Raw genomic sequence first — 144,179 nt, 5'->3', positions numbered from 1 at the left:
CTGATCACACTGTTGCTACAAAGGGTTGAGAGAAAGATGGGCTATTGTTTTGTCTCTTTTCTCTTATTGTTACAGAATCTGTCAAGCATCTGATCACACTGTAACTTAATAGCCCATCTTCTCTCAACCCTTTGTAGCATATATATATATATATATATATATATATATATATATATTCTGCTCTTTAACCCAAAATCAGAAATCTTTTTGACACTCCATACAAAAAAAGTTTAACTCTAACAGGCCATAAACTCTTGTTTTCCTAGGAACACGACATCTGTGCCACTCCACCAAAAATCAACCCCAGTAAACAAGTGTGTTACTAATAAACCCTGGCAAATATGACCATCTGATTGGCGACCTTGCTCTGACTACAGAATAAGCAGCAGATCAACGGCTACTATTTAACCAATCAGGGTAGAAAAAGAAAAAAGAGAATGGGGAGAAAAACAAAGATAAAAGGTGGGATCCATGGAATTGCCCCATACCCACCTCTAGCTAAGTCCAAACATGTGTAACAGGACTATAATATGACAACGACGTCTATGGTCATCTGGACAAGTGTTTTAAGGTCCCGTTCGCTTTTCGATAAGTTACTTATTTGAGTAAATGCAAATTATTTGGGCAAGTTTTTTTCTGGGAAATACTTACCCAGTCAAGTGTATTTATCTATGTTCATTTATTTCCCAAGTATAAAAGGAAATGGTCATTTTAAACATAAAAAATCATTATTAAAATAGACATTTTTGTCTCATTCAGTGTTAGAAACTTTCCCCCAAATAGGAAAGTTTATTTACCCAACTAAGAGATGAGTATCACTTACTCAGAAAAATAAACTTTCCCTGATCCCCACATTAATCTAAAAATAAACATAAGATTCTTAATCAATGAAAACCAAAATCTCATTAACCAATTTTCTCCCTCTCAAAATCCAAAAAAAGAACACCCCCTAAATTTCCTTCATAATGTATTAATATCTTTTAACTAAGGTTTTGTGCAATTGAATTACTGTCCCAATCACGGGATTCCAAAACCAAATTCTTCTCTTAACCATTTTTTTCTCAATTGACAGCCATTTTTAATTTGGACACATGCTCTTGGGGAAAGAAATCATTGAATACTTGACCGGTTATATAATATAATATCCTCCTTGGATGCCTACAGACCACAGAAGCCATAATCTTAATGTCAACAGCAAAAACTTGTTTAATAATTCAGTCAATTCAAGCCAACTTGATCGAGACATAACAGGTTTTGAATGACACTCAGGTTAGAAATTAGTATCAATATGGCAATTTTTGCGTATCAGCAGCGAAGAGTTTTGATTTGAACCATAGAATGATGAAAATACTTGTTTCTTATTTGTTTATTTTTAACAAGTTGACAGTGGATACTGGATGGACGGCACCTAGCCATGGCCACCTATTAATGATTAAAACTTTTAAAAAGTCTAAACTCTTAATAAAGCACGTATCGGTGAGCCTGAAAGGCAATATATATCGTATGATAAACATCAATAAGCTGCAATATTTTGAACTCCCAGCTATGATTTCAAGATTAGATTGAAAAGACAGAATAGATGTATTACAATTTTAGTGAAAATAGTAGTAACAATGGTTTAGTCTTGTAGAATCAAGATTTGTTATTAGAAGACACCCAAAGTAACCACTAGATTAATCATCTACAATGAGGGGAGAAATTTATATTAAGGTGGTTACAGTGAATATATAGGTGCAACTGATGTGCAAATAACGAAGGGTACAAAAAGGAAACTTTTGTATGACAGTCATAGAACCAAATTGTGTATAGAGAAATGTTAGATAATCAAAAAATATGAGCATTAGCTGAGGTGAATGAGTAGACAAATTAGTAAAGGAAATATTAGAAACAAATTAGGGCCCGTTTGGTTCTCAGGAATAGAGGTTTGGAATTGGAATCAGATTTGGTTTGACGGAATCAAAATCCTATTTCTATTTCTGGTGGAATAGCATTTCTTCTTTTGAGGAAATAGTCATTCTCTTCCCCTCTTTTGGGAATAAAATATCATTCTATATTATTCCAATTTCTCATTCTAATTTCAATTTCAAAGGATTTTGATTCCAGTTCTCAAATCCAGTCTGTAAATCAAAATAGACCCTTGAGAGTAACTCTAACCGATGACTGTATGGCACAAACTGAAATGATTTTTCTTATGTGCATAGACAGAAGTGACAAAATAATCAATGACTGCAGCAATGAGAAAGACAGGCTTGGTGGTAAGTAATAGGCTCTAAAAGAGAAAAGAAAATACCAAAGAAAGTGTATGCTGGATTAGTGATAAATGATCTTAGCATTTACAATCTGTCAGAAAACATGGCTATTAGTAAAGCAATTCTTGGTGTAAATAGTCGCTTAGCCGCTTAGGAATGTCAGCGGATGGTGTTCGGCACAGGTTTTAAATCAACCCAAACCCGATCCAACTAAGTAAAGGGAGAATATTGAACCCAAACTGATATCCATGATCCATGTATAGTGCACCTATAATGCTTAATTGAACTTATATAAATAAATATTTTAATGCGGCAATGTCAATACGTCAGGTTTAACGTAGTTTCACCTCAACCTGAATCTAACCCAAACTCAATTAAGGCTGATCTGACCCTAACCCAACTATGGTCAGGTCAATGCAGGTTTATCACTTAACCCTACCACTAAGTTGAATTATGAAAAATGATGTGAAAGACTAGCAGTCTGGTGGAAAACATGGCTTTTGATAAAACACAATGACGGGCATAATTTGTGTAATCAACCCCTAATATTTGCTTTGAGTCCCAGTCAGATTAGAAGTGAAAAATCAAATAGAGACAATATTGATGCAGATCAAGTCTACCTGTTTGAAAACCCTAGTAATGGATTGACATTATAACCCAGTTAATGCAATGAAATAGATTTCGGTGATACGCCAGATTCCCTCATAGGAGCCGTTGTATAGCGCAATACGACACTAATAACCCCACTTCTCCAAAATCGGTGGTAATAATAAGACATGAATTCACATCTCTGCTGAAATAAACCAGTTAACATATCAATTGAAGCACCTCTCAGTTGGTCAATGAAGAGGATTTCTTAGAGCCATCGAATATCAAGTGAACAAGCCGTAGCCCATTCAATTGTTGAACCTTCTTCCCATCGTCACCCTTCCGCCATTTGCACAATTTGAGTTGAAAATCTTTCAAAGTTTTTAGGCTGGAACTCATCAGGAAGTTGCTGATGGACCCACTACCATCTTTAGAAATCAATACAAAACTATTGCTAGCTAGAGTTGAAATGAAGATGTCAAATTTAATACTATTTTATTGATTGACTTTTACCAAGAATTTCAGCTTCATCTACACAATACGTTAGTCTTTTTGTATGCATTGTTGATTGTCCTATCAAAACCATCCAAAACCATCAACTTTTCGTGCTTGAATTATTATTATTACAATCGTGGAATTTCAAAACCTGTTTCTCCTCAAACTATATTTATAGACTACATTGGCCCCATCTTCTTAGGAAGGAAGCTAGTCATTGAGTGGACATCCAAATCCCCACAAACCTCGAATACCTTAAACGTCATTTGAACAGCACAAACTGATTCAATTACTCAGTCAATTCAAGCCAACTTGATGGAGACAAACTACAGAATCAGTCTCGGGTTAAATCAACATCACATTTCGCACCATAGATGTTTTTCATGAATTTCCTGTAAACGGGTGGGGTTCTGATTCGATCAGATTTGAATTCAATCCTCTAATGTTTGAATTAGAATCCGAATCAAATCTTTATTCATTGGAATTTGGCCAATATTGAGTCAGATTCAGATATTATGTACCTTTAATAAATTAAACTAATGAAAATGTTCAAAATATTATATTTTCTTGATAAAATGAAATAGATAGTTAGTTTTAGATATTATCAACTATTAATAGATATATTAACAATAACTTTCATTGAAATTAAATTTATGAGACAATAACGAAAATACAATATATATATATATATATATATATATATATATATATAGACATATTTTGAATTCAGATTCAATCATGATTATTTAATTGGATCGGATTTTGGACAAAAGATAATCAGATACCAGTTAGAGCCCTAGACTGAGCCCTAGACTTGAGATATGCATTTGACTTGCAAATCCAGCATCCTATGTAGAGAGAAATATCAAAGTTCTCTTTTTGGTAATTAAAAAAAAAAAAGGAGTATCATCATCTTTACTATACATGTCAATACTTGTCTTCATGTTCGAGTTATAAAAATTAAATTAGAATATTTTAACATGTTTGTAGATAATAATTGTTCAAATATTTTAATTTTCAAATCTAATCACCAAATTAAAATATTCAAAGAAATACAATTAAAATTTAAAATCTAAGGGCCTGTTTGGTTATGGGAATAGAGGTCTGGAATAGGAATCAGAAGGATCCATTCTGATACCAGCTGTTTGGTTGGGTGGAATTAGAACCCATTCTCATTCTTAGGGGGCATTTGTTTTTCGGATTTTGAGAGGGGGCAAAGTTGGCCAATGGGATTTTCCTTCCTATTGACCAAGAATCCTATGTTTTTTTTTTCTTTTTCAGATTCATGTGGGGACAAGGAAAGGTTTATTTTCCTAGGTCCGGGTAAATGATACCCATCTCCTAGGTGGGTAAATAACTTTCCCACCTAGGGGGAAAGTTGCCAACACTTGAATGGGACAAAAATGCCCTTTTTAATAATGGATTTTTATGGCTAAAATGATCATTGCCTTATTTACATGAGAAATAAAAGAACATGGGTAAATGCACTTACTCAGGTAAGTAACATACCAAAAAGTGACTACTTATCAAGTAGTATTTACCCGGGTAAGTACTTACCATAGGTAATTGCATTTACCCGGGTAAGTAACTTACCAAAAAGTGAACAGGGCCTTAGTGGAATTGCATTCTCCCTTTCCTTCCCTTAGAAATAAAATCCCGTTCCAACTTATTTCAAATCTTATTCCGATTAGTGTATCCAATCCAATGTAAGTCCATTATAAATGGACCAGGTCCAATCCAATCCAATGAATGTTTTGGACTAATTTGGACCAGTCCAGTTCAATGTGAGGACAGTCCAATCTGTTCAAATTCATTTTGATTTAGATTGGTTTCAACCCAAACCTTGTCCATTAACACATATGCTTATCTTGTACCAATAGACCAAATATTGGCTTAATCCTACCCAACCCAATATAAATTTGTTACGAACCAGGTCCAATCCAATCTAATAAATATTTTGGACCGGATTGGTCCAATCCAATATGTCTTGTTGGTTCATCCAATTCATCCAAATTGATTTTGGGCTGGACGGGGTCCAATCCAAAACCGGTCCATTGACACCCTTAAAAGTCACTATAGGAATAGATCATTCCCATTCTAATTTCAAAATATTTTCATTCCGATTCCAACTGTAAACCAAATAGACCTTAAATGGTTTTTCATCTCTTTACCTTTTTATCTTTATTTGGACATGCACATAGGGGTGTCAATCGACCGGTTTTGGTTTGGATCCAATCTGATCTAAACCTTATGAAATCGGATTTGGACGGTCCATTATAATTATTGAATTGGGTCAATCCAAAATAATTCGATCATGAGGCCAAACCCTTGTCCAATTTGAAATCAATCGAAACTGAAGACGACATAAAATGACTTTTTTAAAGTACTTTTATAAAAGTACTTTTATGAAAACACTTTTATGAAAGTAATTTTATGAAAACACTTTTACAAAAAACTTTTATGGAAGTACTTTTATAAAAGTACTTATATGGAAACACTTTTATAGAAGTACTTTAATGAAAACACTTTTGTAGAAGTACTTTATAAAAGCACTTTTACGAAAAACACTTTTATGGAAGCACTTTTGTAAAAGCACTTTTGTGAAAACACTTTTGTAAAAGCACTTTTATGAAAACACTTTTATGAAAGCACTTTTATGAAAGCACTTTTATAAAAACACTTCTATGAAAGTACTTATATAAAAATACTTTTATGAAAGCATTTTTACAAAAGCACTTTTACGAAAGTACTTTTATGAAAATATTTTTGTAAATCTATAGAAATACTTTTCTAAAAGAACTTGTATAAAAGCACTTTATGAAGTACTTTCAATAAAATGCTTTTGTAAAAACAATTTTATGAAAATATTTTTATCAAAATGCTAAAATTACTTTTATATAATTTTCTATATTTTAATTCACTTTGGATTGGATCCATCTTGGATTTGGACTGGACTGGCCAATCCATTTGCAAGTAGACTCACTTTCGACTGAATCGGGTTGGACCAAATCCAGTCCAATGCCCTTATACTAATAGTTGAGTTAGTGTCATGGTACCCCTCCAGGAGGTATGAAATCAAATGAATAGTCAGACTTTCGGTGAAATTGCCAGTGGACTTCGCATGCACCTTGCAGTTCTCTACCCGTAAATTCCTCTGCACATGAATAGCTGTTCAAATGCGGCACTAGGTCTGGTCTAATTAAGGTGCCTTTCTGCTTATGATGAGATTGAGCCTTAAAACCTCCATCCAAAACTGAGCTCAGATTTTCCGTGGGCCTTCTGGCCCAAGGATCAAGGTTTTGGCACCCCAAACTCGACTTCCATTTGGCCATAATCAAATCACCAACGAATGTACAAGTTTTTCAAGTTTTAATATAAGAGAGCAACCAAAAGGGAGAAACTGTAAATAATAGCCTTTTGAAATATATAGTGTTGCAGGGGCTTAACGATTTATCCTGTGCCTTAGGGCCCATTTGGGAGGGCTGAGCTGAAAATTCAGTTCTAAGCTACTCTGACTGCTTTGAAATGTTATAACCTATATTATTATAAAAATTACGAATGAAAGTGTGGAATTTTTTTTTTTTTACTAAAATGCTTATATTTGTTTATTAATTTAGTACATCTCTAACTATGAGGATTAACAATGTAATTTCAATTAATGTTTTTCACTTCATTTAATTCTCTCTCATTAAGTCTTATATTTAAGGTATTAATTTTCATTCTCTCTTATTAAATGATATATTTAAGTTATTCTTTCACTAATAAATATGCTACAAATTAAATTTTATGCTTAATAATTTTAACAATATAAAACCCATATATTTTAAAATTTACTAAAAAACGAAAACATTCTTTGTCTAAGTGATAACAAAGCAATTCAATCATTCATATCAAATTAGTCAACCCATGAAGTCATAGTCAAATAATAAAATTTTAAAATAGAAATAAATAAATATAGAAATTTATAAATATGTAGAAAAATTAGACACATTTATGATTTTTTTATTAAATGAAATATATAATCTAAAACTAAACAAAAATGAAATTACTTTCCTACTTGGCAAAGATCAATAGTTCAACTTGCAAGTCAAATGTGTCAACCTTTAATGTCATAATTAAATAATAAAAATTAATAAAAAATAAAAACACAAAAAATACATAAATTTTACAAAAAAAAATCATTTGGGCACATGTATAATATCATATATTTATCATATTAAACAAAAAATAAGTGTACATAACAAAATTATTTTTACACACAAAAATAAAAATAAAAGATAGGAAAAATTAAACACATCTATAATTCTATGTTTACATTATTATTAAAAATAAGAATAAAATCGTGGATTTTGCAATTTGCACCCGATTAATAATGAAAAACAAAAATATAAAAAATACATGGATTTCATAGAAAATTTTGGATGCTGATGATGCACGATCCAGTGCTCCCTGCTAGCAGATAGCTTAGTTGCTGGGTTGGTGAGGATGCCTAGTCAAGCTATAAAAAAAAAAAACAAGTCAAACTGTCTGGGTTGCCTGGCCCGACGTGGGCACTTCAATGCTTAAGTCAATGAGTTGGTAATTGTTTGCAAGAAAGCAAGAGAGTTAGAGTGCTTAGAGAGTTAAGTCATGTGTACCTTGTGAGGTTGGAGGTGAAGCCCTTATATAGGCGAGATACTGTGAGCCTCACGAAATGCGTCCAGGATCCCCAACACGTCAGGTTCAGAGGTGGTTTCATGCCTGGAGGTGGACATCGTGTAACCAGGTAATGTTTATCCAATCTCGCCTAAAGTAAGTGAGGTGATAATCGGCTCTTTCAATATGACATCGTGATCTGAGGGAGTGATATAGCCTAATAAATGAGGAGGTCACTTGACACGTCAAGCAGGTCGCTAACCAAAGTCAGGTCAGATCGATGGAAGCAGGTCACCTCTTATGCCAACTTGAGGTCTTGCCTGGTTGTTCACAGTTTAGTCTACCAGAGTGGTGTCGAGGTCGTTAAGGCAGTCGTGAAGTGTCTAAAGTGCTCCTAGGGTATGTTTACATGATGTGTTGTGTAATTTATCACAGTTGATTCAGGCAAGTGTACCTTAGTCAAATGTGCATATAATGATGAGAAAGTGTCGATCCCACTGAGACTAGAACACAGTACCAAATCAACTTTAAACTAACCTAAGTTGAACTCGTGAATCAATTGACGGAAAAAACTAAAAGAATTAATGAAAATCCAAGAACATAATAAAAACTGAATTGACGGATGAATGCAACTAGGGTTTAGATTTCATTAAATCAAGGTTATATAATTATCTACTTAATCCAACTCCTCCTTAAAATTGCACAATTAAGCTCTAAATCATTTTACAAGACAATTTCATCATAATTGGTGCAATACCATGCTAATTCCAAAAACATTATTACCCAAAATCATCAAGTTAGAGAGGTATGAAAATATGTACAAATATAGGCTTATCATGATGTTGAGGTGTCACTCCACTATTCTACAATGGCACATGTCGTGATATCATTGGAGGACCAAATTACCCCTCATCAATTGCCCCCCACTCTCGAGTCCAGCGTGATCAATCCAATAAGGGAGTAGTCTTATTCCGAAGTGATTTTGTCTGAGTCCAATCCTCGACCGTGGTCTGACTAACGGCTAAGGATTGGGTTGGTTCGATTTGTCCGTCCTAGGCACAAGGTAGCGTATCAGGGACGCACAAATGCCATGCAACCATTAGGTCACACGGATGTCAAAAATGTGCTAAATTGATTTCACCTCGAAATACAAACCATCATGTCCTTGCAAACAGTTGGATCCAACCGATCTCAAAACGTCCAAAGTTTGGTTCAATTATCTATAAATAGGACCCTCAGGGGTCCATTTCACTCGTCCCTAACCTTGGAGTTTTGGTGCATAGTAAGGTCGCGATGCTCGGCGTTGTTGAAGTCATCAGTGTAGTCGGCAAGCTTGGTCTTTTCATTCTAGGTGAGCCATCTCCCCCTTGATTCATTCTTTGCTTTTGTCATGTTGGGTTTCAAGTCTGGGGAAGAGAGGGGTCCATCCTGCCAGGTTAAGAAGGGGTCCTCGGCCTAAGAACGATAAGGTTCCAATAAGGGAGCCTCATCCTCCCATCGTCAACCCAGAAATAAATCCGAGTTCAGTCCCATTGAACTGGCTACCAAGGATGTTTACGAGCTTGTAGACCGATATAGGATTCTAGACCAGTTTGGATATTCCCTTCACCTTGGGAAATTCCCGTGGGAGCATGAGGATGACGAGGTCTATATCTTAGAGGAGGCCTTGAAAGTGGGTCTTTGATTCCCCCTTTACCCCCTTACTCATGAGGTGCTAAACTACTACAATATTAGTCGAGATTAGCTTTATCCCAACTCTATTAGGACCCCGTTCGACACCATCTCCTTCTATCACCACGTCAGCTTCCCCCTAGATCTTAAGACCTTTGTCAGCATATGCCACATAAAGAAAAATCCTTCCAGTACTCCCGAGATGTATAACTACTACCTGTCCTACCAGCCTGGGTGTAAGTTGTTGCACGGCTTCCCTTCCAAGGTAACGCACTAGAAAATGAGGTATTTCTTTCTCAACCAAAATGGTGGATGGCTATTCTCAATGGCTAGGAGAGTGGGAACTAGGGACTCCGAGGAGGATACACTGATTGAGCAGATGTAGATCAGGGTGCCGCTCTCAGTGGACAGGTGGTCGGAGCTGAGTGAATTCTTGGTCGAAGAGAAATTGATCCAAACAGGGTTGAGTCCTCCGAGTAGGTTGTCATTTAGAGCTCTAGCATATTTCTTTCTCTCTTTTGTCTTGACTTATCTTTGAACTTCTCATATAGAAAACATGTCGGATGTACCAATTTCTGAGCTATTCCAGACTATGAGGTGAAATAAGAGGAAGGTGACTCCCCAGGAAGCTCCTTAGGTCGTAACTTCCGAGCCCGCTGGACAAAGCGCAACTGAAGTTGTGCTAGTAGTTGACCTCATCAAGGAGGAACTCGAGGCCACCCAGACTTCAAAAGAGCCCCTTCCATAGCTCAGGGCCAAGGTGACTGATAAGCATGTATTTGTACATATTTTCATACCTCTAACTTGATGATTTTGAGTAATAATGTTTTTGGAATTAGCATGGTATTGCACTAATTATGATGAAATTGTCTTGCAAGATGATTTGGAGCTTAATTATACAAATTTAAGGAGGAGTTTGATTCAATTGATCAAGATAATCATAGAGAAGGACCATGCAGCAATGATGCTCCATGATGTAGCCAAGAAAGAGAGAATTCATTGCAATCGGATTTGATATGTATGCACGAAAATCGGGAAATTTCCTATTTTGATATAGTTCCCGTATTTTGGGCATAACTTTATGCCTATAACTTGGATTGAGGTGATTCAAATGGATAATTAAATCTAAGAGATAGGTCTACAACTCTTGTGTCTATCACTCAACCTAATTCTGCCGCCAACCAAGTGAAATTCGAGCTACAAGTTTTGGGTTTGGTAATTGGCAGTGTAGAAGAAATAGAAATTCAACTGAGAAAAAAACTAAGAGACCTAATTTGTGTTGAATTAGGAGTTTGCATTGAGAATAAATTGAGGGGAGGATGATTATAAAAAGGACCATAGACTCAAGGCAAAGGGTTACATCCTTAAAGAGAATTCAGTAGAGAAAAAAAGAGGAAGCAGTCTCAACACATCAAAAGAAGAGAGGAAGCAGTTTCAGCACACTAGAGAAGGAGAGGAACAATCCAAATCCAAGAGGGAGGAAGGCTTAGTTGCTGCACTTGTCTTCGACCTCCAAAGGCTTAAATTTTCTTGTTATTCTATTCATTATTTGATGTGTTCTTGTTGTGTTTCCCTTTTAATTTTCTTGAGTATGTTGAATTTAATGATGTCTAGCTAAATTCTCTTAGCTAGGGTTTAGATGGATTTTGATCTTAAGATTATATAGTTATTTGTTTAATTCAATTCAAGACATTTATTATTTGCATGAGAAATTTTTATTCCTATGCTTAATGCTTTAAAAGAACTGGCCAATCTTTTACTGATTTGATGATTCATGCATGACTGACCAAAGGATTGTTATGAATTAGATCCCTAGGCAATAAAAATCGCATGATAAACTATGATATCGAAAGATGATTAGCTCATGTGTGGGAACCAAAGAAGCTTAATGAGTCAAATCCCCTTCTACGATTAGAGGTTTTCAAAGAAATTAATGCTCATTTTTTCTTTTGACAACCACTTAGAATTTTGATGGTAGAATTGGATTAATAAATGATTTATATGACTTGAGAAAGCTTATTTCCTCCATCACATGCAAGTAACTTTAATATATCTTAGGGTAATTTCGGTCTTGAGTTGGATTAAATAAATAATTTTATAACATTGATTTAATGAAATCTAAACCCTAGTTGCATTCATCCATCAATTTAGTTTTTATTAAGTTCTTGGATTTGCATTAATTCTTTTAGTTTTTATTCATTCAATTGATTCACGAGTTCAACTTAGGTTAGTTTAAAATTGATTTGGTACTGTGATTTAGTCTCTATGGGATCAACATTTTTCTCATCATTATATGCACATTTGACTAAGGTACACTTGTCTGAATTAACTGTGCATAAATCACACAACAGCAACCACTACTTTGGACGTCGGGGCCACTTCAGAAGTGCACCATCATGGACTTTCAGCAGCCTTGTTAAAGAGCAAAGAGGCCATCTTTCTAGAGGAGGTTACAGAGATCAATGAGTCACGTCCTAACAAACTAGGCGGGAAGCTTATGCATTGCCTCCTTGTGATATGTACATGACTGCTTCTTTAATACTTAGCCAAATTTTAGCTTACTATTGATACACTATTTTTTTAGGTGAACACCATGGCCCATGCACTATTATGTCATATCAAGAGGGGAGTTGCTAGAACCCAAGTTCTTGAGGAGGAGTTGAATCAGTACCGGTCTCGCCTGGAATGAGCTAGCTGTTAGATGGTGTATGCCCTTAGCTCCAATCAGATTGATGTACAGACCCATTTATTGTAAATGAGTGAAAATACATAATTGATTGATGTTAAACTTGGTGTGTTTCTGTGCAATTACCCTTAAACTGGACACTTATAAGACTTGTGTTAGTTTATAATCTTCACAGCCATTGGATAAACCTGGGGAGGTTTATCTTGCCAAGGCCGACACTAATGTGCTACCAAGTCGGTTGGGGTGGCTTGTCTCAGCTGCCAGGGTGAGACCTGAAACACATGTAGTGTGGGTTTGCTTGAGACTTTGAATCGGACCATTTTCCAGTTATGCCCTAGACCTTAAAGGCAGATGGGCAAAACTAAAAAGTTACACCTAACCCTTAGACTCAATTATGTTACTGCACAAGGTATTGGATTGGGTTGTCTATGATATGCCAATCAGTGAGATCCTTAGTAGGGGTCAAAACTTGGGTATGTTGGGGTAGTCTGAGAATTCACCTAAGTGGGTGATCATAGTGACAGAATCAGCCCCTTTGTCAGACAATGTGAATGATCGGGGAATGCACTCTCTCTGATTGAAACCTAAACTGCCAGTAGTTGATTTCAAACTTATTGAGATTTGCTTTGCAAAATATATTTACATATATATTATGGTTTCACAAAATGTTTGTAAAAAGGTTTTAATTCCCAAGATCCATGTGAGTAAAGAGTGCAACATTGTACCTTGCAGTTGAAGGAGATGTCCTCTTGTCGAGCAGTGTTTGATCATTATGGATTGAAAGGTTAAGTGTAAGATCATTTAGGGCTTTTACCTGATGGACTAATCTCACTTAAGTCCATAGTGTTTGGGCCTTCATAAGGTGGCTGGACCCAGGGACCATTTAGTGTAAATGTTGGGCCTGCTAAGCGCCTATACTGATGAGCTCAGGGGTTCACTGTCTTTAGGAGTGAATTTAACCAGGCCCTATAACAGAGGCTAGGCTGAACCCATATGGCATTTGTGGAGATCAATGTTAGGGTCCCACACCATACAAAGAGAGCCAAGCTAGCTAGCAATTAAAAGGAAGTGAGCCTAAACGCTTAATGGGCCTAAAGCCCAATTTGAACTGGGTTTAATAAGATTAATTAAAAAGGGATGAATTTGATATTAGATCTGCTTCTAGATCAGCAAGAGGATAAGATATGTCTTATCTAGTTAGGAGTTCAGATCCAAATAAAGATTTGGATCAAAGAACCCTCTCCTGATAAGATTAGGAAGCTGATCCAAGAAGGATTACAAATAAAGGGAGAAATCATTCTGTTAAGCACTTACGAAAATTCCAGATCTTCTCTCTGCTCTTGCCGCCCTACCCTGTTCGATCTCCAGTTCTTGGAAGTGATCAAGATTGGATCTTGATATTGTTTCTTACTAGAAAAAACAATCTTGAAGTTGTGCTCACATCCCTACATGATACTTGTTGTAGAATTGGGGTTGTTACTGAAGAATTTCTTTGTTGATCCTACGTCACCCTAAGTTGTGTCATCTTCAGTGGAGGACAGATTTGGTGAACTCTTTGGGCATGAACACCTACGTTGGGAACTACTTTTGATTTCGTATCAAGTATATCCCTCCCTTAATCTTGCTACAGATTTGGTTCGGTTTGTTTTAAGAATGAACCTTGAAAATACAGTTTTTCTAAATCAGGGGATAGGATTCCCGAAAGGGAGAGAAATTTTTAAAATTTTGCCCAGCCACCCTGCATGGTTTGGCCATCCATATGATGAATATCCCTTCCCTTCACTAGCCGTCTCATCCATGACCTAAAGGCTGAGATTGTCCAAGAGCGAACTCGCAGGGCTAACCTGGCGAGCACCAATGAGAAGTTTACCGATGAGCTAAAATCCAAAGGCCGTGAGTTACAAGAAAAGGAGAATGAGATTTCCAAGCTTCAAGGGAAACTTCTCGATGATGCTCATGCTTTTGAGGTCCGAGTTGTCGAGGACTTCAAGACTTCACCCGACTTTCTGAAGGAGAGAGAGGAGTTCAAGACAAGTGCCTTCCACCAGGGCTTCAAGCTGTATCGGATGCTAGTGGCCTTGGTGTGCCCCAACTTCGACCTACTAAGCTGAACAACCCGGCATTCACCGACGAGATGATGACCCAGGTTGATCAGGAGCCTGACTCCGAGGATGAAGACAAGGTCGGCGATGGCATTGAGGGTAGCGTAAATGGCAAAGCTGGTACCGGCAGCAATGGAACCAATGATGTGGGCGTCAAGGAGCCCATGGACATTTGACCTTCTTGCCTCCTTTCTTGGACCCCCTGTATATATGTTATATGCCAAGCCTCTAATCTCTACGATCTCTCAAAAAGATCAGCTTCTTTTTCCTCTCTTTTTTTAACCTATGTATGATGTACTTTTACATTACTCAATGAAATTGACTTTTTGCATATATTGTGCCCCTCTTTCTTGTTTTCTATTTTCAATCACTAGAAAATAGGCCAAGTGTCTATGCCTAGATCTCAAAGTGACTAGGCTTATGATTTCGGCTAAGTCAAAACACTGTCAATTTATCGAACTGCTGACATCTTTTAGGTCAGCATGGGGGCCTTAGAGCTGAAAATTGTTTGGTTTCCCCTTGTTCGCTTGACCAGGTCATTGTAGTGGGTGCTCTATACTTTTGTTCTCGTGGACACAACTCAAAACTTTCAAACTCCTCATAAGTAGTATCTCCCCAAGTTATCAACATTCCTTACATGAGGTACTTACATTTCGAGCTCGTACATGCCTTTGCTAATCACCTTGAGTACTTTTTAGGAGCCTTCCTAGTTCATATCGAGCTTTCCCAAACTTGGCTTAGGTACCATTTCCTGAGTACCTGGTTGCCAACTCGAAATTGGTTTCTCTTAAACCAGGCATTGTAGTACCAAGCTACCTATTGTTGGTATGTTGTAGTCCAAATTTAGGCTAAGTCACAAACCTCTTCCACTAAGTCAAGGTTAGTCCACAGCTCGTTCTCGTTAGCCTCCTCGTCATACGTCTCAAATCACAAGGTTGGCACTTCAATCTCGGTCGGGATGACAGCCTTCGTTTCATAAGTCGCGTTGAAAGGAGTCTACTGACCTAGAGAACACTTGGCAACTCATCCACCCATAAACCCTTAGATCGGAAAAGCTGAGCTTTTAGTCCACGAATGATTGCCCGACTCGTCACTTCATCCTGACTATTTTCTTGGAGGTGGGACACTGAGGTAAAGTTCTACTGGATTCCCATCTCGGCACACCAGTTCTAGAACTTGATGTCTTTGAACTACTTCCCGTTGCCCAATATCAATACATTGGGGAGTCTGAATTTGTAGACGATGTTCCTCCAAAAGAAACTCTGGACATTGCAAGTTGTGATGGACACCAATTATTTGGCTTCTACCCACTTGGTAAAATAGTCCACCATGACCACTAAGAACCTCTTCTACCCGGTCACAGGTGGGAAGGGACCAAAGATATCTATCCCCCATTATGTGAATGGCCACAAGCAAGTGGGAAGGTGTCGCTGACACTTATCACACTTCCAAACCAATTCCACTATGTCATCCTTCATTGTAGGCCATTAGTAGCCTTGTCTTAGAGCTTTCCAGGCCAATGCACTACCCCCAAAGTGTCCTCCGCAAAGACCTTCATGGATCTCGCATAGCACCCGGTTCGCTTCTATTGGTTGCAAAAAGCACAGGTATGGGGGCATGAACGACCTGCGATATAGTTGCTCGCCAATGATAACATAGAGAACCGGTTGTGGCTCTACCCTCTAAGCTACATTGTGTTCCGCTGGTAGGGTCTCATGGCACAGATAGTCAATGAGCGGATCGATCCAACTCGATTCTGCAACCAAAATAGGAGAGACCTCTTTTGCCACCATTTCTATGCTAGGTCATGGCAGGTCTTCAATGTAGACCGTTCTCTTCTTGATATCCGTTGCACTAGCTAACTTTGTGAGCACGTCGACCTCGATGTTCTTAGACCTCAAAACTTGTTGGATGTACCAAGAGTGTAAATCAGGCAGGACTTCTCTAACCTTGGCTAGGTAGGCCAACATGGCAGGCTCCCGAGCCTCATATTGACCATTCACTTGATTTACCACTAATTAAGAATTGTTCTGAGGTCTGATCTCAGAACTTGCTATCCACCCCATGAATTAAAACTGAGCTAACTACCTCATCATTCGCTGAGAGGTAGAGTTTTAGCTTGTTTCCAAGTCCTGGCCTGGTCAACAAGGGCGGTGAACTTAGATACCCTTTTAGCTCGCCAAATGCGAGCTAACACTCTTCAGTCCATTCAAAGTCTTGGTTCTTTTTTATGGCTTTGAAGAACAGAAGGCAACGCCCAGCCAATTTAGACATAAATCAGTTCAAAGTGGCTCGGCTATCTAGCCTATTAGCCTTTGAACCTCTTTAATCAACCAAGGGGGTCCCATATCTAGGACGGCTTAGATTTTCTCTAGGTTGGCCTTGATGCCATATCTCTTCACTATGTACTCGAGAAATGTGCCCGATGTGACCCCGAAAATACACTTGTTCAGGTTGAGCTTCATGTTATATTTTCTTAAAATATCAAAAACACTATTTAGATCAGATATCAAAGAATTTGAAAACTGGGTTTTCACAACCATGTCATTGACATATGCTTCTGTTTTATTTTCATTAAATTAGGAAACACTATTTATAAGTTGATGGTAGGTCGCTTTAGCATTTTTTAAACTAAAGGGCATAAATTTATAATAGTACAAGCCCATTTCGGTTACAAAGGCAGATTTCTCCGAGTCAACTAGATCTATCTAGACTTGGTTGTACCCAGAGTAAGCATCAATGAATCTCAACAGCTCGAACCCCAAGGTTGCATCTACCAGATGGCCTATCCTAGGGAGTGGAAACTTATCCTTTGGACAAACTCTATTGAGGTCAGTGTAGTCGACGCACATGCGCCACTTGCCATGGGCCTTCTTCATGAGCACGAGGTTTGCAATCCAACTCGAGTATTGGACCTCTCCAACAAAATCATCTACCTCCACTACTCTTGGGTGAGGTTCATTTTCTTCTACTGGACTGATCTGATTAAAGGGTCAACATTCACCCTATGAGCTAAAATAGAGGAGTCTATGACGGGCATTTCTGTTGTCGGCCAAGCAAAAACATCTAAATTACTAATTAAAAAACTTACTAGTTTAGAATACAAAGGTTCCATTAGAATGGCTCTGATCTACACCATCTTCACGGGGTTGGTATCAGAGACTGGTACTAGGATGGTGTCCTCCATGGGGCGAGCTCTCTCGTCGCTATTCTTTGGTGGCGACTCCAAGTCGACGTCGGTAGCCTGCTTTCCTTTGCCTTTGAGCACGGATATATAGCACTTCCGCGACTCAAGTTGATCTCTTCGCACCACTCCTACTACGTAGTTCATTGGGAATTTCATCAAAAATTTCATCAATAGATGATAAGTTGACACCATGGCTCTGAGGGCGTATAGGATTGGTCGGCCTAAGATGGTGTCGTAGGGCGAAGGAGTGGTGACCACTAGGAAGTTGCGGTCGAAGTGCACTTAGTTTGGTGAAGAGCACTAATGCGAATAAAATTTATAATATTTTTATCCTCAAATATTCAGTATTTTATACTGAATTAGTAGTTATTTGGACTCATATTTCTTGATTGATGGTTCAAGGCATGAAACAAGGCATCAGGAGAAAAACAAGGCAAATCGGATGATTTTTCACAATTTCGGCACTGTTTAGTAATCTAGGCTTAACTCTCGTATCCGAGATCTGATTGGGCTGATTCAAGACTCAATGGAAAGATAAGAGATAAATCTACAACTTTCATGTTTTGGGATTTTGCAGATTCGGCCTGAATCGAAGTCAAATTTGGGCCCGAAGTCGGGGAAAATTCATAGGAATGCCCAACTTGCAAAAAACCCTTGCAGCAACCCAATTCGCAGAGGAAGCCTAATACGAATGCAAGAACAAGAAACTGAGAAGAGTCCTACCATATTTAAATTTTTTATGTAATCCTAGAAAGATAAACTCCAAGAAGGAGTTGGAGACCACCCCCTCCCCTTTAAGCTATATAAAGGGATGGGGGGTAGACTAGAGAGTTATCAAAGAAGGAATCAGAGGAGTAACTAATCTATCAAGCAAGAAGACTGCAAGAAGGAGGTGGCGGCAAGGAGAAGAGGAAATCTCAGCTCCAAGGGCAACACCATGAGTTCTTTCTTTCCTCTTGTTTTTTTATTTCCTCTAGTATGAACTGATTTATTTATAGCAAGGGCTGTGGAAAGCCACATCATAATAATGAATATATTTTTATTCTGATTTTTCCAAGATCGTGATTTCCATATAGTCTATAAGTTATCTTGCTTAATGCTATTAGGAGTGACCATCTCTTAATTGATTAGGTTTATGTGAATGAATCGATAGAGGAATTCATATAGCAGACCAAATAATTTATGGTGTGAATTGAATGGTATATAGGGGTATATACACATGATTCATCTGAATGTAATAGTTTTTCCTTGAACTTAAGGCATTTCTATCTTGAGAAATCTAGTTGAGAGATCGAAGGGTTATCTGATAGAAATAGTTTTGATATATCTTGAGAAAGAATATTGAATAAAATTGGAAAAACTTCAGCTTATGGGAATGACAAATTATCCTGGATAATCTCATCTTTTGCTATTCATTGGAATGGTTAAGTGGACCAAAGGTCCTAGCGAATTCAGTCAATCGTTGCATACTTCAGTATTGGTACTCTTGCTCTTCTTTTCTTTTTCTATTTTTCAGTAGCTTTTACTCTTAAATCTAAAATTCGATTGTCCAAATAATTAGGGAAGGTTGTAGTTCTAATACTTATTTTGTTAAATCCTCATGGGAACGATATTTTTATACTACTTGATAAGTAGTGCACTTGCTAGGGTTATAATCATAGCTATCAAGCACACTATCACTAATACTCTTATGCGGCCTAGAGGCCGCACAAATTTTCCGTAGAAGGAGACCAGGGAAACATCTGCCGGTTGCAAGTCCTTCCTCACCATCTCCATCCACTCAAATGCCTCCAAGAAGATGATGTTTGTCGAGCTTCTAGAATCCACTTTACCTCAAAGTCATTTATCACTAACTTGACCACGAAGGCGTCATTATGCGGATACTAGATCCCGCAAGCATCATCCTCAATGAAGTAAATTACTTCCCCCATATCAGGGCGCTTAGGCGGGTTCTCATCCTCATGTATGAGTTCTCAAATTAAGTTCTTTCTCGTTGAGGTGTTGCATCCTGCCATAATGGACCCACTCATGATCATGTTGATCACACCATGGATGGGCTGCTCTGCTAGTGGTGGGCCTTGAGGAGGATGGTCCCTGTTTTGACCCCAACTTGACTGTGATGCTTCTCTAGAACAGTCTGTAAGTCGAAGGCAGTCTCCATGCTTGATGAACTACTTCATGTAACCTTGGCAGATCAACTCCTCAATCTCATCCTTGAGATTACGGCAATTCTTTGTATCATGGTCGATGTCCCGATGGAAGTCGTAATACTTATTTGGGTTCATATTGGTTGGGTCTCCTCTCATCCTAGGTGGCCACCTAACATACACGACTGTCTTTATTTGCATCAAGATTTTTCCCCTCTTTGCATTTAGGGCAGTCTAGTTGCGGTTCTAGATGGGAGGGGTGTGAGATCGTCGACTTGAGGACCTGCTTCTTCTCTGTGGCGACATGCTATGCCGACTATGTAGGGACCTACTTCATCTTGGCAATTTGATCTTCCATCGTTTCTTGCTGCTTCCGAACTCATCCTCCGTTCTATTTCGCTTGCCGATCAACTCTAATCGAGACCCAAGCGTTTTTTCGGCCATTGTGAACTTGGCGACCTGGTTAAGGAACTCCTCCATAAAAGTCAAAGGGTTCAACTCAACCTCCTAACGCAAGTTAGGATGTCAGACGCCATTGACTGTCAATGTGAGCTATACAACCAGGTCAAGGTTTGGGATCTAAAACCACTCCAAGTTGAACCGCTTGATGTAGTCCTGAAGCTTTTCATCAGGTTGTTGGACAACATTTAGTAAACAGGTCATCGACTTCGGGCACTGCTTGCTTGTCACGAAGTGTATGGTAAAATGGTCGATGAACTAAGTTCAACTCTTAATGGAGCCCATGGCCAACCCCGAGTACCACATCCAAGTTGTGCCCCTAAAGGTGGTTGGGAAGACCATGGGGCCGTGAGGATTTTCATAGCTAGTTGTGAGGTTCGGGTCATTGGCTACGCAAACAAGGTGTCGATCTGTCACACCTCCTTCTTTTCTTCCTCTTTCTTTTCAACCTCCTCATTGTCATTCGAAGCAAGGCGGCTCCTTTCAGTGTTGTGGCGTTGATGGATTGTCGAAACCCTCAAAATTAGTACTAGTCCCACAATCAAATAATTGCGTAAAAAGTGGTACTAGGTCGAATCCCACAGGGAGAAAATCAATAATCTCTTAGCCGAATGGATAAAGTAATTGAGTGGCAATTTTAAAAACTAACATTTAAAAGAATAAAAATCAATAACAAACTAAACGAACAAGAAAAAATCAGTCTTACCGAATTCCGGTATAAGGGTTCGGGTTGAATCAAATGGTCATCGATCCTAGGTAAATTTCAGCATTCTTGCAATTCAAGCATTTAACCTTAGATTTATTATGATATCCATAATAAACCTTATGTATTCCTAATTTAGTTGACCAAACCCAGCATTCGATCAATACTTATCACCCCTCAACTGGGTACAATAGCGTCCATGTTAAATAGTGATAACATTAAGATTTGTGAAAACGGTTAAACCAAAATAACAATAATTGAGATAGCTGCAATTACTAAATTTTGTTCCATCAATTCCTTTAGGTTGAACCATGTAAAACATGGGTCAAAGACTGTCATGAACAATTGACCCAAAAAAATATCAACCTAATTGCTACTTGTACCATTATTCGTGACAATTATGGATCACCGAAATCATGGATAGTAGTAGAAAAATCAACATTAATTCAGTTTGTCAAACTAATTAACATCAACATCCAATAAAAAAATATGCACAAGAATCAATGAATACTTGAATTAGAAGGAAATAAAATAAATTAACTACAGAACCTCACAATGACACAATTGAACCTCTCCCTCTTGAACCAGAAAAAGAAGCTTAGCTGTTCATGATCTGCGCAATCTCCATGCTCTACTTCTCCATGGCCAAACTGCTTTCTTGAGTTTCTTGACTTTCTTGATGATCTCTTGGATCTTGGGATGAGTGATGCTAGAGCTGGTTCACCCCCCCCCCTCTTTATATAGCCAAAGGAGATGGCGGTTTTCCAACTCCTTCTAAGAGATTATCTTATCTTCAGGGAGTCTTGATCTTCATTGAACTAATCCTATCATATCTCTTATCTAATGATCTAATCTCAATCTTCTTATCTCTCTAGGATTACATTCAAAACTCTAGATCTGATAAGACTCTCTCCTTGGAGATTACATTCAAAATTTGGACTCTTGACTCTTGAATTCGAGTTGGGCTGCTTCAAGGTACTTCTGCGAGTTAGGCTTAAGTTGTGAAATGGGCCTGGCTACAAACTTGCTCCGACTTCAGGCTCGTTTATGAATTCGATTCGGGCCGAATTTGTCAAAACCCAAAACATAAAAGTTGTGAGCCTTCCTTTCATCTTTCTAATGCTTCTAGAATTGTCCAATTTAGAGTCCTGAATTGAGAGTTAGGCCCAGCTTACTGACTGTCGCCGAAACTGTGCAAAATCACCCGATTTGCCCTGTTTTCTTCCAATTGCCTTCCCTATTGCCCTGAATCGAAATACAAGAATAATGAGTCCATTTAAGTGCTAAAGTAATGTAAAAATATGAAAATTGGGGGACAAAAATAGGGTTCTTTTCAGTCTCATCAAATCTGCCAACACTTAAACTTTGCCCGTCCACGGGCAAGGCAAAACTCAAGCAAAACAAGAGAACCGAACTATTGAAACTCTCTTCTTTTTCTCTATACGAGGCCTGGTCCAATGTATGCTTCAGTCCAGTCTTGGTAACCTCCCTCCTTTCATCTCTTTCTCCCCCTTTTTCTCGTCCAAGCACGATCGCAAATCACCATTCCTCATGGTCCCAAGTTAAATCGATAGTCAAGGAGACAAGCCTTCCCAGGCTGAAACTCCTTAGACTGCACGGGTGCTCATTACTTTTAACAAACCAATTCAACCAAATTCAATTACTTCTTTGAATCAAAACAAGGTGTGTTTATTGCCATAAGCTTGCTATGTATCACATCTCCACCACTTAGTGTGAATTCCAATGATCTGAAAGTGAGAACGGGGTTGTGGTTCCAGGGTGAGTGCATTTTATGCTCCATCTCACCCTTGCTTTCGTTTCTAGATGTGAGCGCATTTTATGCTCCATTTCGCATTATTCATGATTTTTTTTACACAAGAATCACAGGGTCTCGCCACCTGATCCATACATTCATTGATCATGGTCTCAATCTGCCTAACACAGCAAGTTCTAGAATAATCAAACCATGTTTGACAAATATTTATGCATATTGCCTGTTGATCGATTAAAATCATGAGGTACCATATGCAGCCAAGAACGATTCAGTTAATCATGCTTGCATCCTATCCTATCTATTCAGCCTAGGCACATGATTCCTGATAAGTTGAAACCATTCAAGGATCAGCTTTCAGGGAATAGAGTTTCCAAAAGGCAAGGTTAAGAAGAGTTGATCGAATCATGCTAGGATTTTCTGTTAGATTTGCCTAATCCCCCCATACTTAAATTGTACATTGTCCCCAATGTATGTGATTATGCATAAAGTAGAAGGATTTGGGGGTACTTCCCTTTTTGTATTGTTGGGTTCCTACTAAACACACACAAAAAAAAATCAAAACTTAAACAAGATCACAATGGGTTGTCTCCCACAAACGCAATTTTTTAACGTCGTTATGCTCGACATTCTCCTCTGCTTCTTTAATCCAATGAATACCGATGAATGTCCAACGAGATGTCTACCGTAGAGGAGACAATTGCATCCTCGTGGAACAACTTCAACCGATGTCCATTCACCTTGAAGATCTTACCTGTGTCGAGACTTTTTATCTCTACTGCACCATAAGGAAATACATTAGTCACAATAAAAAGACACATCCATCTAGAACGTAGCTCACTTGGCATGAGTTGGAGGTGAGAGTTGTATAGTAAGACTTTTTGTCCAACTTTAAATTGTTTACTTAAGAGTACATTGTCATGGAACAATTTGGTCTTTTCTTTATAGATTCTTGAATTTTCATATGCCTCTAACCTCAACTCTTCCAGCTCTTGCAATTGGAGCTTACTTTCCTTCCCTGCTTCTTCCATATTCATGTTGCATCGCTTTATTGCCCAATAGGCCCTATGTTCAATTTCGACCGGCAAGTGGCAAGATTTGCCAAAAATTAACCTGTAGGGGGACATACCTATTGGGGTCTTGTAAGCTGTTCGATATGCCCATAGAGCATCATCCAGGCATAGGCTCCAATCCTTCCTTCCCGGATTCACCGTCTTTTCCAAGATGGACTTTACTTCTCTATTGGAAATTTCTGCTTGCCTGTTAGTCTGGGGGTGATAAGCAGTGGCGATTCGGTGATGCACCCCATACCTTCTCAACAAGGCTTCTACTATTCTATTACAAAAGTGTGTCCCTTGATCGCTTATGATGGCTCGAGGAATGCTAAACCTGTTGAAGATGTTAGATTTGATAAACCATACAACACATTTAGAATCATTAGTCTTGGTGGCATTGGCTTCCACCCATTTTGAGACATAATCGACTGCCAAAAGTATATAAGAAAAACCACAAGAGGGAGGAAAGGGTTCCATGAAATCAATACCCCAAACATCAAATATTTCACATATAAGAATGGGTGTTTGGGGCATCTCATTCCTGTGAGATAGTGTACCTGTTTGCTGACATCTTTCACAATTTTTACAGAACACGTATGCATCTCTAAATAAGGTTGCCCAATACAGCCCACTATCTAAAACCTTTCGAACAGTTCTCTTTGGCCCAAAATGGCCACCATAAGCATAATTATGGCAAAAAATTAGAATCGACATCTGTTTATCCTCAGGGACACATCTCCTAATCATTTGATCATAATAGAATTTCCATAGATAAGATTCATCCCAAACATAATATTTTGCCTCATACCTGATTTTGTTCTTCATGGATTTGCTAAGGTCATTAGGCAAAAATTCGGTGACCAAGTAGTTCACAATGTCAGCATACCATGGAACCATACCTCTCATGTGGAACAACTGCTTATCAAGAAACAACTCATCGATGAGTGTGGAGTCCTCATCTTTCACCAACCTACTTAGGTGATCCGCCACCGAGTTTTCAGCCCCCTTTCGATCCTTGATCTCTAAATCAAACTCTTGGAGCAAAAGTGTCCACCTTATCAGCCTCGGTTTTGACTCCTTCTTCGCCAGTAAGTATTTCAAAGTTGTATGGTCAGAAAATACAATCACTTTAGAGCCAAACAAATATGATCTAAATTTGTCTAAAGCAAACACAATAGCTAATATCTCTTTTTCAGTGGTTGTGTAATTGCTCTATGCAGCATTCAGCATTTTGGAAGCATAGTAGATGATGTGGCTTTTTCCATCAATTCGCTGACCTAGAACCGCCCCTACCGCATAGTTGCTCGCATCTGTCATGATCTCAAAGGGCAAGTTCCAATCGGGTGGTTAAATGATGGGTGCAATTGTCAATAAATTTTTTAGCTTATCAAATGCTTCCTTGCACTCATCACCAAAATCGAAAGGCATATCTTTTTGCAGCAACTTGGACAATGGCAGGGCAATCCTTGAAAAATCTTTGATGAACCTGCGATAAAAACCTGCATGTCCAAGGAATGAACGAACCTCCCTAACATTTGTAGGGTAGGGTAAACTCACAATTAAATCAATTTTAGCCTTATCGACCTCTATTCCTCTTGCTGAAATTACATGTCCCAACACAATGCTTTCCTTCACCATGAAGTGGCATTTTTCATAGGATTAGATTTGTTTCAACACATCAATTCAGAATTTTGCTTAAACTATTTAGGCAGCCATCAAACGAATCACCATAAACAATAAAAGCATCCATAAACACTTCAATGCATTTTTCAATAAAATCAGAAAATAGACTCATCAGGCATCTTTGAAAAGTGCATGGAGCATTACACAAACCGAAAGGCATTCATCTGTAGGCAAAGGTGTCAAATGGGCAAGTAAATATTGTTTTCTCTTGGTCCTCCTATGCAATAACAATCTGGTAGTACCTGCTAATCGCTCTAGCATCTGATCGATGAAGGGTAAGGGGAAATGATCCTTTCGAGTGGCCAAGTTAAGTTTTCGAAAACCTATTACCATTCGCCAGCCACTTTGTACCCTCATGGGAATTAGTTCATTATTTTGATTTTTTACTACAGTAATCCCAGTTTTCTTAGGTGCAACATGAATAGGACTTACCCATTTATTGTCTGAGATTGGATAAATTATCCCTTCATCTAATAGTTTAAGCACTTCTTTCAATACTACCTCTTTCATTACCGGATTGAGTTTTCTTTGTGGTTCCCTAATCGGTTTGGCACCATCTTCCAAAAGGATCCTATGCATGCAAATCGAGGGGCTGACCCCCTTTATGTCGGCTAGGGTCCAGCCGATCACAGCTTTATGGTCCTTTAGGACTCTGATGAACCTCTCCTCTTGCTCCTCAATCAACCATTTTGCAATGATTACGGGCAATGTCTCCTTTTTGCCCAAGTATGCATATTTCAAATGATCAGACAGGGTCTTCAGTTCCAGCTCCGAATCCTACAAAACAGAAGGCAACAATTTTGTGTGAGAAATCTTCATTTGAATATCATAATTACTTACCTCTTGTTCTGGTTCGGTAGTGCCATAGGATGCATCGAACTCCTCTTCCTTGTCTGATTGTCCCTTATATTTCAGCTCATCGCCCATGTCTTCCTCTCCAAAGACTTCCTGCACAATCGAATCAATGGTGTCAATAGAGCAGATCGAATGACATTCACTAGGATATTTCATTGCTTCAAAAATATTAAATTTTACAATCTCTCCGTCAAACTCGACGGAGAGGGTACCCTCGTCCACATCTATTTTGGTCTTGGCCGTTTTCATGAATGGCCGGCCTAATAGAAGTGGGGTTGAACTCATGGTTGTGTCCTCTTCCATCTTTAGGATGTAAAAATCAGCTGGAAAGATCAAATTGTTAACCTGCACCAATACATTCTCAACAATCCCCTCAGGGTAGGCATTAGAATGATCATCTAATTGAATAACCACTCTAGTTTCCTTCAAGGGACCTAGTTTCAATGCACATTAAATCGAGTATGGCATGACATTAATAGATGCGCCTAAGTCTAGCATGGCACGCTCAATTCGTTTGTTACCAATCACACAGGGTAGGGTAAACATACCTAGATCAGCCCGTTTTTCTTACAGGGTCCTCTTGATCACGGCTGAAACGTTCTCCCCAACTCTTACATTTTCATCAATTCGCAGCCTCCTCTTGTTAGTGCATAATTCTTTTAAAAATTTGACATATTTTGGAATTTGTTTTATTGCATCTAACAAGGGGATGTTGATCTCCACCTTCCTAAATATTTCCAGCACTTCTTGCTCATATTCCTCCTTCTTGGACATTTCCAACCTGCTAGGAAAAGGAGATACAACAACTTTAGGAAGAGGGGGGTCGGATTTTACCTCAATGGGGCTGTCGTTTGACCCTTGCCTTTCCTCTTCCTTGGCTGCCTTTGATGGTGAGCTTGGTTGGGGGGTCGGTACAACAACTTCTCATCATCACTGCACTTGCATTCTCTTTTGGGTTAACTATCATTTGTGAGGGTAGTTTCTCGGAGCTCTACGCCTCCAACTTGCTAATGGAAGTGGCAAGCTGGCTGATTTGGTTCCCCAAATTCTGAATGCTGACTCTTGTTTCCTATTGAAATTGCTGGGTATTAGTAACTAGATCCTTAACTATATCATCTAAGGACATACCTGAATTCGGGGGTTGGCCTTGCGCCGTGATGGGTGCCGAAAACTGGGGCTGGTATTTCTGTTGTCCTCCTTGGTTCCCGTAGCTTAAATTTGGATGATCTCTTCACCCCGGATTGTAATAATTGGAGTAGGGATCATACTTTCGTTGGGGCTGCCCCGGGAATCCTCCTACAGCATTTATTTGCTACATCGGTCCATCTTGTAATGATGGACACATGTTTGTAGGATGACCAGGGATCAAACAGATTCCACACACCCTGGCTGTTTGTAATTGCCTTGCAGCAAGTTGCTTAACCAAAGCTGTTAAATCTGAAATCTGATTTTCTAAATTGACATGGCTTACCTCACTAACCCCTCTAGTAGTGCCATCTATCATTGCATCGAGCTGCTGTGAATTTTCGGCCATGTTGGAAATTAATTCACTGGCCGCTTTGGGTGTCTTGTTCACTAAGGTTCCTTCACTGGCTGCGTCGACCATATTTCTATCCATGGGCTGAAGCCCTTCATAGAAGTATTGGATCAAAAGTTGTTCGAGTATTTGGTGGTATGGATAGCTAACAACAAGTTTTTTAAATCTTTCTCAATATTCATATAGCATCTCACCACCAAATTTCCGAACTCCACATATTTCTTTTCTTATATTTGCAGGCCGAGATGCAGGGAAATATTTATCTAAAAATATCATGTTCATCTCATCCAATGTGTGTATTGAATCGGGAGGAAGAATATACAACCAATCATTTGCTTTATCACGTAAAGTAAATGGAAAGGCTATGAGTTTTACCTGATTCTTGGTCATACTGTGGGGTTTCATGCTTTAATAGACGACATGGAATTCCTTCAGATGCTTATGAGGGTCCTCACCTAGAAAACCATGAAATAGAAGCAATAATTGTATCAAGCCAGATTTCAATTCAAAACCTACCTCAAGAGTGGGATACGTGATGCATAGGGGTTGTTGGTTCATGATTGGTGCAGCTAACTCTCTCAATGTCCTCTCTCTGTCAGCCATTCTTTCTTCTCCTTCGGAGATGGGTAGATCAAGATGAGTAAACCACAATCTGAATTCACCTTTTTCGATGAATGATACTTCCTTCGTTTTGCCTCCTTCCTTAAACGATGGGTGATCCTTTCAATTTTGGGGTTGTAGTCGAATTCACCTCGTTGAGAAGCATTAGTCATAAAACAAAAGAGGTTAACAAAGAGAAGGTAATAGCTAAGAAATTAAAGTTGCTCCCCGGCAGTGGCGCTAAAATTTTGTCGAAGCCCTCAAAATTAGTACTAGTCCCACAATCAAATAATTGCGTAAAAAGTGGTACTAGGTCAAATCCCACAGGGAGAAAATCAGTAATCTCTTAGCCGAATGGATAAAGTAATTGAGTAGAAAATTTAATAACTAAAATTTAAAAGAATAAGAAAGCAATAACAAACTAAACGAATAAGAAAAAATCAGTCTTACCGAATTCTGGTACAAGGGTTCAGGTTGAATCGATTGGTCATCGATCCTAGGTAAATTTCAGCATTCTTGCAATTCAAGCATTTAACCTTAGATTTATTATGATAATCATAATAAACCTTGCATTTTCCTAATTCAGTTGACCAAACCCAGCATTCGATCAACACTTATCACCACTCAATTGGGTACGATAGCGTCCATGTTAAACAGTGATAGCATTAAGATTTGTGAAAATAGTTAAACCAAAATAACAATAATTGAGATAGCTGCAATTATTGAATTTTGTTCCATCGATTCCTTTAGGTTGAACCATGTTAAAACATGGGTCAAAGGTTGTCACGAACAATTGACCCAAAAAGATATCAACCTAATTGATACTTGTACCATTATTCGTGACAATTACGGATCACCAAAATCATGGATAGTAGTAGAAAAATCAACATTAATTCAGTTTGTCAAACTAATTAACATCAACATCCAATAAAAAATATGCAGAAGAATCAATGATACTTGAATTAGAAGGCAATAAAATAAATTAACTACAGAACCTCACAATGACACAATAGAATCCCCCCCCCCCCTTGAACCAGAAAAAGAAGCTTAGCTGCTCATGATCTGCGCAATCTCCATGCTCTGCTTCTCCATGGCCGAACTGCTTTCTTGAGTTTCTTGACTTTCTTGATGATCTCTTGGATCTTGGGATGAGTGATGCTAGAGCTGGTTCGCCCCCCTCTTTATTTAACCAAAGGAGAGGGCTGTTTTCCAACTCCTTCTAAGAGATTATCTTATCATCAGGGAGTCATGATCTTCTTTGAACTAATCCTATCCTATCTCTTATCTAATGATCTAATCTCAATCTTCTTATCTGTCTAGGATTACATTCAAGACTTTAGATCTGATAAGACTCTCTCCTTGGAGATTACATTCAAAATTTGGACTCTTGACTCTTGAAGTCGAGTTGGGCTGCTTTAAAACTTGGGCTGCTTCAAGGTACTTCTGCGAGTTGGGCTTAAGTTGTGAAATGGGTCTGGCTGCGAACTTGCTCCGACTTTGGGCTCGTTTACGTACTTGATGTGGGCCGAATCTATCAAAACCCAAACATAAAAGTTGTGGGACTTCCTTTCATCTTTCTAATGCTTCTTGAATTGTCCAATTCTAAGTCCGGAATTGAGAGTTAGGCCCAACTTAATAACTGTCATCGAAACTGTGCAAAATCACCCGATTTGCCCTATTTTCTTCCAATTGCCTTCTCTATTGCCCTATATCGAAATACAAGAGTAATGAGTCCATATAAGTACTAAAGTAATGTAAAAAGATGAAAATTAGGGGACAAAATAGGGTTCTTTTCAGTCTCATCAGGCGTGCACATCTGTGATGCCTTCTTTGAGACCCTTCAGTGGAGTTGGTAGCCTCGGACATCATATCTCAAGTTGATTCCACAACGGAAACCTGGGTTGTCGTGACAGTGAGGTGGATCTGGTACTTGGTTCTAGTTCTGATGTAGGTCGTCAGGCTGTTGGTTCTAGTTGGAGTTTTGCCCAGTGACCTGATGTTGGTGTTGTTGCTGCTACTGTTGCATTTCTGCTAATGCGGCAAAACCACCTTCCCACATTCTCATCTCTAGGTTAATCCCGTAGACGAACTACACCAGCTCGTTGAATTGATGACCATCAAGTCCAACAAGAACCACAAAGGGTTCAATCATGGAAGAGGCACATCTACAGTGGGTAGGGGGCAGTTAGGGTTGTGCATGACAAGGACGCCTAGTAAGGTCAAGGACATTGTGAATTGTCCGATAGTAACAAACAGGACATCGGTATGCATACTAGTCAAGGACACAGTGAATATCTGAGTCCAATTCAATATCCAATGGATATTGAAAGAATATATGAATTCAAATCCGATTTAATGTTCAAATATTTGATTCAATTCAATTAATTAATTATTTTAGATAATTAATAAATATATAAAATAATTATTTTATTGACATAAAATATATAAATATATAAACTATTTATATAACAATTATTATAATATATAAATTGTATAAAATATTTTATATATTATATATAAGAATTAAATAATCGATCGAATTCGGATATTTATCGAATCGAATAAGGTCATATCTGAATTCGAAACCGATTAACTATTCGATATGAATAGGATACTCGAATTCAATTCGATTATATCGAATATCAATTTTGAAATCAGATTTTTGAATGCCGTTTACACCCCTAGTTAGAAAGGGGGTGTGAGAATATGGCTTATGTGTAGCACTCCCACAGACGGCACCAATTGATGATGCGTGATTTGGTGCTCCCTGTTGGCAAACAGCTCAGTTGTCAAGATGGTGAGGTTGTTTGGTTGAGCTACAAATCAAAGTGTCTTGATTGCTTGACTTGAGATGGGCACTTTGATGCTTAAGTCAGCAAACTGGTAATTATTTACAAGAAAGCAAGAGAGCTAGAGTACTTAGAGAGCTAAATCGTGCATACCTTGTGAGGTTGGAGGTAAAGCCCTTATATAGGCGAGATACCGTGAGCCTCACAAAACACGTCCAAGATCCCCCAACCCATCTAGTTCGAAGGTGATTTCACGCCTAGAGGTGGACTCCACTTAAGCAAATGGGCTGATAATCAGCTCTTCCGACGTAATGTCGTGATCCCAAGGAATTCGGAAGCAATATCCTACTAAAGGGGGAAGTCACTTGATACGTTAAACAGGTCGCTAACCAGAATCAAATCAGATCGGTAGAAATAAGTCGCCTCTTATGCCAACATGAGGCCTTGCTTGCACATCTGCCCTTCTAAACTGAAAGAATCATATTTAGGCCCCTGATTCACTTATTCCAGCATTCGCCCTATATAACCATAGTGCTAACAAGCTTATTAATGGCTAACGTTAAGGAATTGGGATCTGCTTCTCACGGCCACATCTCATACTCTATTGGAAATATCATAAATACATGTACATGCACAGGAAATGTTCTAGATGTGTGGTTAGGATGAAGTCAGTGTGAAAAGCACTCTGTGAGGAGTAGATCCGAACAGCTTATCAGGCCTCAGTTTTTTATGGTTTTCACTTTTCACCAGGTTAACGCCACCAGATCAAACCCCCAAGCCAGTTTGCCGGGTTAAAAAGCCGTCCAGATTTTGAAACACTGGTTTTTGGTTGGCTTCAATAAATTTTCACATCTTACTGGTTGCATAAACGTATCTTCAGAGTTTCTTTTACAAATCTCGGGCCCATTTGGATCCTCCCAACTAGTCTTGGACTTGGGTCATATCAGATCGAGGGTTAAGTTGGGTTTGGGCCCAGATTTAAAAATCTATTCATGGCAAAAATTTTAGAAACTAGAACCATTTCTACTCAAGTTTCAGCATCTGGCCATTAAATGGAGAAGGTCCAGGTCACGTATAATGCCTAGGAATACAAAATTTTCTATAACCACCATAGCCTGACAGCCAAGAGATACCGAAGACATTAATACTTGCTCACAAAAAAGAATGCATTAGAATGGGCAACTAGAACCAAGGTTCGAAATTTCAATATGTATCAGACCATATTGGCAGATACATATCAGGCCGTATTAGCCGATACATATTGTATGAGGGGCTTCCCAATATACTCTTCCATGGGGTATTTTGGGATTTCAACCAGTTCAGGGGGTGAACAGGACCTTGAACCAACCCTTGGATTTGAAAAATAAAATAAAAATTAAAAAATTAAAAAAAAAAGTATCAATACAGCTTGATACTGAGTATCGGACATATCGATACTTTGACCCTTGACTAGAACCATTATCCAACTTAATTTTAGCACAATGAATCGCTAAGCAGAAAACACAAGATTTAGGCTCAATATTAAACTATGAAAGCATGTACATAGTCATTGGGAGTAGGATGAGATAACCGTCACTAAATAAAGCAGATGCTAGCAATGAACCCAAGAGACCAGCTATCATCAATACTTCTATCACGTGGAGATATTGTGGTCGGGGTACCAGCTACTCTCCAAATCCAAAACCCAGATACAGAATAAACATATACATATCACCAGTACCCTATCTGAGGGGCTTACATAGAGCAGCTGTACAGAGGAAGTTAACCAGTGTAATTGGCTAGAAACTTGACCCGATAGAACCATCTTCTCAACCCTTGCAGCATTTTCCCATCATCCTGTTTCAGCCTTTGGACGTTGTGTACTTGCACCCGAATCAACAGTTCTCATATTCCATATAAAGAAACTAACTTCCACATGCCAAACACTCTTCTCTGTTCTCCAGAGAGCAAACCATTTGTGCCATGCTTGCACTAACATCATGCACTGGCTTCACCTTCTCTTCCTGTATTACCACAAAGAACTTGAGCTTGATTAAAAAACAGGAAAAAAATAAAATGGTAGTGAAGATGAAGATACAAGTAAATAAGACCAACTATTATTACCTTGAGCATTGAGGTATCAACAGTGAACTTGATGGCATCTGCTGCAGCACGTGTTCGTAGGTAATACATCCCAGTTTTTAAACCCTTGGCATATCCAGGGAGCAGAGGAAGTTTAGTAAAGATATTAAAAAGTGAACAAGAACAAAAACATAACTAAACATTACAAGTGCACCAGGATGTTTATTTGATCATCTTTGAGACCATCAAAGCTTTTGATTATAAACAGCAAGAATCAAACCTAACAAAATAATAACCATCTAATTGATGGACCCTTGTGTCCCAACTATAAAGAAATTGCAGAAGATCAATTATCATAGTTTAACCAATCAGATAAAGAATATCTAAACCAAGATAAGAGATGAATTCACAATGTTGCTCTAACCCCAACTCCCTCCACCTCCAAAACATGTTCAACAGATACATATGCTAGAGATGACAATTCATCACAAAAATGCATCAGATTTCCCTAAAATCCATCACAATTTAGAGAACTAAGCATTGTATAGAGGAAATACCTTTGACCAAGCATAGAAATGCAAGGAAGTAAGCTTCCCAAAATTAGGTTGGTCCATATGGATATTTAGGCTCTGACTCTGATCTATGTAACACCCACGATCAACAGCCATGTCCACTAATGTCCTTTGCTTAATCTCCCAGACAGTCCTGGTGTTATATAACAAATTAGCAATATTCTATGGGGATGCAAATACAAAGGATATTTAGCAAACATATAAAACAAACAAGGAAATGGAACATCCATACTTGTAGATAGACTTGAGATCATCAGGAATCTCTGGGATTTTGAGAACAGAACCATTCTCATAAATTATCTTGTTCTTAAGAGCAGGAGACCAAAGACCCATCTCAGTTAAGTCATGAAGGAGGTGCTTGTTCACCACAACAAATTCACCACTGAAACCAAAATTAAAAAACAAAATAATCAGATCTGCAAACCATAGATTGTTGCTCCAAGTCAGATTGAAGTATCACCATTTGCCAAGAGTTTCAAAATGGTAATTTTAAGAGACAGACACTTGGGAAAAACTAGAATACAGTGGACGCCCACAAGTCTTATAAATATATCAATAACACAAACTCTACAGCTCAATTGGAGGTAAGGTAGACATAAAGTTGCACATTCTGTAACAGCTCGTATGAAATAATACATTTCAATCAACATAGAAAAAAACAACCAATTGAAGTTACATTTGTATGCAAAATACAAATGAATCCACTATAAATTCTATAATTACATAAATGTATACTCCGTTTAAGATAATTTACATAAAAATTTTCAAATGAACTCACTATTATAAAGTTATAGGCATAGTGCATCCAAAATTAGATAATAAATTATATACACAAATGGTCAACCTGCTACAAAATAATATGCATGTAATGCATTACAAATTTGTAATTCATAATGGGGACTGGAAATCCACAAAGCAAGTTAATTTAATATGCAAGATAGATTTCTTAGACATTCTTGCTAGTATTAACATACAATTCAGTATTATATTTTAATTAAGTTGAAAATGCATAAGCTTAATAGAAAGCTTTAGATAATGCATTAACTAAATCAGTCCATATCAGTCAATGGGTGTACCATGGACCGTCTTGGGATTGGAAACATCAAGAAAAGAAATATGGCGTTGTTGGGAAAATGGTTGTGGAGGTTCACAGTGGAAAAGGAAAAATTGTGGACAAAGATTGTGGCTAGCATACAAGGGCTGAAAGACAATGGCTAGGATTCTGAAATTGTGGCAAGGGCTACAGTCACTTCTCTATGGAAATCCATCCATGATCTGCTTCCAATTTTCTCCCATTGGATCAGGTACGGTGTTAACTCTGACAATCGAATAAAATTTTGGGAACATCTTTGGGTTGGGGTTTCACCTCTGAAAAACCAGTTTCCTTCCTTGTATGCTCTGTCAGATTTGAAAAATGAACTTATCTCTTCTTTTTTAGTTCCTTCAAACTCCACTTCTAGTTTTTGGTGGAACCTCAACCTGCGAAGGGCAATTAGGGATACAGACTTGGACAGCCTCTTACCTATATTAGCCATCCTTGAGAATATCTTCCTTGATCCTAATAGGTAAGACACCAAAATTTGGATCCCTTCTACTTCAGGAACCTTCTCTTGTGCTTCGTTTTTTGAAACCTTAACTCAATTATCTATCCCTTCTGGTGTGTCCTTTCCGATTAAGGAAATATGGAGCAAGCCCATTCCTCCTCGGGTTGGGTTTTTTTGTTGGGAAATTTTCCTGGAAATAATAAATACAAATGATCTACTTCAAAAAAAAGAGACTCAATTCTTGTTTACTTCCTAATAGATGCTCTCTCTGTAAAGATGATGGGGAATCCGGTTACCACCTTTTGGTCTCTCGTAAGGTTACTAAAACTATTTGGGAGTAGGTACTCTCTCGCTTTGGGTGTACTTGGAACCCTCCTGAGAGTGTCCAAGATTTGTGCTCCCCTTCGTTTTTCAGATGGCCTAAGAAGAGAAGGAAGATGATGTGGAGTATTAGGGCAGTCATGCGTTGGTCACTATGAGAGGAAAGAAACTCTTGAATATTTTCAGAAAAGGAAAGATCCCTAGAAGAACTATTAGACCTAATACTTTTAAGGGCTGCCCACTGGCTAAAAACTATGGAACTGTTCTCAGACTCTCCAATAGTTGACCTGTTAAGAAACTGAAAAGAGTTAGCAACCTCTACTCTATGTAAGAGGACTCTTAGTCCCTTGTGGTCCCCTCCTCCCTCCGGATTTATAAAAGTGAATTTTGGTGGCAATAGCATAAGGAATCCAAGGCCCTCTGGGATTGGGGGAGTTTTCAAGAATGAGGAAGGGATTGTTATTGCTCTGTTCTTAGGCCCTATTGGAGAAGGACTCTATTAAGGTTGAGATACTTGCAACTTTGGAAGGGGTTCAAAGAGCAAGGGAACTAAATATTAGTCAACTGATTTTGGAAGGTGATTCAAAGGTGGTGATTAGCTGGTTGAAGAAAGAGGGCAATGGCTTGTGAAGTTACAATAATGAAAAGAAAAAGGATTGCTAATTCTTTTGCAAATGGGTTGGCCAAGCAAGGGGTGAATAGGGAGGCTATTTTTTGGGCTAATTTTTAATGTTCTTTCTTGTAATTTACTAATGGGGAAATAAGACTCTTTATCTCCCCCTTTTTGTACCTAAAGCTTCATAAATCTTAATAAAGTTTCTGTTATTGATAAAAAAAATGGGTGTACCATGGACCTCAGCCAAAAAAGGATACATATATCATACCATTATTTTGAACAATACTCCAAGTCTTAATTGAAAACACAAAGTTAACTAGAGAGAATTATTAACAAACCTCAGCACTCTGCGACTATAGATATTAGAGGTGTATGGCTCAAAGCACTCATTGTTGCCAAGAATCTGACTAGTTGAAGCTGTGGGCATGGGTGCTACAAGAAGGGAATTTCTCACTCCATTTTTGGATATCAATTCCCTTAGCGAAGACCAATCCCACCTACCAGATGGTGTTACACCCCACATATCCGGTTGAAGAATTCCCTGCACATCACATTATATAAGCTCCTGTACGTGTAGGTAGTGTATGGCTCTACCATATTTTTGCCATTTTACATGCATTAGATGACAACAGAATGATTACAAAAGATCCTTAAATGAAAATTATTAGCTTGGTTGGGGGGCAAGGCATCCCCCCCACTCTTTCTACACATTTTAAATGCACACAATTCAACAAAACACATATGAAAGGGATCTTCACATTTAAATTCAACCCAATCAAGAGATAACAACAAACCTGCTGCTCCTTTTATAGCTAACAACTTGATATATTCTATCTAAAAATCTAAGTAGTGCATATATTAGGTGGTTGCAATTGAAGTGCCAAAAATACAGTAGAGTCATTGCTGTGTGTCCCATAAATCAGGTACCCAACTTGCACCCTAAACATGGGCACAAGTAAACAAGGTAAGAACAGAACTAAGAACACAAGATAGGATAAGAAGTTCTTCATAGTCACAAACCTTGCTCAGAGGACTCCCACTATATGTCTCATAAGAACCTTCTTTTGCAGCCAACTCTGCAGAAGTTTTAAGGGCATGATAGTATATGGTCTCAAAGATGTCTTTATTAAGCTGTTGTGCCTGCAGATATAAACAAATATTAACTGACCTATATAAACTAGTTTAGAAAGATACCAAAACAAATTCGTTAAAATTCTTTTTACCTCTTGCGAATCAAATGGCATGCCAAGTAGGATGAATGTATCAGCAAGGCCCTGAATTCCAATCCCAATTGGTCTATGCCGCAGGTTTGACCTCCTTGCAGTTTCAACAGGGTAGTAGTTTACATCAATTATATTGTTGAGATTTGATGTAACTACTGCAGTAACCTGTCTCAGCCCCACAGGTGACAAAGTTTAAAAGCACTGTCTTAAGCTCACATTCTAATACTTGTAATGAGGATACAAAGTAGGAAAGTATCTGCATATTGTACGCAAACCTCTGCTAGTTTATCAAAGTCAAAGTATCGGTTCATGTGTCCTCTACTTCCAACCAACTTTGATGGGTGTGACTCAATAGGCACCCCCTGGTACAATTAAAAAAAGAATGAGTATACAGGAGCATCCAGGATACAGAAAAACATAAGTAAAGCATTTTAGAATACTTAAATGCAAATATATCACCCACCTTCTCCCTTACATATCGAGGTAAAGCAATGGATGCTAAATTGCAAACAGCAGTTTCTGTTGGACTTGTATACTCAATAATCTCAGTGCACAAATTTGAAGATTTGATGGTCCCCAAATTTTGCTGGTTACTTTTTCTATTGCAAGTATCCTGCAGAAATAGATCAGGATTAAGAACAGAAGCCAAGGAATCTTTACAGTTGAGAGAAACTACATTTGCATTCATACCTTGAAAAGCATATAAGGAGTTCCGGTTTCAATTTGCGCTTTCAGAATCTCAAACCAGAGACTGTGTGCAGAGACAACCTTCTTTGCTTTACCCTATATACAGAAATATAGGAGCTTATTAGAACCTGCCAATTGAAAGCTCAAACAAGGACCAAACCTAGAAAGCAGCAATGACATTTACCTCTCTCTCATATTTTGTATACAGTTTCTCAAATTCCTCACCCCAACAGTCAGCCAGACCAGGAGCCTCATTGGGGCAAAACAAGGACCATTGGCCATCACTTTGGACTCTTTCCATAAAGAGATCAGGAACCCAAAGAGCATAAAATAGATCCCTTGCCCGGTGCTCTTCCTGTGATAGCACCAAAACTTAAAGATGAATGCTAAATAATAAAGCTGATGGACATAGAAACTGTGGCTCAAAGAGCAAAAAAATGCAAAAGAGCTGAACTAGCAACAGAATTAACAACCATTTTGCAGTGAAACCATCGAGATCAGCTACGCACAAGTACATACCTTTCCATGGTTTTTTCTGAGATCTAAAAACTCAAATGCATCAGCATGCCATGGCTCCAAATACACAGCAAATGCACCTAGACCAAGCATGGGAAAAGTATGAAAACAGGATACCAAGTAAGCCACAACATCAGATTGATACAAGCAAAACATGCATAGAACAAATTCTGTATGTGCATGCATGAAGTAAACTAATATCTTTTTTCTTTTCCTTTGTTTCCTTTTTAGAAAGGCAAAGCACATTAGTAGAGACATGCTTAAATATATGATAACAACAGTAAGAGATGATTGAGAAATTGACTATTGACCATCTTACCCTTTCTCTTGCCTCCTCCCTGATCAACATAGCGAGCAGTGTCATTGAAGACACGCAGCATTGGAACAATACCATTGGATGTCCCATTTGTACCACAAATGTAACTGCTAGTGGCTCGAATATTATGAACAGAAACACCAATTCCACCAGCAGATTTGCTGATCACAGCACACTCCTTCAAGGTATCATATATTCCCTCAATACTATCATCTTTCATGCAGACAAGGAAGCAACTGCTGAGCTGCCAAAACAAACAAAACAAATTTGAACCAAAGGATAATGAGCAACAGAAATTACAACATACAAAAAATATATGTAAAACATACTTGAGGCCTCGGAGTCCCAGCATTGAAGAGAGTTGGAGAGGCATGAGTGAACCAACGCTGTGACATCAAATGGTATGTTTTGATAGCAGAATCAATGTCATCCTTGTGGATTCCAACAGCAACCCTCATCAGCATGTGCTGTGGCCTTTCTACAACCTTACCCTGAACCTTCAACAGGTAGGATCTCTCAAGGGTTTTAAAACCGAAGAAATCATAGTCAAAGTCTCTGTCATATATGATCTCACTGTCCAAGCGTGCTGCATTCTGAAAGAGATAGGAACAATGTTAACATATTTAAAATCCTAGAATCACAATATTCATGAACATCTAAACAAATAACACGCAAAAGAAGAATCATATTCTCATAGCAGACAACTCCTCAACACTTGTAGATGGGCCTAATTGGCAATAGGTCCTCATCAAATTGGATACTGGTCTCTCTAAGCGTTTTTAGTACTCAGCACTGTATTTGGGTGTTGCAACCATTTCATTTCATAGTGTTTTTAGTATTCAGCACAGTAGATTCTAGCGATGTCAATGGATGAATTCCACCAAGAGAAAAAATCCATGCTATGATCTACAACTAAAAGGAACTCTTACAAACATTTACCGTCGTATGAATTAATATAAAGCATGCAGGCTAAGAGTACCTTCATGATTATTCCGTAAATATCATCAGCAATCAGAGGAGCCTTCTGCCCAGATCGTTCATTGAAATGGTTGTACATGATCTTGATCCTGCACCAACAACGCAAATCGGATCAACTCTTCCGAGTATACCAAGAAAAAATTAGACCAAGACCAAAAAAAATTACAAAATAAAAGAAATTCAAAAACAGAATAAACTTACGTCTCTGAAAATGATTTTTTGGTATTCTTATGCAGATTCGAAACAGCAATTCTAGCAGCCAGCTACATTCACACAAACAAAAAGAGAAACAGAATCAATAATAAATCAACAATCAAGCCAAATGCCTCCTATCTTATTAATCAACATCGTCAACGAAGAAGCAATAGACTTACAAATCTTAGTCCGATGACGAAAACCAAAACACAAACGCAAACCCACTATTACGAGAAATGAAATACTTACGGATGCATAATCCGGGTGATTTGCAGTCATTGCAGCGGCAGTCTCGGCAGCCAGTTCATCAAGCTGACTTGTGGTGACACCCTTGTAGACCCCAGCGCAGACCTTCTGAGCCACAAGCACTGGATCACAGTGATCAATGCTCAACCCATAACTGAGCTTCTTCAAACGAGCGGTGATCTTGTCAAAATGCACAGCTTCCTGCCGACCATCTCTCTTGATGACGTACATTTTCGATCAAAGGAAAAGATCCCCTGTGTGGGGAATTTCGTCGAACAACTAAATTGCAGGGAGAATTGCAGGGAAACAGAATAGACAAGGAAAGGGATTTATAGGGAGGCAATAGTGTACATGAGAAGAAAACCCTAGGAATTGGTGCTTAAATAAGAAAAAATTTTTAATTAATTTCTCATCTCCAGGCTTTCCCTCTTCTTTGGTTTTTCAAGTTTCCCGCCAACTTATGAAGAAGAAGAAGAAGTCTGTGGACAGTGGTCAGTGGCGTATAAACGGGTTCCCGCTACCTGACTTTATAAAGCCGTTAGGACCACATTCATCTACGGTTTTGATTGATTTTTCTAGTGAAAAATAATAATAATAATAAATTCGTTTTTATGATGATGATAATGACGGGGATGGCGCGGTTTTGGGCCATGATGCTATGTAGGCAACATCTACATATTTGTTACAGAAATCACGCTTTTAGCGTTGGATTAGAATCCTTTGTGGTTCTACGTATAGATTTGATTTTAGCGTAGTTTATTATTCAACAATCAAAAAGTAAAATTTGAAAATCAAAAAGTAATGATTCCGCACCGGGATCCACGCTTGGCTTTTTCGTCCCATCTTGATGGAATAACAATTGTGGTGTGGGGCCTTGACTCCAGCCTTAGGCTGCAGATCTCAGAGGCCAGAGCCAGCCCGGGTCCGTGTGGATATGGGCCTAGGCTTAGGGGTGATCATTTCAGCCCGGCCCGGCTCAGCCCGCACAAGTTCGGCCTAAAAATTCTGGGCTTGGGCTTGGGTTTTATGTTCAAGCTCGGATCGGGTTTGGGCCTACATCAGCCCACAAATTTTAGAATCAGGCTTGGGCTTAATATTTCAAGCCCAATCTGGGCCCGGTACAACCCGCATATATTTAAACTTATACATTTTGTGTATAATGCATACATAAGTATACACATTATTTTATATTATATTATATACTTTATATATAAATATTATAATATAACATGTATAATTTATATTATATGTAATATTTTATATTATATAATATAAAATAAAAGTTTATATGCATGTTATGTCATTTAATATAAAATATTATAGATATGTAATGTTTTATATATGAAAGACATTGGCCTAGAATCAATCTCGGCCCCACCTGGCCCGTGTAGACCTAGGCCAAGGCTTATGTTTCAGGCTCGGAACCACCAGGCCTATTCTAACAAAAAAATAAAAATAAAAAATTAAAAAAAAATAGATAATTGTTGTCTAGGTCGATGGTTCGATTGCTCGGGTCAATTATTCGTAGACCAATTCAACAATTTTTTTTTTGTGAAAGGCGGTTTTGGGTGAAACAAAACCAGTCAAGTGATTAGTTTTTCTTCGATCCAATTTTGAAAACATTGAGAGAAAAAACTATATATTGGTCTGTATTGATGCGTATCAGTTGATACAATGTGATATAGGCCAATACGCATCCATGTCGGTTTGATACATCAACTTTACAAACCGTATGCTATGACCATGGACAAATACCAATACGATATATCCCGTATGTATGTAAATTTAAATCCTTGTTATACTTTGAATCAGATAGGAACACATCATACTTTATATTGGCACTCTGGCTCGCATATGTTGGAAAATTAAATGGCCTATTATATTTTAAAAATAATTTTTTAATTAAAATGAAAAAAAAATGAACTTGAGAGTTATGAGAGACTAAACAAAGCAGGAAAAATCTTGCAGACCAAATCCCAAAGCTTTAAGAAAGTCGGTGGGAGCCACTTTGGTTTGACCTAACTCAGATCTAGGGATGTAACAACTTGTTCCCTCTAGATTTATATAAGTGTGTATGATAAGGATATTCATATGATGAACTCTTTAAAAGGCCTTTCGTCATTAGCATGAGGATAGGTTTATCAGTAATGAGGAGATGCACCATAAAATTGGGTTATCTATTTGCTAGTGAGTCAGTTTGATTGCTTCATAGGATGATAGGGTCGTCATAGACCGATGTGGGAGGGGCCTATCCTAAAATGAAAGACTCTTTCACGATACCTTAGCGTTCACGAATATGGCGGGTCTGCACTTACTGGACATAAATGTTAACTTAAAATGGCAATGATCCTTGTCTGACAGAAGCCAAAGGGAAAGCTCATAAGATGAGTGGATATGATCATTCACAGAAAGTGATAGGATTTTGCAGTTGAAACAGTTTGCTCCATGCACCGTATGTGATTTCACACATTTCCAAAGACATAATTGCGTCTCTATCACTGAGATGGGAGGGAAATCTCATAGATTAAAAGTCTTTTCTATGTAAATAACATGAATTAATTTTTGTTGTGGACTAATAATTTGCATTGCCTTTTATAGAAAATGGCAAATAGACAATTCGCCAAATTGTTGGACAATAATAAGTTTAAGGGCCCAAATTATGCTGACTAGTTTCGTAACATTATACTGGTGCTAACGTCCGAGAAATTGGACAAAGAAGCCAAAAAACCTTGCACCGAAACATCCGGATGACAGGGCTTCCGAGGCCTAGAAGAAAAAGTATCAATAATGGAGGAGAAAAATTCTCTTGCCTGGTGTTATATCATAGCATCCATAAACAATCTGATACATCAATAGTTTGATAAGACCGAAGTGTCCAAGGATATCACGGAAGACCACTGAAAAATTATCAATAGTTTGAAGCGCATAATCGCTCTACTCGACAAAAGGTCCTAAAACTGTTTATGACCACTGAAATGACTAAGAACAAGTCATGACCATTGTCTAAAGATGATGGGTTATATCAATGAACTGGAGGCTCTCGATTCAAGGCTTGATGATGACACTAAAATTGATGTTGTTTTAAACTCTTTGCCACCCTCCTTCAATCAGTTTATCATAAATAACATGAATAAGCTAAATGTTAGCCTTCAAGAACTCAGCAATATATTGTAGAGGATTGAAGAATTGATTAATAAAGATAGGCCAATTGTCATGCTTATTGAAGGTGGAAAATCAGGCAAGAAGAAGAGGAAGATAAGGAAAAAGCCTCAGAAGAAAGTTGACAATACCAAAAAGTAGAAGAAGGATAAGACATCTGATGCTCGCCACTTCTACAATAAGTTATCCACTAGAAGAGGAATTGCCCTTAATCTCTGGAGGCCAAAAAACAAGGTAAATTTGAATCCTTTGTCATAGAAACTAATTTGTTGGTTGCTTCTGTTGCATTGATTATAGGACTTCTACTCATGCATGTAACACATTACAGGGGTTCAAGACAATTAGAAGGCTGAGTGACAAAGAAGTGACTCTTTACTTGGGGACTTCTGCAACTGTTACAGCTACAGCCATAGGAAATGTAGAATTGTATTTCAATGAATGAGTTATTTTACTTAAAAATTGTCTTTATGTACCTAATTTAAGAAAATTTTGATTTATGTTTCAAAATTGTGTATGGATGGTTATTATATTTTATTCAGTAATGTGATTACTATTAAACATAATAACAAATTCTTCACTTATGGAGAACTTGAGAATGATCTCTATGTTCTTCATCTTTTTCTGTAAACAAATTTAACCAAAACTACGTTGGATGTAATCCCCAAGAAAATAACATGTGATATAGTTAATCCCACGTGCCTGTGGCATTACTGACTTTGCCACATTAATATAGATCGTATCACTAGGTTGGTAAAAGATGGTCATTTGGATTTTCTAACTATAAATGATCTTCCAACCTGTAAACCATGCCTTTAAACCTGTAAACCTTGCCTTTAGAGTAAAATGACGAAACGACCATTTACAGGTAAGCTAAAAGATTTACAGGCACACTTGACCTGATACATACTGATGTATGTGCTCCCATGAATGCTAGGACCCGTAACCAACACATTTACTTTATAACATTCATCGGTCATTACTCTCGATATGGTTACGTGTACCTAATGAGACATAAATCTGAATCCTTTGAAAAATTCAAAGATTTCAAACAACAGGTCGAGAAACAGTTGGGGAGACAAATTAAGGCCCTTTCGATCACATTGATGAGGCAAATATCTCTCCAACAAATTAATGGACTGCTTAAAGAAAAATGGGGTTGTATCACAACTAGTTCCTCTTGCTACACCACAATTAAACGATGTATCGGAAATGACAAACTGGACTCTATTGGATATGGTCCGTTCACTTATCATCCACTCAGAATTACTTATATTCTTTGGGGTTACGCATTAGAGATTGCGATATATGTACTGAACCAGATTCCAACCAAATTCATTCCATATGAGTTATGGACCAGTAAGAAACCAAGTGTAAGACACTTGAAGATTTGGGGTTGTTCGACACATTTAAAAAACAAGTGCTGACAAATTAGAATATAAGACCAATCGTTGCCTATTTGTAGGTTACCTCAAAAGATCTGTAGGTTATTTATTCTATAACCCAAAGTAGCAAAAGGTGTTTTGCAATCGAAATGCCTATTTCTTAGAAGAAGACTATATATTGGACAATCATTATCAGGAAGTTGTTCTTGATGAGGAGAGCCCAGGGGTAGTGGGAGATGTTCCACAGGCTCTAGAAAATAACCAACTTAGAAGGTCTACCCGGGTATCTAGGTCTCTAATTCGTTACGACTATGACCAAGAAAGGTATTTGATGAAAGCCATGAATAGTGAAGAAAATCTTGTGACTTATATGGAAGCTATGTTGGGCATAGATTCCTTGAAGTGGGTAGATACCGTGAGAGCTGAGATAGATTCAATGAAAACCAATGAAGTCTGGATTCTCGTAGATTCGCCCCCTAAAGTAAAAGCAATTGGTTGTAAATGGATTTACAAGATGAAAAAAGGCCCCAACGGGAAAGTCGAGACCTACAAGGCTCATCTTGTGGTGAAAGGGTATACTTAAAAAGATGGAATTGACTATGAGGAAACTTTTTCACATGTGGTCATGCTTAAATCCATTAGAACCCTGCTAGTTGTAGCAACACACCATGATGAGATTTGGAAATGGATGTCAAAATCGCATTCCTGAATGGATATCTTACTAAAGATATCTACATATAGCAACCGCAAGGATTCATTACTGCAAGTCAGGAACACAAGGTGTGTAAACTTAACTTATCCATATATGGACTTAAGCAAACTTCTAGGAGTTGGAACATCTAGTTTGACTCTATCGTTAAACTGTTTAACTTTGAGCTGAATCCGGATGAGCCATGTGTTTATAGGAAGACAGTGGGAGATAAGGTTATGTTATTGGTTCTGTATGTATATGACATCCTATTCATTGAGAATGATTTAAGAATGTTGACTACGGTGAAAGTGTGGTTTTCACAGTAATTCTCCATGAAAGATCTTGGAGAAACCTCCTACATCTCGGGACTTCAACTCTATAGAAATAGATCAAAGAGTATAATAGGATTATCTCAATCTACTTACGTTGACAAAATTGTAAAGAGATACAACGTGGAGAACTCAAGAAAGGAAATGTTCCTTTCAGGCATGGATTCACTCTCTCCAAAGGTATATCTCCCAAGACTCCCGAGAAGATTGAAGGCATAAGAGAGGTTCCCTATGCCTCAACCATAGGGAACATCATGAATGTCATGCTGTGCATTCAGCCAAACATTGTTCAGGCAGCGAGTGTGGTAAGTAGATACAAATCAAAAGCCAAGATAGGAGCACTAGACAGTTGTGAAAAACATACTCATACCTTCGAAGGACAAAAGAGTTTTGTCTAGCATTCGATGGTAGTTCACTACAGATCCTAGGGTATACCGATGTCGATTTCCAATCAGACCTAGATGATAAAAAGTCTAAATCTGATTACATCTTTATGATGGGGTCTTGTGTAGTAAGAAAAATAGTCCATGACCCAAACCAAACACATTGTCGTAAATGATGTTGCCTAATGAATGAAATATTTATTATGGAATTAGGAATTCAGCACATCGCTCATTCCACTGTTGTGTGACAACACTAGATCTATGGGAGATTGTTGTTAAAAAGTAGCAATAGCGGAGAATATTGCAGACCCATTGACTAAGCCACTGACACAAAAAGTGTTTGAGAAACATGTAGACAGTTTGGGACTGAGGCTTGTACCCGATTGGACCTAAGTGCAAGTGGGAGCTGTTAAATAGTGTATGCCCTTAGCTCCAATCAGATTGATATACTGTTGCATTTATTGTAAATGACTAAAACCACATGATTGATTTATGTTATATCTGGTGTGTTTCTATATAATACCCTTAAACTGGACACTTATGAGACTCGTGTTAGTTTAGAATCTTTACAGCCGATGGATAGACCTAGGGAGGCTTATCCTACCAAGGCTAATACTAATGTGCTTCCAAGTCGGTTGGGATGGCTTGTCTCAGGTGCTAGGGTGAGACCTGGAGAACATGTAGTGTAGGTTTTCTTGAAACCCTGAACCTGACCATTTTTCAGTTATTCCCTGGACCTTGGAGATAGATGGGCAAAATTGGAAAGTTATACATACCCCCTAGACTCGATTATGGCACTGTATTAGGTGTTGGATTGGGCTATCTTTGATATGTCAATCTATGAGATCCTTAGCGGGGTCAAAACCTAGGTATGTTGGGGTCGTCTAAGAATTCACCTAAGTGAGTGATCAAAGTGACAGAATTAGCCTCTTTGTCGGACAAAGTGAATAATCAGGGAATGCACTCTCCCTGATGGAAACCTAAACTGCCAGCAGTTGATTTCAAACATGTTGATATTTGTTTTTGCAAAATATATTTATATAGAGATATACATATATATTATGGTTTCACAAAATGTTTGCACAAATGTTTTAATTTCCGGGATCCATGTGAGCAGAGAGTGCAACATTGTACATTGTGGCCGAGGGAGATGTCCTCTCTTGTCAGATAGTGTTTGATCGTTATGGTCTAAGAGGTTATGTATAAGACCATTTAGGGCTTTTACCTAATGGGATAATCTCACTTAAGTCCACAGTCCCTGAGCCTTCATAAGGTGTTTGGACCTAGGAACCATTTAGTGTAAATGTTGGGCCTATTAAGAGCCTATATCGATGGGCTCAAGGGTTCACTATCTTCAGTAGTGAATTCGGCCAGGCCTTGTAACAAAGGTTAGGCTGAACCCATATGGCTTTTGTAGAGATTAATGCTACGGTCCCATACCATACAAAGAGAGTCAAGCTAATCAACAATTAAAAGGAAGTGAACCTGAAAGCTTAATGGGCCTAAAGCTCAATTCAAACTGGGTTTAATGAGATTAATTAAAAGGGGCGAATTTGGGTTTATATCTGGATAGGGATTAGAAAGAGGATAAGATAAGTCTTATCCACATAAGAATCTAAATCCAAATAAAGATTTAGATCAAAAAACTCTTTCCTAATTTGATTAGGAAGTTGATCTTGAAAGGATATGAATTAAGAGGGCTAATTCTACAAAGAGATTATTATTTTCTACAATATGCTTTCTCCCTTTGAAAGGATATGGATTTCGAAGCATCTCTGTCGTGCTCCCCTTGCCGACCTGCTCTATTACTATTATTATTATTATTATTATTATTATTATTATTATTATTATTATTATTATTATTATTATTATTATTATTTTGTACAAAGTTTCTCAAATATCCGCGATTGATGAGCTCCTCTATCTCGTCAAGGAGGTTTTTACAACTTTCGGTGCTGTGACCGTAGTCTTTGTGAAAACTACAATACAAACTCTTATTTCTTTCATTGGGGTTCCCCTTCAGACGGGGTGGCCCTTCACATACGGGGTGTCCTTGATTGCCATCAGGATTTCAGCCCACTTCGCATTCAGTGGGGTGTAATCAGCTCGGTCCGGTGCATGAGCTTGGAACAATTGACCCGGCTTTGCACTCCGAACTGTTTCCTTTTTTCTTCGGGTGTCTGCTTGACTGGATGGCTCTTCTCTTTTTCTTATTTCTGGTGCGCCCTCCCCCTTATGGTTGATCTCTTCTTCAGTGGCTATGAATTTATCCGCAAGCTTTAGAAACTCGGTTATGGTCGCAGGTTGGTTGACGACCATGTGCTACATGAACTCCTTGTGCTTCACTCCCTTCTTGGCCGCTGCTAGGCGTACGGTGGGATCTAGGCGCGGTATCTGCATACAAGCATCGTTGAACCGCTTGATATAACTCCTGATGGACTCTCCCTCCCATTGTGCTATGTTGAAGATGCTTTCTTTCAGTTCGCAGGCACCGCTTGTTGGTGACAAAGTGCAACGTGAAGGCTTGTGCGAACTGCGCCCAACTTCTAATTGACTCGGGCACCAAGTTCCGGTACCACGTGCGGGCTGCTCCCCTAAAAGTAGTGGAGAAGGCCACGCACATGCACGACTCGTTGGCTGGCACTAGGTGCATCTGTGACTGAAAGGCATCTACGTGATCATTCGGGTTGAACGACCCGTCGTACTTATCAAGAGGAGAGAGCTTGAAATCCTTGGGCACCGGGACTGATTGAAGTTCGGAAGACAGGGGGGACAGAACTGACAAGAGGGGAGCTTTGGCTTTGATCGAGCCTACCTCCTCCTTGCCCATGGGCTCGGGCAAATCGTGGGTGACAGATCGGCGAGCTCGGTGTCGACACTTCTGCTTCCTGACGGGCTCGGCGCTTGTGCTGCTCACTTCCGTGCTATCCAGGACTATTTGCACAGGGGGTAGCTCGGTCCGCTAGTGATGGCTACTGACAGAAGGAGCCTGCCTGGAATCTGCTGCTAGGATTTTGAACCAGTTCTCTAGGATCAGGGTTTCAAGCTTCGACTGCCAGGGCGATGTAGACCTGCCCAGCTGGGGTCCTCTCGACCTGTCCGCCCATGGTGAAATCGGGGTAGCCGGTCTCTCCCGTCTGCCGTGGGGGGAGGCCTGGTTTTTTGGGAGGTTTTGGGGGGCCTCTCCTCGGCCGGAGTGCTCGTTCTGGTGATGAGATTTGGCTTGCTGCAAAGCTAGGAGCTAAGGCGAGAGCTGAGGTTGAGGTTGGGGCAGCTGGGGGAACTATTGCTGGTATTGATACTGGGAGACCTGATGCAGTACATGCTGTTGATAGAGTTGAAGTTGTTGAAACTGTTGCATTTGAGCATGCATGGCCCTCATGCACTGCACTAGGTCCTCCAGCTGGTTCGGGCTGGCTGCTGGGGGCACGACCGAAGGTTCTGTGAAGGTTGTTCCGACTGTAGCAGGAAGTGGGGCGATGACAGGTGCCATTGTGAGAGGCACGCTTAAGCTGGGGATTCCGTCTGCTGAGAGGGGGACGGTGAACTGTCCGATATAGACAGTAGGAAGCTGGGGGTGTTCCCCAGAGTTATCTATCTTCGTGCTTCATCCTACATTGCTAGAGGAGGCCATGAGCATTGGACTATTTCAAGGAAGAAGAAAGGACTGAAAAAGTTTAGAGAGAAAGGCTTTTTGAAGCGTATCCCACAGGCGGCGCCAAATGATGTAGCGCGATCTAGGCACTCCTGGCTGACCGCCGACTGGCTCCTTGTTGGCAACGGGCGAGACATGAGAAGATGAAATGAAGGATTCCCGGGGGTTTACCGGGTGGGAATACTCCGATGCTTAAGTTAGTACGGTGTATGGGAAATGAAAGGAAAAACGAGGGCTAAGAGTGTAAGTCGCGCAGTGTTCTTGTATTCTAGAGATTCTTTGGTCTATTTCTCCAAAAGAAGTTTCTCCTTTGCCCTGAGGGCTTTTATAGGGGCGTTCCCTGGGGGATTGGGCGTAACCGCCACTAGATCTCCTGCCACAGCCGTTACCTGCCAGGACTGCGTAGGTGGCCATTGGGACGTACTCCTTACCTGGGCAAGTGACACGTCTCCAAGGTGACAGGCACGCCTCCACCTACTGAGAGACGTGGGTGCAGACTGCCGAAAGGACAGGGACTACACCGTCAGTAGGGGATATGGCGCAGTCTGACTGGTACGGCCTGCCAGATAGAAGCTTCCTACGAAATGCTCGTGCGATCCATTCGCGAGCTACTTTGTAGCGAGTTAGGAATGCTTCAGGAGTGCCATTAGTAGACTATTCTTCGGGATGATTTGCCTGCTTGGGAGTTCGGGCGAGTTGGTTTTCTTAGCTTGCGAGCTGAAGTTACCTCGGAATATTCCTTTGGGGGTAGCTTGGGGAACCGGGAGCTCACGTCGTGGCGAGCTACTTTAGGGGCCTGTTACTTAGCTATATTGGACCACGATGCTGAGTTGTCGCTTACATCGGGTCAGTGTCCACGTGTCACTGTTTTATAGATCGGGTCAAATCACCCTTCATCAGGTTCCACATGAGGTTTCACATGATTCTGATCCCAACTTCATTATTATGGTTGTAGTTAGGTCCGGTTTGGTGGTTCCACTTTCACATGAATCTATGGGTAAGTAACGTAGGGGCCCCTATTGCATTGTAGTACAAAGCAGACTTGACCTTTGGTTTTAGGACATTGCTAACTCTGACATTTTGTTTGAGGAATTATTGATGAGTGGTCACTAAATAAAGACAAGCCATTTGTTAGCCAAAGTTGGTGTCGGTTTAAACTAGTGGGTAGAGCTGCATGGGAACAAATCTACAACCATGGTGTAAATTCAGCTTAGATTGGGTTGGGCCTCAATGACAGTATAGAGTGCTCGTTTAATCATGGGTTCCCAAGAATTGTTTTGAATCTTGGATCAACCTTGCACAACTTGCTTCTCTAAGATTATTTCTATTATTGTTTTAAAAATTGAACCAAAAAAATCGGCCTTGGAGAGATCAACACTGATATCACATTTGCTGAGACCATGGTTGTAGCACTCCCTTGCCAGCTAGTTTGTTGGTGAAGACTCTAGCTACTTGTAGCAGAGATTCAAAGCTTGAATCTGTATTTTTTATTTAAGTCATATACCATCATTTGATTCCCTTCACTCAATAGTGGAGGTAAATGTGATCCTTTTCAATTAAGTCTTAGCAATTATATTAACTTGGCTTAAGTGGAGGTAAATGGTAGTTTCAAGTTAGGTTTATTTCGTATTTGATTCTTTTCAATTGTTTTGTGTCACTAGAAGAAACTTGAGCTGAACTTTATAATTTGGTTAAATATTATGATGCAAAAATCAAAATAGCCAACAAAAAGTATGTTTTCATATTCAATGGCTTTGTATATTTTAACTGTATCGAATATTATGTTTATAATAATTAATCTATTTGTCTTATTCAATTTTGATAAGAATATTTGAGTATACTATTTTTTTTTGTGCAGAGCCATGGATCAGAAAACACTCCGGTTCCACTTAGAGATTTTGATTCCCATCATGCAAGTCCATCATCAAACCCGGTAAGATAAGCCAAATTTAATTTTATTTTTATATCAACCAAGAAAAATTATGTTTTTACTTTTATATCTTTTAGTGAAAATATAATATAATTGTTTTGTCTTTTGTAGGACATTGAACAAGTACTTGGCACAGGGTCCTCTCGTGCATATGTAACAAGTAGGGAGAAGGAGAATGTGAATGCAAAGGGAAAATCCCTTCATTTTGGATGATATTTTATCTTGTATTTTTTTTTATATTTTGTTTAAACACAAATGTTTAATTGTAAGTATTAAAGTTTTTTTATAATATTTTAATATATGTTTATATTGTCAATTAAAAGGTTATATGGATAAATGTGATTAATTAGGTGTAAAGCAGGTGATGTAAATTCATTTTGATAGCTGCAAAATGGGAAAAATAGAAAAAAAGATAGTCAACTTTTTGGCGACATTTGTAAACTTCACCAAATAATGGCAATTTTCAGAGATGTTTACAAACGTCACCAAAGGTTGATAGATTTTTTTCCCTTATCCACCTTTGGCGACACTTGTAAACGTCACAAAAAATTGCCATTATTTGGTGATGTTTACAAACGTCGTCAAAAGTTGATGTGTTGGACCAATTACAGTGACATTTGCAAATGTCACTGAAAAGTCTTGTAAACGTCACTGAAAGTTTTCCAGACTTTTGTAGGCGCGACGTTTGCACAAACATCACGAGAAGCCTTTCATGACGTTTATAATGGTTTTAGTGACGTTTGTCTATCGTCAGCAAAAGCCTTATTTTTTGTAGTGCTTGATGGTTAGACCTCTAGCTTTTCCCACTACTTCTTGTGTTCACTTGAACTGATATTGTTTTATTTTTTGGTTATATGTTTGTCTTTTGTGTGATCTAGATCGTTAACTTGAGGGGATATAAACAATTTCGTTTGTTTCTTTTGTAAATGATTGTTGAAGATCCATTTCCATTATAGAGATATAATTTCATGCTATTTCTTGGGTTTTTCAAATGAAACTAATGCTCTTTTTCGGTGGGGTGGGGAGGAACATCGGAAATTTGAACAATTTCTTAACATTTATGAAACATTGTTTAATAGCTTGTTTGAGTACTGGAAAGTGCATGAAGTTGACTCTTTGTTCAGATAGCTTAATTGGATGGTAAAAGAACTCAAGTAATTTGGCACACTGGAGTTCTAGAAAAGGTGTAATATGTAAAAGCACATGATATCAAATAAACATTGAAACAATTAATAGATTACTCGCAGCACAAAAATCAAAGTGAAACATTAGCCATTTAACCTTAAACAACACAACACAATCTAAAATGAGACTTGACTAAGCTTGTTGGAGTGTATTGAGTAACTAAAGACCACCATAAGATATAATGCAACAATACTAGTCAAATTAAGGGCAAAAAGCTGAGGAACTAGGATTTTCTCATGGTTGATGTGCACACACACCCTACTTTCTTTCTAAAGTGATGTGCAATTTCTTTCAAAAAATAGAACATAAGTTCAGGGGGAAAATAAAAACTATGAAGAAACAAATAGGCATAGAACAAAGGCATGTCAAGCAAGCAAATAGAGGAAAAATAGATGGAATAGCTATGGAAAAGATATGGATATTCATGACATGATGAGGAATAGCTTAAGTAAGATAAGTAACAACAATCCTTGAGGTTTCCTATGAATATTGGATTCCAAACTACTACACTTGTTCACTCTTCATTGTACTTCCATGCTAATGTATCTCTATTCTCTGCAACAATGAAAAGAGATGGATAGAGCTCAATAGGAGGTTTTTCAACACACCATGGATCTCTTCATAAAGACAACTTGGAGACATCTCCCACTTTATATCGAAGCCCAATTATGAAAGAGGTATGGGATTGATCAATCCAATCCTTTACTTTGTATCCACTCCCACTCAAAATTTCTTGTTCTATACTAAGCTGCAATGGTTGATCTCCACAATATGTTGCTTCATTAAACCACCATAATTTTTTTAGGTGGTTGGGGGGATGGGAGCTAATATTATTATTTTAGTCCTTTAGATGGTACTTGAACTCACCATTTCACCTTATCCATGAGAATACCTTTTTATGTTTGATGGAGGGTTAAAGGCAGAGGGGCCACAAATTCTCATAGTTTAGCAGTTGCCAAGGTCGTAAACAACATAAAATAAAGGGGAAAGAATGATAGATGGTCAATCCCCAAATTCTCCTCGGTATTAGTTTTCATCAATTTATTTTGGGATTTAAAGTTGTTGACAAAATAGGTATGATCCAGGTTTAGAAAATTAGTTAATAAATGTTTGTAGGGTCAACAACGGGGTCTAGAGAGGTGAAGATGGATTTGAGATAGATAAGTTTGAAGTTTAAACAAAATTTCTCAGGACAGAAAAATAAAGAAAATTAAGAAAAACATGAAGATTTTACATTTTGTAGAATAGTCTAGATAGAGGGCATGCAAGGGGCGACTAAGTTTGGTAGTATTTTCTCATTAGGAAAAAACACTTTGTTAGCAATAGAGAGAAGAGAAGTGGAATGAAAGGCCATTATACAATGTTGGTCCCAAATAATTTTTGGCATTACTTTTATTTATTTATTGCATGAAGAGGCTGCTCTTAGAATCGAAGTTGCATTTTCATGGTTGCTAGTCTGAGATTTTACTATTAAACCAAGCAATGCCCCCTAGAAAATATTAGAAATAAAAAAGATAAAAAGATAAAGAAAATACAACCTAAAAAAAGAGAAAAAAAAGAGGTTAATGCCAACATGAACAAATAAGCCATTACATTATATCATAATGTCATAATGCTTGTTTATGTTTTCCATTTGACCATGCTAGTCATGTTTGATTTCCTTGTTAGATACTGTATGCATGAGTGTTATATCCATATGCAAATATATGGTTTAGATTCTCATATTTCATTTGATTCTTGTTTAATTTACCACAGATGTGCATAGGGTAGGAGAGATGTGCAGTAATCATATCCAATAGCCATTTTGGAGCAGATTTGCAGAATTGTTGTGCAAGAGAGATGATGTGCAATAACCATATCCAACTAGAGCCTATTTTTCAGTTAGATTCTAATTGTTGAATGCAGAGATTGTTCTAATATTTGTGAGGATGATGTGAATGCCATTATTCCAAACTTAAAAGATGTTGTTCAATCAGATTCTAACCAATAGTTTCAACTATAGCTAGCAGCAAGATAATGGCGAAAATTTGCAAAAGAAGTAGATCTTTATCTAGATGTGCCATACCTATATGTCATAAATTTTGAGTGGTCATCATCTAAAAAATATTTGAGTGGTTCACATATACCAGAAAATGTTCTTTCCCCTTCTAGAAAAGCTAATGGTGAAAGGGTAAAATTGGCAAGAGGTGAAAAAAAACAACAACTTACCTAGGAAAGTGGGTGTTGCAAAAGAATATAGGAAAGTAAGTAGTGTTATTTATCTAAATAAATTAAACAAAAAAGAACATGGACAAGTGCACTTTGTTTGATTTCACTTTTAAGAAGTATTTATTTCAACAAGTACTTCTTTTAAGACAAAGGACCACACATTAAGTGATTTTTAAGTACTTATGGGTGTTTGGTAAAAAAGGGGGTAAGTACTTATTGATAAAAAAAATACTTCTTAAAAAAGTGACATGGATGTGACTTTTTTTTTTAGCACTTTTTGAAGAAGTGCTTATTCATTCGAATGGGACAAACCTGTCCCTATTTTTTTTCCTTAATGACAAAACTACCCCCCTTGAGTTTATCATCTTCTTCCATTCGAAATCCTACAACAATAGGTAGTAGTGGCGTTTGGGTGTAGGTCCATTGGCGACATTCGACGGTGAGCAAAAAATAGTTGGCAGACTTGCCGTGAGGCTGCCCTAACATATTACAAAGGTGGTTCAGATGAGATGAAGCAGCTGGCTAGGAAATTCTTCGAAGCCATAGACTTCGACAGAGATGGGAAGGTCAACATGAAGGAGTTCGAGGATTTCCTGCGGAGGAGCACAGAATGTCGCAATTATAATTTTAAGCCAAGCTTATTCACTGAACTAGACAACAACGGTAATGGCCTTATTGATTTCGAAGAAGCAATTGTCTTCTATTACATCATTAAATGGAGGGCAATATTTTGTCATGAGTGCGGATCATTTGTGGAGGGGTTGTATTTTACTTGCATCGAGTGCTTCCGAGATAAATGTCGTGATACCTACAATCTTTGCTCCACCTATTTTCACTCTACAAAATAGTGCTTTGAGCACCAGCTTCTTGTCGATAATTATGCAATGCTCCAAATGCGAAGGTAGTCCACGAGCATTGCCACGACAACTGGTAAGAACAAGCAGCAAGAAGAAGAATCAGTATGTCTACTTTTGATTTTCTTTCTTGTATTTTCATCTTAGCTAGCTATTCCTTCTTCTTCTTCTTCTTCCACATTCTCCTTCTTGTAGGATTCTTTGGCCAAACCAGCTCCACAAGTTGTAGAAAAAGCTAGCTTTGCAAAAAAAGCCGTCAAATTTGCTACCTCAACCATTGCCCAAACTACTAAATCTACAACTACCAGTGCTGAGGTTGGTAGGCATCAAGGCCACTGCTGGTGAGTCTACCATGCAAATGTATAGTTATTGGTGTATAAAAATTATCATTTTTTTAAATTTCATATTGGTGGTGTTTTTTTTTTTTTTTTTCTTGAATAATTTGAATTTCCTGTTATTGATTTATATGTATAGTTAAAATTATCATATTTTAATCTGAATTTCCTATTATTATTTTTATTTATTTATTTATTATTATTATTATTATTAGGTATGAAAAGAATTGTATATATATGTATGAGTGAAGTAAGGGTTAAATTTGTCATTTGGGTCAATATAAGCATTTATGAGAAAGTCGCTTATCAAACATTTCCAACTCAATAAATGCTTAAAAACATAATAAATGATTTGATAAGTGGGTCACTACACAACTTTAAGTAGTTATTAAAATAAGTACTTCTAAAAAATACTTATACAACAATTACTTATTTTATCAATCACTTAATCATCAAACGAGACCCAAGAAATTTCCGATTTGCTGTGGAGCTTGGTATCACCCGGTCCATCTAGTAGGCGATGCAATAATGATAGTCACATGGTGTATATAGCTGAGTACAGCAGATTTTTAAGACGCCTTGCAAAAGAGTCTCGGTCAGCCACGCGAGCAGACATCACATTTTACCTTCGAAATGTGGAACCAGGATGTATCGAATGATTGCATTTCTGAATTCTGATCGAACCTGATACTTAATCAAAGGTACTGTTTTTCCAAAATAAAAAATCCGGTGGTCAAACCTGATTGGTCCCACAGTGAGTACTTAGTAGATGTGGTATGTCACCTCACCTTTCGCTTGATATCACCCTTCACCAATATAAGTAGACTCGGTATCACCGTTCCCACAGTGATTGGCCTCGCTGTAGCGAGACCGGATCTGCTACTCACGCAGGGCGCCTCAGACTTGAAGGCTGAATACCCAAGGAGACTATACTCCAGAACACGGGGTGACCGACCGAGCAAAGTTACGGAGTGAGAACGTGACCCAGACTTGAACCAGACGGCACCCTCTCCTTCTCCTCACAACCCCCAAATTGAACCAGTTTACTTCTACGATTATTTGCAGCGGGTTAACCACAACAATCTCTTTTCTTTGAAACTTTTTATCGAACATAGATCGTACAAACAACACCTCTATCTCTCCCAGTAAATTTTCCGTCGAGGGAGTTTGAATTAGAGTGTAGAATCTGTAAACTGGTTTCCACCAACGAAATAATGGCCGAAGAAAAGGAGTCTACATCGGTTCCACTAAGTCAAGGTGATGGTTGCGAATATCCCGAAGGTCCTGCAAAGTCTCCTCCAAATTCTCCCAACTCGTCCACTCGTAAGGTCAGCCTACTCTCATCATTTACATTCATTCTCTTGTTTGTCAACTGCAAAATAAAAAAAAGTTCTCCAAATTTCGTCTTTCTTTTCGTTTGTTTGTTTAATTCGTTTCAAAAGCCCATGGATTTTCATGACATTCGGATTTTCGAATTGAAAAAATTTATAAATCTTAAAGGTATCTTATATATTTTTATGCACAATTCGGTTAGTCATGGCACATATTTGCTGGGGTTGGATAATGCTGTTTTAGTATTGTTGTTTTCGAGAGGCAGAAGGTGAATTCGTGGGAACGAAAGGTTTACTTACTACTGTGTTCAGAAGATCTTGGTACAATTTAAACCAACAGATTCACGGCATGCATCGTACTTACAACATCAGTTTAAGAACTGCAGATTGTACTTGGTCCATATGTCCGGAATTTCGTTGTTAACAACTTAACATTGTATCTAATTGCACTTTTGAACCAGTATGAATGAAAGCTTTTGTGTGTTTGCACCCAGAAAAAAAAATAAAAAAGGAGGCAGAATGATATGCGATCAAATCCGGAAAAAAAAAATAATACGTGGCTATAAATTATGGATATGGTGAGAGTAGCATCACAATTATCCCTAAACACTCCGCCAATTCGTTGAATTTGGATTAAATTGAGCAAAATCTAAATCCAATCCATTAAGGCTTGTGCCAATTGGTTAGGTTCTCAGCTGGTGTGGGCACCTAGGTTCAGATGCAATCTGAACAATTGGCGGTGGACCTCCTTGGAGATAGGTTGGGAAGATCCTCTTCAGTGTGTTTGGATCCATATTAGTAGGATTCAAGAATGTGTCTGAGAGAGAAAGCTGGTTCTTTTCTACCAAGTCTTGCTACTATCTTCATTGGTGACTTCAGCTGGTGACATGGAGCTGGACCTTGAGGGTCCAGGCCCCTTCAAAGTCGATTTCCAGAACTTAACCATGGACCACTTTCTTTAAAATAAAGAAAGAAACTAAAAAAAAAAGTTAATTACTTTTTAACTTATATATAGTAATAAAGTTATATAAATATGAATTTAAAAAAAAATCCAGATAGGTGGGACACACACCCCCACCTACCATCACACACACACATCGGATGGGAGTAAATCCAAATCTGATCCGAGTATGTAAATGGATCATCCAAATCTGAGATAATTGATCAGATGTTGGATCAAGTTTTGAACTTTTGGAATCCATTGACAACTCTACATATATGCCTGTAAGAACCAAAAAAACACATGTACAATATAAGCTGTGACACTTAAGTGGCATAAAAAAATGATGTTGGTCCAGTGATCCCTAACACTGTCATCTGGGATACCTGATAGATGTCTACATGCTCCAGCACAGTGCAAGAGAGTCCATTCAGCTTTCCTGGAAGCTCCTCCAATGATGAGGCCTTTTCCTAGAAAAATTCAACTATTTCTTTCCTTCCACACTGTCCAACTGACAGTGCAAAGTAATGAATTTCAAAGGATCTTCCCCTTCTCAGAAAAACCACCAACCCTCCAAGTGGAGAGGGGCACTGCTAGATTGGGTGGAGCAACCCACTGCAGATGAAATATCTGTACAAAATGGGCCTGTATCTGGCGAGTGAGTGGACAATGTATAAGAAGATAATTAACAGACTTCTGACTCACCCTGCATAAACTGCATACATTCATGATGGTCAGACCTTTGTGCAGCAAGTGGTCAATGGTTAGGATCTTATTGCAGATTGCAATCCACAAGAAAAAGGTATACTTTGAAGGTGCCTGAACTCTCCAGAGTCCAGATCCAGCTCTACGTCACCAGCTGACAGTCACCAATGAAGGCTTTGTAGCAGGGTTTGGTGGAAAAGAGCCACACACATTGAAGACTCATCAAGGAGGTTCACCTCCCAATTGTTCAGATTGCATCTGAACCTATGTGCCTGCACCGGTTGAGAACCTAACCAATCAGCACGAGCCTTGTAGAATAAGGCTGGAAAGGCATCTCTGAGGGGTTGGTCAGCACACCATACATCTCCCCAAAAGAAAATTTTCTTCCCATTGCCAGGCTGTAGTCTAATATTACTGACAAAATCCGTTTAGCTTCAGGATTCCTTCCCATGGACCATAGGATTGTGAGAGTGCAAGTCTCCCAATCCATGGGAGCTCTACCATATTTGCATCCAACTACCTGCCTCCATAGTTGACTCCTCTCCTAGTGAAATCCCCATAGACATTTGCTAAGGAGAGTCTTATTCATGGTTTTCAGCTGCCTACCTTCTTTCTCCTTAGGTTCACATGTCAAACAGCAATTAGAAATATGCAGGAAAATTTCATAACTCTTGACGAAAGTAGACAACAAATTGATGCAAAGTAACTAAACAGATGAAGAAGAGATATGGAAATTCTCTTTCATGCAATAGGTTACCTTTACCTACCTTGTAGCCCCTCCTTTTAGGCAGGTTGTAATGTAGCTTGATTGTAGGAGCTGTTGTGGTTTACAGTGTTGAAGTGAAGAGAACCTGAAACAAACCTTCCAGAACAATAGGTATTTATCCATAGTTACTGTTCACACCACAATAGCAACAGTATAAATAGCAAGGCAGGGCAATAAGTTAAGACAAAATTTAGAGATCAAATTGTTCTAGAAATTCTTCTATTTATTATTTCCAGAGAAAAAGCACTTCAGTAACTCAATAAACCAAACCTAAAGCACATACATAAGATCCATGTAAGATCCTATTGATCCTATTGATCCTATTGATACACTCAACTCCTTATCCCGCTTCTATTAGGGTAAAACCAAGACTCTGCTACAATCCTAAACTAAACCATCCTTGCACAGAAAATTGAATTTTACTTTGGCCACCAACTTGCGTTCAAACTTATAAATAAAGTAACTAAGCAATTGACCACACCCTAAATAAATTTGGAAAATGTTCCTAATTAAAGTAGGATTCAAAATAAAGCAAAAGTACCAACCTTAAGCAATAGAAATTACTAAAGGGCTGTTAGTACTTCTAGAACTCTTATTTAAAAATTTCTAAACTTATACATTCTCTAAGGATTTGAGATTGGTTGAAAAACAAGACCATGATGAAAGCTGATTCTCATTAGCATCACCTTTCGAATCCAAGAATATCAACCAAGTATTGCATCCTGCAACAGGGCTAGAGCTCAGCTTTAACTGAGGTTCCAATTCCCACAGTGTATGAAAAAAAACCACATGTTGATTGTTAAGCTTTATAGCATTGGTGTTCAGGGATCCAAGTTCTTTTTTCCTTTTTTTTTTTTTGTTTCAAGTCCTTCAAAAAGAGAAGGATAATTTTCTATTTGAGTGTTTGCAAGTAAAATCTTAATGGTTTTCAGAAGAAAGAGGGAAAGCATTAGCACTTAGCAATACTTGCAGCTACTGATAAGAAAAGTAATTCACGCAGATGGCTAAGAAAAATGTATTTGTGCAACTTTATTTGACATAAGTTATTCTTCTTCTTGAACACCTTATTTGTTGTTTTGATATCTTTTTTTTTCTTGGGGGGTACTTGTCATGTTGATATCAAACACAGACTAACCTGCATTTAATTTTATGTTATTTTCTCTTTTGATCAGGCTTGCTATGCTGTTCTCCAAAGTTGGGTCTCAAAAAAATTCATGACTGGATGGTAACAAGCTTTATTGTTACTGGTGGCTTTGATTTCTTATAATTTCACTTTCCAAGCCTAAGTTTAAGATTTTATATGAAATTGCAGTGTAGTTCTTTTCCCTGTTGCAGTTACATCTTTTGTTACATGGTGGTTTATCCAGTTTGTTGACAGTTTCTTCAGTCCAATATATGCCAGGCTTGGCATTGACATATTTGGTACGTATGATCTTTTACCCCTCTGATGTTCTGCAATGGTGAAGAACAGGCCTTGCTTCCCTGATGAAACAATAGATGAGTATTTTTATAGAGCTTCAAGAAACCAAACTTTATTGTAAGAATTATTAGGAATTTAGGATATACAAAAACTTCTCTGTGAGATGAGGGAGGGATGCTATTTGCAGCCTCATAGGCTCCTGTGAAAGCCGAAACCTAAGTGGGGGTTCCTCCACCAGTTGTCCTTGGGGGTGATCATGGGATGGGATGGGCCCAAGATGAGCTTAGCACCTATGATAGGAATTACAGTAAGTAGTACATGAAAGAACTATTGCATGGGCCTGGGCCGAGCCAAGCTTGACTTTGGGCCTATGACATTGAAAATGTGACCACCCAATGCTCATGGATGTCTATTCTTATAGGTGAGGGCAAAGCTTTCATTCTCATAGTGCTTGTTCATTCAACACTCAGTACTTGCTTGTTCATTGTCCCACATTGCTTAATTAAATCTTTGCCTTCATCTGTATAAGGAGTGGTAGTGTGCTACCCAGAGAGAATAACCCATCAACTCTTACAAGTGTTGACTAATTGGCATGTGTAACTCATGAATATATGTAATATATATTAAAATATTTATATAAAACATTTATTATATATTATATTAGAAACATAATATTATATAATAAATATTATATATATAATCTAAAATATCACCCCTAGTTATCCTCTTAAAATATCACCTTGCCCCTTTGATGTAGGACCAATTCAGTTCTAGTCCTTATAATGTTGAATGGTCTTCTTTGATCAGAATTTTATGACTGTTGATGGCTGTAATGGCTTCTTGAAGGAATAAGAGAGAAAATAGGGATAGAAAGAAGAAAGAAAATACCTGCAATCACTCACATGGTGCCTAGAATCACTCACCATAGTTAGCATAAGCTGAAGAAAATTCATAAACTTCATTCCTCTTTGTGTAGAACGTCCATACATATTTATAGACTCTAAACTCATAATAAACCTAGGGGTAAAACTGTTAGACTCATAATAGTCCTAGGAGTCAAACCGTTAGACTCATTAACTCTAGTAGAACTCAAACTAAGTTGTCATATCCTATTTCAATTCAAAGAAGACTCAATAACTCTAATCCTGCCTATGCAATAACCCTGAATTTAAACATAAATAAACTATAACTAGACAAATTAAACCCCATCATTGGACCCCATAGAAAATTGCAAAATGACAAAAACACCCCTGCTGTCCAAAAATACAAAAATACATAAAATTTCATAAATTCCAATTTTGACTCTTCAGCTCCTACATCACCCTTTCACCAATATCAGATCCCATAGGCCTTGTTATTGTTCTGTGGCTTGTCCTTTATTTATTATTTTCTTTAGAGCAAAATCGTTCTGCTATCTTTAGATAAATGCATAGGGGCCATTGTATGGTGTAGCAGTAATATCTTGGGGCAAAAAGTGTGAGAATGTGGATTTGAGTATGAGAGTGGCCACTTTGTGCAAGAAAATGCCGAAGTGTCCACCCCTCCCAAGATCCTGGATGGCTAGGGGCAACATTGGTTAATGCCTTAGTGGCCCTTTATAGTTATATAAATGCTCATCTTTATTGTTTAAATTATAACATCTAGTTCAGGGGTTAAAATCTTAAATCTGCAGGGCTTGGATTTGTCACATCTCTAGTTTTTGTATTTTTCGTTGGCATATTTGTTTCATCATGGATGGGTGCCACTGTCTTTTGGCTGGGAGAATGGTTTATAAAGCGGATGCCCTTTGTAAGACATATATATTCAGCCTCAAAGCAAATCAGTGCAGCTATTTCTCCAGGTACCATATTATCCTAATTTCCCTATTTTACTGATTTTCACATATTCGTCTTTATAACTTTTGCCAACTGTTGAAGTTATTTCATATCAGTCTTGGATGCTTTGAGGACTGCAAGATATCACTGCCATTTTTTAGTATGGCATGACCTGCCAATTGTTAGTATCTCATTGATGTTCTTGATGCCTCACCAGCATGAAATGGTGTCTCCCATGTATTCCAACAATCAATTCATACCTGCTTGTTTATGTAGTCACACAGATTTCACCTCTTCAATCTTCAAGGCACAAGTTACTATAGTGTTGTGATTATATAAACTGTAGGACTCAAAGGAATGAAAAAACTACTTGAGAGAAACTGGAGTGTAAACTTTAGTAGATCAAATATGATGCCTAGGCTATCCTGGAACCTAGAGTTGGATTCATTAAGGCTGTTTTGGTTTGATAGAAAATGAGAGAGAAACTGAAAGTTACGGGGAAGCTCTTAAGGCATTTCACAAATTTTATTAAGAACTTTTCCTCAACTATCTGTTTCTCTAGTTTTATATCAAACCAAAAACAGCCTAAGAACAATGAAAGCTTAATCTGAATGTTTTTTATTCTTTTTGATTGGTTCCCTGAGTGTGAATTGTGAAGGAGAAAGTACCGATGCACTTTTTGGATTATGTAGAGATGATTTCTGAGTTATTATAGTGTTGGAGTTGAAGACAAGAGGATAAATAAGAGAGAAAAAGACAAGAAAGAGAATAGGAAAAATGGGCAGGTTGAATAGAATGTATGATTGCCCATTTATTTTAATAGATCAAATATATTGGAGAAGACACTTCTAACCCTTTACAATAAAGTTATGACTGGACATGTACAAGTAAACATAAATTACCCAATTATTCCCTTACATACATCTAAACACCAGTGCCTACATGTTTGAAACTCCTAATTAAATATTGTACTCCAAGTTTCATGCCAAAATGTCTCTCTCATTGTTCCTGCCTCTACCTTGGCTGAAATACCAATGGTACCAAATGTTGTCCTAGTGTATATTAATAAATATTTCTGATATTGTTATTGACTAAAAGAATAAGAAGATAACGTTTTCTTTCCTTTCAGATCAAAATACCACTGCTTTTAAAGAGGTTGCAATTATACGTCATCCACGTGTAGGTGAATATGCATTTGGTTTTATCACATCGTCAGTTGTTCTTCAGGTAATTGCTAGATGCATGATCAAAATTCATGTTAAGATGATACTTGAGTCACCTACAATGCTTTCAGAATTTTTTTTGTTGATTAATCCATGACATATTATCATATCCTATCTACCACTTTAGCTTCTCTTTGGTCCAATTATTTTTTCATTCAAGTATGCTGTTGTGGAATAATTTGTTTTCTGAATTTATCAGGTCACTTATTGTTCTATCGCAGTAATATTGAAAACAATATGCTTCCTCCTCCTCGTCATCATCATATAAGCATTATCCCAACTGTATGGGGTCAGCTACATGAATCCTGTTTTGTCATTCAGTTAGACGATTCAGGATCCGTGACCATAAGAGTTTGGCAAAAGTTTTAGTTTCTGGCTGCCAACTTGATGCAACCCTCCTCCTTTATCTGCGCTTGGGACCAGCAGTGTAAGAAGTTTGCACTGGTGGACTTTAAGTCAGATGTCCATTTAGAACAATTTGAGTTAGAAACAAGTTCTATATCTGGTTTTGTACATTGTTCCTCTATCAAGGATGATCAACACAGTACTGTCTATGTCGATCTGGTGGCTTAGTGAACAAGTTTAGTAATTTATCATCTGTGTAGGATTGAAATGGAAGTTGCCTCTCTCTGAGCAAAAGGCAATGCATACTTGTATTTCAGTAAATAAAGATGATCTTCCTTGATTGGAGGAGTGGTCAGAAATCATGAAGGTGAACTCTTAGTCAGCTATTGTAGACCAGCTGAAGAAGGAAACTCTCTGATGGATGAAATGTTAGCACTTCTCCATCTTAAGTTGAGTAATATAGTGGGCTGGAATGATGTATACATAGAAGGGGACTGCCATGTAGTGATCAATTGACTAGCAGCTGAAGACCAAGGCCCATGAAACTTAAGGCACCTCATAAGAGAAATCAGGCTACTGGTATCCACTATGAACCACTTATTCAAATGGATCCCCAGATCAGCAAAGAGTTTAGCAGATTTCCTAGCCATGGAGGGAATTAACAAAACTTTGCTGGACTGGGGTATGCCTAGTCCTGGGTGGGACTTGTACCAAAATATCACTTAGGCACTGTTTGTTTTTCAGCAAATGGGGAGGGGAAAAGTTGGTTGGCAGGAAAGTGGTTGCTGTTGACCAACTTTCCAGTGTTCACTTTTCAGTTAGTTGTGGGCCCTGATAACTTTTCCCTGGGTATCACTTACCCCCACCTTCCAGGCAGTGTTTTAAAAGCGAAAGGTGCAAAAAAAGCACAAGGGCCATTTTGTGCCCAAGGCACAAGGCGGGGCCCCATGCCAAAAAATTAAAAAAAAATGCAAATTATTAAAATATTAAACAAATTATTAATTAAAAATGTAAACTTGAATTTTAAAATAAATGCTTGAGAAAAGCCTATTATCTCAAACTAAAACACATAAACATAACATGTAAAACATATTTAAAATGAAAATTTTAAAATAAAATCAAGCATAACATATAAAACATATTCAAGCATGTAAACTCTTAATCTCTTCATTTTTTTCCCAATTGCATTACTTCAAATAGCTAATATGATGTTAAGCATTATTCATTCTTGATTCTAGGAGTCACCTTTGTACCAAGCCCCTTGAAGCAAACCCAAACAAGTCCATATTAAGGTCTTAAATTCTTAATCCCTATAAAAAAGAAAGGTTTTATAACTTTGTGTTTTTAAAAAATATCTTTTATTAGGATGAATGAATGAGCATCATTAGCAGATATGGCTGCAAAACACAAAAAAAGGGAAAAAAAACGCACAGAATTTTAAAAGGTGCATGCCTGGGCTGAAACGCAATGCATGCCAGGCTTGCACCTTTCGAAAATATTCTGCCTGGGACCTAGGCAAGGTGCATACCCTAAATGCGCCTCGCCTGTGTGCCTAGGTGCGCTTTTTTAAATCACTGCTCCCAGGTGGGCAAATAACCTACCTACCTGGGTAAAAAGTTGACAAGACACCATGGGTTAAAATTGCCCCTTACAATAATCACATATTGTGGGTAAAAATGGTCAAAAGAACACTTACCTGGGAAACAAAAGAACACAGATAAATGTACTTAACCAGATAAGTGCATTTACCCAGATAAAGGGCTTAACAGAGAATGAACAAGGCCTTAAAGTATTGTAAGGTGTTGTCAGCTTTGAGTTGTTTGTATATGTACTGTCATGCTTCCAATTTTTTAATCTATGGTTCTTCTCAATATTAATATTATTTCTGCTACTGAGGAAAAGAAAACAAAGAAGATGATCTTCCTTGTTTCTGTTGGTATGTTAACCTGCAAAAGGAACTACTTGTTTAGGCTCAGTTCAGGAATGCATACAATAAGAAATAAGCACATCCTCTTGAACTCTGTTAGTGTTGGAGGCATGAACCATAGAAAAAGTGTGCCAGTTTGTTTCCCATCGTAACAATCCAACAGAAAGGAACTTCCAAATAAAATTTGTTTCCAACAAATAGTGAAAGGAAGAAACGTCCAAATATTTTTTTGATAAATAAACTTCCAAAAAAATTGCCTTACTAAAACCATGTTGCAAACCATGAAGAAGATTCATAAGGGGAGATAGGATTTACACGTGTTGGTTTAAATTTGTCAACATTCAATTCATCTTCTACCAAAAACAGCATTTAATTCAGCTAAATGTTGATATGTGCCATAGAAGCCATTTGAAATATACCAAATAAAGTCATACAAGTGACATAATAGACTGGAAATCAACTAGGCAAACAATGGAATAGAAGTAAGAAGTGCTTTAAATGTCTGATGATGTATATTACAAATTAGTCCTGCATTTCATGAAGCCCATTGTTCATTAGTATACCAATTTGCACAAACATTAAATGGCCTGAAATTGGGAATGCTCTGTTGTCTTGCAGTAAACGGAGAGCTTGATGAAATATGAGGTTTTATCATTGTGCATCTCATTGGCTCAGTTTCTTTTTTGTTTGTTTGCTTGTTGTTTGTTTCTGGTTGCAGAGAGATAATGGTGATGAAGAGCTCTGTAGCGTTTATGTCCCTACAAATCATCTATATATTGGTGACATTTTGCTGGTTAACTCTAAAGAGATCATAAGACCAAATCTCTCTGTTCGAGAAGGAATAGGTGTGTTTTCTTGTTTTATTTGTCCAATATTGTTTTGCTGCCATGGTTATTTTCATAGTTGCTAGTTTCCAGTTTCCAGTTTGTGTTGTGTAGCTCCTGACTCATGTTTAACTAAGGAAAAATATGGAAACAATAGGTGTGCACCAATGGCTTCCTTGTTACAAGTGTCACATGATTGCCCTTTTATCCCTGAAATTTTCTGAAAGGTCTGTTATTGAGTTAGGCTGCGATCAGATAGGGATCAATGCAAAGCTAATCTCAGATCTTTTGCACATAGAGATGATACCTGATTTGGTACCTAGCTTGGGTTGATCATTTCTTAAATTTTGAAGGGGTCCAGGTCCAATGCACATCCATTTGCATACATCAAACCTGATTAATGTCGATATGGAATTATTCTGATAACTGATACTTACTGGATCATGACATGCAAATCCAAACGTGCCCCCGCCATATGTAATACCTGAGTAATTACTTTGATTAATCCATTGGTTGACTGCGAGAAGGATGACACATCAGCCAGTCCTCCTCCCCTTGGAATATCAGTATTCTACTGTGAAAGAGAATAAACAATGAAATGTAATGTTAATGACCTGCATTAAAAAACAATCTGAGAAAGGAAAGCATACTCATATAAAGAATCATGATTTGCATTTTCCAGAATATATATATATATATATGGAGAAGTATTGATAATAAAACTTGAGGTGTTAACTTGATCATGAATGATCATCCACTTGATGCAGAATTTCAATATGCCAATTTTGATAGTCCTGTTGGTTATTCTGCACTTGTGCTTTCTGGTGGCAAGTTTGTAAATTTATTTTAACCTCCAATAGAATACTGAATAAGTTTAATTGATCTATTGAGATATGCTTAATGACATTCAGATATTACTGCTACTGCCCTATTGACCTATTCCACACTTGTAATTTGTATTTCTTAGTTCTAGATCTCCAAATTTCTCTTTTAATCCAATAGCAGCCCATATGTCTACCATTATAGGCATATGTAACCTAATCTGGATGCCCTTGTTAATTACTCAGAGATCATAGTTTCTGGAGGTATGACAATGCCACAACTAATCTCTCCTCATGAAACGATTCCTCGTCAGGGAGATCGGATCCCTCTGAACAGAATAATATAATAACTTGGATTACATATCTGGTAACTCTGCGGCAACCATGTTTTGAATCATTGTACACATTAAGCTCACTATATCATACTGATGCTCTGTTAGTTTCTTTGTGGCAGGTTTACAGGGTTAGCCTGTTATATTATTATCCAGTCATTCACATTTGTAATTGATGGGATTTCCCCATTCTAGGGCTTCTATCTTTTTCTTTTCTTTTCTTGTGCACTTTCTGCATCTGCTGGATGCTGTATCTTGTACTAGTGAAGATGTGCAATATATGTTGGAGATCTGGTTCTTACTTTGGTGTTGCATCCCCATTGTTTAAGTGTTTGTATAGTAATATTTGAGTCTGTCTCACCTGTCACCCCCGGTCCGGTGGTACCCCACCATCTTTCCCGGAAGGAGAAAAACGAAATTTTATTATTGAATTATGGATTCCTATGTCTCTCAAGGTTTGTAATCATTTAGGATCTCACAATTCCATATTTGACAATAGTGCTTATGTGCTGGCCACTGCAGTTTTAAGCAAAGCAATCCACATATGCAGTTATATGGCCTCAAGAGTCTTCTCTTATTTGGTTCAGCTTTCATGAATCCTACAAGAAACCCAGGAAGAAATCATCTTTTCTCCACCTTTTTGCTGTGCGACCATACAGTTGTTTTGAGATGCGGTTCGAGTGTTCAACCTTTGGGACTGCACCTCAACATGGAAATTTTGTACTTGTTTAGGGTTAAGACAGAAAATCAGTGGTATTAATTCCTGCAACCCTCAATCCTAGGACCAATGTCAAAACCAATAGACTTTGTAATGGACTTGGCTAATTGTGTCAAAACCTTTACTGATAATCATCTCCCAGTTTAATTAGTCTTGCTCCAGATTTCCAGGCAGAAATATCTCAGATAATATAATCATGGCGAGTAAAGTCCTCTTTCTTGCTCCGGTAAGTAAAGGCTGGATGACATTGCAACTAGGCCTAAGCCTGCAATGTGGTGATATAGAGATTTATTGAGGAAAGTCAATTGGCTCACAAGAAATATGACAGTTACCTCTCTTTGGGCGGAAAGATCAGCAAATTCCTTAGCGGATGGACTAGCTAAGCAAGGGGTTTCAAGGGATCATTTGTTTTGGGCTGCTATGTAATTTTATTTCTGTTTTTTCTGTTTATTCTTGTTTTTACTTGATGTAATACTTTGTGAGAAAAGGTAACAGCTTGTGCCTCTTCGTGGATTTCCTGTATTGCCTTAATTTCTGGATTAATAAATTATTTTCATTTATAAAAAAAAGGTTTAGGCTAATATATGAAAAACCAACCCGGAACTGAAACTGCTTTGGCCATAAGTTTTGTGTCAATGGTTTGACGGTTTGGTCCTTACGGATCACCCAATGGCACTTTAAAATTTAAAAAATCAAAATCAAAATTTGGCCTAAAACTATTGTTTGGGTCGAGTGGGTAAGGGTGTATTAGACTGGATTTGGTCCAATCCGGTTTAGTCTAATATGAGTCCATTATAAATGAATCAGGTCTAATCCAATCCAATGAATATTTTAGACCATTTGGACTGGTTCAATTCAATGTCTGGACCGTCCGATCTGTTCAATTTTGTTTTAATTTAGATTAATTTTAACCCAAACCTGGCCCATTGACACTTATATTCTTATTTTGTATCAACGAACCAGATATTGGGCTCAATCCAACCCAATCCAATATAAATATTCATTATGGATGGACCAGGGCCAATCCAATCCAATAAATACTTTGGAGTTTGGACCATTAAGTCTGGACTGGTCCAATTCAATGTCTTGTTGGCCCATCCAGTCTGTCCAAATTGATTTTGGTTTGGATGGCATTGGCACCCCAACAAGTGGGCTGACGGTTTGACTGTCTGGATCAGATGGTTGCTGGCCAGCAATTTTGGGGGAAATAACAGTTTGGGGCTGGAATGGAACTGATACCCTGACCAATTTCCAGGCCAAATGTTCTGACCGTCTGAGCAACGACCGTTTTAAAACATTGGTTCAGGCTTATCACCATTCACCTGTTAGATGAACCAATCAATCGTGACCTCAGTTTATAGCTTCTTAGGCAACCTGGAAACTAACAACCAGATCAAAGCTCTTGGGTGATGAGTGGCACAAGCTCTGGAAATTTTTTAGTCTTGTTGAAATACTTTACTTCTTGAAATTTTAAAACTTGCAAGGAATTGGGTCACATTTTGATGCCACTTCCAGGATGATTTAGAACAATGTACAATGTCTATTAGGATTGAGCGGGGTAAACAATCTATCTATCCGTATATATATACACTAAAACACGAGTTGTGAACCCGCCAAATAAAAACTTCCACGTCGGTTGGGTACCATATAATGTAACTTAATGGGCCTTTGGTCGCTAACTAAAGTAGCCAGTTCAACTGAATACAAAATGACAAAAAATCTATCCTCAGTTTCTTCTACATCAAATCCTACCCCACAAGCACTAGAGAGCTCAATCCACACCGACGTCCGTCAATGCAGAAGCCACCGGCAGTACATTCTTTGGCCATTCTTCTTCTTCCTCTCCTTTTTATTCTTCTTACAGACCTAATGTTTTTTGTGGTTTTCCATTTTCAACAAATCGAAGAACCGCAACTCACACCAACCGTTAGTTTTCATCCCAACGAAGGTGAGTTACCGGAACCCCTAGTTATTAATAATTTTTTCCCCTGATTGTTACTTCAGAAGGAGAGAACTGAGAGGATAGATAGATTTTTGTCATTTTGTATCCGGTTCAATCAGCCACTTCAGTTAATGGCAAAAGGCTCATTTGCATTACATTGTATGGCACCCGACAGACATGGAAGCTTTTCATTGGTGGGTTTACGTGTTCCATGAATCTGGATTCATAAAACACAACAGTGAAGAAAATTTTCTCCTTTTTTCGAATTTTCTATTTTTTATTCCATGTCATTTTTTGAACAACCAATGAGATTTTCTCCTTTCCCATAAAAATTACCTAAAATTTCTCTCTCTCTCTCTCTCTCTCTTGCTCCCCACATTCCCAATAACCTAAATAATATCATCTCCTAAAATTTCTCTAAACTACCTACCCCACTATCCCTCACTTTCTCCTAAATTACTTTCAATTTAATAAATATTTCTCTCCTAAATTATCTCCAATTTAATAGATATTTCTCTCCTAAATTATCTCTAATCCAATTTAATAGAGATTTCCATTCACAATGCCATCTAATGCCAATTGCTAGCTTCTAGATTGGGTTTTGGAAAATCATGCTTGAGTTACTATCCACTAGCTAGATATAATTTTTACTTCTGTTGGAGTTGGAAAAGAAAATAAACATATGAAAACAAAACAAACAGGACTATAAATAGTTTAGTGATAAATCATGAACCGTAAAAAACAAAAAGAGAAAAATATGTGATTGAGAATCCAACCAAGCAATATATACCATCAAAGTAACATGATAAAAAAACATTGGTACCTAACTAATGTTGGTTTTAATTCTTTAAATTGGAATTTGGAGGTGACCTTATCTCTGCCCCTGATGTCCAATCCAGAGATTGTTATTTAGGAGGCATTCTTTTTTTTTTTTTTTGGATTTTGAGAGGAGGGAAAGTTGGTCAATGAGATTTTGGTTCTCATTGACCAAGAATCCCATGTTCATTTTTTAGATTAATATGGGGAAAGGGGAAGGTTTATTTTCTTGTACCCATCTCCTAGGTGGGTAAATAACTTTCCCACCTAGGAATAAAGTTGTTAACACTTAAATGAGACAAAAATACCCATTTTAATAATGGATTTTTATGACTAAAATGGTCATTACCTTATTTACATGAGAAATAAAAGAACATGGATAATTGCACTTACCCAAGTAGGTGTTTCTTAGGAAAAACTTACCCAGGTAAATTTATAGTCAAACCTCTCCCTTCTTTGTTGTTTACCTTTGGAGAAAACTGCAGCTTTTGGAGATACCAGAAGCTCCTCACTTCATATAAAACAAATTGAAAGAAAACCATAAAGTTCAACCATTGGACCCAAAAATTAATGTAGATTACTTGAATTGTTCATAAGAAGTCATCAGATTGATTATGGCCCTCCAGCCATTTGGATTGCTCTTTCGGTTGGCACAATTTGTATATTTTGTTCTACTAACTATTATATTTTCAAATAAAGCATATATTTGATTATTTTCTATTTTCATGCAGGATGTATGTCAAGTAAGAGGGATTCCCCTTTGTTAATGACTTGAATCAACAGTTAAGCCTTAGCAATGACCGGAAAGATTGTGAATTTATATCATTCATACTAGTGCTTGAGTAGTTCTAGATTTTATAGGATAGATGTGCTCATCAAATGATATGAGCCATTAGATGTGATTTGCATGTAAGATTGACCGTTGGGCATCAATATCAGCCATTATAAACATGTACGATTAATTAGGACCCCTAGATCAACTTGACGGCGTCCAATATAAAACAAGCATGGCACATTAGATTGTTTTATGGTGTTGTTTCTTGAAACACCCCACCAAACATCCAAAAAGGGAAAAACGTTTATTGTTGCTTAGGTGGCAAATGCCTTTATAGGGTGTTCCTAGAAATGCCCCGCCAAATAGTCAAAAAAAAAAAAAAAAACATTTAAAGTGGCATTTTTCGAATAAAGTGTTTATTTCAAAAACACCCATCGGTAAATGCCAATAAAACCAAACACGTACTATACTAATAAAAAGACTCAACAAATAGTTCAATACAAACAGTAGAAACTTTCTTTGGGAGCTAGGGGAGGAAAAATGTATTATTTAATAAATTGAGGAATAGCTTATAAGAGGAAAGAGGAGGGTGGGTTGGGTTTAGGGAATTTAGTTCTAAAGAATAAAGCTTTTTTAGGAAAATGGTTGTGGAGGTGGCCTATAGAAAGGGAGAGGTTGTGGCATTAGGTGATAGCTAGCATACGTGGTAGATTGGGAAATGGATGGGATGCTAGTGTATCGTGTCAAGCTACATAGGCGATTCCTTGGAAAGCAATTTAGAGTATCCTTCCTCAATTCCTTGCAATTTTGCTCTCAAGGATCTTTTTCCATCTCTCTATAAGGGAAGAACTATCTCTCACTTTCTTCCAATACATGTTTCACCATCCTCTCTAAATTGGGACTTTGAGTTCCGTAGGGGTTTGAAGGATAATGAACTCTCTTGTATTTCAAACCTTCTATCACTACTTGGAAGTGTTTTTTCTGGATCCCTCGGATCTAATGTGAGATTATGGTCCCCTCATCCAAAAGGTTACTTCATGTATGCCTCTTTTTTTAAGTTCCTTTGCTCCTCCCCGAGACGAATGGGTTTTTCGATTAAAGAGATATGGTCTAGACATGTTCCTTGGACTGTTTGGAGATGTCAAAGTTGTTGTGGGATGGTGTATCACAGCGTATCGGCCGATATGCACTGATATAGAGACGTATCAAACCCGCATATCAAATAGAAAAGTGTCATTCACTAGAACAAATGGTTTTAGCATGATTCGATCTTGAAACCAAAGTAGCGCAACATCCAATAGCACAAGAATATTAACCAGCAAGCCACCTTCCATTTCATGATAACAAATGAAACAAATTATCCTTTATTAAAATTCATTATTACATGTAATCTAAACAAATGGTATATTCAATAACTCCAAGTACAAATTAACAAGAATAGTATTCAAATTTATTATTTTATAAACCAACAAAATAAATAATTTATCAATTCTGCATATATATAAATGATTTTTAATTTCAATATATTTATACAAATAAAAATATTATTAATAGAATAATTATTTTAATACTTAAAATTATTTATGTAAACCTAATAAATTATAATAATTATTTTATAAATTATTAATTAATATTTCAATTTGCATTAAATAACAATGTGATTATTATTACAAAGATAAAATATTGTTTACAAAATGTTTGAGAATATAATATAAACTTAATCTATCAAATCCGCTAATCTACATTTAAATAAAAATTATTATTTTTTATTTTAAAAAATTCATAAAAATAAAAATGTTTATAATGAATAATTATTTTTGTAATTAAAATTTATGAATTTTCATATGATATGAATCTTCAATTTTTCATTTACATTTTAAAATTAATTTTTAGTTGATGTTAAAAATTGAAATAGTTAAATAAAAAAATGATATAATAATTATCCAAGCATTTTTCATATTTTTTCGTCTGTATCCATATGTTTCCCAAGCGTATCCATATCTGTATTTGTATCCAAGTTGTCTAATATGATACCCGATACCAATACTTTAATCCTTGGCTACAAGGACCTTTTGAGGAAAGTTAATTGGTTTTCAAGGAACATGACTTTTACCTTAGAATGGGTGGTCAAGATAGCTAGTACCATAACAAAGGGTTAGCTAAGCAAGGGGCCTTGGAACAATTATTTTGGGCAACTTTGTAATTTTTGCTTTTTAGTTTGACGTAATACTATTTTGTTGTTAGGAGAGATACCAACTTGTGCCTCTCCATGGATAGCCTGTATTGACTTATCATTTTGATCTCTCTTTAGTAAGATCTTATTCATTCATAAAAAAAATAAAATAAAAATAAGTTCAATACAAATAGATGGATTCTTCTTTCACCACAAGGAGTTTGAGCTTAGGTCTTTTGCCACTTGGGCCAAAGTATGAACAACCATATTTAGCTTTATAGGAAAATAAAAGTTACGTACACAATCAAAAAAATAATCGTAGAGTCCTAATAGAGTATATCCAATCACCAACAATACAAAAGAGAGAGAGGGAGTCCCCAAATTCATGAAATTCATAATCACCAACATCGGACAAAATCAAAATTGAGCACCAACTCTTCTCCTTGGCAAGCTCTAAAGCAAATTCAATAGCAAGTTGTTTTGCTACTACTGCATTGGCAAAAAATTCCCTCCTTCCTATTGCAGCAACAATAAATGATTTAAATGATTTGTAAACACACAAAAAAAAACCATAGAAAATCATCCTATAGGGGTGTAAATGGATCAGATAATGATTCGATCTGATCCTATTTGGTCAAATTCAGATCACCCTTATCCGGTTCGAGAAGATCCAATCATATATATATATATATGTTATTTATTTTTAATAAATTTGTTATGTTATTTTTTTTATAAAAAAACATGTATATATGTGATGAAAATAATTGAAAAATACTTGTATTTTTTATTTATTCTTTATTTAAATTGGTATATTATATTTTCTTTTTATATTTATTAATTTTTTAAGAAAACAAGTCAGATCGGATAAAATCCAAAGATCTAACTTACCGATTGGATTTGAATTCAGATTGAGGCCTATCAGATCCAATTGGATCTTCGGATCCACCATGAACAATGTCATATTAGATTCAAATATACCCTGATTCAAATCCAATCAGATCCATTTGCATCCTTATCATCCTATCTTGACCAACACCCTTGTCACCAGGGGCTGAGCCAGGGGTGGCACCTAGGGTGTTTACGGTTCGATTAATCGAACCATGCATGAGTTTTTTTTTTTTTTTTTCGAAACCAAACTAGTCTCATTGATTTTTGAAGAAAAAAATGAACTAAAATTGAATTGAAACCAATCAAATAATAGGTTGGTTCAAATTTTTATTGGTTCGATTCTTCATTTTTTTTAGTTTTTTATGTTTTTAATATATATTAAATACTATAAATATAATATTTAATACATTATAAATAAGTAATTAATATATATATATATATATATATATATATATATATATATATATATATATATATATATAACATTGATCGGTTCAGTTAAATGTTGCTTTTTTCTTTTAGGTTAATAAAAAATTGAACTAGTTCCAACGGGTTTCATAAAACACCAAATTGAAATTAAACCAAAGGGACCAATTCACACCAAACCATAGTCCACAAGTATTTTAAATTGTGATCAAGTTGTGTGGACCAGTCTAATCCACACATATAGTAGCGTTCTGTAGGTGTGGTGTGGACCACACTACACTTATTGATATTTTGCATCTTATATATAGTTTATGAAGTAATCTATATAGTCAATCATAAATGAGTGGATGACAAATGTGTGATATATCTTATCAACGAGTGAGAGAGATAAATTGTCAAAACAATGGGGACTAAACTCAGCAATGAGACAAATGGGTGGATGAGATTGTAGGTTGTGGACTGGGCCAGTCCAAGATATACTGTGGAGCAGTACCATCCACGACAAACCAAATGTCGTGGCCATCTCATGGTATGGTATGAAACTGGCCATCCACGAAATAACCATGGTAGCAAACACCGCCTAAAACTCTGTTGGTTGAATCCAAAATCAATTTAACCATCTACGGTCTTTTTAAAAATCAAGTCATTCCAAACCTGCCAAATACCGCCTAAAACTCTATTGGTTGAATCCAAAACCAATTTAACCATTTACAGTGTTTTTAAAAATTAAGTCATTCCAAACCTGCCAAATAAAGTACACCATAACTGCACGTCCAATAAAAAATGGTCAACTTTTACCCAAATCTCTTGAAGAGTTAAAAAGCTACAAAAGAAAATCGGTAAACAAAGATATATGAGTAGGTAGACGTCATTCTAAGACCCCAAGGGGAAGCAAAGAAGGCAACGCTTAGACTATTGACGACTCTTCTTCTCCACACAGAAGCATGATCCAACCGAAGACCAACAACAACTAGTCTAGTTTTAGATTTAAATACATGTATTTAGATTTTAAACACATGCAATTTAAATTTGAAAAGGATAAAAAAATATGAAAAAGGCATTTAAAACCTATACAATTTTTTTGAAACCAATGTTTTAGTGATTTAGATTTTCAAAATTTGTTCATTGTAAGTTTTTAAATATTTTATCCAAGTGGTTAAGTTTAAATTTTAAAGATTAAAATAAGGGTAGATTTTTTAAACTAACCTTATGGTTTAGCTAATTGACTAAGTGTACCCTTACTATTTGAAAATTGATTAACTCTACTTTTACTGTTTCTGACAATTGTCTAACTCTACCTTTACCGTTAACTTCCATCAAAACCCATGCAAAATGCCTAAACTACCATTTTATAATCCAAAATATTTGATTTTGCAATGGTCCAAGAGCCTGTGGCTTAAAAAATGCAGAATTCGCAGAGCAAAATAAAGGAAGAACTTTCTTCGAAATATAGCTATTTGGGTATATCTTCCTTTGTGTCTTTCTCTGGTTAACATTAAATGTGTATTTCTTCCAAACCCATTTTCCAGCCCATGTTGAATGGAAAAGTTCCCACCTCCATTAACGAGGTTTCTAAGAAGCCACAGAGAGAACTGAAGTAGAGGAAGGTCCCAAGCCAGCCCCCTTTTCGTGAGAAAGAAGAATACAGTCGTCGAAAGATCAAAGGGGATTACCGCATCTTCACCCAAAGGAAGAAGAAAGAGAGATGAGAGTTTAGAGGGGTTTCCACCGCCGTCGACCAGAGGAAAAAGAGAGAGAGGAAGATCGTGTTAAATAGTCTTGTATGCCCTTAGCTTCAATTGGATTTGATGTACTTTTGTTATTTAGTGGAAATAAATTAAAGTGCATGTTTGATTCATGTTGTTTGGTATAATTCTGTGTAAGACCTTAAAACTGGACACTTATAGAAACTTGTGTTAGTTTCAAATGTTCACAGCCATTGAATAAGTCTGGGGAGATTTATCTTGCCAAGGCTGATACTGGTGTGCCACCAAGTGTTGGGATGGCTTGTTTCGGCCATCAGGGTAAGACCTAAGGCACATGCAGTATGGTATTGCTTGAACCCTTGAACCGAACCAGATTTCCAGTATTGCCCTAGACCTTGGAGACAGATGGGCAAAATTGGAAAGTTACACCTGACCCCTAGACTCGATTATGACACATCACTAGGTGTCGGATCGGGCTGTCTTTGATGTGTCAATCAGTGAGATCCTTAGTGGGGGTCAAAACCTGGACATGTTGGGGCAGTCTGAGAATTCATCTGAGTGAGTGGTCATAGTGACAGGATCAGCCCCTTTGTCGGACAATGGTAATGATCGGGAATGCACTCTCTCTGATGGAAACCAAACTGCCGGCAGTTGATTTCAATCGCTGAAATTTTGTTTTGCAAAATTAAGATATATATGTGTATATGTACGGTTTCAAAAGATTTGCAAAATATTTTAATTCCCAGGATCCATGTTAGTAGAGAGTGCGGCACTGTTCCTTGCAGCCGAAAGAGATGTCTTCTCTTGTCGGGCAGTGCTTGATCATTAAGGGCCGAGAGGTTAAGTGTAAGACCATTTAGGATAATACCTAATGGGCTAATCTTGCACCTGCCCACAGTCCCTGGGTTTTTATAAGATAGCTTGGCCCAGGGACCACTTAATGTAAGTGTTGGGCCCAGAGGGTCCATGTGATGGGCTCAAGGGGGTCACTGAGTCTTTCAGTGAATTCAGTTGGGCCGAACCCATGTGGCTGGTGTGTAGATCAATGCTTGGGTCTCACGCCATACAAAGAAGCCCAACTGGGCAGCATGTTGGAAACTAGTTAAACACTGAACACTTAATGGGCCAAAAGCCCATTTCGAACTGGGCTGATATGATCACCAGTTCATAGGGCGAATTTGAGATTAGTGTTAGTAAAAGGATTGGGTCTTTGACCTTATCCACTCTAAGAGACCAAATTCAAATTAGATTTGAATCTGGTAACCTCCTGATAAGATCAGGAGTTAACTAACTTAATCTGCAAATATGATTAAGATTAAGCCCTATCCAAATACTGATTTGGATTGGGATAACTCCCAAAAATATTGGGAGGTTTCTTAATCAAGAAGAAAGAGGAGAAAATCCTAGCAGAAATATCAGATTTCGAACTAGGGGGCTTGAGTAAACAAGAAACACATCCTGCAATCTGAGATTTGATCTCTCACAGACTCTAGAGAGAAGAGACAATTCTGCCCTCTTCGTCCCTGGACTTCTTCTTTAGCCGCCGCCACTACCTGTTGGAAGATTGGATCTTTGCAGCAACAGGAAGTCAAGAAAGCAGTTCTTGACAATAGTCTTGCAAGAAAGACACTAGGATTTGGTGTTCAAGGTTTTCAGAGGGTTCTTGTGAAGAACTAGTGTGTAGGACGCACCTTGCTGGTTCCGTTCCATCCACAACTGTGTCATCTTCAGCAGGAGCGGGTCTTGGTTATTTCTTTGGGTGTGAACACCAACTTTGGGAGATATTATTTCTCCGGATCAGGTGTGATCCTTCCTGTTTCCTTTTGATTCAGATCTAGTTTGTTTATGGTTCAAGTAGGATCCTTGAATAATGTATTCTAAATTTAGGGAATATGATTCCCAGTTGGAAGAAGGTAGAATTTTTTTTTGAAATTCGCCCCCCTTTCCGCACCTTTCTTGGCGTCCATTAGATGGATCCTACCATTCTTTCAGATCGGACTTCACCAGAGGGGGTTGCTGCTGCCATCGCTCAAAGGAAGAAGAGAGATAGGGGAAAATAAAGGAAAGAGTCGAATTGGCAGGAAGGGGATAAGGCCAAGGTTAGCATTGGGTTTTAAAAAAATTTAAACGTCACGTGATGTCACGTGTGTACGGGTTTTGACGGAATATTAATAGATGTTAATGGTAAGGGTAGAGTTAGTCAATTGTTAGAATCAGTAAGGGTAGAGTTAGTTAATTTTCAAACAATAAGGGTACACTTTGTCAATTAGATACATCATAAGGGTAGTTTAAGAAATTTACCCTTAAAATAATTTGACAACTATTATTTTTAATCATCATATATTAAAATATTTTATAATAACTTTTTAACTTTTAAGGCAAGTATGGGCATTACATATAATACACACACATATAAACCTGACTTCTAAAAAACAAGTAGGTATGTAACATGTAGGGATATGTAGGGATGTTAATGGGTTGGATTAAAAGGTAAAGTTGGTTTAACCTGACTCTAGAATTGGTTTAGTGTTTTGATTATTTGACCCAAGTCAGGTTTGGGTTTTTGGCTGACCTGTTTCATTGGGTTACGATGCCCATACACGTGTAGAGTGTTATTGTAATTTGTTGACTTCTAACTCCATAACCTCAGAGTTTAGGATTTCTTTTGATGCTTATTTTGTTTTCCAGTTTTCCTTCTTTCAATAATGGAGAAAACAATATCTTAGAACTTATAAACCAATTTCCAAGTTAAATTAATGGCTTTTAGATTTTCAAAATACATTATAAAAGGTATAATTGATAAAATTTGGGTTGGTTTGATATTTGGTTGAACCCTATAACGTCAGGTAGGGTGAGAAAATTACATATTATTAAGTTGAATTGGATTGGTCCAAGCTGGGATACTAGAGGTTCAGGTTAAAGTTGGGTCAAATTTATATTGAATCTAACTTATTTACATCCCCAATAACCATGAATGGGAATGGTGCAGGGTGGGGCTAGGTTTTGCATGCCTCGTCCCTAACCTAAATTCAGATGTCCCGCGCTGTCCTTGTTCCAAACCCCGCTGGGGTTAGAAATCTCAACCCCAACCTTGTCCCGCAACAAATAGGGATCCTCAAATTTGCCCAACCCCACCCCTACCCCACCCCTGGTCATTCTTACTTGCATACTTGTGATTATATATATATTTTTTGAAAACTACCTCTAAATATTTTGTATTATATCGTATAGTATAAGATTATAATATAATATATATAATATATTATATTAATAGTTTTATACTTTTATATATAATATCTAATGCAACATAGAGTTTCCTTGAAACCCACCTTAAACCTCGATCGATCAGTGGCTACAAAACCTGTCCTGCGAGGCGGGGCTCCATTGGAACGAGTCAAATTACCATTTCTACCGGTAAATGCATTGGGCCAGGTGGAAAATTTCTGGGCAGATGCGGGCCTGGGCCTGGGCCAGGCCGGGTTAGAAATGATCACCCCCTAAAATAAAAATGATAGATGCGGGCCTGGGCCAAAGACGAGGCCAGAACGGTGTACGCGCGTGTAGTGTCACCACCTCTGTCCTTGTATATGCGTTCGAGACGACTCTTCCCTAAATCCTAATTCCTAGTTTGGAACCCCTCGTATATATACCTGTCACTGCTGTTCAAAGAAGCGAGGATTCGAGTTCCAGCGGGATAAGGGATAATAAGGGTTTATTGCAGTTCCCTCCAGGGCCAGTTTCAACTCGATACAGTATCTATAATATCTGCAGCTCTAGGGTTTTGGATGTATTTTCGAATTTGAGTTAATTTGAACTGAGTTCTATCGAGTTCAGCCGGTCAATGGATTTCGACGAGTACGATTATCTGGAGAAATCTGTGGAAGACCCCGGAAGCCGTAATGATTCGGGGAAGAAGGGCTCAGGTGAGAAGGTCCAGAGAAGTTCTCGTCGGAGGGAAGACGACGAGGACGTAGATCGAATTGAGGAGAGTAGGAGTAAAAAGTCGAAAGGGGATGATCAGAATGGGGAAAGAAGGGAACGGGATGAACGGGAGAGGTCTTCTCGTTTGGAAAGGCGCGATAGAGATAGGCACAGAAGTAGCAGAGACGGGGATAGAGAGTATGAGAGGGATAGGGATCGTGACCGAGAGAGGGACCGCGAGAGAAGGGATAAAGATAGGGAGAAGGAGAGGGAAAAAGAGAGGGAGAGGGAGAGGGAAAGGGAGAGAGAAAGGGCTAAAGAGAGGGAGAGGGAACGAGAGAGGGAGAGGGATAGGGAGAAAGAAAGAGAGAAGGAGAAGGAGAAGGAGAAGGAGAAGGAGAAGGAGAAGGAGAAGGAAAGGGAGAGAGAGAGGTCGCGAAGAAGCAGTAGCCGCTCAAGAAGGCATTACGATAGGGACGACGACAAAGATTTTTCCAGGGGAAGGAGTAGAGACAGGGAAAGAGAAAGAGAATACGAGAATGACATAAGAGATAGGGAGAGCAGGTAATATCTGTCTTTTATTTGCTCATTGTCTTATAGAATGTATTGATCCTTAAATATGATGTAAGCACCTGTTCTGTTTTTATCTATTTATAGAAGAATTTTTGGGCTATTTGAATTAAGCGGTATGCGTATTTTATGATTGAAACTTGTACAAATGAAGACTTACTCTCTTGAAAAGAGTCAAGAAAAGAGATAGATGTACATTACACAATTATACGAACTCTAACTTGGGTTGAAAACGTAGATCGATTACCCCCACATTGCTAATGGGATTAAGAAGCGGAAACTTCTCCAAAGCTTCGAAGAAGATATCGGCTTTTCCACAAATTGAATTATGATAAGGTCTGTTATAGTTTTATTACCCTAAACAATATCATAAACTCACAATGAATTATGATTTGGATGATATTTTGTAGATGTGTCTGTGAAGGTTATTGTGTTTATCCATATTATGTAACTTTTTTTCTTCAGTTTAGTTTCAGTGCACACGATATGCCTGTCTCACTGAAGGCTTTACAGTGTTCTTTTTATTCTAAAAGAAGAAAAGAAAATATATGACAGTAAAGAAAGGTTTGGGAAGATTTATTACACACAAGAGAAATCACATGGTATATAAAATGGATAATTTTCTATATGGTATTTTCTACAGTCCAGAAGCTGTACAATCACAAAGTTGACCCTAGTAGACGAGGTCAATCAAGTAGTCAAACACAAAGAGGCATCTTTTATTTTTTTATGAAAGGAAATTTTATTAAAATGAAAGCAGTAATGTACAAAACCCTTTACAATTACAAATACATAACAGACTGAGAGCATAGTCCCTTCTATCACTCCCCAATTACATTGTAGAGACATTGCATTACACTTGGGCCAAACATCATGATCTCTGTTGACCCCTTTCTTGGCCAACATATCAGCCAAGGAATTTGCAGATCTCTCTACCCATCAAATTTTCAATTGCATATTTGTTGACAGCCACTTAAACTGTTTGATCTCGTTCTTAAAAATCCACAAAGCTATCTTATTCAGCAACCAACTTATCACTACCTCTGGATCACCTTCAGTATCTAATTTCTCCATTATTAATCTACAACTTTTTTTACCCTGTACATTATAGAAACATTGCATTACAATTGGGCCCAAACATCATGATCTCTGTTAACCCCTTTCTTGGCCAACATATCAGCCAAGGAATTTGCTGATCTCTCTACTCATCTAATTTTCATTTAAATATTTGTTGATAGCCACTTAAACCATTTGATCTCATTCTTAAAAATCCACAAAGCTCTCTCTTTATTCAGCAACCAATTTATCACCACCTTTGGATCACCGTCATTTACTTATCAGTAATTTAAAAGGTGTGCGCCTCAGGTGTGCCTAGGCGCTTAGACGAGGCACATTTTAAGTTATGTGCCTCACCTAGGCCCTAGGCACAGTACTTTCAGCCCAGGCATGTGCCTTTTTTTTTTATTTTTGTGCTTTTTTTGCATTTTTATCAACCTAGCGGCTGGGTGCAAATTTCACCCCGGCCCCAACCAAGCCACTCAAGGCAAGCCCAAAAAGCGTGCATGCCTTGCCTTGCGCCTTGGGTGCAAATTTCCCGGGCACTTCTTTTGTGCCTTGCGCTTTTAAAACACTGGTTCTTATTGGGTTACCACCTACTCCAACTGGATCTAAATACGTAGCTATAATATGACAATCTTCATCCCTAAAAGCCTAGAGCCCCTCCTGTCCCCGAAGGCCCTGAATTTCTGAAACTACTGCCATCAATGTCAAATTTTATAAATTCCCTTTCTGGTGCAATCCAATTTTTCATCACCTTTGCCTTCTTTGAACTAGACCCTACCACTTTAGCGGTTTAGCCCATTTCTTAAACATCATCAAAATAGAATGGTGAAAATAACTCCATAGTCTTTACCTAATGTGCCACCTTGAACAAAGTACTCTCTCTATAATGGTTTCTTTACTTCTCTCCTTGTCTTCAAACACTCTAGATTTCCTCCCCTTTCAATTTGTCCATATCAATGTAGCCCTTGTGCATCTCCACATTATTTACTTCCTTTTTCTAGGTCATCTAAAAGTAGTTGAATCAAACAAACTGGTCAAGGATGAAGGACAAGTAAAAAAACCTATCCCAAATGTTTAGAACAAATTGGGCAGGAGATTATTAAGTGAAGGCAAGACTCACCATTTGACCCGCATATTGAACATCGGTGAGAAAAAATATACCAATCATGTCTTCTTGGTTGGAGGATATCACGGCTGTCCTCATTCATAGGATCATGGAAGACCTCATCAAGGATATTAAGAAGTTTAGTCACTGGCTGTTTTTGGCTCCTTAAGATTCCTTCTAAACCCAAAAATACCAATCAAAATCTTTGAGGCTTTAACAGAAGCTGATTTAACAATGAATTCAGAGAGAGGGAGAGAGGGAGGGTACCCTCCACAACCATTTCACCCACCTAACCATGTGATCTTTTTTAATGAAGCCTATTTGCCAAAAGCTTCCCATTATCAAGAGCCAAACATTGTTAAAGAGTGGGTTGCACTCCACAATTGAATTGAAATCATGGAACCAAGATCTTGTAACTTGCAAGGAAAATCCTTTGGAGAGAAATTATTTGGGGAAGGGAGCCAATATGACTTGAAAAACAAATTCAATTGCTGAAGCTTGACTAACGGGGAAATATGAAGAAATCCTTTTGGAGACCTAGAAGGGGAAAGACTTTATTTGTTCATCTAGTTGTGAAGTGTTCTCAAGGGAAGTTAAAAATTCAAGAACTACTAATCATCAAGATGCTTAAGAGTCATAAATGAATGTGTTTTGGATATATGTAGTATGTATTGTCAGGACAACCTATTTCATTATTAGCTTCCTGTTTTGGATCGCCCCTAAATCTATTGTTGGAAACATGTGGAGTCAGCGGAAATGAATAATGGATTGGAGGCTATGTTATGGGCCCGGACGTAGGATCTCGTCACGAGTCGGTCCACGGGGAGAACCTCTAGTTTCCCCTTGCCCTTTCCTTTGTGTGCAGACCCTATCGTGGTGACCTAAGGGGTGATTTGTCCAAGAGATCACCCTAACTCTTCTTGACTCTTCTCTTTGACTGAAATTTTGGATTCCTTTATCACAATTTACAGCTCCTTAAATAGGAGATTACAAGAGGTGAGAGTCCTCCTTGTAGGAAGACTCCTTGTTGAATTCGATTGCTTATAGATAAGACTCCTACTTGGGAAGGATAAGGCTTCCCTTAGAAAAATCAAACTCCTACTACTCTTCTAATAGATAAAGTAAGAACAGATAAGAGGGACTGCTAAGGATAAGATAAGATAAGATAAGATAAGCTGTTGGCTGATAAGATAAGCTGCTGCCATGTGGGCCCCGCTTCACTGTTGCTGCCGACGGCGATATGTACTCCCCACGAATGCGTCCACAAGATTACACCCCTCCTGGGCAACGAGCTTGTCCCCAAGCTCGAGATCTGGGTACGCATCTTGAAGATCAATCTAGGGGATCCAGGTGGCCTCGGCTGATGGTAGGTCGTCCCATTCCACAAGACTTCAAGAATACTCCGATTGACTCAGGGTTGAACAAGAGCTCGGGGCTGGAGAATGAGTCTGTTGTCCTTTAAGGGTGGTAGGGGAGGTACCTTATTAGGAGGAGTACCTGTAAATGGCTTGAGCAAGGACACGTGGAAGGTATCATGGAGTTTGCTGTGCTCTGGTAGTTCTAGCTGATATGCAACTTTCCTGATCCGTCGTAAAACCTTGAAGGGCCCGTAAAATTTGGGAGCCAGATTAGGGGGAGCTCTGCGTCTGAGGGAGTGTTACCGATAGGGTTGAAGCTTCAACCACACGAACTATCCGAGTTCGAAAGTTAATTCCCGGTGGTACTGATCATAGGCATTCTTCATGCGTGCCTGCGCTTGCTGTAAGCGGAGAGAGACTTCGGTCAGGAGGGCATCGCGGTCTTGTAGGCAACGATCAATCTCTTCCAACCGTGTCGAACTGGGTTTGTAGGACGATATGCAACTTTCCCGATCCGTCGTAAAACCTTGAAGGGCTCATAAAATTTGGGAGCCAGATTAGGGGGAGCTCTGCGTCTGAGGGAGTGTTACCGATAGGGCCGAAGCTTCAACCACACGAACTATCCGAGTTCGAAAGTTAATTCTCGGTGGTGCTGATCATAGGCATTCTTCATGCATGCCTGCGCTTGCTGTAAGCGGAGAGAGACTTCGGTCAGGAGGGCATCGCGGTCTTGTAGGCAACGATCAATCTCTTCCAACCGCGTTGAATCGGGTTTGTAGGACAATAGGCGGGGAGGGTCCCGACCATAGACGACCTGGAATGGTGTTATGCCAAGAGAAGAATGATAGGCCGTGTTGTAACAGTATTCGGCCCAAGGAAGCCAGTCCACCCAATGTCGTGGCTGGTCACCCACAAAACAACGGAGATACATCTCTATTGTACGGTTTACCACCTCTGTTTGCCCGTCTGTTTGAGGGTGGTAGGCGGAGGAAAAGGCTAGGGTTGTATTTTGCAACCGAAATAGCTCCTTCCAGAAGGTGCTAGTAAAAATCGGGTCTCTGTCATTGGTGATAGATTCGGGTAGCCCATGCAAACGGAAAATGTGTAAAGAAGACGTGGGCAACTGAAACCGTGCTATACGGGTGGGACAGGGGAATGAAATGAGCATACTTGGAAAAGCGATCCACCACCACGAATAAGATCGATTTCCTGCCGACCTTGGGTAGGCCCTCAATGAAGTCCATAGAGATATCAACCCAGATTTGTGTTGGGAGTGAAAGAGGCTGGAGAAGGCCTGTTGGGTGCAGGTTTTCCCATTTTTGTTGTTGGCACGTGGAGCAATTCTGGATGAAGTCCTGAATTGAAGTCCTCATACTAGGCCAATGGAAATCGGCTTGGATGCGATGCAATGTCTTTTGAATGCCTTCATGTGTGGAGTTTTGTATGCTGGAGATGACGGAGGGAATTAAGGAAGGCTGGGAGATATATCCGTCCTTTGTATAGTATTGGCCCATCGTGAATGGACCAATTCGGGTTGGTCATTTCGGACTGTATTTTCTGAACAAGGTCCTTCCATTCCGGTGATTGGGGCAGCATGCTTCTAATGCTTTCTAACAGGGTGACGCGGGGCCGAGAAATTGCACAAAGGAGCATAGGATCTTCGTCACGTCTGGACAGGGCATCTGCGGCTCGATTTAAGGACCCCACCTTGTAGTCTACCCGGAAATCGAACCCGAGCAGTTTGCTTGCCAGTGCTGTTGAGGCAGAGTGGTAAGCCGCTGCTTCAGTAGATACTTGAGGCTATAGTGATTTGTCTTGATGACGAAGGATCTTCCCCACAAGTATGGCCTCCAGTGCTGCACGGCCTTAGCTAGTCCAATCAACTCACGCTCGTAGGCTGGTAGCTTTAGATGCCGATCAGCTAGTTTGCGGCTAAAGAAGGCGATTGGGTGTCCTTGCTGTTGTAGTACTGCTCCAATACCTATATCGGATGCATCGCATTCGGCCGTAAACTCCAGGTCAAAATTTGGTAACTGTAGCACGGGGGTGGAGGAGAGTGCATCCCTTAAGTTTGCGAAGGCGGCGTCAACTGCTTCATCCCACTGGAATGCGTTCTTCTTCAGCATGTTGGTTAATGGGGCAGCCAATAATCGATAATTTTGCACAAACTTGTGGTAGTACCCGACCAGTCCTAGGAACCCACAGAGAGCCTTGGTGGATTGAGGTTTGAGCCAATCCTGAATTGCTTGGATTTTGGAGCCATCCACTATGACACCTTGCTCGCTGATTATATGTCCCAGATAAAGAACTTGGCGCTCCCTGAAAGAACATTTGGGCTGCTTCAGAAATAGCTTGTGTTGGCGCAGTAGTTCCAAAACAGTTTGTAGGTGATGTATGCGCTCAACCCATGATTTACTGTAGACTAGGATGCCGTCAAAGAATACTAGGGCGAATCTGCGAAGGTGGGGCCGAAATACCTCGTTCATCAGTGACTGAAATGTGGATGGGGCGTTGGTGAGACCGAACGACATAACTAGAAATTCGAAGTGACCATGATGCATTCGAAAGGCTGTTTTCTCAACATCCTCGGGGGCCATCCGGACCTGTGTGCATGCTTTCTCCTTGGAGTGTATGCACTCGCGGTTTCCTTGCCTTCACTTTGGTTTCTTGCCAAGTAACTTGTTTTCCATTCAGGTGGAATGACATTGTTAGGGCGATGAAATCCCATAGGATAGGGCCTAGAGTAATCAACCACTTAACTCCAAGTACTATATCAAACTCGTCCAAGGGTAGCACAAATAAATTAATAGAGAAGGGTTCGGATTCGACCTGTATTTGGATGTTCTCACAGGTTCCAGGGCTGTGAACTCTCTCTCCATTTGCGATGGCTACCTGTAGTTGCGGTCTGCTTTCCACTGGTAGTTTCAGTTGAAGGGCAGCTTGCTCACTTACAAAATTGTGCGTGCTTCCTGAGTTTACAAGGATACATACTGGTTTCCCTACCACCTGTGCTCATGGCTGCATAGTTTGAGAGGTCATTATCCCGGCGATGGCGTGGAGGGTGATCTCGGGTTCTAGTGCTGCGGGTTCGTCCTTGTCTTCCTCCAGTTCGTCTACTAGGAGGCAGAATAGCCTCTTGCATCGGTGCCCTGCTGAATACAGCTCATCGCAATTGAAGCATTGCCCTCTTGCCCGACGCTCTGCCATCTCAGCTCTAGATAAGCGTTTGATGGGGGGTGCCGTCATGCTGCTTCCTATGCTGGGTGCCGGTCTGGGAGTGGTACCTGTGTGAAGCTTTTGTTCCCTGCTGGCTGCCGAAGAATCGGCCACCCCGGTTGGCTTCGGGGGTGTCCATGATGTCACTGATCGTCCCATGCTGAAGGATTCTCGGCTGATCTGTAGCTTGCGCTCGAAAGCGCGAGCTAGGTTCATGGCGGTGACCAGGTTGGGATGATGCTGCATTTCCACATCTACTTTCAGGGGGTTAGCTAATTCAGCGGTGAACATATACACTTGTTGATCTGGGAGTACCAAGGCAGCTCTGGCGAGAAGGGTTTGAAATTGGCGTTGGTATTCAGCCACAGTGCCTGTTTGCATGAGGTTGATTAACTCACCTAGTGGGTTGCTCGTCAATGGGGGCTTGAACCTGAGGAGGCAGTAGGACTTGAAATGGTCCCAACTGAGCCCTCGTTCCTCATTCTCTACTTGGTAAAACCACAATTGTGCTTCTTCTGTTAGATGAAACGCGACCAGACTGACCTTATCTCTTTCCTCCGTACACTGATTGCGAAAGAATTGTTCACAGCGGTATAGCCATCCTAGTGGATCTCCGCTGTCGTTGTACGAAGGGAACTCCAGCCTACTATACTTGGGATGACTGCTGTCGTTGGGGTGGCGATCTGTCGTTCGCTGGATGATTCCGCTAAATCTGGTCGGCGGCTGTTGGTGGTTGCCGTCCCTTCAGGGCTCCTCTCCCTGGTGGAGAAATACGACTCTAGCAGGCGTTGAAGCTCCCAGGCATCTTCCTTGACTTCTCGTACTTCTGCGTGGTTCTCCACGAGTCGGTGTTCTAATTCGTGGACCTTGGATGACAGCTGCTCCAATTTGCCCATGACGTTCGACTTTGATACCAAAATGTTATGGGCCCGGGCGTAGGATCTCGTCACGGGTCGGTCCACAGGGAGAACCTCTAGTTTCCCCTTGCCCCTTCCTTTGCGTGCAGACCCTATCGTGGCGACCTAAGGGGTGATTTGTCCAAGAGATCACCCTAACTCTCCTTGACTCTTCTCTTTGACTGAAATTTTGGATGCCTTTATTCTCAATTCGCAGCTCTTTAAATAGGAGGTTACAAGGGGTGAGAGTCCTCCTTGTTGAATTCGACTGCTTATAGATAAGACTCCTACTTGGGAAGGATAAGGCTTCCCTAAGATAAATCAAACTCCTACTACTCTTCTAATAGATAAAGTAAGAACAGATAAGAGGGACTGCTAAGGATAAGATAAGATAAGATAAGCTGTTGGCTGATAAGATAAGCTGCTGCCATGTGGATCCCTCTTCACCGCTGCTGCCGGTGGCAGTACGTCCTCCCCACGAACGCGTCCACAACAGGCTATTTAAAGGGTTTCCATGAATAGTTGAAGCCAATTTGAGGTGAATGATTTAAAAAAGTTGATTTGAGGTGCAAGGTTGGAATTGAACCATTGGGTGAAGACTCATATGCGGATTGGAGTGGTGAAATTTGTGAGACTAAACAATGGATCTCTATGACATTTGCTAATTATTAAGCAAAGTCATTTTCTAAGAAGGATGACAATTGTATCGCATTGAAAGCAGCAAAATGTACAATGATGCATAAAGGTGGGCATGCATTCTCCTTTGGTGCATTAGGCAGTGTCAGAAAAAAGCATACAAGGCTTACACCTTAAGACAAGGGTTGTGAGTTACAACCCCTTCTCCTTGGGGTTCATGCTTGAACATATTAAAGTATACTTCTCATGCCTTGATATGCTTTTTACTTGTTTTTTTTGTGTGTTTTAGTGTGTTTAGTATAGAGGATCTTAGTGGGGGAGGGATTGGTAACTCTAATATTACTAAAAATAATATGCACCTTCATAAATTTAGAGTTTTCAAAGTGGAAGTGGAGTTAATTAAGATGAACGGAAAAACATTAGGATTAGATAGTATCCCAATAGAAGTTTGGTAAAGTATGAGAGAGGTATGCTTATTATTATCTGACTGAACTATTTAATAAGATGATGAAAACAAAAAAGATGGCAGAGAATGGAATTTAAAGTCCTTGATGAATCCTTGCCATCCTTCATCCTTTTCCGATCATAGCCATTTGGGAAGGTCCCCATTCCTAATTCAAAGCATTTTGTTGGCAAGCTTCAAAGGAGATTATTCTCACTGATGAGATGCTTCAACAAAGACAACCAACTTGGTGCCTTTCCCCTTGTGTGAGTCTTTTGCCTTAAAGTTGATGAGAATGCAAATAACTATATTTCTCTCTTGCTTCTAACAGGTTTCAATGTTTTTTTTTCTTGAGAGAATGGCCTACGGTGGCTGGCTATGCCCATACAGCAGGCTATAATACTCTATTTTGATGAATGCTATCTTGGTAACGGGGGCACAGTTGGAGGTGTTTAGAAACGACACTGGAAAGTTCATACTTAGCCACTTGAGTCCAGGAAGTTAAGGAATTTCATTGAGGTCTGAAATGATTACTCTCTTGTAGGGCTTAAAGCTAGGCCTATTTGAAGGGATGGACAGATTTGATTATTGAAGGAGATTGGTAGGGTAAGGATGTCTGTCTTCAAGATTTTAGGGACCGTCTCCTTAGGCATTTGATATGGGAAGAAAGGCTTTGGCAACCAACACTTACTGCTTATTTAATTGGACCCATAGAACTTCCAATACAACTGCAGACTCTCTATCAAAAGCAGGGGTGAATAGCCAACAATTGATTTGTGGGGCACTGTGCCTGGAATAGAACATTTCACTTGTATAGGACTGTATGATGCAAGTGCTTGTTAACCTTTGGCTGTTTCGTAGGACTGTACCGGCCTTCATCCCAAATTTCTTATTTATTGCAACAAAGGATTTTATTTCTATTTACATTAATAAAATCTTTACATTTGATGTTGCTCCTTTTTTTTTTTCTAGAGGTAAGGTAATTTCAATAAAGATGCCTCAAACATTTAAACAAGTGAAATGCTCAGCACCGCTATGAGGTAGGGACTGTACATATCTGTGAAAACTTTTTCAAGAGAAATCAACAAAAAAACAGCCATTAGTCAAATGAAAATATATCAAAGAAACTCACCTGGAATGGGCTATCTCTGTAGATTTTGGACACTGCAATCTATGTTTATGGAGCAGTTTCCATCCTCCTAACAAGCCGTTTGATGTTTCTGAATAAAAAATAGTTATTAAATGGTTTATAAGAATGCAATGGCTTTTTAAAGCTTCTAATATTTTTGAAGTTTTATTATGTGATCAGCTATTTATTTTGACCTTCATTTGTAAAATGTGCTCCTTTTTTGCATATTTATGCATTTTTTCATTTTAGTTTCTGTTGTTTCTTAGAAAAATGGTAACTCATGAGCATTACCTTGAGGCTTATGCCACAATGTGAATGCATCCAAAGTCTTGGTGTCGTCAAGCCTCCCAATCCATTTGATTTGGACATGCATGTCTTCTAAATTCCCTTATTTCATTGAGTAGGTGTGCTACCATGTGCCACTCTTTATGGTAACTCATTCAAGCACACTTCAATTATAAAGTGTGTTGCTCTATTCTTTTTTGCAATATGCAGACTTCCAGATGAAGGGCTACCTCAGTTTTTTTGCAGCTTGTATTCCCTATAGGTCCATATAATCACACAATATACTCATGCCCGATTTGAGGAAGATGCAACTCATACCAGTTGGACCCTTGGTTCCTTTTAGAGCTTGCACAAAACTGTAGTCTGATTGTTAATAAGTAGAAAGGTTGGATTCTGCTGCATAATATTTCCGGGTAAAGTTTGTGGGTGGAGGTACCATCTCATTTGCAAAACTCCCTTATCTCAGGGGCATCCTGCTTCTAGGAGTTGAGTTGGAATAGAAGCAAGGAATGATGCAAAATATGCAATACATCAAACAATGGCTCAAATTAATATTTTTATTAACCTTTGTTATACTCACCTTCCTATGTTGGCACAAAAACTTTCTTCCACTTTACCAGTCCCTAAGAAAACCTTTCTTTTTAAACATTTTTGAGTTTCTTGGCATTGTTATAGGAATCTTGAGTACAGAAATGTGAGTGGCATGAAACATGTGAACTAGTGAGATTTTTGAGTGCATTACCCAACAACAGAAAAGAAAATTCTAATCACTTTCTGGGAATTTTGAAGACTGAAATTTAATAGCAATGACAACTAGCAGGCGTTCATAAAGCATTTTCCCCTTTGTTAAAGCAATCGCTTTGAAGTCAACCAAGTAGCATTGGACTTCTTGAGTAAGCCAGTTCAGTTATATATGATGATATGATGATTCCCTTGATAATGTCTACTGTGGGGGTTATTCATGAGAACTTGTAACTTGGTTTCTTTTGGATGCTGGTGATCTTCTATATTTTTTTATTGTGCAAAATGAAAGTTGACAAATCAAGATTTAGTTCTTTTCTTACTGGAAAATTTTGATTGGAGTGCTATTCCCATTTCAAATCTTGCTCCTCATCTGAGTCGTGCTTCTAAGATTTATTTCTTCTAACTACTGTCCATTGCCATTGTTATTTTGTATGCTGCTACTATTTTTCATTTCTGGAGGTCACAGCCCCAGAATAGAGTGGCATGGCAGATGGGATCTGTAACCAACTCCAAATAATTGGATAAGTATTATTGATTGTTTGTTCATATGTAGATGCTTTATTCAGTTGCTTCTATTTACTGATTTTTGTTAAAGTTACACCGTAAACTTGAATCTGCACTTGCTTTCTTTTTAATGGTTCAACGTCAACTGCTACAATTCTAAACCATACTTTTTTCTTAATTGTAGGGTCCAACATGGTATGCAGGGGACTTACTTTCCTCATATTTCGTAGACTGCGTATCAATTGAGAAATGCATGAAAATTGTTGGAGACACATGAAGACTTCCATTAATATTTTAAATAGAAAATGCAATGTGTTAGGTCCACTTTAAGTTTGAATGCTAGAACAACTAATTGGAATTAAAAGAAACTCATTAGTTGTCTGTACTTACTACTAAATTGATGGAGTTCACCAGTTCTTTTAGTTACTGTTCATGGATCCTTTTGGTATTGGGTTCTTTTATTTTAATGACATTAGGAGGTTTCTTAGATTGCTTCTCTGTTTGGGGCAGTGATTTAAAAGACGCGCCTAGGTGCACAGGCGAGGCGCATTTTGGGGTTTGCGCCTTGCCCAGTTCCTAGGCACACCCCTTTCAAAAGGTGCACGCCTGGTGCACCTAGGTGTGCGCCTGATGCACCTTGCGCCTCAGCCCAGGCGTGCACCTTTTTAAAATTGTGTTTTTTGCTTTTTTTTTTTGAGTCTAACGGCCGAGAACCCCCTATTTGCTAATGTTGTTCATTCATTCATTGCAATAAAATATCTTCTTAAAAGGCAATGAAAGCTATAAAATCATTGTTTTTTATGTGAAAAATAAGAATTTCACACCCTAACATAGACTTCTTCGGACTTGCCTCAAGGGGCGTGGTAGAAAGGCGACTCATAGAATCAAGAATGCAATATGTTTTACATCACATTAGCTACTTGAAGCAATGTAATTAAGGAGAAAAAGAGATTGTGGGTTTTACATGCTTGAAAATGCTTTATATGTTTGCTTTTATTTTTAAATTTTCATTTGAATACACTTTACGTGTTATGCTTATGCATTTTAATTTTAGATAATAGGTTTTTAAAACATTTATTTTAAAATTTAAATTTTTATTTTTTTATTAACATTATGTTTAATATTTTTTGCATTTTTTTTAAAATTTTGGCATTTTCTTGAATTTTCTGACGTTTTCTGATTTTTCTGATTTTTTTTTGTAATTTTGCGCCTTGCTTAAAAAGGCGTGTGCCTCGCTTGTGCCTTGCACTTTTAAAAACTCGTTTGGGGAACACTTGAGTATGATCCATTTGGGCTAGGTTTTAGGTTGTTGTTTTCCCCTCTGTAGTTTTCAGATGGGGCTAGCAGGCTTGCTCTGATGCATGTGATAATCGAGCATGTTTCATTTGAAAAAAAGGTAGTTAGGTCCTGTAATTTAGGGTTATGTTATTAATTATAGTCAAATGACTCAAACTGTCATTGCCCTGGATAATTCTTAGAACTGCACTTGAAAAAGGTTGATAAAAGATATTGGTACTAGAAAATGTTAACGCAACAGAGACTTTCCTTGTATTTCCTTGTCTTACTTAATGATAGGGTGCAGCCTACAATTATAGTAGGAAGGGGAAAATGTTGCAAAGTCTGACCTATAAAACCTCGTTTGATAAACCAGGTCTAGTTGATTTTTACACCTGCATGCATGATGCACTACTGAGTTGGTGGTATCCCACCTCCCAATCTTGCAATTAATTGTACTAGCTTAACTGTTTGTTCACTTTGGTTCTGAGATCCTTTGTTTTGATTTCTGAAAGCTTAGTGAGAGGGGGGACTAGCAAGCCTTCTTGGTGTCTAACATGGCAATTTAGACATATCCATTGTATATATCATACATGGAGCTTTTTGTTGTGTTGTAATGTTATTGGCACTTTTTTATTACTGAGGGGCTTCTCTTATCTTATTGCTTTTATATAAATGTATATATATCTTTATCTTATTTCCGATCCCCAATCCCTACCCACCCACACTCACAGAAAACCATCCCACAGAAGAAAGGGAGTAAACAATTACACAAATCTTTGGAAGCAAAAGACTTTGGATGATTATGTGCCATATGCACATTGCCACATATATACGTCTAAGCATGATGGAGACATGCATATGTTTATTTAACAATTTCCTACAAAAAGGTCTTCCCTATGTTATTGTTTTTTCTTATGGTATTGAAATAAAGCAGTGATAGAAAACAGAAAAAGTAACTAGCATTGAAAAATTATATAAATAACTTATAAGAGATAAAATTGAACTTTCATCTAACAGCAAAACATATTTCTTGTTATTTATAATTTGTTGTTCCAATTAAAAGGTTTTGATCAATTTTATGAGATTTTTCTTTCTTGAATATATGTTCATTTAGTTCTGAGCCATAATTCATGCAGGAGGTTTAAAGAAAAGAAGGAAGTTATGGAGCCGGAAGCTGATCCAGAAAGGGATCAGAGGACTGTTTTTGCTTACCAGGTGGGTGTAAACATACTCTTTTTTTGTTTCTTAGCCTTGTTCTCTGTTTTTTCTTCTGTTTTCATTGCATTTCTTTTGCAAACACTCATTAATTGTAATGGAAAATATTGCAGATGCCTCTGAAGGCTACTGAGAGAGATGTTTATGAATTTTTCTCAAAAGCAGGCAAGGTTAGTTGGTTGATACTTTTTCCCCTCCTACGTTCTGTTGGACCATGACGGTAGTTCATTTTGTTTTCCTATATATGGTTTTATTGCATTATTCTTATGGCATTCTTATATGATCACTGAATGGTACTTAATATTTCCATTATGGTCTGTGTTGTCATTATGTATGCTGTCTATTAGAGTTTGATAATTGCTTCCTGCCATGCTTGCTTTCAGGTCAGGGATGTCCGGCTGATAATGGACCGGAATTCAAGGCGTTCAAAGGGGGTTGGGTATGCTACTTTCTTGTTTCTTTATTATATCTGTACATGCATGCTTTGTAGTTTGTAAGGAACTATCTGTTGCTGGATTTTTATTTTCTTCCTTTGATGATTACATTTACCTTAGATGTAATAGTACTGTGATAAGGAATCTATGATGGGGCGTGTGAAATGACTTGCACTCTTGTTTAGTCAATTCATGAAGCATGTTCAAGGTAGAAGAACATGGAACTTAAATTACTTATTTTTCCCATGAAGCCCACAATTTCCCTGAGGATCTATTTATAGTGGACTTAAGTGCAATCTTATTGTTCTCCCATTATGTTACAACATACAGGCCTAAACTTCTTTCTCAAGAGAATAAATGCAGGTAGTTAGTAAAGAAAAGTGATGAAAAGATGTTCCTATAATTTAACAATTGCCATGACACCAAACATGATGGAATAGTGGAACAAGATTCACATTAGATAATCCATATGGTTGGGGTAAGGCTTAGTTGAGAAAATGCCAACATTAAGAAGATTTCCAGGCTTCCAGCACTATAAAAATTTTTGTCTCTAGACTTATGGTCACTGGTCTTACAGGGAACTGCAATAATATCCTCCTTCCAAAGCATTGGCATTTATCAACCAGCTAACTTCTACTAGGACTGTCAATTGATTGGATGTTTGCATTCTTGCCATATTGATCCATCAGATGGTTATGGATGCTAAATATCAGAGTTGCAATTAACTGGTTTTCTAAATCTTAAGAGGAAATTTCGATTCTCTCCATTGCTTTGAGTAAATATTACTTGCACATGGGGCATCAGCTGAGACAATTTTATCTCCTATTTGGTGTGGGGTTCAACTCATGTGTAATTTCATTATTCGGACTGCATAATCAGTGAAAATTTCTTTCTTACTATTCAAACTGGTGGTTGATTACTTGATTTCTTGCCAATGGTTGCTGAATGGGTTCTTGTGCATCAAGATTTCAAAGATGTGTGAAGCGAAGATTTAGGGGAGAGGCTTTTGACGTCATTGGATTTAGATGCTGTATTTGATTAAATTATACTCAATGCTTTATATATTTTCAGCTTTCATGTTTTAGTGCAAACTATTCACCTAGCTAGTTCTACACTTTTCTCATATATTTTAATCGGAAAAAGGAATTTTATTTAAGGAAATTTTAAAGATACATTAAGGTGGAAAAATTCTCCACCCTAAACGAACAGAAGATTACAAATTTTCCCAAAACATTTGATGTCTAAAACCCACTTGTTTAGCTAGGGTATCCGCCATCCCATTAGCTGTTCTCATCCATTTAAAATTGACAGTTGGCTCCCTTGTTATACTTTTGATCTCCCAAAAGGCGTGTCTATAGACCCAAGGGATTTGGGTATTACTTCTTGTCCAGGAAATGATCACGTGGGAGTCCTCTTCCACCTCCAACTGATGGGACCCAACCTGCTTTGCATACTTTGCACCATGGAGTAAGGCCATCAATTCTGCTGTCAATGAATCACCATGCTCAAGAGGTCCTGAAAGCTATTACCTTGCCCTCTGAATCATGGAAGACCCCTCCCAACCGAGCCACACCTTGGTTGCCTATAAAGCTTCCATCAAAGTTAAGAATTATAAAGTTGGATGCTGGAGGTCTCCACTCCATGATTATTCTTACTTTTTCTTGAGCTGAAAGTGCCACTTCCTTCTAAGTTCTCAAAATGCCACTCAGTGAGAAGACTAGAAAGTCTTTCAGAATCTTAACCCAGCGCACAACTTTTTATTTTTAGTGTCCAAGACTTCCATTCCGGATCAGCTGTTCTCATTGAATATCCTTCCATTCCTTCTTCCCATATGGTCCAAATCAAAGCCACCCTTACTGCTCTCCACAATATCCTTCCTCATTGAATATCCTTCCTTCTTCCCATATGGCCATCTCAAGATGTTTGGATCAAAGAAACCCACTTCATCTTGAGGGCAAAGCCACCCCACTTCATCTTGAGGTTAAAGCCACCTGCACCCAAAGAGAAAAAGATTCTCCCAAATACAAAGCACAAAAGGGCAGTAAATACTGTCTTGGGCAAACTTTCTCTCCTCCCACCTACATTTTTCTGAATTGTGAAGTGTGCTATATTATATTATGAAAAATATATTTTGTGATTTGTCTCTTCACTATGCATGCATTAGCCATTCTGGATTGGAGATTCTATTCTAAGGATTTGCTTTATTTGGATTAATTCATTTAAAACATCTGCTTTGGGGTTAGATATTATTGGTTTTTCTTCAGGAGGCTGTGGCAGCTTCCATTTAATTGTTCTGAGCCTCTTTTTTCTTTGATTGTATTTTTTCATGTATTTTGAATCATTTAATAAAGCTATCTCATTACTGATGAAACAAACAAATGGGTCTTCTCTTTCTGAATGAGAAATACCTAAAAATTGAACCAATTTGATTTAGTTTTTGAACTAGTTCAGATGAGTGACCACACTAATGGGATTTATAAATATCTCTTGGGTCTATACATTCTCCCAAGATCCTTATGCGAACTCTAATTTAGACCTCTTAAGATTTGTTGATGTTGATTGTCATGTTCAAGCTGTTCAGGAGTTTTTGTCTTAACCATTTTTTTCTACTTTAATATTGATATTATCATAATTGTCATTACCTACCACTGGCTCCTCCAAAAAGATCTTATAAGCTACTTATTTATGTGAAGTTTTTGATGCCTCAGAAAAAAATAAAATATCAACGTTATTTTTTTGGTTCTTAGAAGTTTGTTTTTTTTTGCATTCCTTTTGGTGCTTTCCTTTTCCTATATTTTCCTCATAATTTTATTGTTGTCACATGTTGATGTTGCAGTTACATTGAATTTTATGATGCAATGTCCGTGCCAATGGCAATTGCTCTTTCTGGTCAGTTGCTTCTTGGTCAACCTGTTATGGTTAAACCTTCTGAAGCTGAAAAGAATCTTGTTCAGTCAACTGCTGGAGGAGCAGGGGGTCTTGCTGGTGGAGCAGGTGCAAGAAAACTTTATGTTGGAAACCTGCACTTCAATATGACAGAAGATCAGCTTCGACAGGTACACTGATTGAATCATTCAATTTTGTTAATTTGTTTTTGATAGTGGTAAAATTGCATTCTTTGATTTTTCATAACTTCCTTTTACTTGAAAAATGAGAAGACAATCTAAAGATGGTTTGTGAGGATATGTTGGAAAACATATGTATGGAATTTCTCTACTTGCACTTTATCCTGTATCTGTATCATTATCATGCAAGAAAAGTGTGGAAGGTGCCTTTACCATCGAAAGGAGCCTTTGTGTTGTGGCGTCACTCAACAATGCTGTACATATGCCTAACCAGAGATTCACTTTTAATAAGAGGTATTGATTTAACCTCGTATAACTGTGTAATGTTACAAGGAGGCAGAGTGGGTGGACCATCTTTTCATATAAAGCCCTTTTAGTGTAAAGGTGTGGAAAATTTTAAAGGGCTTAACATCATATGGTGTTTCCCCAAACATTACATGAGACTGTGCATAGCTGGCTAGCGTATGAATTTGTTGGATAATTTGGGATGAGGGGAATAAAAGAAATTTTGATAGGAAGCAAATATCCAGAAGTAACCAACCAGTAATGCTGTGGAAATGGCTTACTTATGGCTGTCGGTGAAGAACGAGCTGCACAATATCAATTGATAATTCCCAATCAGATGAAACTTGCTGAGAAATAGTGAGAGTTAAGGACCTTGTGGCCCCAAGTTTTAGTACACAAGTAAGAGATGTACAGAGAGCCTGCAATTCTGCTGAAGTACCTGAGTAACAAGATTAAGCCCATTACATTCATATACCACTTTCATTGCTCATGAGCTTTTTTTTAGTCAATAACACATTCAAAGGAGACAGGGCATTGCAAAGTAAATAGATCAATAGCATCATTTGGACATTGGAAGCAGGCCTTTAATTTCCCCCTCCTTTATACTAGTTGTATTGGTGTCATAGAGGAAGGACCTTGTCACATTTCTATGTTCATGCACAATCCTTTGTGCAAGTTTAATGTTGGAATTTATTTTCTTTTGACTTTTCTCTTCATAATATTATGTGTTGCTAATTTTTTTTTGATAAATGTATGTGGTGCTAATTTCTTCAGTGTGTCATACATTTTTTGATGATGCATTTCCTCAGGTTTTTGAACCATTTGGTCCTGTTGAGCTTGTGCAACTACCCCTGGATCCCGAGACAGGACATTGTAAAGGTTTCGGGTTTGTTCAAGTAAGTTTTGATTTCAAGTTGATGTTTTTATGATTAGACATTTTTCATACCAACTTATTTATGAATTCATTTACTTATTTATTTATTTATTTTTCCAGTTTGCTCAGATTGAACATTCAAAGGCAGCTCAAAGTTTGAATGGGAAATTGGAGATTGCTGGTCGAACAATCAAGGTTGGTGTATAGTTGTTTGGAAGTATGGGTTTAACCTTTATGGATATGCTAGTATTCAGTAATTCTTGTCTATCTTAAGTTGAATTTTATGAGTGGCATATATGGTGCTATCTAGGATTGTATCTGGTTTGGGATCTCATTTGTCCATGTCTACAGGTTTCATCTGTCACAGAACATGTTGCAGTGCAGGATGTTGGTGCAAATGCTGCTGATTTTGATGATGATGATGGGGGTGGTTTGGTAAGTCAAATCTGTCAGTGTTTTAAATTTTGTATATTGGAAGCGGTTAATGTTATGGTAGACTCTTAAGATATAAACTTGATTATCCTTGTCTAAATCAGGATGATTCTCAGTTAGTGAAACAAATAATATCTGATGCAAATTTTATAATTGTGGTGCTTAAATCAAATAAATTGTCAATAGAAAGCTATGTTTTTTTATTTTCAGCAAATGATAATAGTGTTAATAAGCTTGCAGTTGCAGAAGACATATTATATTTTAGAATTGCTACTTTTTTGTTGAAGGTAGGGCAGAATCTGGGCATGGTTTTCATCAAATTGCTTGGATTGACGTAGGAAAATCCATGTTTATATATGATATGTGGAATTTTTTGTAACTATGTTATAAATCACTTCAAATAACTTGGGATTCATGCTTATTCCTGGAAAATTTTCCTTTTGTTTTAGTTGTCATGTTCATGCTGTATATGAATCATATGCTTGATGTAGCTCATTAAAATCGATAAAACATAGAAAAAAATATTAGTTCGTAGTGGCTTAGCTATTCTCTCTTGTGTGGTTAAGCTTTCCCTTGGGAAACTTTGCAATGCTTACGCATCATTCATTTTGTTCTCCTAGTTACAAAAAATGTCTATTTCACTTATGTTTGATTCACTTTTAAATGTTACTAAGTTTTCATCCTTCTTTTGGAAAAATGTGTTTACAATTGCCATATCATTAGTTATTGGCCTATCGCAAATTATAAGATTGTATCTCATGTTTCATTCCTCTACGCAAGCCCAAATCCACCATGCACCATATCATATTCTGCACTTCTCTTCCCCACATGTCCATTTAGGCCTCCACTTATAAAAATCTTCTCTTCATTTGGTATTCTTAGATTTATCCTTGTAAGTTTTCCTAAAATAGTCTTCTCCACTTGAGGTGCATAAGCATTAATTATGTTAATCAGGGAGATCAACTATGGAAGCTATACTTTTGAGACAATTGATAGAAAACTGTGGAGAGAAGATGAGAGATCTCCATGTGATGTTCATCGACCTAGAAAAGGCATACTATAAGTTCTCAGATAAATAATGTTTTGGGTTTTGGAAAAGAAAGGAGTCCCAATAGGTATATAGCATAGTTGTCAAGGCGACGCCTAGGCGGGTGCGTAGGCACCCTTTGAGGCTCACCTTGCCTTATTGCCAAGCAGTTTTGTACTTTGTATTGTAAAATACTTTTTATTTATTTTTGACATTATAATTATAAAATAGGCACTATTGAACTAAAATATTCATTTTGTGTGTTTATATACTAATTTCTTTTAATTATTTTCTTATTTGTTAGGATTTAATCAATACTAACATTGCTAAATGCTGTGTTGAACCTCAAAGACTTCAAAACCTGAACCAATAAGTAAGAATTTAAAATTTTGTCTAATCAACACATTTACTACTACCACCACCACTACTACTACTACTACTACTACTACTACCACTACTACTTTTTTTTTCTTCTTTTCATATAACAAAAGTAAAGGTTCAGCCCCTATATTTTATTGAATTTTCTTTTCGTTCTTATTTTTTTCTTTTCATGAATATGTTGATTTTCTATACTTTAAAATGAGCTCTACTCTTCTTATGAAAATTATGAATAATTATTAAAGAAATATGGCTATGGTACCTAGGGAACTACCCTAGGGTCTATGTTTTCTATATAGCAGTGTTTTAAAAGGTGTGGGAAGCGTACGGCAGAGGTGTTGCCACCTCTGAGTCGTACGCCTCATACACTTTTTTCATGAGACGCGCTAGAGGCGTACTCCTCATGCGCCACATGCACACCCCATGTAAAAAGATAGAGAAAACAAAGAAAAAAGGAAAAAAAAAAAAGGAAAGGAAGGAAATGGAAGGGAAAGAAAAGGAAAGGGCAGGAAAGAAATCCCACCTATTAACTAGTGATATGCATCTTTTTTTTTTTTATCAGAAATGATAACTTTCATTAGAGATAAATTAACCTGAAATACAGAATTCAACCTTATTAGAAAAGGTTGATCCAATAAACATCAAACATTACAGCACTACCCAAACTAGTGATATGCATCTTCATTCTTCTTAATATAAAAGGTTTTTATTAAAAATAAAAAAAATGAGATCCTCCTTCCTCTTTTCCCTCCTCCTTCCTCCTCATCCCCCCCTCTCCCCCTCTCTCTTAAGTAGGCTTACGCCTCTTTGTGTTTGGGAGGCGTACGTCTCTTACGTTCTGAACTAGGCCTTGCGTCATGCCTGTAGGTAGTGGAATGCCTTGTGTCACGTCTCCACGTTTTATAACATTGGTATATAGACCTAATTAAGGATATATATGAGGGTGGACTCACGCCTCTAGATAGTGGGACACCTCGTTATGATACGAGTCTTCACCAAGGTTCAACCCCGAGCCCTATTTATTTGCATTGATCATAAAACAATTGATGAGACATATTCAAGAGGTCCATGGTGTATGTTTTGCTGATGACATTGTCTTAATTGTTGGAACTAATGAAGGAGTAAATGCAAAATTAAGTTTATGGACTACCTTAGAAATAAGAGGTTTTAAGTCAATGACTAAACTAGACACCTTCTGGAGGACTTCACATCTTATCTTTGGTGGTCAATAAAATTCATTCAATTATAAAAAGGAAAGCAATGACTCAATCACTAAAATCTTATTATTTAAAATATGATTCACGATCGAATCTTATGTCTGAATCCTTTTCTGCAAAAATCTAAAGATTTTTGTTTGAATCCTACGATTTGTTCATAAATATTACGATTTAGATGATTTGTGTGATTCAAATCAACTCAATAAAAAGTACAAATAATCTTACGATTTATGATACGATTCGTGATTCGAGTCGATTCAACTTTTCTACAATTACGATTTTCAGAACATTGTGTAAGAGCTGAACTGAAGGCACTGCTGCAAGGATTAAGATTATCAATACAACTTGGACTCTGAGAGCTGGAAGTGGAAGACGATTAAAAAATGGTTTTATCTTGGACAAGCAAAATCAATTCATCTCATTGGATTTACGGGCATGCTTTAAGGGAGATATAGAACAATGTAGTAGGGATTTGTTGGAATATTCCAACTTATTGTAACAAAATGAATTTATTTTAATGCTTTTTTATCAATAGAATTTATTTATTTATTTTAATGCTTAATGATTTTCTTTTCTGATAACAAAAAAAGGAGATTAAGGAGGATGTTGCCCTTAGAATTAGAGCAGGATGGAAAAAATGGAGGGGGTCCATCTGGAGTCTTGTGCGATAGATGGATACTACTTAGATTCATAAAATGAGAGAAAATAGACTAAGATGGTTTGGTCAGGTGCATAGAAAACCACCAACAGTACCCGCTGGAAGAAGTAATCTGTTGCAATTTGAAGTGGCTAGAAGGGCTAGGGGTAGACCAAAAAGGACTTGGGTGGAAGTAGTGACATAGCAGACCACCTCATATGGTTGGGATAAGGTTTGGATGGTGATGGTGTTTATATGGATTGAGCTACTGCCACTCTTGATAGGATTTTGGGTGGTATAAGCTTAAGGAATAGGGGGACTCTCATATTATATAAGGCTTTACAAGAGATAGAGGAGAGTGTCCATTGATGTATCACCATTGCATAACAGAAACTAGATTTTTGGTAGCAGGGGACTGAGGTAGTAAGGAATAGGTTGCACTGAGGTTTCTACATTCTGACCTATAGAGTTTTTAGCCTTGCTCAATAATGGATGATTTCTACATTCCTTCTGATGTATCTTTCTTCTGATGGATTTTTGATGTATCCTCTGTATCTTTTCTTCTGGAATGGTCATTGAGTGGGTCATGGTTCAACTGATTTGGCAGCACATCATAAATTAAGTTTAAGTATAAATGTAATAAATAAGAGGTTTTGTGGTTCAACTAGTTTTACCAAAAAGAGTGGTTTGATCATATTCTCGGAAGTGGAGAGGAACTGGGTTCTGAACAGATTGTTAAAAATTTAGATTCCATTAGGATTGTATTAATCTCTAGGAAGTTTACTTCAGCATTTCAGGAGGCTAAATCTTTTTATAATAGTTGTTATTGGTGGAATTTGCCTCCTAAATGTGTTTAACAGGTTGTGAACTCTTTATTTTGCTGTTAATATATATTTCCTATTTACTTTTAAAAAAAGATGGTTACAAGGACTTAAATGCTGCAGGAGCATATAATTTAATTTGTATTATTATGACCAAGGAATATATTTAAATTTTAAACTTAACTCCATTATAAGGGTTCACCAACCATTGGCTTAAAATTGGAAATGTGATGTTCTAATAGTTAGATCCTTGTTTCAGTGGATCCCAGAACTGCATTGTCAGGGTTTCCATTTCTTTTTTGTTCCAATATCTTTATGCTCCAGTGATGTGCTGAATTGAAAAATATGTTCATTAAATCTTCATACTACTACCAATAACAATCAATCATGAAAAAGAGCGAGGAACAGGAAAAAGCCACATCAATCATTCACACATATTTCAACATTGAGTAGATGTAATTCCAAGTAATGATGTTGGTTGATCATTTCAATGCAGGCTTTAAATGCTCAATCTAGAGCAATGCTTATGCAGAAATTGGATCGAACAGGCATTGCCACAAGGTTTGTATTTTTTTCTCATTTCTAGCCTTTTCTTTTCTAGAAGTTAAATGTCTTCATACACGAACTAAGCTTGCAGAGATGCAGCAGCATTGCAGGGTCACTTGGAGTGCCTTTACTTAATGGTGCAGCCCCAAATCTACAATCTTCTGGTGTACCCATGAATGGACAAACTGCAGGTCTTGCTTCAGCTCTTCCAGCATTAGTTGTCACATCTCCAGTTACTGAACCCATTGGGAATCCTAGCGAGTGCTTATTGTTGAAGAACATGTTTGATCCAGCCACTGAGGTTTGTAATTTACTTGTTTTATTTGGTTGTTCTACTTGTGGAAATATTGAACTTCATATTTACTGTGCCAGACGGATCCTGACTTTGATTTGGACATTAAAGAGGAAGTTCAAGAAGAATGTTCTAAAATTGGCCCTGTCAAGCATATCTATGTTGACAAGTAAGTGTTAACCATTCATTTACATCTTGATCTGGTGTTTACTTCATTATCTATGTGCAAATGTTTTTATAAATATGGATTAAAATAGTTTTTATTTGATAATTAACACTGAATTTTTATTAAATATAAACAGTGAAGGATGTGTACAACTTTTCACTCACCCTTTCAGAGTATGTCATTGTAATCCTATCCCTTGTATGTTCATATTAGAACTGAGCCCAAAACAATTGATTGCTTCATATTACCTTTTAACTATTATCATACTTCTATCCCTACAACTCATGAGGCCCTTTTGATCTCAATTCTATCAAGCAAAGTATAGACATAGGCATGGTGTTGGGAGATTTTCTTGGCATTTCATTCTCAATGGTGAAGATAATGGCATGAGCTGTACAAGTCTAGGGTGTTAAAGGACCATGAAATGTGCGCAATGAATTCATGTAGGTTAGATCGAGCAGCTGAGGTTAGTTTGGACTTTGGATTCAGATTGGTCTATTGACAACCTGGAATGTTGGCTGGGTTGTAGAAAAGGTAAGGATCCGACTTTACAAAGGCATGGAGGTGAAATCTCGTGGCAGAGGTTATAGCTGTAGCAGTACTAGAGGAAAGAGACATGGCAGTAGGGAGAAGAAGGTTGCGGATTAGTTCCTGTAGTGATATGCTGATGTACTTTCATTGTTTTGTGATACTGTTTTTTGCTCGGTCTATTGGGTCCTGATGGGTGGTGTTTCTGATATGTGGGCTTGTTTTGAATACAACCCAACCTTTGCTGTTTGTGGGTCTCCTGGTTCTGGGCCTGTTCTGATGGCCCTTTGTTTTTTATTTTTATTTTGTTTAATTCATTATACCTTTCCTCTTCTCAAAAAAGCAGCACCTTTTGGAAATCACAAAAGGAAACCTGTGGATTTTTTGCTTTTTTTTTTTAGACTCGTATGTCTACTGTTTTTTTTAATTATTAAAAATCCTAAATATTTTATTATTCTAAGTAAATATATATAAATGAAAATTTTATTAGAAAAGTAGTCCACATTAGAACTAGGGAAAGAGAAACAATTAACACTAGGGATTCATCAAAAAAAAAAAAAAAACAATTAACACTAGGGAATCCTTCCCCCTTCTTTGGCCTCTAATATCTTTTTGCTTATTTGATAAAGGCAGCCCTAGAGTTAGAGCCCAATTTTAGAAGCCCTCTATAAATCATTTAGACTAAGGATTAAAGTATTGGTATCTGGTATCTTATTGGACTGCTCAGATATGGATATGGTAATGCTAGGGAAATGCATGCAAATTACATAAATACATTAATAACACTAAATCTAAAGCTGAATTCTCTAAGAATAAAGTATAAACACATGAGAAATACATACTTTAATATGTTATATGAAGAGAAACATTACAATCAACACTACCAAGACTCTAGAACATGTATACTGTATACATCATGCAATAATTCTCACTCTACTTCAAAATTTTATTAAATTTTTAGAAAAAAATTATTAATTTAGCATTTTATATAAATAATAACTCCATTTTTTTCAAATAATAAATATGTATTTATTTTTAATATATAATTAATATGTAAAATAAAACATGCAAATCATTTCAATAGATAAAATAATTTCTTTTATAATTATAATATTTGATTTTTATTGAAATTCAAAAGCAATCCAAAAGCGATCAATATACAATTTTCATCAAACTAGGCACTGATATGCTTCCATAATCAATATCGGTGCATATTGGACTGCATCCCCCAATATGGTGCAATAAAGCCTGATGCAGAGGCATATTGTGCCAATGTGCATGACTCGTGGGATACATATCCAGTGGTGGTGTATCCTGTATCTATGGCCATGGATACGGATAGGATATACACCTCATATCAGAATATCATATCGATACTTTAAACCTTATCTGCATGTGAGCATACATCACATTGATGCCTTCCTATCGTGTGCTGAATCGTCTCTCATTATTCGAGTTGTTTTATTTTGCAGGAATAGTGCTGGTTATGTCTATTTGCAGTTTGAAACTGTTTCAGCTGCAGCTAGTACTCAACGGGCAATGCATATGCGATGGTTTGCGCGTAGGTTAATCTCAGCTGTTTTTATGGTAATGTGCTTAAGTCTTTGCTTGCTAATTTTGCTTGTTTATTTTCTTTGTTTCCTTCAAGTTTTTTTCTTGTTTTTCTTTTTCTTAAGTAATTTATCCATGTTCAAATTACTTATTCTTTGAAAATAATCACAATAAAATGCCACTAGGTTCTTGAGAACCTCTTCTCAGAACCTGAATGGCTAATGGCGCTGAATTCATAATTTGATGTTTGAAAAGGCTTATTCTAATTTGTGGATTTGGAACCCCATAGTTGTTTTGATATTGTAACCCCTCCTTTAGCCGAACTATTCAAGAATGCAGCTACTAAGGGTCTTGCTTCTCTATTGACAAATATGAGAAGCTAAGGGCTTTGCCACCTCGAAGTTCTCCTTCAGCTATCAATCCATTCCCATCTGAAGATGATTTCTTCAGACTTTTTCTTAGTGTGTGCAACTCTGCTATCAATGTTGCCTTCTCCAATCGGCCTGGAGAAGCGTACGAGGGGTTGTCCCATTGAGCTGTGGAGATCTCTAAAACGTACATTTTAAAAAATGATTCTGTGGTTTATATATACTTCACAACCATAAAAAATGAGAAAAGATCTGACCCTCCCACTTTCCTGTTTAGACCCGTCTTGGTTGGTATGATGTGTTATTGAGTGCACTTGCCAGACACGAGGATGGAATTAATTTATGGAAAATTATAGTACTCGTTTCTCTGACTGGACAATGCAAGCGAATTCACTCTTGTGCATTTATGATTCATTGATACTGTCATTTGATCTGTAGCAATCTCTTTTCTGGACATGTGTTTATAATATTATATTCTTTCTTGCAGCCACCCCACGAATATGAAGCAAAGTTCAGAGGCAGCATCTAATGCCGATTTATTAGGGAATTTCTTTGAATTAGGTTGGTTTTTGATTGTCTACTGGCTGGCTGGCTTTGTAGAATCGTTTAGACATCCTTTCATTTATACGGTTAAGTGTACAAATAGAAATTCTTAAGGGAGGCCAACTTAAGGTAACATTAGTGCTTGTTTCTCTTATGATGGGCGTCCTGTATTTTGCTGTTAAAATTTGGTTACATGTCGACAGTTGTATTACTATAAGATTTTCTGTTTCCTGTATTGTTTTTGTTAGTTTATTACTTTGTTTTGATGATATAACCAGGCTTTGCAGTTTGTAGGGAACATAGAATGAGGCATGAGACATCGTTGAATTCTATGACTCCCTATTTACTGCTTACAACCTCGAGGCCCAGCTAAAGGGAAATATCATTATGTTGTAATACGGTTTTGTAACATTGTTATGCGCTCAAATTAATGTACTAAATGATAAAAAAACGTGAAGATAATATGATACCTCTCTGGGTATGGTCACAACTGACCCATGTTAATATGATATCCCTCTCATCTAAACATTCCCCCTAGTTCCCTTTTTCCTCTCTTTTCACAGAACTTTTGTTGACCTTAATAATAGAATTAGTATCGGGACACTTTGAGGCTGCATTTGGCATTCCTTATTTTAACGATTTTCCTCCTTTATGCAGGTAAAATGCCCTTATGACAGTTTTTTACAGAAAAAAGGAGATGCATCATACATCCTTAAAATAATGCCAAATGCAGCCTTAAAATAATGCCAAAGTAAAACGGTTGATTTGCTTTTGTTCGACTAATGTTTATAAATGCAGGGTGCAGATCTGATGGACCCGTAACATGCATTTTGACTGTTTCGTCTGAATGGATTGACATGTGATTAGGGCTCAAGGTTCAAAATATTGATATGCCGGTTATGCCCATACGGGCGTATCGGGCAAACTGATACAGCTTTTGATGCTTTATATTATTAAATTTTTTTGCAACCAGTTCAGGGGGGGGGGGGCGGTTTAGGGCTTTACTCCTGAACCGGTCAGACCTCTGATATACTCACTGTAGGGGTGTATCAAAGGGGTACTGGAATGGGCCAATACGTGTCGATACTTTGACCCTTGTTAGGGCTGTCAATGGGTTGGGTCAGGCCGGACCCAGAACCGAGTTGAAAAGAAATATAAAGGAATTGGAACTGAATCAAACTGGATAGGATATGCAATTTTAGACCGAAAACTGAACTGATTGATTCTTGAAACAATTGACACCTCATGGGTCCGATTATAATTAAGGACCGTATTGGGTCTCAATCAGTTTGGTACTGGATAGAACTGGTTCCAAATCAATAATAATCATGATAATATATTAGAAATCTGAACTGTCCCATTGGTATCAGATCCTGAAACCAAAACTGGCCTGAATGGTTTGTGCCCGTTGGGTCAGACCTGACCCATTGACAGCTCTATATATCTAAAAAAAATAAAAAATGAAATAAAAGTGAAAATGGCCTGAAAATTGTATCTCCTGGTCAAATGGGTTGATGATTTGACTGTCCAGGTCAATATATTGACTAATTTAGTATTTTTTGAGGAAAAAAAAAACGGTTTGGGGTTGAAGTGAACTGGTCTCCTGATTGGTTTTCATGTAAATTGTCTGACGAACAGTGGTTTGAAAACCATGGTCGAACCCTCAAAATGTATTGCAAATTGTGGAACTTTTAATTTTAAAAGCTCTGGCTTTCCCATGTGCGACCCTCTCATCCATTCTTATCAATATAATTTGACTTCTACGACCATTCTTTAGTCCTTTGCTAAGAAGCCTTAAACCCTATGGTTCTCTTTTCACTTGTGATCGGCTCTTGGTTTTCAGGATCACTAATATGATGGAGAAGGGTTGGATTATTTGAATAGTTTCAAGCGTTTGTCAAAAATTGTTTTTTGAGAGTTTGTCAAAATCGAAATTATTATAAATTTCTGTTTTTATTAATTTATTTTTTTTGGGTAAACTAATGATTTAAATCAAAGCAAAACAAACAAAACAATCAATATTTTTGACTTGCCGTTGACCCAGATGGTTGGTCCATTTGGCTCGGGAACCGTCTAGGCAATTGGTTCCATTTTACCACAAATTCAGTCCTCCAAAACCATTGAATTGCTCAGTGACCCGCTAACTTAGGTGGTCGAACTGTTCAATAGTTTTGGCCATTTTTTTTTCAATGTTTTCAAAATCGGATTGGACTGGACGGTCGGATCGGAAAAATCGGGAACCAGTCACATGACTAATTCCATTTTACCCTAAAACTGTTGTTTGGCTAAAAACTGTTGATTTGGTTAGCGAACTATTGGCCTGGGCGAAAAAATTGTTGAACCGTTTGACCCAAGAACAATTTTTGGCCATTTTTGGGCTTTTTAATTTTTTTTAATTTTTTTTGTCAAAGTTGACTGCCTGTTTAGACAGGATGATCGGATTGTTTGACCCAGGAACTGGACCCCAAAATGGTTTCATGTTCAATCCAATTTAGAAACCTTGTATTATTTTGTTGGAGCGGGCTGTCCGTTTGAATCGAACATCAAATTGTCAACCTAGAAATCGGTGGATAGAGCGGTTTTGGTTCTGATTGGTTTTTAAAACCTTGCTTGGATGCACTCCATGCAAGTCTTAACAAACGAACCTGAGTCACTAAAACCCTTCTTAGCTAGACAATGGAACAAAGGATAAAAGAGAAATTGATGTTTTCATTTGAATACTCGATGGGAGGCATGTTACATCAACTGTTAGGAGTGGCCACGAGTCAAGCTTTTCACTAGCTATTCAAGTTCGGCTCATGAAAAGCTCAACTCGACTTTATTTTAATTGAGCCTAAGCCTAGTTTATAGGCTCATTTGCTAATAATAACATTATAGAAAATAATATATATAATAAAAATGTTATATATATAATATTTTTATTTTTATATATAATATTAACTAATTATTATAAATCTTAATTTTTAAATATCAAATAAAAAATAATTATATATATTTATTTTTATAAAACATTTTTCCAAGGTTCAAAATATTGATATGCTCGATACATCGATAGGGGCATATCAGGCAAATTGATACAACATTTTGTGCTTGCTTTTTTATTTATTTATTTTTTTCCCAATCGGTTTAGGGGGGCGGTTTAGGTCTCCTCCACCCTTGAATCGGTCAGACCCCTAATACACCCATTGTAGGGGCGTATCAGAGGGGTCCCAGAACAATACGTATTAGCCGATACGGGCTAGTATATGTCGATACTTTGAACCTTGCATTTTTTTCAAGTCGAGTTCAATCCAAACTCGAACTCAAGGTTCTAACTCGAACAACTAACTATTTAGTTTGGCTCGACTCGAATCCACCCTTATCAGCCGTTATTAGTCAAAATATATTTTTTTATTTGTACTCAAGGATTGTGGTTATGGGGTTGGGGATGGGTTACTCCGTTGTGTAGCCCCGTGGAGACAAAAGAAACAAGAGAATAAAAGATTTGTTTATGTTATGGGGTTTTCTTAGATGATATATGTTTAAATTAACATGCGTTCATGGAAATGTCAGAAAAATAAGAATTGTTCATGTTATTGAGTTCTTAGAAGATATATGTGCAAATTTAATCAGCATTGCTGGAGTAGCTCAGTTGGTTAGAGCGTGTGGCTGTTAACCACAAGGTCGAAGGTTCAAGCCCTTCTTCTAGCGTTATTATTAAATTTTTTGCCTTTCCCTCTTTTCATTGGTGATTCTTTTCTTGAGTTTCTTGTATTTGCTATTTTACTCATTTTTTGTTTTCTACCCTATTTATTTTGATATGTCCAAGAAACCAAATCGTTTATGGGTTCAAACTTCAAAGAGATTTGAGTTTTCCTAGAGGTTTTTCCTTCCGGAGGTTAACGATCTCTGTTTTATCTATAGGCTTTGTTTACTTTTCGGTAAGTTATTTATCCAGTTAAATGCAATTACTTAGGTAAGTTTTTCTTGGGAAACGCTTACCCAGGTAAGTGCATTTACCCATGTTCTTTTATTTCTCAGGTAATTAAGGTAATGACCATTTTAGTCATAAAAATCCATTATTAAAAGGGGCACTTTTGTCCCATTGAAGTGGTAGCAGCTTTCTTCATAGGTGGGAAAATTATTTATCCACCTAGGAGATGGGTATCATTTTCCTGGATAAGTGATACCTAGGAAAATAAACTTTCCCTGGCCCCCACATTAATTTGAAAAATGAACATGGGATTCTTTGTCAATGAGAACTAAAATCCCATTGACCAACTTTCCCTCTTCTCAAAATCCAAAACCTTAAAGTGAGTCAATTGTCATGCATAAAAGCTTGTATAAAGCAACATTGTATGATTCTGACAGTTTAACAACTAATCCCAAAAAACGTTTTGCTACTAATTATGGATGATGGTGTCAGCTAATTTGCTAGTGAGTCATCACTGCATCATTTATAGCAATAGATAGATGTGTTTCTAGGAGAAACAAATGCTCTTTGATTTATTGTTTGGTTCTAAGACTCTAGATTTGGGAATTCTCCTCTCATCTGTTTTTTTTTTTTTTTTTTTTTCTACCAAGAAAATCTTGTAGTAACAGTGATAATTTGACTATATCTGTAAAGATTACCACAACTATAGTTATTTTAAATAACGAGTACCCCTCATCAATTGTGTTGCTGCTTTTAACAATAAATTAGTGTCATGGATTCAGCCATTTATGGGTTGGGGAGGAGGACAGTAACCAGTCAAGAAATGACCTAGTATATTAAAAATACCCAAGTCCTTTGGTGTTAAATCTTGTATAAGCTAATTTCTTGCTGGCTTGTTTTAACTAGTCCCCTGTCGGGTTTACTGCACTTACTCTACTGATGTCTATCTAATGGACAAAGAACTATCCTTACGTGTTATTTTCTTGAAGTTGTACAGATGTGATTGGTCTGTCATTCTTTTTTTTTTCTATGCTAACAGTTTTACAGATATGGCTGGTCTTTGTTCTTCTCACATTTTTATTAGAACCATGTATTGCTGTGTATACAGTTGAAATTAGGAGAGTGTCTTCAATGGTTAATGGAACTAAAATTTCAAAGGCCTATTTCTGAGCAGAAAGTGTGATCAACTCGTGGTAGGGCATACGTTGTTACGTAGAATACATACAAGATCCTCCCTTTCAGATAGTATTATACATCTTCGTTTTTCTTAATATAAATGATTTTTATTAAAAATAAAGAAATGAGATCTACCTTCCTCTTCTTTTTTCTCCCCATCTTTCCTCTTGATCCTTTTCCTCTTAAGGAGGCCTACGCCTCTACATTATGAATTACACCTCATGTCTTCAGGTAGTGGAACGACTCCTGTCATGCCTCCGCATTTTAAAACATTGATTATATATGATTTTGCATTGTATGCTACTCCACAGGGTTTTCCCAAACATTATACAAATAACATATGATGATACTAATAAGTAATCAAGGATGGCCTGAACATTTTCCTTTAAAACTTCAGCAGTGATCTTTTCTTTATCCAAGAGAAAGAGGAAAAATCAGCTTGCATAGTTGCAAAGTTTTTTTCCCCTCCAAGAGAAAGAAGGTTTGCAATGTGCTCCTTATTAACATTTCTTAGTAGTAGGAATAGCTATTTCAAAGTCAAATGTGGTCTTTCGCTAGAACCAATGAAATAAAATGCACTGTCATGTATACAAATAAATCATTGAACAAGGCACTAGTTCTTGCATCTGTGATTTTGCTCTCAACCTACATGCATGCATGAGTAACAAACATGGATTTGGTAGCAATTGACACTCTCACTTAGGGGTGGCCACGAGCTGAGCTTTTCACGAGATAGTCGAGTTCAGCTCGTGAAAAGTTTGGTTCAACTTGGTCTAAATCGGGCTTCTTCAAGACGGGATAGATCCTAATATATAGGCTCGTTTGCTTAATAGAATCGAGCTCGAGCCCAATAAAACTTGGCTTGTGAGGCTCACGAGTTTAATCGAGTTTTTACATATATATGGAGAAGTGTATACATACATACATACATACATACATATAATATTATATATTTATATTATACATATAAAAAATATAATATTATATATAATAATAACTAACTTTTATAATTCTTAATTTTTTATATATCAAATAAAAAAATTATATGTATCTGTTTTATTTTTTATTAAATGTTTGGCTCATAGTCGAGCTCAAGCAAAGTTGAGCTCGAACTTACGAGCTTTTGACTCAAGCCGAATTTGAACTCAAGTCACTAGCTCAAATTGAGTTCGATCTCAAGCTCGAGCCTGGTGGTTTATATTGGCAAGCTAAGCTCGAATAGCTAGATATTCAGCTTGGCTCGACTCGAATCCACCTAGTCTCACTGATGAAATTTTTGTGTCTCTCCACAACATCTGGCTTCTTTTGATTTAAGCAGTAGACTAATATTGATTATTTAAAACTAACTCCCAACTCATATCTTGTCCTTTTATGCACCCAGTTGCTAGAACACTTTCTGATCTATTTTGTTGTTGAATAGTCTAGTGGATGGTGTTCTTAGGCAAGAAATCAACATATTCCATTATATGTAGCATTTCTTCAGACACCTAGCATCTTTACATATCATAGTAGAGAGATGGTGAACTTTTATACAATAACAGTTATAAGTGTGTTCATACTAGGGGTGGATTTGAGCCGAGCCAAGCCGAGCCGAATAGTACCAGGTTCAAGCTCGGCTCGAGACTATTCTATAAGGCTCAAACACAAGCTCGAGCTCGATTTTGAGAAAAAAATATTTTATAAAAATAAAAATAATATATAAAAAATATTTTAAATTTAAAAAATTAAGAATTATAATAATTAATGATTATATTATTTTTATTTTATATATATTCAAGTCGGTTCACAAGCCTCACGAGCTGAGCTGTAATAGGTTTGAGCTCAGCTCGTTTAATAATCGAGCCATTGAATTGGTCTCAAGCTCGAGCTCGGTCGAGCTCGAGCAACTCGTGAAAAGCTCGGCTCGTTGCTACCCCTAGTTCCTACTGGCCACAACATGAAGTCCTCATGTATTGATTGCACAAGGCAAGAAGAAGAAGAAGAAAAAAGGATGGAAACCATTGCCTCGCCCTTGCCAAGTCATGTTGGGCCCACTGCCAACAAAGTTATAGGTTTCATTGTTAATATCAGGAGATAGTGTCTACGCTTCCAGCAAGGGCCATTACTTGGTGGAATAGTAAAATCTTGGGCTACCAAGTGTTAGAATACATGTTTGAGTCTGAGTGTAATCACTTTATGCAAAAAAAGAATGCCAAATGTTAGGACCATACCCAATCAAAAAGAGGGCACCCCAATGCACATGCTCTTGCCAATGTAGGGACTAGGGAGGGACAGATATACTCAGCCTTACCCCTGCATATACAGAAAGGATGTTTCCAAAGATTTGAACCTTGGTCACCCAGGACCATACCCAGTCTGCTAACCCCAAGTAGCTACGACCAATATTGGCCTTTATATTTGTGCTTCCAACAATGAGAGGAATCCTATGTTTAGAAGAAGCTGAGGGATCAATTTCTTTTTCCTCCTACAAATAGATTGAAAGATCCAAGTAACTGTTAGACAATTTTGTATGCCCTTAGCTTCAATTGAAATGATGTACTTTATGAATTTATTGTAAATGAATAATAATGCATATTTGATTCATGCTCCCTTGGTGTGTTTCTGTGTAATACCCTTAAACTTGACACTTAATGAGACTCGTGTTAGTTTAGAATGTTCACAGCTAGTGGGTCGGTCTGGGGAGACCTATCATGTCAAGACTGACACTATGGTGCCACCAAGTCTGTTGGGGTAGCCTGTCTCAGTTGCCAGGGTGAGACCCTAGGCACATATATTGTAGGATTAATTGAATCTTTGAAGTGGACTAGATTTCTAGCATTGTCCTGGACCTTGGAGATTGATGGGCAAAACTGAAAAGTTACACCCGACCCCTAGACTCGATTATGATACTGCACTGGGTGTTGGATTAGGCTGTCTTTGATATACCAATCAGTGATATCCTTAGTGGGGGTCAAAACCTGGGTATGCTGGGACAGTCTGAGAATTCAGCTGAGTGGGTGATCATAGTGACATGATCAGCCCATTTGTCAGACAAAGGTAATAATCGGGAATGCACTCTCACTAATGGAAACCAGACTGTCGGCAGCCGATTTCAATCGTTGAGATTTGTTTTGCAAAATATATTTTATATGAGATATAAAAGTATATATATATATATATATATATATTATATATATATATATAGTTTTCGAAATGTTTGCAAGAAGGTTTTAATTCCTGGGATCCATACAAGCAGAGAGTGCAACACTGTTCCTTGCAGCCGAGAGAGATGTCCTCTCTTGTCGGGCAGTGTATGATCATTATGGGCTGAGAGGTTAAGTGTAAGACCATTGAGGATAATACCTGATAGGCTAATCTTGCATCTGCCCACAGTTCCTGGGTGTTACAAGGTGGTTTGGCCCAGGGACCACTTATGGTAAGTATTGGGCCCAAAGAGCCTATGAGATGGGTTTCAGGGGGTGCACTGTTTTTAACAGTGTATTCGGCCAGGCCTTGTAACAAAGGCTGGGCCGAACCCATGTGGCTGATGTATAGATCAATGTTTGGATCCCACGCCATACAAGAAAGCCCAACTGGGCAGTAGTTAGGAAGGTTAAGTGAGCACATAAGCTTAATGGGCCTAAAGCCCATTTCGAATTGGGCTATTTAATTAGTTAATAATGGGGCAAATTCTAAGATGGATTAGCAGATAGGATAGGGTCTTGACCTTATCCACTCAAAGAGTCCAGATTTGAATGTGATTCAGATCTAGAAACCTCCTAATGAGATTAGGAGAAAGCTAATCTAATCTACAGATAAGATAAGGGTTTATCCTATCACCTAAAGAGAGATCTTATCCAAATATGATTTGGATAAGTAGTTCCTAATTGGATTAGGAGCTGATCTTTTAGGTTAACAAAAGAAAGAGAGGGCGACAGCCTTTAGAAGAGATCACATTCAGATCCTCTTCAGTGCTGAAATCAAGAAGGAAGAATTAACCATCTTTGCAGAATTCTTTTCAAGCCACCTCCTTGTTCTTGCCGCCCTGTTTTGCCAAGTTCGATCTCCAGTTGTGGGATAAGTTAAGATTCGATCTTGACATCATTTCTTTGAGAAAGAATTGATAGGAAGCTGTACTCACGTGCCATCTAATTGATTCTTGCGAAGGGTCAAGTTCTTTTAGAAGAGCACTGTTGATTCTGCTCCACCCTACACTACGCCATCTTCAGTGGGAGCAGATTTTGGATCCTTCCTTGGGTGTGAACACCTCCATTAGGATATACTACTTCTCCGTATCAGGTATAATCCGTTCCTACTCCTTTTGGTTCAGATCTGATTCAGTTTATGGTTCAAGAATGAACATTGAAAATATGATTTTCTAAATAGGGAATTCAATTCCCAGTTGAAGGGAGAGAAATTTTTTTTTGAAATTCGCCCCCTTATTCAGTAATCTTTGGGCGTCCATGTGATGGATATCTTATCCCTTCAGTAACCTTTCAAAAAAAAAAAAGAACAGATTGAAATATTTAAATATGTAACAAGGTTACAATAATTTCAATAAAAAATCCAATACCCTATAGTAAACCAATTCCCAATAGTGGACTATATGGGTTTTGCCTTCATTTCAGTTTTTTAAACCTCCCAAAAGTCTTATTGGAGAAGAACTTGTAGAACTTCTTGAAGGAAGGTATAGAAGAACTAAGTTCTCATTGGGAAGATTTGAAGAGCTAAGGAGATATAGGTTTCCTTTCATTGATGTCTTTTAGCAAGAAAGGTTTACCAAGCATAAAGTTAACAAGTAGGAGAAAACATGAAAAACATGTATTCAGGTATGTTTCTAATTCTATCCATTGTTTCATGTGCTCCAGTTAGAGGTGCTTATGGTTTGGTTAATCGAACCATTGGCTATTTTTTGAAACCCTGGTTGAAACCAAACTAGTATCATCAGCTAATTAACCTGTTGATCAGTTTCGGTTCGGTTCTTTAGTTATATATATATAGTGATTAGGTTGCACGTCAACACCCCTCTTCTTCTCCCATTCACTATATATATATATAGTGATTAGCTCTTGCCACACTACTCTGTTCGATCTCTATTTCTTGGAACTTATCAAGATTTGATCTTGATATTGTTTCGTGCTAGAAGGAACAACTCTGAACCTGTGCTCACTACCCCATTCAATTCTTGCTGAAGAATCAAAAGTTATTGGTAAAGAATTACCTGCTGATCCTGCCTTATCCTAAGTTGTGTCATCTTCAGTGGAGGGAGGATTTGGTACACTCTTTGGGCGTGAATACCTGCGTTGGGAGGAGCAATTTTGCATGGATTTCATATTAGATATACCTCTCCCTAATCTTGGTTTCATATTTGGTCTGGTTTGATTACAAGAACGAACATTGAAAATACAATTTTTTAAATTGGGAATACGATTCCCAGATGAGAGTAAATAAATTTTTGAAAATTTGCCCAACCTTCCTACAGGACCATCCATATTATGGATCCCCCATCCTTTCAGATTAGACCCAAATAACTGAAGGCCTCTCCAAGATCAAAGTATCTGAATTTATCAATCACGAGAAGGGAACCTGGGATCACGATAAATTGGCCCATTTCTTTGACCATAACACAATCCAATCAATTCTATCAATTTGGTTACGTGCTCTGGAATGTCATGTTGATGATAAATTAGTTTGGCTCCCTACGCCTAGCGGTAATTACTCCACCTCATTTGGCATGAAATGCTTACTAAATGAACTTCCTTCATCTTCTAACAATGACTTGTTATCTGAAAACATAAGTTGGAATTCATTTTGGAGGACCAAGTTACTACCACCAAATATTCTACTCTTCATTTGGAAGATTGTTTCTAATCTCCTACCCACTAAAGTTAATCTCTTCAGGCTCCACCGCATATCAGATAAATAATGCCCCATTTGCAATGCACGGGAGGAAACGGTTCAGCACTTATTTTTGGTTGTGAGATGGTCCGTTGCATCTGGTTTGGTTCCAACTTGAATATTCGTATGAACAATAAAGTTGTTCACCTTATTAACTTGGATAGAATGTTGGATGGAGTTGGGCAAGGAACAAAATGGTGAAAATTATATTTTCCTGAGAAGTGTAAGCCTGTTATGGTTTTAAGGGTTCAATTTTCCACCCACCTTCAATTATCAACCGGACTCAGATATTTGCAAATATGATTATCCAAAATACACTCAATGAACCCAGTGCTCACAACTTGCCTCACTCCTCTTTGATTGTCAACTCAACTAGGTGGTCAAAACCACCAGCAAGAGTGGTGAAACTCAACGTAGATGGTGTTGTAGGAACCATTTCTTCTAGTAGCGGTATAATTCTTCGCAACAATGCTGGAGAACTTCTTTTTGCCAGAGCAACTCCCTTCCAAAAAGAAAGCCCATTGGTCGTTGAAACCCTGGCTTTGGTGGAGGGTTTGAAATTAGCTTTAGAGGTGGGTATTTCTCGCATCCTGGTTGAGAGTGATACCCTCACTTTAATCAGATGTTTGTTGATGGATTCGTTGAATTCACCGTGGTTTGTTAGCGTCTTAGTCGCCGACTGTAAATTCCTAGAAGAGCTAACATGGCTGCACATAAATCAGCTAAATTTGCTATTACTTGTACAAGAGTTAAAAGAATGAATTTGCCCTATAGGGCCTTGTAAAAAAAAAAAAACCAATGTGAATCACTTCGGGTTAAGAAGGCGCCTGAATGCGATTCGGGTCTTTTTAACGGGCCGGTTTAAATAGTACCTATTTTTGTTGTTTGTAGAACCCAGTTCGGTATCTAATCGAACCCACATGATTTCATTTCCTCTAACTTGTTTACCACAAACCATTAAATACCACCAATCGGCGACCTGCCACTCCTTTCAAGCATTTCTACCGCCCTTAATATATTATTGTCGTCACCTTGTCGAGCGAACAACGTGATGGCAGTCGGGTTAAGAAGACATCGTATGCGGGTAGGGTCGGCCTGTGTTGCCGAGTCGGGTTAAGTTTCTATATGTTATTGTAGCGTGTGTGTTTCCAACAGAACCCGGGTCGGTTGTGCTGTTGGTTTGGTTTCCAATCAAACCTGATTTTATTTAATAATTAATGTTGAATATTAATTACTAGTTTTATAAATAATAATTATTGATTAACCAATTACTCATTAATAATTAAAAACCAATATTTATCAATTAAATCGATTTGGGTTATCAATTACTGATTATTAATTAATAATTAATATATATTAATTAAATTGATTCAATCTACTTATTAATTAGGGGACCGTGGCTGTTTTCCAAAAAAATGGTGCCACGTCGGATTTACATAGGCCTTTCAACAAACGCCCATGTATCTCATTGTTTGGTTTAGCCAATTATTAAAAAATCGGGCATGCATCGATAAACCATTTCCCCCAACGGTTGACTGATATGTATCCTATGTGGTGCTTACCTATCAGCACATACATGAAAAACGGTGATGAAAATCACCGTTTTTTTTTTGTGAAAAATGGGTCTTGGAAGCATAGGCGTTTTTACTTGAAAACAGGTCCCAAAAAGCACCCACAATTCCAAACACCATGTTAATTAATAATCACTATTAATAATTACTAATTATTAATTAGTAATTAATGTTTATTAATTAAATCAATTTGGTTTATTGATTACTTAAATATTAATAACTATTGTTATAATTGATAATTAATGATTATAATTATTAATTACTATTTATTAGTTAATAGTTAATATTAATTTAGTATTCAATAAATTAATTACTGATTAATATATACGGTTAATAAATTCAGTATTATTTTCGCTAAAAATTAATGAAGGAATAATAAAAATGTTGAAGCTTAATTAAAAAAATACAGAAAACCCACAATAATTATGAAAATAAACATTAATTTCAAATTAATTCTGAAAAAATGGAATTAATGAAACAATACTGAAAAGTAGTTTTAATTAATTTCCAGTAATTATTGATAAACTGGGAATTATTAAAAATTTTGATTAACTTTTCATGTGAAAAATATTGAAAAATAACTGAAAATTGTTGAATAATTACTGAAATGCAAAAAGTTACTATAAATTTTCCAAAATTTGATGAAAATTAATGGAAAAATACTGAAAATTATCAAAAATGCAAAATAAATTTAAAAATGAATTGGAAACTATTAAAACACTGAAAAGGCATAAAGAAGTAACAATTACTAGGAATGACAATTTTCCCCATTTCCCCGACCTAGTGGGGATCCGCCCCGCCTCGTTGCCATTTCTAACAATTACTAATAAAATTGTTGATATCGGTAATTTACTGATATTAATGAAAATTTTCAATACTTGAATATTATTTTTTAATTTTTATATGAAATTAATTAAATATTATTATTATTATCTAAAATTGACAATATTTATTTTTAGAAAATTATTTCAATTGCAATAATTAAACCATCAATTTATTCTAACATTTTCAGTAATAATTATTAATAAATACAGATTTTTTTTTGAAAATTACTTTATTCATATTAATGATCTTTAATATTTTTTCAAATTTCTTACTAAAATTTACTGAATCTGGTAATTTAAGTAGAAAATTAAATTATACAATTTTCAATTATTCAAATAAATACAATTTAAATAGTGAAAATTTTAAATATTTTATTATATTTATTTCGTAATTATTGTATTTATTGCATTTTCATTATAAATTTATTTTCAATAGTTGTGCATTCTCACTATAAATTATCAATAATTATTGGAGATTAAACTATTGTTATTTATTGATGATTAAACTATTAATTTAATTGAAATTAAGAGTGTTCATGGGTTGGGTTGGGGAATTGGTCACTTGGAACCCACCGACCATTAGTGAAAATCGGCCAACTTTGGTTCTATGGTCGGTTTTCAGTTTAGTCGGTTGGTTCAAAAGATTTAAACTTAAAAATTAAATTTATGTTTAAAAATAATATAGTACTATTATTAAAAAATACATTGAAAATTTCAATTTATAATATAAAATATTTAGAGTAAGAAATATGAGAATTTTTCCACTTCCCCATATTAAAGATTATTGGGTCTGTTCGATTTTGGTTTATTTACAAATGGCCAAACCAAAATTGGCCCAACCTGATCAGTTGGGGAGTTATTGCACTGTAGTTGACCGAAAATACTAGATAACCAACTAACTCTGGTTGAGTTGGTTTGGGTTGTTCAGTTTGATCGGTTTAATCGGTTTGATGAACAAGCCTACCTGAAATTAATTATTATTATTTTGTGTTACAAAAGAAATTATTAAAAATAGTATATAAATTATATGTCATTTAAAAATTTAAAATATAAAACAATTGTCTATTCTTATGTGTTTCTGTTGTTTAACTTTCTCTTAACAAAATCCGTGCATCGCATGTCTCCCTCTGTTAATATCTATATATAAAACTCCAGTATTGCACAATTTGGTTTTACATAGTGTTACTGTAAGTCATATAAAATGGTATAATTCCCAATTATTCAGAAAAAGTGGGGTTGAGTCCATTTCGTCACTTTGTGTTTCTTCTTTGTCTCTAGCCATCGTTTTATTTTGTCAAATTGACAATTTTTAGCAAGGTTTTTAAAACCACTGGACAGGAAATCATTTTGGGTCCGGTTTCCAAATTGAATGGTCCAACTATTCTGTCAGAATGAATGGCCCGCTCTGAAAGAAAGAACAAAAAAAAAAAAAACAAAAAATGGCCAAAAATCATTATCCGGATCAATAGGTTAACCACTCGGCTCAGCAGTTCACTAACCGAATTACCAGTTTTTGACCAAAAAGCAGTTTTAGGGTAAAACAGAACCCTGGTTTTTTGGGTCCAACTGTCCGTCCGATCTGATCTGATTTTAAAAACCATGATTTTTAGCTTTAATCTTGCAAGAATGACTAACCATATCACGGTTCCATCAAAAGCCAAATCATGGGCCTTACACAGTTTTTTGTGTTGAGCGAGAGAGAGAGAGAGAGGATTTAATCATACGAACATCGTTGTCACAGCTATTGGTGCCAATGGATGCTAAACAGAATAACGTTCTTACGGCTTACTCCATCCTAGTCAAAGATCAGAAAAAACGTTTACCTAAAGCAACATAACAGATTATGCCAAATTTGATAACTTTGTTTTACTCGCTGGATCATCGTCAATCATTTTTAAAATACCTATGATCCACAATCACCAATTTCTCACTTGTATTTAACTGCTATGAAACAAAATAATTAGTCCAACAGACATTAAGGCAGCTCTTCGATCACTGTGGGGTGGCAATTTCTGATCCCAATGCACCCAGTTAAGGGGGTGTTGGACAACATGATTGTTTTTTGTTTTCTAAAAACAATGCTAACCATGTTATTGATTGGTGTTTTTTGTTTTTAAAAACTCACTTGTGGAGTTTTAAGTGGATGATCGGTAAGGGTAGTAGCTCAACTCACATGGACATGCCCATGACTATAAGTAGCAAAAAAAAAACATAATAATAAGTTTAAATTACAGATTAGTATCCTGTATTTTGGGGTTAGTCTCATTTTGGTAGCCGAATTTCAAAACGTGCTAGTATATCTGAAATCTCGAAAACTATTAGTTTAGTATCCGTTAAAAGTCTGTCAATTATTTGTATCATGTGAGGACATGTACAATTTAAATATTTTAAAATATCAAAACTACCCTTTTAATAATTTTGAGATCATTTTACCCTTTTCTCAAAACCTTAAAAAAGTTTGGGTGTTTTCATGTGAGGAGAGAATGCTGTTGGATAGAGAGGAATAGACTGTGGTAGGTTATATGTTTTGGATGAATTTTGGCTATCGGATGTTCATAACAGTGTTGGAGGAATTTATGTTTTACCCAATGGCATCTGCAGGCTCCATCCGTTGCAGCAAAATCAGCTCAGAGCTCTCCACTCCTCTATTTCCAGAAGTAGATGCTCTCTTATCCATGTTCAAAGTTCTCTCGCAGGGAGTTGGTTGATCTGAGATAGCAGATTGATGCTAGATTGAACAATCTCAAAGAGGGTTTTTGTCCAAGACTCCAAGCACCGCAAGACACCTGCCGAGTTGGAGAAAGGTGTGGATGGCCTATTGGATAGCTTTGCAAGGCTGGATTATCGCATCTCAAGTGCTGGACAGACTGCTGCAAAGATTGGAGATCATCTTCAGAGTGCAGATTCTCAGAGAGAAAGTGCTGGTCAAATAATTTAGCTCATAAAGTACTTTGTTTTTGGAGATTAGAGCTCATAAAGTACTTGATGGAGTTCAATGGCAACCTGGGAGATCAGATGGAAATTTCACCTCTTTTCTATGACGACAATCGTGTTGCTGAAGCTGCTTCAGTTGCAGAAAAACTAGGGCATTTGCTGAGGAAGATATTGGAAGACATGGCACTGCTGTACCATCAGTGATGGGAAATGCAACTGCAAGCAAATGTATAGAAGTTGCGGTTGCAAATCTTCAAGACTATTGCAGCGAGCTGGAGAACAATATGTTGGCTCGACTTGATCACAGAGGAGATAATTATCAACGATGGGTGAATGTGCTAAAATTTAATCGCAGTTCAATAGGGGTACAGGTGCTATGGAACACTGTGGCGACTCAACTCAACTGATGTTTATTGGTGCGAAGATGATGAATGAGGAAGCTAGGTTGGTTCTTGGTGAAGTCCTACTAATGTTGCTCGTGAGCTTTCCTCATTGCACAAAGAAATCACAGATAATGGCTGTATTCCCATTAAGGTTTTTAAAACCGGACTGGACAGGGAACCATTCGAGGTCCGGTTCCTGGGTTGAACGGTCTGACTGTTCGGTCTGAACAGACAGCCCACTCTGACAAAAAAATTAAATTAAAAAAAAGGCCAAAACCCATTCCCGGGTTGAACGGTTCGATGGTTCAACTGCCTGGCCAGTGGTTTGCTGACCAAATTAACAATTTTTGGCCAAACTACGGTTTTGGCAGAAAACGGGACTGGTTTTTCCGGTCACACTGTCCGATACAGTTCGGTTTTGAAAACATTGATTCTCATCCCCTGATGAGGTCATGCCAATTCTGGTGCAAAGAGTTTAGAAAAAGCAAGTTATGGCTGTTTTGCACAAGGTTTTAAAAAACGACCTAGAATCAGAACCACTTTAGCCACCAGTTTTCCAGTCAGCAACTTGACCATCAAGTTTGAACAGACAACCCATTCCAACTTAAAAAATAAAAAATAAAATAAAATAAAAAACAGTCAAAGCATCTACAGGTATCGACCGACACGTATTGTTCCGACACCCCACCAATACACCCCTACAGTGGGTGTATCGGTGGTCTGACCAGTTTAGGGTGTGGCGAAGACCTAAACCAATTCCTCTGAACCAATTGGTGAAAAAAAAATTAAAAAAACCACCAAAAGGAGTTTCAATTCACCCAATATGCCGATATGGGCATATCGGACATATCAATATTTTGAATCTTAGGTCAAACGAGTTGGTAAATTTGATCATACAAACCAGCGGGTCACTGACTAAGTCAACAATTTTTTGTCAAAGACCAGGTTAAGGGTGAAACGGAACCGGTTGCCTGAATGGTCCATCCAGGTCAATGGCGATTCAAAAAACATTGGTTTTGGATAAGCTATTGGTGAAGCCATCTTGTTTAACGATACAACTAAAAAAATTCTATTTAGATTCAATTAGTGGAAATGGGAAAAAAGTGCTATTAGATTCAATTAGTGGAAATGAGAAGTCTTTCGCTTATGAAACTCATGCAAAGAGAGATGTGCGGTGAGGTTCGTACATTAAATACTACCCTCTTCTCCCCGTTCATGCTGTTATCCGTCATCTCCCGGTTTTTTCTAGCTATGAGACTCTAAGGAGATGAGCCGCAGTATCATCAAGAGGGACTTTGTATTAGGGAGAGATTAAAGTTAAGATAAGGTCACTTCAATATGATTAGTTGGCAAAGAAAATTAGATGACACCAAAAGGTGTTTGTGGTCCTCTCGCTAACATCTGTTGAGATTTTGGACTAAACTGGCGGTTTTCAGGAATTCAGATACTGCAGAAGGACGTAATACTAAAGTGAGTCTAGCCTCAAAGTACAGGATGCTAATCTGCAATTTACCCTAATAATAATCCAAAAGAAATTTAACAGGAGTAATTAAAATCAGTAATATGAAAGGCTTGGCTCGTGATCTACTGATCTGGTATTCAAAAGCATATACTACAAGTAAAAAAAGAAATGGAAATCCACAAAGCCACTTCTCTTCACAACCCATCTTATATAGCCTTCTAATTTATGGCAACAATCCGTCTCCTGACAATGGAAAAACCTAAAAATAGAAGTCTAGGGCAACAGAAGATAGACAATGTAAAAAAAAGTAAACACATCCGTTAGCACATTGAGATTTGAGGAAAAGAGAGACGACCTGTTGCCCACTCATAAATATCCTCCCATACATGTGAACATTCATCTTCCTTGCTACAAGGTCAATCTTTTTAGATGGTTTGCAGCTGGGAGAAGGAGATCCGGATAACTGATCTATCAATGGTGCTGGCATGCTTACACACAAGAGCCTCAGTGGCCTGCTCCTCCGTCTCAAACAACACAAGGGCCTGTTTCTTCCCATTTACCTCAAAGAGCTTAGTATTGACAATGGTTCCATGCTCTTCCAGGTGAGTAATAATCTCCTCTTCTGTGATGTCCTGAGGAAGAGTGGACAGGTGGATCATCTTGGTTGGGGAGCAGCAGTAGCGGTAGTTTTTTGCAGCATTGCGGTTGAAGCGGTTAAGGTTTGAGTTCAAGTACTCATGTGTGTCTGGTGCTGCTGTAATGTTCAGATGCTTAGAGAAGTTCACCTCTAATCGCTTCCCAAATAGCATAGCACCCTATATCACAGAAAAATTAAGTTTGAACCCATCAAGACCATCAGATTCAATAGAAAAACAGGCAAGTGACCCTTGGAATACATAAAAAGGGGAAGAAGAAACTAATGATTTATAAAAATCAAGTCTTGGAGAATTATGGTTAATGTGATTGGATATCAGTATGAAACAGTGTTTTTGAACCACCGTTGACCCAGATGGTCAGACCGTTCGGCCTGGGAACCATTCATGTAACTGGTTCCGTTTTCCCCCAAACCCGTTCCTTGTCCAAAAACCATTGAATTGGTCAGCAACCTGCTGACCCAGGCAGTTAAACCGTCGACCCATTCAATGGTATTTGACCATTTTTTATTTTAATTATTTTTTATTTTTTTCATTTGGAACAGGCTGTCTGTTCAAACAGGATGGTCGAACCATCAACCCAGAAACCAGTGGCCAGAATGATTCTGGTTCCAGGTCGATTTTTAAAACCTTGGTATGAAATACCCACCCCATTATGGCAATCAGTGGGTATAGGATCATTAAACAATATTATACCAACATGCTGCCCAATATTTTAAAATCACTGCATCAAAGAATACAGGAAAGAATGTAAAACTTGCCCTACTATTAGCTAGGACAAATTGAAGAAAGTATAGCCCCTCATCCTGCATGTGGTTTAAGGTCCAGAACAAATCTGGTTAACCAACAATACTTTTGTCCTATACCAACATAAATAGAAAGGAATGGCAAAACAAGATTCATATAGCTGACCTCATAAGGCTATGATGATGATGATGATGACCAACATAAATAACAAATGGTGTTGCAAAAAATACAAAGGTGCTGAAGAAGAAAAAGGAAACATATTTTCTGCTTCATCAGAATCTTGCATCCGAAATGCAGTGATAATAGCAACTTGATGCATGCAGATGCAATCACATCCGAATAACACTATAGCAACATGTATAAATTATTATAATTAAACCGGAAAGAAAGGACAGGATGAAATCATACCTTCAAAAAGTGCACAGCCAATTCAGCCTGGAAACCGTCTCCCATCTGAACAAGTGCATGATCTGGTTTATTACGAAGAAGTTTGATCCTTACAATGTTCCCGTAGATGGAGAATAGGTTGAAAAGTTTATCCTCATCGATTTTCTGAAAGTAAAAGTTAAAAAGTGTGATGCAAACTGACAAAAGAAGGAGAGCAAAACAAAGATAATAGCATGACTTACATCAGGATTTAGGTTAGAGACCAAGACAGTGCACCTGTCATTAGTGCCACTTATCCCAGGAGGCAATCCTCCACCAAATGCAACTGCTATTGCTGCAGCATTCCCCATCTAGAATGAAACAGCACAAGGAAAATAAATAACCAATTCAATATGCATATTTGAGATTATTTTCCACCAAGAATAAAATATAATTTAACTAATTAAACCATGGAGTCAACACTTTGCCTTCACTGACTACCTCTGCTGTTCTCTGTGCTCTGTGCTCCTGGAGCACAGACAGCAATCAGGGTGGTATGTTCCACATATAGCAGTCATAGAAAATCTCAAGATTCTCAACCCATTTCAATTGTCTTTAACAGTTGAATTTCTCAGACTGCCAATTTCTTAATTTTGTTTTACAAGTCTCCATAACATATGATAGACTAAAATCAATATCAGGACCACTTTCTGGCTTAGCACAAGTCCATCACATGTAAAGGACATGCAAATTAAAAAAAAAGAGGTAGTGTATGCAGACATAAGAAAGCGTTTCTCAAACCAAGCAACCAGGTAGTAAACCCACAGCTCAGGATAAGACCACCTTGACAGCTCAAAACATAACCTGGGGACCACCCACCTGTGGAAACGCAACTGAAACAAAGAAGGAATGCATTTGTAAGGAATCAGAAAGGAAAGTGAAAGAAGGCAAATAGATGCAGTAGAGGAATACAATTAGCACCTGTCCTGGCTCCAGGTTGAAGTGCATACATACCCCCTGCATCACCATACCCAGGCTGTAGCACAAGTGGAAAAGAATGACATTAAACGTGGAATTCAAACATGCAAACTCCCATAAGAATAGACTAATAAGAACAAAAGACAATGTAATGTAATATAATTAATAACTTAGAAACATACTTGTGAAGATCTGCCCTTCTGTTCTGATGGCAGAGATGGATTTGTGAAATCCCTGTAAGAGGATGGAAAACTAATTTAAGAGCAGTCACATAACCAAAAAAAAAAAAAAAACAAGATGGTTTTAAAGCAGCACGATTTAATATCATATGAATCTAAGACTCTAAGTATGAACTGTATACATACCTTGACCTCTCATTGTTGTAGTTCACTTGTAGCTCACTAAGGCTGGATTGTAAGAAGGGTGCAACAGATAATGAGATTCGTTCTCAGCAGCTAAAACAAACAAAAAAGAAAAAAAGAAATGCACCAATAAACCATGAGACTGCTATAAAAGTCTTCAAAACCTACTTTGAAAACTGAATATCCAGTTGACAGCAACCATCATAAATATTGCGTCCCTGGAAAGAAGTTGGAAGAAGTTAAATATCTTCTTATAACAACTGATGAGCAGTTTAAGATTTGAATGGGTAAAGATTTACATACTTGAAGAGCACTTCTTGCTGAAACAGCATTCTGGCGTGATTGATACTGGACAAGGGCTTGAAAGCCTAGGCATTTTGCAAAGAATGGAGAACAGAGAAGAAAAGCATAAGTTTTTGTACAGTTTCTTCTAAACATACATGCAATCTAGCATAATTAGAAAGATAGCAGTCTAAATATCTTCCGATACAGTTCAAGAGAAAAAGAAAGACCATCTTTAGAGCACAAAAATATCCTAGTCAGAAATTAGAAATGTTAGAAACAACATTCACCAAGAAAAAAATCATTAAGGGCCTTTTCAATGCAAAGTCTATCCAACCAATCTTCCTAAGTCAACAGAGTTGAAATTTAAGAGAGAGAATAGAAGACTTGAAGAAGCTAACCAGCTGACTTCTGAAATGTGACGATCTTCTCCACAAATCCATGAGGAGAAAACACTTGATGCAGCACTTCCACTGTTATAGGATAGAGCATATGATGGATTGTAACTAAGAGAATTCGATTGGGCTGTGTATCCTGAGAGTGCCCGACAGCAGACCAGCATAGAGACAGGAGAGAGAATGAATAGAGAAGAATATAAAGAGGAAAGTAGGACAAAGAATATTGAAAAACAAGAGATAACATGACATCACATGTTAACACATAAACAAACAGTTAAAACATTTAAAGAAAAGAAAAAAAAGAATCCCATAACTAGTTTCCATCGGTCTCTCTAGTTCAGTCATTAGTGTTAGAATGAAGAATTAGTCTATCCTCAATATAAACAATGGCTAAGAAGTTCTTGTTTTCAATTTTTATGATGAACAAACAAATGGATCCAACATACATTTGATAAAATGACAAGCAAGATGGACATCAACAAAGATGCAACCCAAGGCTTCTATGAGAATGAGCACAATATCCAGGTAGAGTAGAACCTATTAGAGCTCTGATCTCCCAATTCCTCCTATGGCTGAAATACCCATCAAAGGGTGTTCTTATCTTCCCCTTCACAGAGAAGACTTAATCTGAATGTACTTTTTTTATGCTTCAGCTATTTGGAATTACTGATCAAACAGAAAAGGCTCCTAGTACTTTTTCTAAATATAAATGGACGCTACAGCTACAATAGTACAGAGATAAACAAATAACCATAGACATAATAATACACACTATAAACCCGCTTACAAAGAAAAGCTGGGCCCTGCTCCGCATCAGAAATTTCTGTCATCATAACAGTGCACTGGACAGCTGGACCTATCCAAAACAAATATATCAATAATACCTTATATGGATACCTTAAGGTAGGGAGTCCAGTATTCTTTCTAGTGCTACTGATGATTATTGGACAAACTCAATACCATTTTCAATGTGGTTTAAGTACCTTAAGTTTTCGCATAGGCTTGCAGAAATAAATCAGTAACAGGAGTAAAGCACCATTCTTTTCATAATTCACTTCTTGCTAGTGTAATAACATTAGTTTATTAAGTGTACCCATACCGCTACTTCGTATGAGGCTCAGTCAAAGACAAAGGATCTCAGAAATGAAAAACTTGACTGAGAAAAAGTCAGAGTATAGTTGGGGGGGATATTTTGCATCTACACGACTTTAACACCATTCTCCATCTAGAATTGAGTTAACCTGGAAATTGGAATGTATGAAAATTTGGAAATTCTGATGCACATATTTAGGCAAGTCACTTCAAATCCCTTTAGTTCTGTTACCATTTTTCAAAATTCAAATATACACAATTTCTGGAAGCACTTAAATAAGAGCTTCAAGGAGGGCACCTGGGCAACCAGGTATGCATCTAGGAGACCTAACAAAGCTAGGCACTAGCCAAATTTATGATATTATTGATATATTATAATATAATATAAAATAACAAAGCATAATATAGAATAAGATCATATAATGTAGAAAAGCAGCACCAGACATAGTGCTTGAAAAACATTGATCACATCATACAATCAACTATCTCTAATGCCTCTTTGCCATTATTAGCATGTCCATGGATATTTCCCTTCTTGTTTTTATATTAATATTTCCTTCAAAGCCCAATTATATAGTAATATTCCTTCTTTTGGTTAGATGATCAAGCTAATTAACATATCTGCTCATTTTTCACAAATTATTACAATCCTCTTCCTTTACCATCATCTTAGGTTTAAACCCACCCCTTGTTTCTTGTCATTGTTGGCCCCTCTATTACTTTCCATCGAAATGGCAACTACCATGAATGGATAAATAATTACAATTTCTGAAGTCCTTCAAATACCCAGTAATTGCATTCAAAAGTTAAGTTGATTTGCTTGTGACTTTTAGTTTCTGTTAAGGTTCTGTCTGTTTCATTGTAAAATAAGCAGAAACTCAGCACGTAAAATTTTGGTTATAATTCTACCACTTTCTTTTGCCACAATCATGTTTTCCACCCCTTTTAAAGAGAAAAAAAGGAAAAATCTAAGCTCAAAAAACGAATTAGAAGATTCACTTAAATGCCCCAAGTTCATTACTTAAGTGATTAGCTAGCTATCCCCCTCCCCCTCCTAAGAACCATCATCCCCTCTCACAAACCACGAATTTAAACAAAAGAAAACATATAAATAAATTTCTTTCCTTTGTATAACCTATGCATGCATAAGACTATAAGAGATCCACAACTGAAGATGCAGATGGGAAAGAAACAGAATGAAATGTTTTTGCATTCATTTACTATAGCATGCATGTCTCAAATATGTGGAAGACCAAAGATTCAACCTAAAGTTAAATTTTAAAATCTTGACGAGAACATTAGAAAAGATGGTCATTTTGCAATTGATTAGATACCCTATGCATAGCACCTCAATTTCATTTTCCTTTTAAAACAGCCTCTAAGGCATATTCAACAGATAATGAGTTGCTACTTATTTTAAGTACATAAGCACAACATGATATAGTCCAAAGGTACAAGAAAATTTAGCTCAAGAGAGACCACTTCCATAGGTTTCATCACATGTCACATCACTGGTTTTATAACAAATGGCAGCCACCTAACAGAAGCACGTATGCAGCCAAACCAACCTGGTCGGTTTTGCGTCCTTGAGCATTCTGATCCATTGTTGTTAGTTCCTGGTGTGAAGAGAACTGAATGTACACATTCCTCCCCCTGAAAAGGGAAATTCCAGAATTCAACATTTCAACAAAAAACAATGAGGAAATAATAATGGCAATTCTAGTAATTACAACAGAAAAAAAAACTGTCAGGAATGCTGTCAAAAGATTTGCATTAAAAGGGAAAATAACAAATGACTTTTACAAGTAGTAACACCTGACACTTGGTTGAATATTCGTGTAGTACTGCAATGCATTGACAGCTGAGGAGACATCATGCATCTGGAGAAGAGCCTATAACAGCATAGATGGAAAAACAAAGATAAATCAAATCAACCATGTAGTTGGGCGTGGTCCAGAAAATCTAGCACTCGCTACCAAGACCAAAGAGGAAAAGGGAGCCTATAGATATAATTTTTTTTCTGATAAGCAAGGTATTTTATTAGAAAATACAAGCTTAGTGACGACGGTGAAAGGAAAACCTGGTTTTTAGCACGTAGCATCACTAGCTTAGTGACGACACCGAAAGGCTGGACCAACTGAAGGAGATCATTCTGGGGGAATAAAAAAAGAGAAAGGAAGAAAAATTACAATTACAATGTGCAACGCAAATCGTTAGTAAGCAGCCGAAAGTAAGCATTCCATACGAAGCAGGAGAGAGAGAGAGAGAGAGGATTTACTTCAGATATTTCGTGCCCCACATTGCGTATATGAATGACTTTAGAAGGCTCTGTCATCTTCGCAGAACCCTGCAACAGACCCAACACTAGGTGAATCCTGAGCCTTCAAATTTTCTTCTTGGGCTTTCCAATTTTGTAAGGATAAAACACTACCCAAAACATATTTCAGGCAGCAGATTCCCTGGAAAGAAAAGTAAGTACATTTTCCAGTGCCATCACTTCTTTCTCATTCAGTTTCTTCCATCTACAGTCGAATACATGAGATTGGACGGGGAAAGGGATTGTTCACAAATTATAAATAACAGCTGCATAAATAGTTTCCACCCTTAAAGTCCTTTTTAGAAAACAGTACTCCACCCACCAACCCCAATATCGAACAGAAGCGAATATTAATTAAAGATAAACAAAGGAACGGCCTTTCTTTGACAACCTATCACGATTATAAGCCTGAATATCGTTCTCAAGCCTTATGATGATCAAAAAGTCCACTTTGAAGACCCAAAATCTTCAAATCACACTCCATATAAACCATTGACTTACTTGAAATTGCATGCAACGCAGTGAAGATCCAAAACCAGGTCACCAGAGAAGGTAAAAGAAACAAGTAGCTAGCAGCTTACCTGGAGAGAGTTGCTTCGAGATTAAGATGTCGGTAATGGCGGATCTGAGAGTAATAAATTACAGCAATAGAGATCTATAAACCCGCATACTCTGTTGTCGTGTGCCCTAGGTTTTAGAAATCCTTCTGAGTTGAAAATTTGCCAAAGGGAGGTTGGAGAGAAGGAGATAGAAAACGGATGCCCTAGCAATGGATTTTGTTTCCGGGACTCGGGAGCCGAGACGAGAGCAGAATCCCAAGGATAAGATAGCGTACTTCCGGTTCTATTTTCACATTGTCCAAATCTATTAGGAAAGTGATGATTGATTGATAGGTCCCACCTAAAAATAATATATAAAGGTTCAGATACGTTGGTAGAGGCCTATCGGAGTGTATCGGTAACTGTTTCTTTATTTTTTTAGTATTTATGTATGTATGTATAAATATATATTTTTGTAATAAATAATGTATAAATATATTTATTATATATATTTTTATATTTAATTATATTTTTTATTTATAAAAAAAATAATAGTAATTGCAATTTGAGATCAAAATAGGGATTTTTTTTTTCATGAAGATAGGGAGAAAAGGCATATATAACTCGTTGGGATGCATAGATCTCAAGTTATTCAAAGTAAAAAAAAAAAATCACCTAAATCAAACATTAGAGTGCAACAATTGAACGACGGGTCAATTGGTTCTTGATTGAATTGGACTTTGAATCCTGGCCGAGTGATGGTTCGAATGGTTTGACCAACCAGGTCAAACATTACTCTTGAGTCTTTACATGGGCCCACGTATCTCTAGAGAGAATAGAAGAATTGCACAAAATTGTTAAGTGACGAGGCACTAGTAGTGAACACAACAGGTGATTTCAGCGTCTTTTAACCACCATTAACCTAGCACTTCAACCGTTCTTATCACCATTTGGCTATGATTCAGGTCTCGTTCTCTTAAAATCTAGATTTTGGTTAAAAACCATTAATATGATATAAAATTATCTGATCTAGATGGTTGAATCATTGATCCATTCAATATAAACATTGGGTCACTGGTTACACATTTTAAATATGTGTAAACTTCTCGAGGCCATAACTTTGAGCTCATGTAAGATGTTTGATTGGGTGATTATTTTATTATTTTGGTTTTTTTTTTTTTCAAGACCTATGTTTCCAAAAGAGCTAAAGGTGGTTTCTTAGAATGTAATGAATGAAAAAATCAGGAGAAACAAACCAAGTTCGATAATCAATCCATGGAAGACCAAAAAAAGGATAAAACTAGCCATCCAAATGTTCTACATGAACTCTAGAAATGCCAAATTTATCAAAAGTGCAAAAAGTACAAGTAAGCCTCTCATGTTGAGCAAAAGAGATGTTGGGATTAAAAATGAAAAAAAAAAATTGTGACAAGGGAAGAACACAAATCTGATGGTAATCGAGGTTCCTTGGTGAAGGAAATAGATGGGGAACTGACAACTATGAGGGAGCTGACTAGGGTGAAAAGGAAATTAAAAGAAGTCACAAGGGTAAATGGGTAAATAACATTTGGTCCAATAACAATCAACGTTGTGGCTAGCCTCGGGACTAGAGGATGAATGCGACTAGAGAAAAGGGTCTGGCCCGAACCCTAAGTAATTTTAAGATAAAGAACAACATTTAGAGAATTCATTAATAGGCAGATCTAACAACCCAAACCATTGAATAAATAGAAATGGATCTTGTGAAGGACACTTAATAGTGAATAAATTAAATAATAAGTGCAGTATGATACACAATGGGGGCAAAGAAGATGACATGAAAAATAGATGAAACCATTATAAAAGATAAAAGCATTAAAAAATGCTATGAGCCAACTTTGCAAAGTAACTAGAAGGAAAAGGATAGATGGTCGCATTGATCCTTTGATTACAGGCATTTCATGAGAAGTTATTACAAAGGTGGCAATGACTCGAGAAAATCTTTACCTAGCTAATGAGGAAATCTTGAAGATTGCTCAACACTATCCAAATGGCCCAGTTAGTTTGGTACGTGTGAAAAGGTTCAAGAAAGAAATTGTATAGAAAAATACACATGCTAAACAACTTTCTTTATCAAGGTGGTGGAATGTTAAAAATTCTATGAGAGTTCAAATTTTAAGTTTTAATACAAAATGGGTAAATGACCATGAGGAGAACTTGAAGGGGAGTTGTATGACTCACCGGGATAATGTAGCAATTGTAAAACCTGAGAAGAAGGAAGTAAGGCTAATGGAATCATCCAAGATGACAATTCAAATTCAAGAAACACCTTGAACACAAGTGAAAATAAGGAAATTTTGAATTTTAAAACCTTGTACAGGGACCAAACATTATGGAGAAAGGTCAATCACATTGAAATAAAGCAAAATCAAAGTTAAGGATGTTAAAATTTATATAGAGGTAACACTAAAAAAAAGATGAGAGCTTGGTAAGGTGCCTAGTTGAGCACCCGAGCCTAACTCCAAACCCGACTAGGAGGGGACCCTCATTGATGCATCTGTAGAGATTATGGTACATACTTGGATTTTTTTTTTTATTTGTGGTGTTTTTTAACTTTGCATATAATTCTATAAATTAAATTTCTTAATTAATATGTTGTAGTAAAAAATCAATGAGCTTGTATCCTCTCAACAAAATAATGAAGGATTCTCATGGAGTAGTACTATCACCCATGATGATATTTTTGCTAAAGTCATCAGTAAGGCATGAACAAGTGTACTTGATGGGATTGGATTAGGGGTGGCAATCTTGACCCTGACCCTTTTGACCCATCCATACCCACCCATTTCAGGAGTGGGTCATATGGGTCAAATGACCCATTAGGGTCAGGAAAAGAGGGTTAGGGTGGGTTGGGTCATGAGTACCCAATGGGTCGTGATGGGTTAGGATTAGTTGGGTCAAGGAGAGGGTCAAGAGAGGTTCAAGGGGAGAGGGGCGAGAGAGAACATTGTTTACCTGCAACTCTACAACTGCAAGCTAGAACAGTCGAAGTGAAATCTGCTACAATTGAAAGCCAGAACAGTCAAAGAGAAATCTGTTCCACCATTGAAGATTAAGCCCTTTCTTATTTTTGTTCTTTGTTCCACTGGTCACCAAATCGAGGGCAGGTGGAAAGTTGTTAGGGTTTCAAGCCTCTCGCCATTGAAGTTTTTTCTCAGTTCTATTCTCATCGCTACTATTTCTCAGAGCTCAATCGAAGCTTTAGATAGGTAAGTCTTTAAACATTTTTCATCTTCTTGAATATCGTAGATATTATATTGTGATTGGCATAGTGAAGTAGGAATCATTCACATGAAAGGAATTTTGCGGCTTTGGGACCTGGGATTTGTTTGAGACATTTTAACTAACACACTATCGAAGCTCAATCGAAGCTCAATCGAAGCTTTAGATAGGTTAGAGATTCATCATATGGATGGTCGAACCCTGTAGGAAGGTTGGGCGAAATTTCAAAAATTTCCTCTCCCCTCATTTGGGAATCACATTCCTTGTTTTAGAAAATCTGCATTTTCAATGATCAATCTTGAACCATAAATCGAACCAGATCTGAAAACAAAAGCAGGAGAGGGATATACATGATACGGAGAAGTAGTATCTCCCAATGGAGGTGTTCACGCCCAAGGTAGGAACAAAAAACTGCTCCCACTGAAGATGGTGCAGTGTAGGATGGAGCAGAGCCAGTAGTGTTCTTCCAAAAGAACCGAACCCTTCTCAGGAATTTGCTGGGGCTGTGAGCACAACTTCAAATCAGCCTTTCTCCAAAGACTGATGTCAAGATCCAATCTTGATCGTTCCTGCCAGCAAGAGGAGATCGAACTGGCAGTAATGGCGGCGATAGGAAGGAGGCGGCAAGGAGAAAACAACTCAGTCTCACTGGGTGCTATGTTCTCTCTCTGTTTTGAATGTGATCATCTTCGAAGGCTGTCGCCCCCTTCTCCTTTTATAACCTTAAAAGGGATCAGCTCCTAATCCCATTAGGAGTTGCTGATCCAAATCATATTTGGATCTGAATTCCCTTTAAGATATAATGATAGACCTTTATCTTATCTACAAGTTAGATCAGCCCTCTCCTAATCTTATCAGAAGGTTTCCAGATCTGAATCTGTATTCAGATTTGAACTCTCTGAGTGGATAGGGTAAGACCCTATCCTATCTGCTAATCCAATATCAAATTCACCCCTTTAATTAACTGATCAAATCAGCCCAGATCGAAATGGGCTTTAGGCCTAATAAGCGTATGTGCTCACTTAGCCTTTCAAACTACTGCCCAGTTGGGCTTTCTTATATGGTGTGGGACCCAAGCATTGATCTACACATCAATCACAAGGGTTCGGCCCAGCCTTTGTTACAAGGCCTAGCTGAATTCACTAGAAAACCCAGTGAACCCCCTGAGCCCATCACATGGACTCTATGGGCCCAACACTTACACTAAGTGGTCCCTGGGCCAAGCCACATTATAACATCCAGGGACTGTGGGCAGATGCAAGATTAGCCCATCAGGTATTACCCTCAATGGTCTTACACTTAACCTCTCAGCCCATAATGATTAAACACTGCCCGACAAGAGATGACATCTCCCTCGGCTGCAAGGAACATTACTGCACTCTCTACTCACATGGATCCCGGGAATTAAAACATTTTGCAAACAATTTGAAACAATAACATATATATATATATATATATATATATATATATATATATATATATATATATATTATACTTTTATATATGTATACTTTTATATCTCATATAAAATATATTTTGTAAAACAAATCTCAACGATTGAAATCGGCTGCCGGCAGTCTTAGTTTCCATCAGAGAGAGTGCATCTCCGATCATTATCTTTGTCCGACAAAGGGGCTGATCCTGTCACTATGATCATCCACTCAGATGAATTCTCGGACTGTCCCAACATACCCAGGTTTTGACCCCTCTAAGGATCTCACTGATTGACATACCAAAGACAACCCAATCCGACACCTAGTGCAGTATCACAATCGAGTCTAGGGGTCAGGTGTAACTTTCTAGTTTTTTCCACTAATCTCCAAGGTGTAGGGCAATACTGGAAATCTGGTCCGGTTCAAGGTTTCAAGTAATCCTACACTGTATGTGCTTTGGGTCTCACCCTGGCAGAGACAAACTACCCCAACACTTGGCAGCACAACAATGTCAGTCTTAGCCGGATAAATCTTCCTAGACTTATCCAATGGCTGTGAACATTCTAAACTAACACGAGTCTCATTAAATATCCAGTTTAAGGGTATTACACAAAAACACACCACAAGAACATGAATCAAATATGTATTTTATTCATTTACAATAAATGTCATAAGTACATCAATCTGATTTGAGCTAAGGACATACAACTGTCTAACAAGAGAAAAGAGACATTTTAACCAACACGTTATTAAAATGAAAAGACTCGTTTGAGAGAGAAGATTGATAAATGAATATTAATGAAGGGAGTTAGAATTGTATAGCTGATCGAGCATAGTATATAGGCTTTGTATTAGTGATGAGTAGAATGTTTAATAACTTTGGTTCATGTTATTATCGTTTGATTACATTAATTTCCTTTGAATTAGTTTCAGTTTTAGAGATTGACAGTATTAACACACGTTAAATAATTTCTTTATAGGAATAATTCTTAATTGAACATAAAAGCCACCACTTATAATCTCATGCTTATCAATCTGCTTAATTATTTGAGTTTAATTAGCTACATATGCAATTAGATTGCTTGGGTAGACAGTCAAGAAACATTACTAGAAACAAATCTAGAAAGAAAATACACAATAGTCATGCTGGGTCCATCAGCTTTTGTTAATTTTGGGTCGGGGGGATCATTTATGTTGGGTCCATCAACTGGTCGATAGAAATCAATGAGCATGTGCATCTCAGATTAAAGAACCTCGCTATTATATATTATGCATAATAGTGCATAATATATGTGCATCTATTTTTTTTTTCCTTCTTTTCACAAACAAAATTTCTGAAATAGATTTGAACTTGGTTGATTTTAGTGGTTAAATTGGTCTGCCCAAATAGTGGGCCGAGCTTTTAATGCCATAATTATCATGTTTCTGGTGCTTTTATTTACTTGTTGCTAGTTTTAGGATGTCAACATAATTCTTCTTTTGGTGACAATGATATCTTGCAGGTCAAGAAAAAAGGCAAGCTTTTAAATGTTAATTAAACTATTGGTAAATGAAGATTAGCTTACAAGCCTAATGGAGTTTGTATATCAGAAAACATGAAAATTTTAATTTGATTTTATTTGTACCTAATTAATATGAGTTCAATTATGTGCTGCTTTACACAAACCTGCTTTACACAGACCACAACTTTGTATTCCCAATTATTTTATTATGCTTTGTGAAAAGTGATCTAATAGCTACAGTATAAACTTAGAATCTCCAGAGGTCATGAACTCAAAGACTTGTGGAAATCCACCTGTTGTATTTGAACAACGTTGATGTTGAGTAATGAAGACTTTAGTTTACCTATATTATGCATATTGAGGGATCCATGGTTCCAATGCAGAAGCTGAATCTTCTCCTTGCTAAATTGCAGATTATTCTTATTTATCTCTCTGATAATTGAAAGTAAATTCCAACATCTCTCTTCATTCAAATACAAAGTATTATAACCATTGGAAAGGTGGTTAGCAGACTCCACCCAAGAGCATTAAAAAAAAAGTGCTCAAGATCTTGGTACAGTAAGGACTGTGCAGAAAAGGTGGTTAGCAGACTCCAACTCCAAGGATAGAAAACAAACCCCACCTGATCCAGCTGCATTCCCCTGCTAACCAACTTGTCTTTAGTCAGGCACTTCCCCAAAGCTGCAGTCCAAACAAAAAATATATTTTTGAAGGGGCAGCAGAGCAGACTTCGAGATTCTGCTAGCAGGGAAGTCACCCACAGTGCATTGGTCCAACTTGGTGTAGAAAGATCTAACAAAAAATGACACACTATTCCCCCACCTCCACTTTCTGCAATCAGGTTGCCCCACCTAGGGAATGAATCGTTGAATAGACTTGTACTCTCTTCTTTCTCTAAGTAATAAAATTTGATGTTTGTTTACTGATAAAATAATAATAATAATAATAATTGCCGAATAGATTGAAGCACATCCACCATCTGCTCCACCTCCCAATCATTCAAACTCCTTCTAAGAGTTGGGGCCCATGTAACAATACCATTGACCAATAGGTAACAATCTTTTACCAAAGTCTCCCTGTTCAAGTCATCCAGAACTTAACCCTTTTACCATTCCCCGCCTTATAAGGCACACCTTAAGAAAATTGAGGATATATTTTTTCAATATGTTTCCAAACCAATGTGTCATAAGATTGCAAGTTGCTACCCGCTTTCCAATCCAGCTCCCTTGCACCAAATTTGACTTAGGCTACCCAACTCCTCAATAAATCTCCAGCACCATTCGAAACCCCCTTTTCACTAACTAATTAGTTCTGTGATTATGTCCCTATTAATAATTGATTTTATTTTTTGTTGGGAATTACATTGATTTTACTTGCTACAACATCCCTGGAAGTAGGAACATTAGTCATATCCTTCTGCGATGACAACATGATAATAAAGTGAATACATGTGCTTCTATGTTCATTTATTGTGATGCCATTTAAAAACTAATAAAAGATGAAGACTAAAGAAGAAAGTCAAGCTAAAAAAAAATTTATAGGTGTTGAGCATGCGGCAGTTTGGAAAAGATAGCGAGAATTAATCTTTATGACTTAATTGTAGAGTGGACCATGTTGAAGCAGAACTTAAAGGATTTAGGCTGATGTCTATAATGGAAGGCATCTTAATAGATTTTTCAAAATTTAACATCCAATGCAGAAAATACAAGCCAATATTGATTTAGTATTTCCATTTGTTTTGTTATGCAACCAAGGATGCCTGAAGCCTGATTAGATTATCATATAAAATTAATTGTGACATAAAGGATTCATATGAAAAGTTCTTATCCAATTTGCAATTATAGCTGTTTTGATGTGAAAAGAAGTCATAATTCATAAATCGTTCATTTTAGATTCCAAAGGAATGTTCAAACTTTAGTTTTTCTCCAACTAGCTTGGAATGTGGATTGGCATGATGATCTCTTCATGTTTATGGTATGCTTTTCCCCACATGAGAAGTTAGGTTGCCTTCAATGAGATGATCTCTTCATCTTTCTAAAGTATTTCTATTTCTAACTCATCCCATGTTTATCTCTTATTTGATAGGGAATTTAT

The 144,179-nt window shown here is 37.5% G+C and overlaps 4 protein-coding genes and 1 non-coding gene across 7 annotated transcripts; 3 read left to right on the top strand and 2 right to left on the bottom strand.

The window, feature by feature from the left end:
• Positions 1 to 32,702: 32,702 nt before the first annotated feature.
• LOC148876296 (ribonucleoside-diphosphate reductase large subunit-like) lies at positions 32,703 to 41,137 on the bottom strand. The gene is made up of 17 exons (XM_088966516.1): positions 40,491 to 41,137; positions 40,248 to 40,309; positions 40,048 to 40,135; positions 39,398 to 39,661; positions 39,072 to 39,312; positions 38,756 to 38,832; positions 38,421 to 38,591; positions 38,240 to 38,332; positions 38,013 to 38,162; positions 37,825 to 37,911; positions 37,550 to 37,714; positions 37,347 to 37,466; positions 36,665 to 36,867; positions 34,078 to 34,227; positions 33,831 to 33,978; positions 33,316 to 33,399; positions 32,703 to 33,215 (listed from the first exon to the last, which is right to left on the bottom strand). Exons 1-17 carry the CDS (start codon positions 40,716 to 40,718, stop codon positions 33,117 to 33,119), a joined length of 2,430 nt encoding a protein of 809 aa, XP_088822642.1. The 5' UTR covers positions 40,719 to 41,137; the 3' UTR covers positions 32,703 to 33,116.
• Positions 41,138 to 57,174: 16,037 nt separating this feature from the next.
• On the top strand, positions 57,175 to 69,347 carry LOC148876295 (protein LIKE COV 2-like). 2 transcript variants are annotated; one of them, XM_088966514.1, is made up of 8 exons: positions 57,175 to 57,926; positions 61,513 to 61,565; positions 61,653 to 61,762; positions 63,433 to 63,600; positions 64,704 to 64,801; positions 67,788 to 67,914; positions 68,961 to 69,081; positions 69,169 to 69,347. In XM_088966514.1, the coding sequence occupies exons 1-7, from the start codon at positions 57,813 to 57,815 to the stop codon at positions 69,059 to 69,061; spliced, it is 771 nt and encodes a 256-aa protein (XP_088822640.1). In that variant the 5' UTR covers positions 57,175 to 57,812; the 3' UTR covers positions 69,062 to 69,081; positions 69,169 to 69,347. The 2 variants fall into 2 exon arrangements, with proteins under 2 accessions (XP_088822640.1, XP_088822641.1); XM_088966515.1 differs by lacking the exon at positions 68,961 to 69,081.
• A 12,760-nt stretch (positions 69,348 to 82,107) lies between these two features.
• On the top strand, positions 82,108 to 110,267 carry LOC148876294 (Splicing factor, CC1-like protein). Of its 2 annotated transcripts, none has more exons than XM_088966513.1 (13): positions 82,108 to 82,975; positions 96,773 to 96,851; positions 96,965 to 97,021; positions 97,235 to 97,290; positions 100,122 to 100,341; positions 101,445 to 101,531; positions 101,630 to 101,704; positions 101,861 to 101,944; positions 106,518 to 106,582; positions 106,670 to 106,868; positions 106,940 to 107,028; positions 109,026 to 109,140; positions 109,960 to 110,267. In XM_088966513.1, the coding sequence occupies exons 1-13, from the start codon at positions 82,332 to 82,334 to the stop codon at positions 109,999 to 110,001; spliced, it is 1,812 nt and encodes a 603-aa protein (XP_088822639.1). In that variant the 5' UTR covers positions 82,108 to 82,331; the 3' UTR covers positions 110,002 to 110,267. The 2 variants fall into 2 exon arrangements, with proteins under 2 accessions (XP_088822639.1, XP_088822638.1); XM_088966512.1 differs by having other exon boundaries at positions 106,667 to 106,868.
• A 3,364-nt stretch (positions 110,268 to 113,631) lies between these two features.
• Positions 113,632 to 113,705, top strand: TRNAN-GUU (transfer RNA asparagine (anticodon GUU)). The gene has a single exon. It is a non-coding gene; the product is annotated as a tRNA-Asn (tRNA).
• Positions 113,706 to 128,330: 14,625 nt separating this feature from the next.
• On the bottom strand, positions 128,331 to 136,167 carry LOC148876292 (polypyrimidine tract-binding protein homolog 3-like). The gene is made up of 16 exons (XM_088966510.1): positions 135,932 to 136,167; positions 135,465 to 135,555; positions 135,312 to 135,380; positions 135,114 to 135,185; positions 134,849 to 134,925; positions 134,602 to 134,686; positions 131,945 to 132,077; positions 131,565 to 131,629; positions 131,430 to 131,479; positions 131,265 to 131,306; positions 131,082 to 131,133; positions 130,903 to 130,957; positions 130,801 to 130,814; positions 130,185 to 130,292; positions 129,964 to 130,107; positions 128,331 to 128,970 (listed from the first exon to the last, which is right to left on the bottom strand). Exons 2-16 carry the CDS (start codon positions 135,471 to 135,473, stop codon positions 128,581 to 128,583), a joined length of 1,365 nt encoding a protein of 454 aa, XP_088822636.1. The 5' UTR covers positions 135,474 to 135,555; positions 135,932 to 136,167; the 3' UTR covers positions 128,331 to 128,580.
• Positions 136,168 to 144,179: the final 8,012 nt, after the last annotated feature.

The sequence above is a fragment of the Nelumbo lutea genome, chromosome 1 (genome assembly GCF_056320005.1).
Source record: "Nelumbo lutea isolate HS-2025 chromosome 1, American lotus-T2T, whole genome shotgun sequence".
Lineage (NCBI taxonomy): Eukaryota > Viridiplantae > Streptophyta > Magnoliopsida > Proteales > Nelumbonaceae > Nelumbo > Nelumbo lutea.
The sequence above is the reverse complement of the archived record's forward strand: the minus strand, read 5'-3'. Positions and strand labels throughout refer to the sequence as shown.

Coding starts and splice junctions, on each gene's coding strand:
- LOC148876296 (XM_088966516.1), bottom strand. CDS start 40,718: ATGTACGTCATCAAGAGAGATGGTCGGCAGGAAGCTGTGCATTTTGAC. Junction 38,333..38,420: donor ATACAAAATATGAGAGAGAG/GTAAATGTCATT, acceptor TTCTGTATATAG/GGTAAAGCAAAGAAGGTTGT. Junction 38,163..38,239: donor CTCCTTATATGCTTTTCAAG/GTATGAATGCAA, acceptor CTATTTCTGCAG/GATACTTGCAATAGAAAAAG.
- LOC148876295 (XM_088966514.1), top strand. CDS start 57,813: ATGGCCGAAGAAAAGGAGTCTACATCGGTTCCACTAAGTCAAGGTGAT. Junction 61,566..61,652: donor AAAAAATTCATGACTGGATG/GTAACAAGCTTT, acceptor ATGAAATTGCAG/TGTAGTTCTTTTCCCTGTTG. Junction 63,601..64,703: donor CAGTGCAGCTATTTCTCCAG/GTACCATATTAT, acceptor CTTTCCTTTCAG/ATCAAAATACCACTGCTTTT.
- LOC148876294 (XM_088966512.1), top strand. CDS start 82,332: ATGGATTTCGACGAGTACGATTATCTGGAGAAATCTGTGGAAGACCCC. Junction 97,291..100,121: donor AGGCGTTCAAAGGGGGTTGG/GTATGCTACTTT, acceptor TTGATGTTGCAG/TTACATTGAATTTTATGATG. Junction 109,141..109,959: donor TAATCTCAGCTGTTTTTATG/GTAATGTGCTTA, acceptor TCTTTCTTGCAG/CCACCCCACGAATATGAAGC.
- LOC148876292 (XM_088966510.1), bottom strand. Junction 131,134..131,264: donor TACAACAATGAGAGGTCAAG/GTATGTATACAG, acceptor ATCCTCTTACAG/GGATTTCACAAATCCATCTC. Junction 130,958..131,081: donor AGAAGGGCAGATCTTCACAA/GTATGTTTCTAA, acceptor CTTGTGCTACAG/CCTGGGTATGGTGATGCAGG.